The sequence below is a fragment of the Hypanus sabinus genome, unplaced genomic scaffold (assembly GCF_030144855.1).
Source record: "Hypanus sabinus isolate sHypSab1 unplaced genomic scaffold, sHypSab1.hap1 scaffold_199, whole genome shotgun sequence".
NCBI classification, from domain to species: domain Eukaryota; kingdom Metazoa; phylum Chordata; class Chondrichthyes; order Myliobatiformes; family Dasyatidae; genus Hypanus; species Hypanus sabinus.
Genome location: NW_026780089.1, coordinates 339,781 through 483,959, shown reverse-complemented (window position 1 = coordinate 483,959; position 144,179 = coordinate 339,781). Strand labels below are relative to the sequence as shown.

General features: G+C 45.4%; 1 protein-coding gene, 1 long non-coding RNA gene and 1 pseudogene across 5 annotated transcripts; 2 read left to right on the top strand and 1 right to left on the bottom strand.

Annotated features, from left to right (window-relative positions):
- The first annotated feature begins 56,940 nt into the window (after nucleotides 1-56,940).
- Nucleotides 56,941-62,688, top strand: LOC132387562 (uncharacterized). The gene is made up of 3 exons (XR_009509930.1): nucleotides 56,941-57,075; nucleotides 60,279-60,545; nucleotides 62,385-62,688. It is a non-coding gene; the product is annotated as an uncharacterized LOC132387562 (long non-coding RNA).
- Nucleotides 62,689-63,178: 490 nt separating this feature from the next.
- LOC132387566 (gastrula zinc finger protein XlCGF26.1-like) lies at nucleotides 63,179-108,914 on the bottom strand. Of its 4 annotated transcripts, none has more exons than XM_059959953.1 (5): nucleotides 108,849-108,866; nucleotides 106,832-106,957; nucleotides 104,967-105,113; nucleotides 72,256-72,406; nucleotides 63,179-66,147 (listed from the first exon to the last, which is right to left on the bottom strand). In XM_059959953.1, the coding sequence occupies exon 5, from the start codon at nucleotides 65,696-65,698 to the stop codon at nucleotides 64,073-64,075; it is 1,626 nt and encodes a 541-aa protein (XP_059815936.1). In that variant the 5' UTR covers nucleotides 65,699-66,147; nucleotides 72,256-72,406; nucleotides 104,967-105,113; nucleotides 106,832-106,957; nucleotides 108,849-108,866; the 3' UTR covers nucleotides 63,179-64,072. The 4 variants fall into 4 exon arrangements, with proteins under 4 accessions (XP_059815936.1, XP_059815937.1, XP_059815934.1 ...); XM_059959954.1 differs by having other exon boundaries at nucleotides 72,256-72,402; XM_059959951.1 differs by lacking the exons at nucleotides 63,179-66,147; nucleotides 72,256-72,406 and adding an exon at nucleotides 77,216-86,187 and having other exon boundaries at nucleotides 108,849-108,914.
- A 9,036-nt stretch (nucleotides 108,915-117,950) lies between these two features.
- LOC132387559 (gastrula zinc finger protein XlCGF26.1-like) lies at nucleotides 117,951-128,288 on the top strand (annotated as a pseudogene).
- Nucleotides 128,289-144,179: the final 15,891 nt, after the last annotated feature.

The following is a 144,179-nucleotide window of genomic DNA, read 5'->3' as shown; positions in this document are numbered from 1 at the left end:
TTTGTCAGGATTCAATGAAGTGTGTGGGGTCTCACAGTGTGACAGGACCCTGTCAGGGTGTCTGGTGTTTCACTGTGTGACAGAATCCTGTCGGTTGTGTGGGGTCTCACAGTGTGTTAGGATGCTGTGTGGGATGTGCGGGGTCTTACAGTTTTTCAAGACCCTCTCAGGGGTCTGTGGGGTCTCACAATGGGTAAGGACCATAAAAGCGTTGCGTGAGGTCTCACAGTGTGACAGGACCCTGTCAGGGGCGTGTGGGGTCTCGCAGCGTGTCGGGACCATGTCAGGTGTGTGTGGGGTCTCACAGTGTGTGAGGATCCTGTCAGGTGTATGTGGGATCTGGCATTGTATCGGGACCCTAACACGGGAGTGCGCGGTCTCACAATGTGTGGGAACCCTGCCAGGGGTGTTTGTGGTCTCACAGTGTGTCAGGACTCTGTCAAGGGTGTGTTGGGTCTCACACTGTGTCAGGACCATGTAAGGGCTGTGTGGGGTCTCACAATGTGTAAGAACCCTGCCAGGGGTTTGCGGTGTCTCACAATGTGTAAGGACCATATCTGGATTGTGTGAGGTATCACAGTGTGTTAGGAACGTGTCAGGGTTGTGTATGTGGAATCACAGTGTGTCAGGAAACTTCGGGGGTATGTGGTGTCCCACAGTGTGTCAGGAACGGTGAGGTGTTTGTGGGGTATCACAGTGTGACAAGACCCTGTCCGTTGTGTGTGTGGCCTCACAATGTTTCCAGACCGTGTCAGGGTTGTGTGGGGACTCAGAGAGAGTAGGGACCCTGCCAGGGGTGTCTGGGATCGCAAACCATCTCCGGACCATGCCAGGGGTGTATGGGATCTCACAGTCTGTCAGGACCCTGTCTGGAGTGTGTGGGGTCTCACAGTGTGTCAGGACGCTGTGTGGGACGTGTGTGGTCTCGTAGTGTGTCAAGACCCTGTCAGGTGTGTGTGCGGTCTAACAGTGTGTCAGGATGCTGTGTGGGGTGTGTGGGGTCTCACAGAGTGCCAGGACGCGGTCAGGTTTTTGTGGGGTCTCAAAGTTTGTCAGCGCCCTGAAAGGGGTATGTCGAGTGTCACAGTGTGTCAGGACGCAGTGTGGGATGTGTGTTGTCTCACAGTTTTTCTATACCCTCTCAGGGGCGTGCGGGGTCTCACAATGGGTAAGGGCAATAACAGGGTTGTGTGAGGTCTCACAGTGTGTCATGAACCTGTCATGGTTGTGTTTGTGTAAACACAAGAGGTGTGTGGAGTCTCAGTGTGCCAGGAACTGTGAGGTGTTTGTAGGGTATCACAATGTGTCAGGAACCTGTTTGGTGTGTGGGGTCTCACAGTGTGTCCGGATCTATGAGGTGTTTGTGGAGTCAATTCCCTGTCAGGGGTGTGTGGGGTCTCACGGTGTGTCAGGGCACGGTCAGGTTTGTTTGGGTCTCACAGTGGGTCACGACCCCGTCAGGCGTGTGTGGGCTTTCACACTGTGTCGGGTCCCTGTCAGGGGTGTGTGGGGTCTCACAGTATATCAGGAGACTGTCATTGGCGTATGGTATCGCACAGTTTGTCGCTATCCCGCCAGAGTTGTGTGGGGTCTCACAGTGTGACTGGACCCTAACAGGGGATTGCGGGGTCTCAGAATATGTAAAGACCCTGTCAGGGATGTGTGGGGTCTCACAGTGTGTCGGTAGCCTGTCAGGGGTGTGTGGGGTCTCACAGTGTTTCGCGACCATGTCAGTGGTTGTGTTGGATCTCACAGTGTGTCAGTACCCTGTCAGGTTTGTGTGGGGTCTGGCAGTGTGTCGAGACCCTAACAGGGGAGTGCGGGATCTCACAATGTGTCAGGACCCTGCCAGGGGTGCGTGGGGTCTCACAGTGTGTCAGGAACCTGTCAGGGGTGTGTGAGGTCTCACAGTGTGTCAGGAACCTGTCAGGGGTGTGTGAGGTCTCACAGTGTGTCCGGAACCTGTCAGGGTTTTATTCGTGGAATCACAGTGTGTCAGGAAACACCAGAGGTTTGTGGGTTCTCACAGTGTTTGAGGACCCTGTTTGGTGTGTGGTGTCTCATAGTGTGTCCGGATCTATGAGGTGTTTGTGGGGTCGTACAGTGTGTGAAGACCCTGTCAGGGGTGTGTGGCGTCTCACAGTGTTTCAGGAACCTGCCAGGGTTGTGTGAGGTCTCACTGTATGGCAGGACCCTGTCAGGAGTGTATTGGGTCTTTCAGGTTGTCTCGACCCTGTCAGCTGTGTGTGGGAGCTCACTGTTCATTACGACCATGTCAGCTGTGTGTGGGGTCTCACACTGTGTAAGGACCTTGTCAGAGGTGGATGCTAAAACATTAAGGGTATTTAAGAGCCTATTCAATAGGGACATGGATGAAAGAAAAATGGAGAGCTATAGGGTTGGGTTGGTTTAGTACTTTTTTAAGGGTATCTAGGTCAGCACAACATGGAGGGCTGAAAGGCCTGTACTGGGCTGTAGTGCTCTGTGTTTCAATGGTTCTATGTTCTATGTTGTGTCCGGTCTCAGTGTGTCAGGACCCTGTCAGGGGATTGTGTGGTCTCACAGTGTGTCAGGACCCTGTCAGGGGTGTGAGGGGTCTCACACTGTGACTATATCCCATCAGGTGTGTGTGCGGTTTCACAGTGTGTCAGGAACCTGCCAGAGGTGTGCGGGATCTCACAGTGTGTCTGGAACCAATAAGGTGTGTGTGGGTCCACAGTGTGTCAGGAACCTTTCAGGGGTGTGTGAGGTCTCACAGTGTGTCAGGAACATGTCAGGGGTGTGTGAGGTCTCTCAGTGTGTCAGCACCCTGTCAGGGGTGTGTTGGGTTTCACAGTGTGTCAGGAACCTGCCAGGGATCTGAGGGGTCTCACAAAGTGTCAGGACCTGTCAGGGAGTGTGTGGGCTCTCCAGGCAACGTATTCGGGTGAAACGGGGAGCGTAGGAAAACATTGATTGTTGTAATGTTTACGTTAGAGAATGTGACAGTGGGAGAAATAAATTTCTTCAATAATCAGGGAGAGGTCTGTATTCAGAATTAGATGTGGGAATTTTACTGCTGTCACTGTTCGCTCAGCAAACAGCATGAAGAACAGTGAAGAATAAGTTTGCAGGGGAATTGTCGAGAATTCCCAAATCCTTAGCGCAGGGGAACGGAGGGGTTTTATTCTCTGAATGTGGACTGGAAAAGCATTAACACATGTGACAGAAACGTGAGCACTTTGAAAACTTCCTCTGGTGCAGTTTGAATATTAACAACTTTGGAATTTGTTCTTGGAAATGAGACAGGCTGAATGAGGGTTGTGGTCTAGATTCTTTATATTTCTTTTGAAGGGCTTTGAAAAATCAGTTAAAACATGGGCTACTGTAAGATTATTAATTTTTACGATATCTGTCTTCACTACGCTGTCTCCTCTGTTAAATGTGCAGTTGAGTAATCCAACTCAGTCTGCAATTATGAAGCCTTGCAATCTCTTTCGCCCATGCACTGCCTCGGGCTCCATTTTTACAGACACATTGTGCTTGCAGTTGTACAATAGTGGGTTTCCTATCCAGATGGTCACAATTTAATTAATTGCAATATTATTTATAGGTATTTTCAGTCCTCCCACAACTCTCGGTTTCTCTGTCCTACTTCCCATTTCTCACCCTTCCACAGTGTCCATCAGACATCACAGCAATTTCAGCTTCTGTGGACTGAGCTGAGGATTATGTCCCCATCACACCCTCATTAAAACTGACTCCTGATGAAATGCACACTATTATTGAGTGGGATATTAAACTGGATAACTGTAGCAGTGTTTGCAGTAAGGGGGCGCAGATGTGAATATAGTTGATTTCATATGCTGCTTTGGGGTTGAACAGGAATTGGGGTGCTACCTGCTTTTCTCATTAAATTATCATTGTTAATCTGTGACGAGAACTTCAATGGACTACCAGTTCTAAAAATGATTTCCTGTAGGATTTGAGGGAATTAAGATGAGGGCTGTACCGGGGGATGGGTGGTTATAGGGAAATGATTTCACCTTTCGGAGTAAGACAGTTCCCATAATTTCGGTCCTCAGATTGCCCTCTTCTCCATTCTGACTTGGGTGGAGGGATCTGCAGTTGCGGGACACAGAGAGGAGTGATCACTTTCAGCAAAGCACCCATCTCTCTGCGCTGTTCCTCATGCTGTCCTGTGAAAACTCTCCCTCCAGCAAACATTTTTCCCTGTGTCTCACTGTACTCTGTATCACGGTGGAACATTTACCTGATCAAATCCCCGTGACTCAACAACGACATGGCCCTACACAACATCAACCTTCGGTGGAAACAGCGGTTTATTCACTCACCTTTCAGTTCCCTGGGAATCTCCGGTACAGGTCGCTGGACCGGAACACAACCTGTTCAGATTTAAAATAATTTCACACGTTTCAATTCCTCAAATTATAAGTACATAATGACTGAATCCAAAATTAAATTAATCTCTGATACTATCTCACCATGTTCCTGTATTTCTTTCAGTATTTTATCAAACTTTGGGACAGCAATCCGCATTTTCACAAAGGTTTCCCACATCACCCTCCGGGCGCGGGAGCCTTTCTCCATCACCAGGCTCAGGAGGAGTTTAGAACTGTCCGCCCGCTCTCCCTTATCAGCGAGATCAGAGATTTTCTGTGAAGAGTAACGGTGAACATATTGGGGACTGACAGATTCACACAGAGAATGAGAAGTAAATGATGTGCTCTGTAACGGGATCACACTGAGCAGTCACCCGGACGGGTGCTGATCCTGTCTGGACATGGACTGTACATTCTGAGTGCAGAGCACACGGAGGGACATTCACCGTGAACCTGGTCCACCAGTCAACGAGATCCTGGCTGGTCTGTGACCTCTTCATTGACGTGGCTCCAAATCCATAAGTAATTCCTCACCAGATCTGACCGTGTAAAGCAGAAATCAGAAAATAATGATCACAGATGAAGAAAGAAATCAGGAGGGTTTTTGCATCAGCGTGAACAGTCTCGGAGAAGTTACAGAAAAGATGATTCATCTCCTCAGTCCGCCAGTGTCCAACATGACAGCGGATTACCGGCTGACACCCGATGCCTTTCCTTTGCCTTTTCCAGTGGAGGGTTATTCAATGATTCCACATTACAAAATGGCAGTATTCCCCGATCGACACTCTTTGCAGTTACAGATTGTAACACAATCATCTCCACCCAGAACAGAACACACTGGAGCTCCTGTGGCACCCACAGATGATTCCCCTGTTCTCACTGACATCCTGCCGTAACGCCGCACGGTCTTCCCAAACCGAAACCTCCCGTCATATTTCCATTCAATACTGTAAGTCCAGACAACTGTTACTTGCTCAACTCACTCTGAACACTGAGCAGCCACCCACCAGTCTGCGGGGTCTTTTCACTCCTTTCTATCACTGGTTCAGATTCACATTTTTGTGATTGCAGGTACAGTATTTATTTCCCAGTCATTCTTTTATCTAATTTAATATCTGATGAGTGAGAGTTCCGACACCCATCAGTCCTGTGATGTGTGAAAATTCAAACCCATTCTCCCTCCCACTCACCCGATGTTCCTCTCCGCTGAACTGATTCTCGGCCGTTAACGCCAGGCTCACTCCGTGCACCCCTCCTTCCATCGCCTGCTCCAGCCTGTCCCGGTAGAAGTCAGTCAGCTGCAGCAACTGGAAATCGTTCCAGCTTGCCAGGAGCTCGGTGATTGCTGAGCTCGGACCTGTGAAAGACAGTGGGGAAAATTAAAGAAATTACTGTCCCCATATTGGGCAGCAACTTTCTCTCTGGAACCTAAAGATGGTGTGGCAGGTCACCAAACACAGTCCGAAATATATATGGTAGGGGGAGAGGGGTATGAAGAGGGAGTCAAAGAGGGAGGGGTGAGAGATCCGGTGGTAGGGGGAGTAAGCTGGAGATAGGAGAGAAGGGCAGGGGGAGCTGGGGAGAGAGAGAGAGAGAGAGAGAGAGAGAGGCGGTAGTGGAGGTGGAAGGGAGAGGTGGGGAGAGACGCAGAGGAGAGAGAGAAGGGTGGAGTGAAGAGAGGTGGAGAGGAGAGGGGGACGAGGGGTGGGGAGAGACAGAGGAGAGGAATGGAAGGGTGGGGAGAGACGGAGGAGAGGAGGACGAGGGGTTGGGAGAAATGGAGAGGAGAGGGGGAAGAGACGGGTAGGGATGGACGGAAAGGAGAGAGGGATTGGAGGGTGGGGAGAGATGGAGAGGAGAGGAAGGTAGAGAAGGGTGGGGAGAGACGTAGAGCGGGAGGCGAGTGGTGGGGAGAGACAGAGAATAGAGTAGTGGTGAGAGATGAAGGAGGAGTGGGGAGAGATGGAGAGGAGATTGCACTCATTCGACTTGTGACTGTGTTACCCCAGAGATGTTATCTCTCTCCGCCATCTCTCTGCAGCTTTCACAAAGTGCAGACACTGCATTAAACTCAGATACAGAGTCAAGGCAACTGCCGACATACTCGTAACCTCTCTTGATGTTGACATCACTGGAACTCCTCCACTACCCGTCCTTTCAGCCATGTTGAGGACAGCTGTGGTCAGATTTTGCTGCTCTGTAACAAATAAAGTTGACAGTAGAGCGTCAAGGACTGATTCAATTATAAAAGAGAACACTGTTTTGTTTTAAACAGAACGACTCCCTTCCAAATATCCTGGGCCTATACACTGAAAACTTGATACGACCAAATATACCTGCGCTCATCCACCCACAGTCACACAATACCCATTTCCCCTATCCCTGGATCGAACACCTTTCCAGCATTTCCCAGAGTATCTACTCGCTGTATTGATGGCAACTCGATTTTAGGAACCAATCTTGTGTCCTGGACCTGGAGTAATGCGTCAATGGAATGGCAAGGCAGATTAAGCAGACAACACACACTGCATTTGGTCTTCCTACCACTGGTGGCGCTATGGTGAGTAATGGACGATTGTTACAGCAGTGTGGGCTGAAACGTTTCTGCTGACCAATGGGACATCTATTCCTCACGTCACTGAATTATACAGATTTCTCAGTCACACCTGAATCTCACGGTCTCCTTGCAGTTTAGCATTGGCACCTATGGCAAAATATGATTTCAGTCTACATAGAAACACTCTGACATCCTGAACAATGCAATCCCACCCATAGTATCACGACATCTTATCCAGAACTACGACATTTTCTCCGGCAGGATTTTAAGATCATTATTAGGACCTAACCTCCGGTCAAGATTTGTTTACGCATTCATCTGGCTATTATCAGATAGTTACATGACACCTTTTTGAACACAATGTAGACCCACCAGACATCAAAAACAGCAAACGCAAAATCAGATTTACAATAACTAAAATAAAATGCTGGAATTATTGAACACGACAGACAGTACGTTGATACTTCGGGTCGAAGACGGTGTAATCAAAGCTGAGCCTGTCTGTAGCAGCCTCTAACTCTCTGCTCTCTATCTGTATTCTGTGTTGCGTATTTATGATTTTCTTATGATCTGGGGTGGGGGCGGGTAAAAGCGAAGGGAATCAGTTACATATTTGTGCTTTGTCCTGTGCAGTACACAGCTGGGGACTAACGGATATATATCTTTTATTATCATCCACTCAAATACATGAAGTTACTCTTGTGTAGACTTTAGTCTCATCGCTACAAGGTTGTATGTTTTCTGACTACTAATAAAGGATCGAATACACCAACCTTCACAATCACCAACTCTTGCAATCAATATTGGACCTGAAGGCACGCCATACAACTATAACAAATCCCTGGGGGTCGCCAACAATGTCAATTTGGTTTGGCTACATTCTCAAAAAATGTTTCTCAAACTGACGATTATTTTAAATATAATACCATAAGATAGAGGAGCAGAGGGAGTCCACTCGGCCCGTCTAGTCTTCTCCGCTATTCAATCAAAGACTGATCATCCCCTCTTCCTTGCCTTCTTCACCCATACCCTTCGATGCCCTTGCAAATCAACAATCTATATATCTCAGCCTTAAATACACCCATTGACGGCCTTAACAGCCGCTCGTTGCAACAAATTCAATAGATTTACCACCCTTTGACTAAAGTAAGTTCTTCGCATTTCTGTTCTAAATGGACGCCCTGAAATCCTGAAGTTGTGCCCTCTTGTCCTATAATCCCTTACGAGGAGAAATAACTTTGCCATATCTAATCTGTTTAGGCTTTTTAACATTTGGAATTTTTCTATAAAATCCCCCCCCCCCCATTCCCCTGAACTCCCGGGAATAAATACAGCGCAAGAGCTGTCAGGCGTTCCTCATACGGTAACCCTTTAATTCCTGAAATCATTCTCGTTAATCTTCTCTGAACCCTCTCCAATGTCAGTATATCATTTCTCATATAAGGAGCCCAATACAGCACACAATACTCCAAGTGTGGTCTCGCGACTGTCTTATAGAGCCTCAACATCAGATCCCTGTTCTTATATTCTGTATCTCTAGAAATGAATGCTAACATTACATTCGCCTACTTCACCGCCGACTCAATCTGGAGGTTAACTTTTAGGGTATTCTGCACAAGGACTCCCTTTTGTATCTCCGTATTTTGAATTCTCTCCCCATCTAAATAATAGCCTGCCCGTTTATTTCTTCCACTAAAGTGCATGACCGTACCCACTTTGCAACATTTGATTTCGTTTCCACTTATTTGCCCATTCCCCTAAACTATCTAAGTCTCTCTGCAGGCTCTCTTATTCCTCAACACCGCAAGCTCCTCCACCTACATTTGTTTCATCGGTAAATTTAGCCAGACATCCATTAACCCCGTAGTCCAAATCACTGACATACTTCGTAAAAAGCAGCAGCCCCAACATCGACCACTGTGGAACTCCACTGGTAAACGGCAGCCAACCAGAATAGGATCACTTTATTCTGACTCTCTGTATTCTGCCGATCAGCCGACGCACTGAGATTTCAGTGTGAACTCGATCATATTGTGATCACGGTTCCTTAAGGTTTCCTTCACCTTGAGCTCTCTTATCACCTTCGGATCATTGCAAAGCACCCAGTCCAGCAAAGACGATGCCCTACTGGACTCAACAACAAGCTGTTCTTAAAAACCATCTGTTTGACATTCTACCAATTCTCTCTCTTGAGCTCCATTACTGACCTGGTTTCCCCAATCCACTTTCATGTTAAAATCCCCAACGATTATCATGACATTGCCTTTCTGACACACCTTTTCCATCTCCTGCTATAATTTGTAATCACATCTTGGCTGTAGTTTGGAGGCCTGTTTACAACTGCAGTTAGAGTACTTCTACCCTTTCCCTTTTCTTAACTCAACCCACATAGACTCTACACCTTCCGATGGTATGTCAGCCCTTTCTAATGATTTAATATTATTTCTTATAGACAGGGCCATATCACCTCCTTATCTGCCTACTAACCTACCTTTCTGATACACCGTATATCCTTGGGCATTCAGCCCTCAATGGCAGCCATCCTTTGGCCAAGTTTCAGAAATGGCCACAACCTCATTCTCTCCAATCTGCAGCTGAATTTCAAGAACTTCCATTTTATTTCTTATGAGGCGTGCATTCAAATACAACACTTTGAGTCCAGTATTTACTGTTTTAACTGCACCTCGCCTCTATTAATATTTAAATCTTACCACTATCTGTGTTTATGCCTCATCTCCTGCCTATTGTTTCTGTCATCTCTGTTGAAGGTTATCTTCGATTTATTTCTGTTTCCCCTTCCTCAGCCCTGTCACTCCGGTTCCCACCCCCGGATAAATAGTTGAAACCCTGCCTAACAGCTCTATTAACCCTGCCTACTCGGATATTTTGGCTTCAGGTGTATCCCGTCCTTTATGTACAGGTCGTCCCTTCCCCCAGAAGCGACCCCAGTGATCCCAGTAATCCTGTCCCCCACACCAGTCTCTCAGCCACGCATTAATATGCCTGATCATGCCATTGATGAAAACACTATTTGGAGAACGCTAATAGTAAACACTAATAGGAGATTTTAGAACAACATTAGGACACAACGCTGTGCCCATTTCTATTTCTAAACTTTCAATGTACAGTCGCGCAGCAAAAAGTTTTCAAGTCGTTCCCGGACTGCTAAAAGAACCTCGAAAATCACCAGATCTCACTGATTCTAAAATCAAACCTCACTGAAATTTGCAAGTATAATGGTCTCAGTGAACAAATATATAATCGTCCCTCACACCGCCACACCTGGGGATGATAAGGATTTATCTTTCTGTTAACAGTAAGACAATTAGAAAAACGAGTATAATGAGGCTATTCGGCCCATCCAGTCTCACCCTGCGTTTCTCCTTAAACCCTCAATCTCCTTACAATCAAGAAAATCGCTGCCTCTGCTCTACCACACTGACAGCTCCCAACAACTTTCACAGATTAACCGCTCATTCGCTGAATAAATTCCACTCATCTCAGTTTTAAAGGGAAGTTTCTTTATTCTGAAGTTGCACCCTCGGATTTCAGACTCTGACCAATGGAAATATTCTCTCCACGTACACTCAATTCAGGCTATTCAATATTCAGAGGTTTAAGTAAGTTCCCACGTCCCGTCACTCTGAACTCCACTGAGCACAGGACCAGAATCATCAAACGCTCCTCGTAGTCAAAGCCTGTCATTCCTGTCATCATTCTTGTGAACATTGTTAGCAACAACTGTACTGAAACACATTTTCAGGAATAACGGGCAAATCGGTACCAGGATAATTTACGGTGAAAAACTGTGATTTATTTTTTACTGTTCTACTAACTATCCCAAACTGAGCACCTATGCTCAGGTTACTTATCAGAAGATTAAACAATTCTAGGGTGAATGTAATTTTAAAAAAACTGAAATTATTTGAGACGGTCAGCAGGTAAGGAAAAGCTGTTGGGAGAGGAACAAAGAAACAATTCAGTTACACAAATTTCACAGAATGGCTTCAAACATTTTCCACTTTTAGTGCAGATCACCCGCATTCCGACTTTCTCAAATCGAAATATAACACACACAATCTAGTGCAAGATCTTAGCTGGCCATCCCAGCCCCGAACCGTAGACTGTTTTCTCTTTTCCATAGATTTTCCCTAGCCTGCGGAGTTCCTCCAGCATTTTGTGTGTGTTAACTGGAGATTCTTTATGATTTCCGCTCCCTGACAGACAGGTGACAGTAGGGGGTAATATCCACATACAGTCTGAACACTCGACCGTGTCCATTTCACTGTTGTAAACACGAAACAGCTCATTTAATCTCAGCATTTGGAATTGGAGCTTATCCTCTCCTCAGAATAGCAGTCTTTGCTTCCCAAGGAACTTCAGAACCAAATATCTGAGCCCAGAAGAGAAACACTCGCTCAACACGTTAAAACCTCAGTGGCCCGATGCTCGGGTCGATTTTACCTGGATCAAAAACTGATATCAGGATCTAGATCTCCTGTAAAACGGGAGCAGGGAATGGTATCACGTGACCGGTGGAAGGTCTCCCACCTGAACCGGTGACTCTGCTCCTCCCCCACAAACACTACCTACCCACCGCTGCATTTTCCAAATTATTTCAGTTACACCAGCTACATTTTAAATTATTCCCTCCGTATCTTCCCTGATCCCTTCCCTCCTCCACCGGTTCATAGAGTTATGAGTTCTTCACATCCCAGTCCAACACACAATTCAGACCCAAATGGGAGATGTGCAGGTTTCATTTAAATCACTTTTGTGTACAAACACTGATTTCTATTCACATTCCTCCGGTCTCACTGGACGGGAACACTGAAATATCATTAACTGAGAAACGGCAAGAGGTGAACTGTTTAGTTTACGGTGAGTGTCACTTTATAAACGCCTGGAGGAGGCGGAACTATGATGTCAGTGTAACAAGCTGTAAGAGACCGCTGGGACTCGCCATAAGAAGAGAGAGAGAGAGAGAGAGAGAGCGAGGGAGAGAGAGAGCGAGGGAGAGAGACTGGACTGCAAGCTGCTGGCGGTATTTTACAGAAACAATGGGTAAAGTTTGATACTTTCCAATACCCAAAGGATTGGATTCATCAACGGCACATAATATATCGGATGTGTGACTGTCACTCGTATGATCCATACGTGGATTCTGTTGGAGTATCCTGTGGCAATCACGTTTCTTAACCTTTACCTGGATCCGGGTGTGCTATGTGGTAACCACTTGTGCGAAGGGATATTCTGTGACTGTCATCGTGTGGTAGTTCTACGTGGATTTCGGAACGACTCGGCGGATAAGATCTTCGGCAACTGTTACTTCGACTTCCCCAGCGTGGATCCCGTGGAACTGCGTGATCCCCTCTCTCTACATTTTAACGTGGATTTACAAATCTCTCCCCTCATCCATTCCTTGAATTGCTGAACCTTTCTACTCTGCCATCTTAAGACTTTAGTAAATGCTCCAAAGCTTGATTTTTTGTGAGCCACACACATGCATAACAGTGTTGACTTCTGTCTATTTCGTTTAATTTTCTATTTTCTCGAGTAGATACTAATGAAGACAGCGGTTTTAACCTTAAATCCTGACTCATTTGTGATCTATTGATGCTGGTTTGTTACAGTTCACATTCAGCCCTTCAAACCATCAACAAGATGGCGGCTGCTCTCCCATCTCAGCTTCATGTTTCTGCCCGATCCTCATCTGCCGAAGTCTGTTTTACGTCAGGATGATTACTGAGACTTCACCGCCCTCGGTGGTGGGAATTTACAGACATTCACCACCCTCGGAGTGGAGACATTTCCCCTCATCTCAGTCCCGGACAGCCCACCACCTTTTTCAGAGACTGGGATCCCTGGTTCAACCGGTAATGATGTTCTGCGTTTCAATGTGTTCACCTCTCAGTCCTCGATTCTCCAAATGAAAGGGTTATCACATTTAATCTTTCTTCAAACGATGACCCCACCACTCAAGGGATTACTCTCTATAACTAATATTATCAAGCATCTTTGTTAATCCTCCATGGAATTAATTTCCATCTTCTGCAGCTCCGTGTTGCCCCTGCCACTCATCTCCCATCCCTGTCACTATTTTCACCTTCCCACCTCCCCCCTCACCTGGATCCACCTCTCACTCCCCAGCTCTTGCCCCATCCCCACCCCTCACCTCTTTTCTCTGACTATTTCCCGTCCACTCTCAGTCCAGAGGGAAGGTCTCGGCCCGAAATGTTGACGGTCCATTTCCCTCCACAGATGCTGCCCGACCCACTGAGTTCCTCCTTCAGTTTGTTCTTTGGTCTGTATAACCGTGTTAGTATGGGGAGCGGGATTTTACACCATATTTCAAGTACAAACTCAACAAAGCACAAATAATTGTTAAAGTCATTTCACTCTGATATCCAATAACTTACACAATAAATTCAATGTAGCTTTGACCTTCCTCCCTACCCACTGCACCCTAGTCCCTCACCATTTACTTACACCCTGTTTTTCTGCTTCTCCTACAGAAGTGGGTGATCTCACATTTCCAACACTGGACCAGCCGACCTGTTGTTCCCACTCACTCCTTTTGCTTCAGTTATGCTGAAATCTCTCGACAACAGACACAGAACCGTACAGCACAGGAACAGGCCCTTCGGCCCACAATATTGTACTCAACCAATTAAATTTGTTACCGAAATGTTAACCAATCAAATCCCTTCTGCCTACAAAATGTCCACAATACTTCTACTTCCCTCAGATCCGTCTGCCTATCGAAACGTCCCTGAGAAGTCCCCAAATATCTGCCTCTACCACCATCCCAGACAGCACATTCCAGCGACCCACCACTCTCTCTGTAAGGAACACTTGCCCCTGACATCTCCTTTCAAACTACCCCTTTTCACCTTGAATGTATGGCCTTTGGTGTTAATCATTGCTACCATTGTAAAAGATATTTTCTGTCTACTCCATATATGCTTTGCATAATCTTATAAATGTCCATCCAGTCTCCCTCCAGCCTGCGCCACTCTGGAGAAAACAACACAAGTTTGTCCAGCCTCTCGTTACAGCTCATGCCCTCTAATCCAGGCAGTGTCCTGGTAAACCTCTTCTGCGCCCTCTCCAAAGCCCCGACATCCTTCCGAGAATGGGAGCGACCAGAACTGTATGAAACACTCCAGATGTGGTCTAATCGAGTTTTATAAATTTTGAATGCAATATCTTGACTAATAAAGGCAAACATGCCATTTGCCTTCTTAACCACCTGTCAATCTGTGTAGCTACTTTCAGGGAGCGATGAACTTGGACTCCAAGATCCCTGTGTTCATCGACACTGATAAGGGTCTTACACTTAACAGCGTACTGTCTCTTTACATTCCACCTACCGAGGTGCCAAGATGATAATCACAATCAAATCTCCCTGAGTTTTCTCAGGTCCTGTTGAATTTATTTCCATGTGCACAAGTACGGGAAGGTACAGGAACAGAGAAACATTGACATCTGGCAGCATCACAGGTAAGTACATCCAGATGGCACACAAACATAAATTATACAAAATCTATGTCAGTAACAATATAAAATATTGTTTTAATGTCATTAACAATATATAGAGTTTTGTGAAGTGACCAATTTATAAATATACGGTATGTATTGATAGAAAATTTAGAAATGTTGAACTTGATCTGTCAGTCAAATTGTTGACACAGTTTGTGATCTACTGGACTATAAGCAGCTGTCCCTATAACACCGACTGGGAATTCCTGCAGGCCCAAGAGCAGTCTGGTTATTCCTTCTCTTTAAACATACAGACAACAGGAACAGGAGCAGGCCCCTCGACCCCTCGAGCCGGTCCTGTCATTCAATAAGACCCCATACCTGTCCATTCTTGCACCCCCTCAACACCACTCATATCCTTACTTTGCCCGGATCATTAGCCCCACTTACAGGTCAACAGTCTGCCCATGTATGTCCACCAATATGCTGAAATCCTCTGCTCACCACCACCTTGGGCTCAGACATTTCCACAGACATGTCCCTCCTGTCCCCACCGAGACAAACATCCTGTCCGACCCGTCTCACACCATCTTTATCATTTCAATTAAACTCCCCCCACTTCTTCAGGCGGGATCGCTCCCACCTCGAGGAGCCGGCAACAAGCCGATGGACCAAGCGGTCTCCCCCTGCTTTTCAGCCATACATCAGACACCTGCTGCAGAAGACGGTTCACAAACGCCCCCAACTTCCCTCGGACGGAAATGGAGATAAATAAAAAAGGGGGACATTTAGTTTGAGGTTTGTTCCGCTTTGACAGAGAGTTCGGAACGCGAGCGGGAGACCGGTCTGTGGTGGTACCACCCTCTCGACTGGCCCTCCTCTACTATTGGGTGTAACCAGTAATTGACATCTCTTCGCATCAATGAGAATAACGTAGCTTGTAAATACTCTGTTGAAAGCGCCGGTGGTGGGGGTCGGGGGGGGGGGGGGGGGTCGTGATTGGACCCTCAGCCGTTAACCCGTCTCAATGCGAGCCTCGCCGCGCGGTTGAGTGAACTCGGCCTTTTCTCCTTGCAGCGACGGAGGATAAGTTAAGTGATAGAGGTGTATAAGGTGATGAGAGGCATTGATCCTGTTGATAGTAAGAGGCTTTTTTTCCCCAGGGCTGAAGTGGCTACAACGAGAGGGCATAGTTTTAAGGTGCTTTGAAGTCGGTACAGAGAAGATGTCAGGGGTAAGTTTTTTGCACATAGAAGGGTGATTGCGTGGAATGGGCTACTGGCGACGGTGGTGGAGGCGCATACGAGACAGTTGTTTAAGAGACTCCTGGATAGGTACGGAGCTCAGAAAGATGGAGGATTATTGGCAACCCCAGGTAGCTCTACGGTAAGGACATGTTCGGCACAGCTCTGTGGGCCGGAGGGCCTGCATTGTGCTGTAGGCTTACTATGTTTCTGTGTGTGTGACGTAAAAGTACCGCACACGTATCGTTAGGTCCTGGTGGCCGTTTATTCTGGTTTCAGAGCTACAAAAAAATCAACCATGGGATTCGCCCGGCTGTGCCGTTGTTGGGGTAGGCAGCGTGCTTTTTTTCTCGAGTTTGGTCACAAAGTCCCGACTGATTTGGGAGAACTATCGAGGCTGATCTGGTTTCGAGTAAATTAATCAATGCAGAGTTTTGCTGTTCAGTATTTTGGAAAAAAGAACATCTGTTTTACAAATGTAAACCAGAATTGCCAGCTGGGTCCCCACACAGTGTATTAGACAACAGAAACCCTCTCGTCCCTGTAGACTTTGTCTCCTGATAATCTCAACACCCTGACAATGTGAACAATAGGTATCCTTCCTCTAGGAGCCAGGGGATCATTCGGACAGCTGGTCGCTGAGAGGAATTATGTTTGTTAACTGGTAAAATTCGCCCAGAGTCGGATGGATGGAGTTGATGTGGAGATCGGGAGTGTCACAGAGAAAGGACTGGACAGACGATCCCTCTCCATTGTCCATCCGGCTGCCGACAAATGGTGGGTCTGCGGGGATCTCCGGCCACTCGGGGCCACCCGAGGTCCCCTGACCACTCGTGGTGCTGAGGGGTCTGTGTTGGGGTCGTGGAAAGACACATGGAATCTGCAGCAGGATTAATATGGAATCGGGAGCTTGTCTCTCGGTCCAACACTGTGATGTCCAGCTCACCGAGTTACTCATAAATTCCATCCCCTGACGTAGCTGGGGCACATACGTAAAGCACAAAGTTGGATGTAAATCGTTCATCAATTTAATGATTTTTTTCAGCTCACCATATAAATAAAATTATATCTCTCTTCGAATGCAGTCATTATACAAGGTTACATTATTTAAATTGTCAGAGCTTTTCCAGTCAAATTACCAATACTGTACCCAAAACTGGACTACACGTCCCTCAAAACTGATGCTGCAGATAATGAAATCATGGCTGATCTGATCTGAAATTTCATTCCGTATTCCCCCATGTCCATCCCTGTAACCCACTGTTTATCAGGAATCTCGGCCTTTCACAGAATCACATGCTTTGCTTCCACTGGCCATTGAGGAGAAGAGTTCAAAACACCCTCAGTCAACACAGGAACAGTAGATGTATCCGTCTGAAATTAGAAATTCTGAAAAGGGAACGGATGTTTGCTGTACAGATCCCGCACCTTCGCTTTGAAGCAGGTGGCCATTGTTCTGGAGCTGTTCTTAATCTTTACTAAGCCTGTGGAAAATGTCAATCGTGCAAACAGGTAACATAGAAAGACATGGAACATAGAAAACCTGCAGCACAATACAGGCCCTTCGGTAAACAACGTTGTGCCGAATATATCCCTATCTTAGAAATTACCAGGGTTACACATAGACCTCTATTTTTCTAAACTCCATGTACCTGTCCAGGAGTATCTTAAAACAGCCTAGCGTATCTGCCTCCACCATCATTGCTGGCAGCCCATTTCACGCACTCACCACTTTCTGCGTAAGAACTTACCCCTGACATCTCCTCTGTACCTACTCTCCAGCACCATAAACTTGTGGTTTCTCGTGCCAGTCATTCAGCCCTGGGAAAAAGCCTCCGACTATCCACACGATCAATGCCTCTCATCATCTTATGCACCTCTATCAGGTCAACTCTCATCCTCCGTCGCTCCAAGGAGGAAAGGCGGAGTTCACTCAAACTGTTTTCATAAGGCATGCTCCCCAAACCAGGCAACATCCTTGAATATCTCCTCTTCACCGTTCCTATGGTTTCCACATCCTTCCTGTTGTAAGGCGACCGGAACTGAGCACAGGGTCCTATATAGCTGCAACATTACCTCGTGGCTACTAAATTCGTTTCCACGATTGATGAAGGCCAATACACCGTACGCCTTCTTAAGCACAGAGTCAACCTGCGCAGCTGCTTTGAGCGTTTTTTGGACTCGGAACGCAGATCCCTCTGATTCTCCACGCTGCGAGGGATCTTACCATTAATACTACATTCAGCTATCATATTTGACCTACCAAAATGAACTACTTCACGCTTATCTGGGTTAAACTCCAACTGCCACTTCTCAGCCCAGTTTTGCATCCTATCTAAGTCCCGCTGTAACCTCTGACAGACCACTACGCTATTCACAACACCACCAACATTTGTGTCATCAGCAAACTTACTAACCCATCCCTCCACTTCCTCATCCAGGTCAATTATAAAAATCACAAAGAGCAAGAGTCCCAGAACAGATCCCTGAAACACACTACTGGTCACCATGCAGAATATGACCCGGCTACAAACAGTCTTTGCCTTCTGTGGGCAAGACAGTTCCCAAGGCAATGTCCCCTTGGATCCCAAACATCCTTACTTTCTCAATAAGCCTTGTATGGCGTAACTTATCAAATGCCTTGCTGAAATCCATATACACTGCATCCTTCATCAATGTGTTTAGTCACATCCTCAAATAATTCTAACAGTAGGAACACAAAAAGCACAGCCGCGAGAAGTGGTTCAAAAACAAAATATCTCCTTGATCGCTGATTCAATGCAGAGACAACTGGTTGTTTGGAAATAAAGATCCGAAATAAATATCAGAAGCTGAATTATTCTCAACTCAATTCCCAAGGTTTTCTGAGAGTGTGGATACCGTGTGTCGTTTCTGACAAATAGCCTCGCCCACTGCCCCAGGCGGATCTCACGTAACCAGGGCAACACACAGAGTGCTGGGGGAACTCAGCAGGTTAGGCAGCATTTACTGATCGGCGTCAACAGTCGGCCTTGCGAACCGAGTCCCTTCATCAGGACTGGACTGGAAAGGGGAGCAGGGCAGACGATTGACTGATCTGGAAGGTGCGGTTTGTTGTTCTGGGAGACTCGGTGCTCAGGGTCTGCGTGCGTGTCAGAACATTCCTCTGAACAGGGAGCGGCCGCTCCACTGAAATCAAATCCAAACTGTCATTCAAGTGTGAAGAGAGTTTATTATCGTATTTAACCCTTTCTGCTACAGGGAAGAGCAGTAGAACCAAAGGCACAATGTAAAGAACATTACTGGGATCTCGAACGTCGACTGTGCTCTTTTCCATAGACGCTGCCCGGCCTGCAGAGTTCCTCCAGCATTTTGTGTGCGTTGCTCGGATTTCCAGCATTTTCCGTTTTCTCTTGTTTCAGAGAGATCGGCGACGGGGTCACTGCCCCGCGGGATATTTCTCATGTTACTACCAGTGGGAAAGATTTTTTTTCTGCTCGCACTCAGTAGCAACCACTCTCGTTTCTCTTAATCCATTTGGATAGTAATTGACTCGTTAGCATGAACATGTCAGGACTTCCTTCTCCCACGCAATTCTCTCCCGATACCGACCCAAAGCTGAGCCTCGCTGTAAAAGCTGAATAATTGTACAGAATCATAGACAACACTTACCTCTGGTATTGTAACCGGACGGTGTTCAGTGTGGTCCCGGGAAATCACTGTCTGACATCCCGGCTGAGCGACAATGCTACTGCACCTGCTTTCTGTCCGGATTTCCGTGTAGTTCCCTTCTTTTTCTTTCATAGCAACCAGTGGGGCGGAGTTTCTATGTTTAACTCAGCGAGCCCCGGACTGCGGATTTGATCAAGCCCGGGTTCTTGGAGAATCTGAGCTCCGCCCCGTTTGTAAACTGGACTGCCTGGAGTAGGTAGAGGTTCAGTTCAAACGTTCCTTACCTGTTCAGGTACAGGGAGCTGTCTTTCTTCTGAAATTAAACCAAACACGTTCGGCTATATGTATTCACACTCAACTGGAATAAATCTGGTCAAAAATAGTCAGGAAGGAAAAGTTAATCTCCAGAAATTTTGATCACACAAGAACACACGAGGGGATGTTGGGCCTCCTAACGCGTATTAAGACTATAAGACCATAAGACATAGTAGAATTAGGCCTTTCGGCCCATCATGTCTGCTCCGCCATTTACTCATGTCTGGTCCTTTTTAACCCCTCCTCAATCCCACTCCCTGGCCTGCTCCTCATAACATTTGATAGGTGGATTTGTCCCCAGAGCTTTATGGGGCTTACTCCATTTCACTGAAGGAGGTAAGAGATGAGATCGCCGGCCCCTTGCTCAGTATGTTTCTGTCCTCTCCAGCCACCGGCGAGGTCCCGGAGAACAGGCAAGCCGATAATTTTGCAACGCTCTTTATGAAAGGGGTAAGGAGAAGTCCTGGGAACTGTAGACCGATGGGTCTCACGTCAGGTGGAGTGAAGTTGCTGAAGGACATTATTCGGGTTAGGATTTTTGAGCATTGGGAAACCATGGCCTAAGTACGGAGAGCCATTTTGGCTATGTGTTTATTAGTACGAGTCTTACCAAATTAAGCGTTTTGACAAGACGATGAGAAAGATTGATGAGGGTGAGACACTGAACGGTGTCTACATGGATATTAGTAAGCCATTTGACAGTCCGTCGTGGGAGGCTAATCCAGAAGAGGAGGATGCACGGGATCCGCAGTAGATTCGCTGTTTGAATTCAGAACTGGTTTGTGCATGGACGACAGGTGGTAGTGCTGAAGAGAGTGATTCGAGCTGGTGGGCTGTAATTAGTGGAGGTCCGCAGGCGTCTGCATTTGAGACCTTTTTTCTGTTTCTGCTGTATCTGGGCGATTTGCATGAAAATGCATAGAAATCGATTAGTACATTTGTGGATCATACCAAGGCGGGTGGAATCGTCAATCGTGTAGAAGACTGGCAATAAATACAACGTGATGTAGAACAGTCACAGATGTAGCTGAGAAATAGCAGATGGAGTTTAACCCAGTTAAATATGAGGTGTTGCACGTCGGTAGGGCAAAATGCAAGGAGACAGTACACTGTTAGAATCAAGATCCTTAACAGTATTGTTGAGCAGAGATCTGTAATCCAAATTCATAATTCAGTGAAATTGGCTACACTGGTCGATCAGGTGGTTAAGAAGGCTTATGGAATGCCTGTCTATATTAGTCGAGACATTGAGCTCAAAAGTTAGGAGATAGTATTGCAATTTTATTAAAACTCTAGTAAGGCCACATCTGGTGAAAAGTTATATTTCCTTTCATTCCACGTTGAAAGGATGTCGAGGCTTTGGAGAGGGTGCAGAAGAGGCTTCCAGGGATGCTGCCCTGTACAGAGGGTATGAGTTATCATGAGAAGCTGGATAAATGGGCAACAACGTTGAGCAGAGATCTGATAGAGGGTTAAACTATTACGAGAGGCTTAAATGGAGTGGGCAGGGGTTATCGGTTTCCCAGGGTTGCATGTCTGATACCAGAGTGCATGCATTGAAGGCAGGAGGGGGTAGCTTCAAAGGGGTTTTGAGGGGTAAGCTTCTTTATTCAGAGTCGTGTTCAGAGAATGTGCTGCCTGGTTTGGAGGGAGAGGCAAAGATATTAGAGGTGTTTAAGAGACGTTTGGATAGGCACATTGATGTAAGGAATACTGGGATATGGACATGGTGTTGGTGGGAGGGATTAGTGTCGGTGTGCTTTGATTTGCTTCTCAGGTGCTTCGGCACTACATTGTGGGTCACATGGTCAGTTCCTGTGATGTGCTGTTCTGTGTTCTCTGTGGAAGAGTTCTCCAGTCTGTTCTGACTGAGCAATGGCGTGACATTTTCCCTGACTAGTAACGCCGCAACCCCCCTTTAATCCCGTCCACATTATTGCGTCTAAAGCAACGGAACCCCGAAATTCTGAGCTGCCAGGCCTGCCGTCCTGTAAACACGCATAATGGCTACAGTAGCTGATCTGCCTGTCCGACAATAATTATTACACTGAAATATTAGTTATATCACCATCAGGACATTATCATATCATACTTAAAAATTTGATTCCTCATTCTCTCCCCACTCAGTACTCCCTCCCCTATCCCCCTATTACTCCACCTCTCTCTCTTATCCCACTCACACGCTCTCTACCTCTCACTCACTCTCTCACCATCCTGTAAATCCTTTCTCACAATCTCCTCCGCTAACTCACCCTCACTCCCTTCTCTGTCTTCCGCTCTCCCTCTCCTCACCTTCCTCTCTCCTCTCTCTCCATCTCTTTCCCTAGCTCTCTTTCGTTCCTCCTTCTCTCCTCCTCTACCTGCCCCAAACAGTGAAACACATCTTCAGCTTTCCCCTCTCCAACTTCCACACCCACATCCTACCCTTCCCCTGCCCTGATCACCCTCTGACCATCCACATCAGCGTGTCCCTTCTCCTCTCTCTCAGCTGTGCACCAAACCCATTTAAAAGTTTACTGGTAACTCTAACTGGGACTGAACCATGTTCAAGATACATGATAATGTTCTTTATATTGCGGAATGTCGAGGTTGGGAATGCCAAGGGTTGATTTATTTAAAGGCATCATGAAAAATAGTTTTTAAAACAGCAGCAGATTATGTGAGTCTTAGGTGAACATAAAATGCTGTAAACTCGCAGAAAACGGGGCAGCAACTGTAACTGGTAGCGTGGCGCGTTCACGACTGTAGGCAATTTACTATAAATCACATTGCAGTTTTTAATCGTATTATTCTGCAGCAGAAATTGTTAAATACAACATTGAAGCGACTTTTTTCATACCCGCATGAGGGTGAATTATCAAACTGGTCCGATTTGATTTCAGCAGAAAGGCCGCTCCCTGTTCTGAAGAATGCGCCCGGACAGGAAGCTGCTTACACACAGGCCCTGAACTCAGAGTCAAACAGAACAACAACCCGCATCTTCCAAATCAATGATCTGTGCTCTTCCTCATTCCTTTACAATTCCACTGAGGGGTCTTGGTGCGAAACATCGATTAATGATTCAGTTCCACAGATGCTGCCAGACCTGCTGAGATCCTGCAGCATTTTTTGAGCTACCATGGTTACGAGAGATCGGCGAGTGGGAGCGTGTGGGGCAGTGGGCGAGGCAGTGTGAAACTACTTCAAAACACATCCACGCTTTTGGATTTTATTTGGGGGGCGTGATTAGGTGTGAATAATTCAACTTCTGATATTTATTTTGGACCATCATTTAATCAGCCCGTTGTAGGCAGAGAAATTTAAACTGCCTAATCTCATCGACCTGGACTGGGGCCATAGCCGACAACACCCCTACCATCCAAATGATTAATCTCATCGGCCTGCGCTGGGGCCATAGTCCACCATACCCCTACCATCCAAATGATTAATCCAACCGACCAGCGCCGGGGCCATAGCCCACCATACCACTAGCATCCAAATGATTAATCTCATCGACCCGCGCCTGGTACATAGTCCACCATACCCCTACCATCCAAATGATTAATCTCATCGGCCTGCGCTGGGGCCATAGTCCACCATACCCCTACCATCCAAATGATTAATCCCACCGACCAGCGCCGGGGCCATAGCCCACCATACCACTAGCATCCAAATGATTAATCTCATCGACCCGCGCCTGGTACATAGTCCACCATACCCCTAGCATCCAAAAGATTAATCTAATAGACCCGCGCCGGGTCCATAGTCCACCATACCCCTACCATCCAAATGATTAATCCCATCGACCCGCCCCGGGGACATAGTCCACCATACCCCTACCATCCAAATGATTAATCCCATCGTCCCATCCCGGGTCCATAGTCCACCAAACCCCTACCATCCAAATGATTAATCTCATCGACCCGCGCCGGGTCCATAGTCCACCATACCCCTAGCATCCAAATGATTAATCTCATAGACCCGCGCCGGGTCCATAGTCCACCATACACCTACCATCCAAATGATTCATCCCATCGACCCGCGCCGGGGACATAGTCCACCATACCCCTACCATCCAAATGATTAAACTCATCGACCCGCGCCGGGTCCATTGTCCACCATACCCCTACCATCCAAATGATTAACCTCATCGACCCCCGCCGGGTCCATAGTCCACCATACCCCTAGCATCCAAATGATTAATCCCACCGACCAGCGCCGGGGCCATAGCCCACCATACCACTAGCATCCAAATGATTAATCTCATCGACCCGCGCCTGGTACATAGTCCACCATACCCCTACCAACCAAATGATTAATCTCATTGACCCGCGCCGGCTCCATAGTCCACCAAACCCCTACCATCCAAATGATTAATCTCATTGACCCGCGCCGGGTCCATAGTCCACCGTACCCCTACCATCCAAATGATTAATCTCATTGACCCGCGCCGGGTCCATTGTCCACCATACCCCTACCATCCAAATGATTAATCTCATCGACCCGCGCCTGGTACATAGTCCACCATACCCCTACCATCCAAATGATTAATCTCATTGACACGCGCCGGGTCCATAGTCCACCAAACCCCTACCATCCAAATGATTAATCTCATTGACCCGCGCCGGGGCCATAGTCCACCGTACCCCTACCATCCAAATGATTAATCTCATTGACCCGCGCCGGGTCCATAGTCCACCATACCCCTACCATCCAAATGATTAATCTCATCGACCCGAGCCGGGTCCATAGTCCACCATACCCCTAGCATCCAAATGATTAATCTCATAGACCCGCGCCGGGTCCATAGTCCAGCATATCCCTACCATCCAAATGATTAATCCCATCGACCCGCGCCGGGGCCATATCCCACCATACCCCTACCATCCAAATGATTAATCTCATTGACCCGCGCCGGGTCCATAGTCCACCATACCCCTAGCATCCAAATGATTAATCTCATCGACCCGCGCCGGGGCCATAGTCCACCATACCCCTAGCATCCAAAAGATTAATCTCATAGACCCGCGCCGGGTCCATAGTCCACCATACCCCTACCATCCAAATGATTAATCTCATCGACCCCCGCCGAGTCCATAGTCCACCATACCCCTAGCATCCAAATGATTAATCCCACCGACCAGCGCCGGGTCCATAGTCCTCCAAACCCCTACCATCCAAATGATTAAACTCATCGACCCGCGCCGGGTCCATAGTCCACCATACCCCTACCATCCAAATGATTAATCCCATCGACCCACACCGGATCCATAGTCCAACATACACCTACCATCCAAATGATTAATCTCATTGACCCGCGCCAGGTCCATAGTCCACCGTACCCCTACCATCCAAATGATTACTCTCATCGACCCGCGCCGGGTCCATAGTCCACCATACCCCTAGCATCCAAATGATTAATCTCATCGACCCGCGCCGGGGCCATAGTCCACCATACCCCTAGCATCCAAAAGATTAATCTCATAGACCCGCGCCGGGTCCATAGTCCTCCATATCCCTACCATCCAAATGATTAATCCCATCGACCCGCGCCGGGGCCATAGTCCACCATACCCCTACCATCCAAATGATTAATCCCATCGTCCCACACAGGGTCCATAGTCCACCAAACCCCTACCATCCAAATGATTAATCTCATCGACCCGCGCCGGGTCCACAGTCCACCATACCCCTAGCATCCAAATGATTAATCTCATAGACCCGCGCCGGGTCCATAGTCCACCATATCCCTACCATCCAAATGATTAATCCCATCGACCCGCGCCGGGGCCATAACCCACCATACCCCTACCATCCAAATGATTATTCTCACTGACCCGCTCCGGGTCCATAGTCCACCATACCCCTAGCATCCAAATGATTAATCTCATCGTCCCGCGCCGGGGCCATAGTCCACCATACCCCTAGCATCCAAAAGATTAATCTCATAGACCCGCGCCGGGTCCATAGTCCACCATACCCCTACCATCCAAATGATTAATCACATCGACCCGCCCCGGGGACATAGTCCACCATACCCCTACCATCCAAATGATTAATCCCATCGTCCCACCCCGGGTCCATAGTCCACCAATCCCCTACCATCCAAATGATTAATCTCATCGACCCGCGCCGGGTCCATAGTCCACCATACCCCTACCATCCAAATGATTAATCCCATCGATCCACCCCGGATCCATAGTCCACCATACACCTACCATCCAAATGATTAATCCCATCGACCCGCCACGGGGACATAGTCCACCATACCCCTACCATCCAAATGATTAAACTCATCGACCCGCGCCGGGTCCATTGTCCACCATACCCCTACCATCCAAATGATTAATCTCATCGACCCCCGCCGGGGCCATAGTCCACCATACCCCTAGCATCCAAATGATTAATCTCATAGACCCGCGCCGGGTCCATAGTCCACCATATCCCTACCATCCAAATGATTAAACCCATCGACCCGCCCCGGGGACATAGTCCACCATACCCCTACCATCCAAATGATTAATCTCATCGACCCCCGCCGGGTCCATAGTCCACCATACCCCTAGCATCCAAATGATTAATCCCACCGACCAGCGCCGGAGCCATAGCCCACCATACCACTAGCATCCAAATGATTAATCTCATCGACCCGCGCCTGGTACATAGTCCACCATACCCCTACCAACCAAATGATTAATCTCATTGACCCGCGCCGGGTCCATAGTCCACCAAACCCCTACCATCCAAATGATTAATCTCATTGACCCGCGCCGGGTCCATAGTCCACCGTACCCCTACCATCCAAATGATTAATCTCATTGACCCGCGCCGGGTCCATTGTCCACCATACCCCTACCATCCAAATGATTAATCTCATCGACCCGCGCCGGGTCCATAGTCCACCATACCCCTAGCATCCAAATGATTAATCTCATAGACCCGCGCCGGGTCCATAGTCCACCATATTCTTACCATCCAAATGATTAATCCCATCGACCCGCGCCGGGGCCATAACCCACCATACCCCTACGATCCAAATGATTAATCTCATTGACCCGCGCCGGGTCCATAGTCCACCATACCCCTAGCATCCAAATGATTAATCTCATCGACCCGCGCCGGGGCCATAGTCCACCATACCCCTAGCATCCAAAAGATTAATCTCATAGACCCGCGCCGGGTCCATAGTCCACCATACCCCTACCATCCAAATGATTAATCCCATCGACCCGCCCCGGGGACATAGTCCACCATACCCCTACCATCCAAATGATTAATCACATCGTCCCACCCCGGGTCCATAGTCCACCAAACCCCTACCATCCAAATGATTAATCTCATCGACCCGCGCCGGGTCCATAGTCCACCATACCCCTACCATCCAAATGATTAATCCCATCGACCCACCCCGGATCCATAGTCCACCATACACCTACCATCCAAATGATTAATCCCATCGACCCGCCCCGGGTCCATTGTCCACCATACCCCTACCATCCAAATGATTAATCTCATCGACCCCCGCCGGGGCCATAGTCGACCATACCCCTAGCATCCAAATGATTAATCTCATAGACACGCGCCGGGTCCATAGTCCACCATATCCCTACCATCCAAAAGATTAATCCCATCGACCCGCCCCGGGGACATAGTCCACCATACCCCTACCATCCAAATGATTAATCTCATCGACCCCCGCCGGGTCCATAGTCCACCATACCCCTAGCATCCAAATGATTAATCCCACCGACCAGCGCCGGGGCCATAGCCCACCATACCACTTGCATCCAAATGATTAATCTCACCGACCCGCGCCTGGTACATAGTCCACCATACCCCTAACAACCAAATGATTAATCTCATTGACCCGCGCCGGGTCCATAGTCCACCAAACCCCTACCATCCAAATGATTAATCTCATTGACCCGCGCCGGGTCCATAGTCCACCGTACCCCTACCATCCAAATGATTAATCTCATTGACCCGCGCCGGGTCCATTGCCCACCATACCCCTACCATCCAAATGATTAATCTCATCGAGCCGCGCCGGGTCCATAGTCCACCATACCCCTAGCATCCAAATGATTAATCTCATAGACCCGCGCCGGGTCCATAGTCCACCATATCCCTACCATCCAAATGATTAATCCCATCGACCCGCGCCGGGACCATAACCCACCATACCCCTACCATCCAAATGATTAATCTCATTGACCCGCGCCGGGTCCATAGTCCACCATACCCCTAGCATCCAAATGATTAATCTCATCGACCCGCGCCGGGTCCATAGTCCACCATACCCCTAGCATCCAAATGATTAATCTCATAGACCCGCGCCGGGTCCATAGTCCACCATACACCTACCATCCAAATGATTCATCCCATCGACCCGCGCCGGGGACATAGTCCACCATACCCCTACCATCCAAATGATTAAACTCATCGACCCGCGCCGGGTCCATTGTCCACCATACCCCTACCATCCAAATGATTAATCTCATCGACCCCCGCCGGGTCCATAGTCCACCATACCCCTAGCATCCAAATGATTAATCCCACCGACCAGCGCCGGGGCCATAGCCCACCATACCACCAGCATCCAAATGATTAATCTCATCGACCCGCGCCTGGTACATAGTCCACCATACCCCTACCAACCAAATGATTAATCTCATTGACCCGCGCCGGGTCCATAGTCCACCAAACCCCTACCATCCAAATGATTAATCTCATTGTCCCGCGCCGGGTCCATAGTCCACCGTACCCCTACCATCCAAATGATTAATCTCATTGACCCGCGCCGGGTCCATTGTCCACCATACCCCTACCATCCAAATGATTAATCTCATCGACCCGCGCCTGGTACATAGTCCACCATACCCCTACCATCCAAATGATTAATCTCATTGACCCGCGCCGGGTCCATAGTCCACAAAACCCCTACCATCCAAATGATTAATCTCATTGACCCGCGCCGGGGCCATAGTCCACCGTACCCCTACCATCCAAATCATTAATCTCATTGACCCGCGCCGGGTCCATAGTCCACCATACCCCTACCATCCAAATGATTAATCTCATCGACCCGAGCCGGGTCCATAGTCCACCATTCCCCTAGCATCCAAATGATTAATCTCATAGACCCGCGCCGGGTCCATAGTCCAGCATATCCCTACCATCCAAATGATTAATCCCATCGACCCGCGCCGGGGCCATAACCCACCATACCCCTACCATCCAAATTATTAATCTCATTGACCCGCGCCGGGTCCATAGTCCACCATACCCCTAGCATCCAAATGATTAATCTCATCGACCCGCGCCGGGGCCATAGTCCACCATACCCCTAGCATCCAAAAGATTAATCTCATAGACCCGCGCCGGGTCCATAGTCCACCATACCCCTACCATCCAAATGATTAATCCCATCGACCCGCCCCGGGGACATAGTCCACCATACCCCTACCATCCAAATGATTAATCACATCGTCCCACCCCGGGTCCATAGTCCACCAAACCCCTACCATCCAAATGATTAATCTCATCGACCCGCGCCGGGTCCATAGTCCACCATACCCCTACCATCCAAATGATTAATCCCATCGACCCACCCCGGATCCATAGTCCACCATACACCTACCATCCAAATGATTAATCCCATCGACCCGCCCCGGGTCCATTGTCCACCATACCCCTACCATCCAAATGATTAATCTCATCGACCCCCGCCGGGGCCATAGTCGACCATACCCCTAGCATCCAAATGATTAATCTCATAGACACGCGCCGGGTCCATAGTCCACCATATCCCTACCATCCAAAAGATTAATCCCATCGACCCGCCCCGGGGACATAGTCCACCATACCCCTACCATCCAAATGATTAATCTCATCGACCCCCGCCGGGTCCATAGTCCACCATACCCCTAGCATCCAAATGATTAATCCCACCGACCAGCGCCGGGGCCATAGCCCACCATACCACTTGCATCCAAATGATTAATCTCACCGACCCGCGCCTGGTACATAGTCCACCATACCCCTAACAACCAAATGATTAATCTCATTGACCCGCGCCGGGTCCATAGTCCACCAAACCCCTACCATCCAAATGATTAATCTCATTGACCCGCGCCGGGTCCATAGTCCACCGTACCCCTACCATCCAAATGATTAATCTCATTGACCCGCGCCGGGTCCATTGCCCACCATACCCCTACCATCCAAATGATTAATCTCATCGAGCCGCGCCGGGTCCATAGTCCACCATACCCCTAGCATCCAAATGATTAATCTCATAGACCCGCGCCGGGTCCATTGTCCACCATACCCCTACCATCCAAATGATTAATCTCATCGACCCCCGCCGGGTCCATAGTCCACCATACCCCTAGCATCCAAATGATTAATCCCACCGACCAGCGCCGGGGCCATAGCCCACCATACCACCAGCATCCAAATGATTAATCTCATCGACCCGCGCCTGGTACATAGTCCACCATACCCCTACCAACCAAATGATTAATCTCATTGACCCGCGCCGGGTCCATAGTCCACCAAACCCCTACCATCCAAATGATTAATCTCATTGTCCCGCGCCGGGTCCATAGTCCACCGTACCCCTACCATCCAAATGATTAATCTCATTGACCCGCGCCGGGTCCATTGTCCACCATACCCCTACCATCCAAATGATTAATCTCATCGACCCGCGCCTGGTACATAGTCCACCATACCCCTACCATCCAAATGATTAATCTCATTGACCCGCGCCGGGTCCATAGTCCACAAAACCCCTACCATCCAAATGATTAATCTCATTGACCCGCGCCGGGGCCATAGTCCACCGTACCCCTACCATCCAAATCATTAATCTCATTGACCCGCGCCGGGTCCATAGTCCACCATACCCCTACCATCCAAATGATTAATCTCATCGACCCGAGCCGGGTCCATAGTCCACCATTCCCCTAGCATCCAAATGATTAATCTCATAGACCCGCGCCGGGTCCATAGTCCAGCATATCCCTACCATCCAAATGATTAATCCCATCGACCCGCGCCGGGGCCATAACCCACCATACCCCTACCATCCAAATTATTAATCTCATTGACCCGCGCCGGGTCCATAGTCCACCATACCCCTAGCATCCAAATGATTAATCTCATCGACCCGCGCCGGGGCCATAGTCCACCATACCCCTAGCATCCAAAAGATTAATCTCATAGACCCGCGCCGGGTCCATAGTCCACCATACCCCTACCATCCAAATGATTAATCTCATCGACCCCCGCCGGGTCCATAGTCCACCATACCCCTAGCATCCAAATGATTAATCCCACCGACCAGCGCCGGGTCCATAGTCCACCATTCCCCTAGCATCCAAATGATTAATCTCATAGACCCGCGCCGGGTCCATAGTCCAGCATATCCCTACCATCCAAATGATTAATCCCATCGACCCGCGCCGGGGCCATAACCCACCATACCCCTACCATCCAAATTATTAATCTCATTGACCCGCGCCGGGTCCATAGTCCACCATACCCCTAGCATCCAAATGATTAATCTCATCGACCCGCGCCGGGGCCATAGTCCACCATACCCCTAGCATCCAAAAGATTAATCTCATAGACCCGCGCCGGGTCCATAGTCCACCATACCCCTACCATCCAAATGATTAATCTCATCGACCCCCGCCGGGTCCATAGTCCACCATACCCCTAGCATCCAAATGATTAATCCCACCGACCAGCGCCGGGTCCATAGTCCACCAAACCCCTACCATCCAAATGATTAATCTCATCGACCCGCGCCGGGTCCATAGTCCACCATACCCCTACCATCCAAATGATTAATCCCATCGACACACCCCGGATCCATAGTCCACCATACACCTACCATCCAAATGATTAATCTCATTGACCCGCGCCAGGTCCATAGTCCACCGTACCCCTACCATCCAAATGATTAATCTCATCGACCCGCGCCGGGTCCATAGTCCACCATACACCTAGCATCCAAATGATTAATCTCATCGACCCGCGCCGGGGCCATAGTCCACCATACCCCTAGCATCCAAAAGATTAATCTCATAGACCCGCGCCGGGTCCATAGTCCACCATATCCCTACCATCCAAATGATTAATCCCATCGACCCGCGCCGGGGCCATAGTCCACCATACCCCTACCATCCAAATGATTAATCCCATCGTCCCACCCCGGGTCCATAGTCCACCAAACCCCTACCATCCAAATGATTAATCTCATCGACCCGCGCCGGGTCCACAGTCCACCATACCCCTAGCATCCAAATGATTAATCTCATAGACCCGCGCCGGGTCCATAGTCCACCATATCCCTACCATCCAAATGATTAATCCCATCGACCCGCGCCGGGGCCATAACCCACCATACCCCTACCATACAAATGATTATTCTCACTGACCCGCTCCGGGTCCATAGTCCACCATACCCCTAGCATCCAAATGATTAATCTCATCGACCCGCGCCGGGGCCATAGTCCACCATACCCCTAGCATCCAAAAGATTAATCTCATAGACCCGCTCCGGGTCCATAGTCCACCATACCCCTACCATCCAAATGATTAATCACATCGACCCGCCCCGGGGACATAGTCCACCATACCCCTACCATCCAAATGATTAATCCCATCGTCCCACCCCGGGTCCATAGTCCACCAAACCCCTACCATCCAAATGATTAATCTCATCGACCCGCGCCGGGTCCATAGTCCACCATACCCCTACCATCCAAATGATTAATCCCATCGACCCACCCCGGATCCATAGTCCACCATACACCTACCATCCAAATGATTAATCCCATCGACCCGCCCCGGGGACATAGTCCACCATACCCCTACCATCCAAATGATTAAACTCATCGACCCGCGCCGGGTCCATTGTCCACCATACCCCTAGCATCCAAATGATTAATCTCATCGACCCCCGCCGGGGCCATAGTCCACCATACCCCTAGCATCCAAATGATTAATCTCATAGACACGCGCCGGGTCCATAGTCCACCATATCCCTACCATCCAAATGATTAATCCCATCGACCCGCCCCGGGGACATAGTCCACCATACCCCTACCATCCAAATGATTAATCTCATCGACCCCCGCCGGGTCCATAGTCCACCATACCCCTAGCATCCAAATGATTAATCCCACCGACCAGCGCCGGGGCCATAGCCCACCATACCACTAGCATCCAAATGATTAATCTTATCGACCCGCGCCTGGTACATAGTCCACCATACCCCTACCAACCAAATGATTAATCTCATTGACCCGCGCCGGGTCCATAGTCCACCAAACCCCTACCATCCAAATGATTAATCTCATTGACCCGCGCCGGGTCCATAGTCCACCGTACCCCTACCATCCAAATGATTAATCTCATCGACCCCCGCCGGGGCCATAGTCCACCATACCCCTAGCATCCAAATGATTAATCTCATAGACACGCGCCGGGTCCATAGTCCACCATATCCCTACCATCCAAATGATTAATCCCATCGACCCGCCCCGGGGACATAGTCCACCATACCCCTACCATCCAAATGATTAATCTCATCGACCCCCGCCGGGTCCATAGTCCACCATACCCCTAGCATCCAAATGATTAATCCCACCGACCAGCGCCGGGGCCATAGCCCACCATACCACTAGCATCCAAATGATTAATCTCATCGACCCGCGCCTGGTACATAGTCCACCATACCCCTACCAACCAAATGATTAATCTCATTGACCCGCGCCGGGTCCATAGTCCACCAAACCCCTACCATCCAAATGATTAATCTCATTGTCCCGCGCCGGGTCCATAGTCCACCGTACCCCTACCATCCAAATGATTAATCTCATTGACCCGCGCCGGGTCCATTGTCCACCATACCCCTACCATCCAAATGATTAATCTCATCGACCCGCGCCTGGTACATAGTCCACCATACCCCTACCATCCAAATGATTAATCTCATTGACCCGCGCCGGGTCCATAGTCCACAAAACCCCTACCATCCAAATGATTAATCTTATTGACCCGCGCCGGGGCCATAGTCCACCGTACCCCTACAATCCAAATTATTAATCTCATTGACCCGCGCCGGGTCCATAGTCCACCATACCCCTAGCATCCAAATGATTAATCTCATCGACCCGCGCCGGGGCCATAGTCCACCATACCCCTAGCATCCAAAAGATTAATCTCATAGACCCGCGCCGGGTCCATAGTCCACCATACCCCTACCATCCAAATGATTAATCTCATCGACCCCCGCCGGGTCCATAGTCCACCATACCCCTAGCATCCAAATGATTAATCCCACCGACCAGCGCCGGGTCCATAGTCCACCAAACCCCTACCATCCAAATGATTAATCTCATCGACCCGCGCCGGGTCCATAGTCCACCATACCCCTACCATCCAAATGATTAATCCCATCGACACACCCCGGATCCATAGTCCACCATACACCTACCATCCAAATGATTAATCTCATTGACCCGCGCCAGGTCCATAGTCCACCGTACCCCTACCATCCAAATGATTAATCTCATCGACCCGCGCCGGGTCCATAGTCCACCATACCCCTAGCATCCAAATGATTAATCTCATCGACCCGCGCCGGGGCCATAGTCCACCATACCCCTAGCATCCAAAAGATTAATCTCATAGACCCGCGCCGGGTCCATAGTCCACCATATCCCTACCATCCAAATGATTAATCCCATCGACCCGCGCCGGGGCCATAGTCCACCATACCCCTACCATCCAAATGATTAATCCCATCGTCCCACCCCGGGTCCATAGTCCACCAAACCCCTACCATCCAAATGATTAATCTCATCGACCCGCGCCTGGTCCACAGTCCACCATACCCCTAGCATCCAAATGATTAATCTCATAGACCCGCGCCGGGTCCATAGTCCACCATATCCCTACCATCCAAATGATTAATCCCATCGACCCGCGCCGGGGCCATAACCCACCATACCCCTACCATCCAAATGATTATTCTCACTGACCCGCTCCGGGTCCATAGTCCACCATACCCCTAGCATCCAAATGATTAATCTCATCGACCCGCGCCGGGGCCATAGTCCACCATACCCCTAGCATCCAAAAGATTAATCTCATAGACCCGCGCCGGGTCCATAGTCCACCATACCCCTACCATCCAAATGATTAATCACATCGACCCGCCCCGGGGACATAGTCCACCATACCCCTACCATCCAAATGATTAATCCCATCGTCCCACCCCGGGTCCATAGTCCACCAAACCCCTACCATCCAAATGATTAATCTCATCGACCCGCGCCGGGTCCATAGTCCACCATACCCCTACCATCCAAATGATTAATCCCATCGACCCACCCCGGATCCATAGTCCACCATACACCTACCATCCAAATGATTAATCCCATCGACCCGCCCCGGGGACATAGTCCACCATACCCCTACCATCCAAATGATTAAACTCATCGACCCGCGCGGGGTCCATTGTCCACCATACCCCTACCATCCAAATGATTAATCTCATCGACCCCCGCCGGGGCCATAGTCGACCATACCCCTAGCATCCAAATGATTAATCTCATAGACACGCGCCGGGTCCATAGTCCACCATATCCCTACCATCCAAAAGATTAATCCCATCGACCCGCCCCGGGGACATAGTCCACCATACCCCTACCATCCAAATGATTAATCTCATCGACCCCCGCCGGGTCCATAGTCCACCATACCCCTAGCATCCAAATGATTAATCCCACCGACCAGCGCCGGGGCCATAGCCCACCATACCACTAGCATCCAAATGATTAATCTTATCGACCCGCGCCTGGTACATAGTCCACCATACCCCTACCAACCAAATGATTAATCTCATTGACCCGCGCAGGGTCCATAGTCCACCAAACCCCTACCATCCAAATGATTAATCTCATTGACCCGCGCCGGGTCCATAGTCCACCGTACCCCTACCATCCAAATGATTAATCTCATCGACCCCCGCCGGGGCCATAGTCCACCATACCCCTAGCATCCAAATGATTAATCTCATAGACACGCGCCGGGTCCATAGTCCACCATATCCCTACCATCCAAATGATTAATCCCATCGACCCGCCCCGGGGACATAGTCCACCATACCCCTACCATCCAAATGATTAATCTCATCGACCCCCGCCGGGTCCATAGTCCACCATACCCCTAGCATCCAAATGATTAATCCCACCGACCAGCGCCGGGGCCATAGCCCACCATACCACTAGCATCCAAATGATTAATCTCATCGACCCGCGCCTGGTACATAGTCCACCATACCCCTACCATCCAAATGATTAATCACATCGACCCGCCCCGGGGACATAGTCCACCATACCCCTACCATCCAAATGATTAATCCCATCGTCCCACCCCGGGTCCATAGTCCACCAAACCCCTACCATCCAAATGATTAATCTCATCGACCCGCGCCGGGTCCATAGTCCACCATACCCCTACCATCCAAATGATTAATCCCATCGACCCACCCCGGATCCATAGTCCACCATACACCTACCATCCAAATGATTAATCCCATCGACCCGCCCCGGGGACATAGTCCACCATACCCCTACCATCCAAATGATTAAACTCATCGACCCGCGCCGGGTCCATTGTCCACCATACCCCTACCATCCAAATGATTAATCTCATCGACCCCCGCCGGGGCCATAGTCCACCATACCCCTAGCATCCAAATGATTAATCTCATAGACACGCGCCGGGTCCATAGTCCACCATATCCCTACCATCCAAATGATTAATCCCATCGACCCGCCCCGGGGACATAGTCCACCATACCCCTACCATCCAAATGATTAATCTCATCGACCCCCGCCGGGTCCATAGTCCACCATACCCCTAGCATCCAAATGATTAATCCCACCGACCAGCGCCGGGGCCATAGCCCACCATACCACTAGCATCCAAATGATTAATCTTATCGACCCGCGCCTGGTACATAGTCCACCATACCCCTACCAACCAAATGATTAATCTCATTGACCCGCGCAGGGTCCATAGTCCACCAAACCCCTACCATCCAAATGATTAATCTCATTGACCCGCGCCGGGTCCATAGTCCACCGTACCCCTACCATCCAAATGATTAATCTCATCGACCCCCGCCGGGGCCATAGTCCACCATACCCCTAGCATCCAAATGATTAATCTCATAGACACGCGCCGGGTCCATAGTCCACCATATCCCTACCATCCAAATGATTAATCCCATCGACCCGCCCCGGGGACATAGTCCACCATACCCCTACCATCCAAATGATTAATCTCATCGACCCCCGCCGGGTCCATAGTCCACCATACCCCTAGCATCCAAATGATTAATCTCATCGACCCGCGCCGGGGCCATAGTCCACCATACCCCTAGCATCCAAAAGATTAATCTCATAGACCCGCGCCGGGTCCATAGTCCACCATACCCCTACCATCCAAATGATTAATCCCATCGACCGGCCCCGGGGACATAGTCCACCATACCCCTACCATCCAAATGATTAATCACATCGTCCCACCCCGGGTCCATAGTCCACCAAACCCCTACCATCCAAATGATTAATCTCATCGACCCGCGCCGGGTCCATAGTCCACCATACCCCTACCATCCAAATGATTAATCCCATCGACCCACCCCGGATCCATAGTCCACCATACACCTACCATCCAAATGATTAATCCCATCGACCCGCCCCGGGGACATAGTCCACCATACCCCTACCATCCAAATGATTAAACTCATCGACCCGCGCCGGGTCCATTGTCCACCATACCCCTACCATCCAAATGATTAATCTCATCGACCCCCGCCGGGGCCATAGTCCACCATACCCCTAGCATCCAAATGATTAATCTCATAGACACGCGCCGGGTCCATAGTCCACCATATCCCTACCATCCAAATGATTAATCCCATCGACCCGCCCCGGGGACATAGTCCACCATACCCCTACCATCCAAATGATTAATCTCATCGACCCCCGCCGGGTCCATAGTCCACCATACCCCTAGCATCCAAATGATTAATCCCACCGACCAGCGCCGGGGCCATAGCCCACCATACCACTTGCATCCAAATGATTAATCTCATCGACCCGCGCCTGGTACATAGTCCACCATACCCCTACCAACCAAATGATTAATCTCATTGACCCGCGCCGGGTCCATAGTCCACCAAACCCCTACCATCCAAATGATTAATCTCATTGACCCGCGCCGGGTCCATAGTCCACCGTACCCCTACCATCCAAATGATTAATCTCATTGACCCGCGCTGGGTCCATTGTCCACCATACCCCTACCATCCAAATGATTAATCTCATCGACCCGCGCCGGGTCCATAGTCCACCATACCCCTAGCATCCAAATGATTAATCTCATAGACCCGCGCCGGGTCCATAGTCCACCATATCCCTACCATCCAAATGATTAATCCCATCGACCCGCGCCGGGGACATAACCCACCATACCCCTACCATCCAAATGATTAATCTCATTGACCCGCGCCGGGTCCATAGTCCACCATACCCCTAGCATCCAAATGATTAATCTCATCGACCCGCGCCGGGGCCATAGTCCACCATACCCCTAGCATCCAAAAGATTAATCTCATAGACCCGCGCCGGGTCCATAGTCCACCATATCCCTACCATCCAAATGATTAATCCCATCGACCCGCGCCGGGGACATAACCCACCATACCCCTACCATCCAAATGATTAATCTCATTGACCCGCGCCGGGTCCATAGTCCACCATACCCCTAGCGTCCAAATGATTAATCTCATCGACCCGCGCCGGGGCCATAGTCCACCATACCCCTAGCATCCAAATGATTAATCTCATAGACCCGCGCCGGGTCCATAGTCCACCATATCCCTACCATCCAAATGATTAATCCCATCGACCCGCGCCGGGGCCATAACCCACCATACCCCTAGCATCCAAATGATTAATCTCATCGACCCGCGCCGGGGCCATAGTCCACCATACCCCTAGCATCCAAAAGATTAATCTCATAGACCCGCGCCGGGTCCATAGTCCACCATACCCCTACCATCCAAATGATTAATCCCATCGTCCCGCCCCGGGGACATAGTCCTCCATACCCCTACCATCCAAATGATTAATCCCATCGTCCCACCTCGGGTCCATAGTCCACCAGACCCCTACCATCCAAATGATTAATCTCATCGACCCGCGCCGGGTCCATAGTCCACCATACCCCTACCATCCAAATGATTAATCCCATCGACCCACCCTGGATCCATAGTCCACCATACACCTACCATCCAAATGATTAATCCCATCGACACGCCCCGGGGACATAGTCCACCATACCCCTACCATCCAAATGATTAAACTCATCGACCCGCGCCGGGTCCATTGTCCACCATACCCCTACCATCCAAATGATTAATCTCATAGACGCGCGCCGGGTCCATAGTCCACCATATCCCTACCATCCAAATGATTAATCCCATCGACCCGCGCCGGGGCCATAACCCACCATACCCCTACCATCCAAATGAATAATCTCATTGACCCGCGCCGGGTCCATAGTCCACCATACCCCTAGCATCCAAATGATTAATCTCATCGACCCGCGCCGGGGCCATAGTCCACCATACCCCAAGCATCCAAAAGATTATTCTCAAAGACCCGCGCCGGGTACATAGTCCACCATACCCCTACCATCCAAATGATTAATCCCATCGACCCGCCCCGGGGACATAGTCCACCATACCCCTACCATCCAAATGATTAATCCCATCGACCCGGCCCGGGGCCATAACCCACCATACCCCTACCATCCAAATGATTAATCTCATTGACCCGCTCCGGGTCCATAGTCCACCATACCCCTAGCATCCAAATGATTAATCTCATCGACCCGCGCCGGGGCCATAGTCCACCATACCCCTAGCATCCAAAAGATTAATCTCATAGACCCGCGCCGGGTCCATAGTCCACCATACCCCTACCATCCAAATGATTAATCCCATCGACCCGCCCCGGGGACATAGTCCACCATACCCCTACCATGCAAATGACTAATCCCATCGTCCCACCCCGGGTCCATAGTCCACCAAACCCCTACCATCCAAATGATTAATCTCATCGACCCGCGCCGTGTCCATAGTCCACCATACCCCTACCATCCAAATGATTAATCCAATCGACCCACCCCGGATCCATAGTCCACCATACACCTACCATCCAAATGATTAATCCCATCGACCCGCCCCGGGGACATAGTCCACCATACCCCTACCATCCAAATGATTAAACTCATCGACCCGCGCCGGGTCCATTGTCCACCATACCCCTACAATCCAAATGATTAATCTCATCGACCCCCGCCGGGCCATAGTCCACCATACCCCTAGCATCCAAATGATTAATCTCATAGACACGCGCCGGGTCCATAGTCCACCATATCCCTACCATCCAAATGATTAATCCCATCGACCCGCCCCGGGGACATAGTCCACCATACCCCTACCATCCAAATGATTAATCTCATCGACCCCCGCCGGGTCCATAGTCCACCATACCCCTAGCATCCAAATGATTAATCCCACCGACCAGCGCCGGGGCCATAGCCCACCATACCACTAGCATCCAAATGATTAATCTCATCGACCCGCGCCTGGGTCCATTGTCCACCATACCCCAAACATCCAAATGATTAATCTCATCGACACGCGCCGGGTCCATAGTCCACCATACCCCTAGCATCCAAATGATTAATCTCATAGACCCGCGCCGGGTCCATAGTCCACCATATCCCTACCATCCAAATGATTAATCCCATCGACCCGCGCCGGGGACATAACCCACCATACCCCTACCATCCAAATGATTAATCTCATTGACCCGCGCCGGGTCCATAGTCCACCATACCCCTAGCATCCAAATGATTAATCTCATCGACCCGCGCCGGGGCCATAGTCCACCATACCCCTAGCATCCAAAAGATTAATCTCATAGACCCGCGCCGGGTCCATAGTCCACCATATCCCTACCATCCAAATGATTAATCCCATCGACCCGCGCCGGGGACATAACCCACCATACCCCTACCATCCAAATGATTAATCTCATTGACCCGCGCCGGGTCCATAGTCCACCATACCCCTAGCATCCAAATGATTAATCTCATCGACCCGCGCCGGGGCCATAGTCCACCATACCCCTAGCATCCAAATGATTAATCTCATAGACCCGCGCCGGGTCCATAGTCCACCATATCCCTACCATCCAAATGATTAATCCCATCGACACGCGCCGGGGCCATAACCCACCATACCCCTAGCATCCAAATGATTAATCTCATCGACCCGCGCCGGGGCCATAGTCCACCATACCCCTAGCATCCAAAAGATTAATCTCATAGACCCGCGCCGGGTCCATAGTCCACCATACCCCTACCATCCAAATGATTAATCCCATCGTCCCGCCCCGGGGACATAGTCCTCCATACCCCTACCATCCAAATGATTAATCCCATCGTCCCACCTCGGGTCCATAGTCCACCAGACCCCTACCATCCAAATGATTAATCTCATCGACCCGCGCCGGGTCCATAGTCCACCATACCCCTACCATCCAAATGATTAATCCCATCGACCCACCCTGGATCCATAGTCCACCATACACCTACCATCCAAATGATTAATCCCATCGACACGCCCCGGGGACATAGTCCACCATACCCCTACCATCCAAATGATTAAACTCATCGACCCGCGCCGGGTACATTGTCCACCATACCCCTACCATCCAAATGATTAATCTCATAGACGCGCGCCGGGTCCATAGTCCACCATATCCCTACCATCCAAATGATTAATCCCATCGACCCGCGCCGGGGCCATAACCCACCATACCCCTACCATCCAAATGATTAATCTCATTGACCCGCGCCGGGTCCATAGTCCACCATACCCCTAGCATCCAAATGATTAATCTCATCCACCCGCGCCGGGGCCATAGTCCACCATACCCCAAGCATCCAAAAGATTAATCTCATAGACCCGCGCCGGGTACATAGTCCACCATACCCCTACCATCCAAACGATTAATCCCATCGACCCGCCCCGGGGACATAGTCCACCATACCCCTACCATCCAAATGATTAATCCCATCGACCCGGCCCGGGGCCATAACCCACCATACCCCTACCATCCAAATGATTAATCTCATTGACCCGCTCCGGGTCCATAGTCCACCATACCCCTAGCATCCAAATGATTAATCTCATCGACCCGCGCCGGGGCCATAGTCCACCATACCCCTAGCATCCAAAAGATTAATCTCATAGACCCGCGCCGGGTCCATAGTCCACCATACCCCTACCATCCAAATGATTAATCCCATCGACCCGCCCCGGGGACATAGTCCACCATACCCCTACCATGCAAATGACTAATCCCATCGTCCCACCCCGGGTCCATAGTCCACCAAACCCCTACCATCCAAATGATTAATCTCATCGACCCGCGCCGGGTCCATAGTCCACCATACCCCTACCATCCAAATGATTAATCCAATCGACCCACCCCGGATCCATAGTCCACCATACACCTACCATCCAAATGATTAATCCCATCGACACGCCCCGGGGACATAGTCCACCATACCCCTACCATCCAAATGATTAAACTCATCGACCCGCGCCGGGTCCATTGTCCACCATACCCCTACCATCCAAATGATTAATCTCATAGACGCGCGCCGGGTCCATAGTCCACCATATCCCTACCATCCAAATGATTAATCCCATCGACCCGCGCCGGGGCCATAACCCACCATACCCCTACCATCCAAATGATTAATCTCATTGACCCGCGCCGGGTCCATAGTCCACCATACCCCTAGCATCCAAATGATTAATCTCATCCACCCGCGCCGGGGCCATAGTCCACCATACCCCAAGCATCCAAAAGATTAATCTCATAGACCCGCGCCGGGTACATAGTCCACCATACCCCTACCATCCAAATGATTAATCCCATCGACCCGCCCCGGGGACATAGTCCACCATACCCCTACCATCCAAATGATTAATCCCATCGACCCGGCCCGGGGCCATAACCCACCATACCCCTACCATCCAAATGATTAATCTCATTGACCCGCTCCGGGTCCATAGTCCACCATACCCCTAGCATCCAAATGATTAATCTCATCGACCCGCGCCGGGGCCATAGTCCACCATACCCCTAGCATCCAAAAGATTAATCTCATAGACCCGCGCCGGGTCCATAGTCCACCATACCCCTACCATCCAAATGATTAATCCCATCGACCCGCCCCGGGGACATAGTCCACCATACCCCTACCATGCAAATGACTAATCCCATCGTCCCACCCCGGGTCCATAGTCCACCAAACCCCTACCATCCAAATGATTAATCTCATCGACCCGCGCCGGGTCCATAGTCCACCATACCCCTACCATCCAAATGATTAATCCAATCGACCCACCCCGGATCCATAGTCCACCATACACCTACCATCCAAATGATTAATCCCATCGACCCGCCCCGGGGACATAGTCCACCATACCCCTACCATCCAAATGATTAAACTCATCGACCCGCGCCGGGTCCATTGTCCACCATACCCCTACCATCCAAATGATTAATCTCATCGACCCCCGCCGGGCCATAGTCCACCATACTCCTAGCATCCAAATGATTAATCTCATAGACACGCGCCGGGTCCATAGTCCACCATATCCCTACCATCCAAATGATTAATCCCATCGACCCGCCCCGGGGACATAGTCCACCATACCCCTACCATCCAAATGATTAATCTCATCGACCCCCGCCGGGTCCATAGTCCACCATACCCCTAGCATCCAAATGATTAATCCCACCGACCAGCGCCGGGGCCATAGCCCACCATACCACTAGCATCCAAATGATTAATCTCATCGACCCGCGCCTGGTACATAGTCCACCATACCCCTACCAACTAAATGATTAATCTCATTGACCCGCGCCGGGTCCATAGTCCACCAAACCCCTACCATCCAAATGATTAATCTCATTGACCCGCGCCGGGTCCATAGTCCACCGTACCCCTACCATCCAAATGATTAATCTCATTGACCCGCGCCGGGTCCATAGTCCACCATACCCCTACCATCCAAATGATTAATCTCATCGACCCGCGCCGGGTCTATAGTCCACCATACCCCTAGCATCCAAATGATTAATCTCATAGACCCGCGCCGAGTCCGTAGTCCACCAAACCCCTACCATCCAAATGATTAATCCCATCGTCCCCCCCCCCGGGTCCATAGTCCACCAAACCCCTACCATCCAAATGATAAATCTCATCGTCCCGCGCCGGGTCCATAGTCCACCATACCCCTAGCATCCAAATGATTAATCTCATAGACCCGCGCCGGGTCCATAGTCCACCATATCCCTACCATCCAAATGATTAATCCCATCGACCCGCGCCGGGGCCATAACCCACCATACCCCTACCATCCAAATGATTAATCTCATTGACCCGCGCCGGGTCCATAGTCCACCATACCCCTAGCATCCAAATGATTAATCTCATCGACCCGCGTCGGGGCCATAGTCCACCGTACCCCTAGCATCCAAAAGATTAATCTCATAGTCCCGCGCCGGGTCCATATTCCACCATACCCCTACCATCCAAATGATTAATCCCATCGTCCCGCCCCGGGGACATAGTCCACCATACCCCTACCATCCAAATGATTAATCCCATCGTCCCACCTCGGGTCCATAGTCCACCAAACCCCTACCATCCAAATGATTAATCTCATCGACCCGCGCCGGGTCCATAGTCCACCATACCCCTACCATCCAAATGATTAATCCCATCGACCCACCCCGGATCCATAGTCCACCATACACCTACCATCCAAATGATTAATCCCATCGACACGCCACGGGGACATAGTCCACCATACCCCTACCATCCAAATGATTAAACTCATCGACCCGCGCCGGGTCCATTGTCCACCATACCCCTACCATCCAAATGATTAATCTCATCGACCCCCGCCGGGGCCATAGTCCACCATACCCCTAGCATCCAAATGATTAATCTCATAGACACGCGACGGGTCCATAGTCCACCATATCCCTACCATCCAAATGATTAATCACATCGACCCGCCCCGGGGACATAGTCCACCATACCCCTACCATAAACGACCAGTTGAACAGTGAGGCCATGTGCGCATGCACTGATTTTTCTGGCCGCTTATTTCACGACTCTCTTAGTGACGAAGTTTCCGCTCATCTTCCTCTTAAACTTTTCATCTTTCACCCTTCCCCCATGCCCTCTGGTTGCAGTCCCACTCACCCTGAGTGAAAAAAGCTTGCTTGCACTTACCCTACCCATATGCTTCATAATCTTGTATACGTCGATCAAATCTCCTCTCAATCTTCCAACCTCATAAACCTGTCCTTATAACTCAAGTCATCCAGACCCGGCAACACCCTTCTACAATTTTTCATTATCCTACAACCCTATTCACATCTTTACTGCAGGTCGGTGACCAATCCTTCACACTGTACTCCAAAGTCTTATACAAGTTCAACATAACATCCCATCTCCTGTACTCAATACATAGATTTATGAAGGCGAATGTTTGATAATGTTTTCTTTATAACCCTATCTAACTGTCACGTTAATTTCAATGAATTATGGACCTGTCACCCCAGATCCCTTCGTTCTTCCACAGTACCCTACCCTTCACTGCTAAAGTCGTACCCTGGCTGTTCCTACCGAAGGGTAACACCTCGCACTTGTCCGCGTTAAATTTCCTTTGACGTTTTTTAGCCCACTTTTGCAGCTGGTCCAATTCCCGCTGAGAGTCATGATAACCTTCCTCGCTATCCACTACACCCATAATCTTGGCGTTCTCTACAAATTTGCTGACCCAGTTAACGACATTATAATGTAGATTGTTGTCTTCGATGACAAAGAACAACGGAGCCAGCGCTGATCTCTGCAGCATTTCACTAGTCCCAGGCCTCCAGTCAGAGTGGTGACTATCGACTGATACTTTCTGATTTCACCCACCAGGGCAATGTTTTATCCAGTGTATTGAATGCCGTGTGACTGAACCTTCTTGACTATCCTCCCATGCGAGATCTTGGCAATTCTCTTCCAAAGACCATGAAGACTATATCCACTGCCTTATCTTCATCAACTTTCGTGGTAACACTCTCAAAAATATCTATAAGTTTTCTGAGACGAGACGAACTACGTACGACGCCGTGCTGACTATCCATAATCAGTCAATGCCCATCAAATAATTCATATATCCTATCGATTAGAATAGTTCCTAATATATTTCACACTGTTGATATCAGACTCACCTGCCTATAACATTCTCACAGAGTTTTAAACTTTTTCTGAAACAGAGGATCCTCTCTAATCCACAGATCCAGGACCTCAGTACTTATACAGACTCTGTATCCATCTCCGGAGTAAATTCAAATGCAGAATATCCGTCTGTTCCATCTCGTCATCTCCCCATCTCCTTTGGCTCAATGTATGGTTTATTGTTCAGATCTTTCAGAGGACCAGTGTTATCCCTTGCGGTCCTTTTGTCTGATCTGTATAGTCCGTTAGTACTGGCCTTCACCCAAAGCGTTCAATTAGCACACTCGATCCTTTTCTAAGTGTTACCTTGCATTTCGTATACTCGATAATAACCTATCTGCCTATACCTACCGTGGGACTCCTTTTATCTCGTAAACAGAGCCTCAACATCTCTCAAAAAAACAAGGTTCCCTAAACCATTTGTCTTTGCATTTTATTCTGATAGGCTCATAGAAACTTCATGCTCAAAATTTCACACTTAAAGGTCCCCTCCTTATAAGAACGGCTTTGCCAGAAAACAGCCTGCCCCACTCCATAGTGGCCAGGACATTCCTGACACCAACAAGATTGTGTTTTCCAAATGTTAATCTCAAACCATGCAGATACACTTTTCTATATTTCCTTTGAATCTGGTGACCTTTGAAGGTCTCCCGCTTATTAGAATGACTTTGCCAAAAAAAAAAAAGCCAGGTGTTTTCTGATACTATCAAAATTGTCATTTCCATACTTTAATCTCAACCCGGATACCCTTTTCCATATTTCCTTTGAATCTGGTGTCATTGTGGTCACGACATGCAAAGAGTTCCCCTACACTCCTTGACGCCCATCTCGCTCATTCCTCTTTCCGAAACTTCCCGGTCACTCACCCTCCTTGCTCACTGCGCTTGTCTCTCACTCCTCCCACTCGCCTCCTCCTCCACACCCGTTCCGTTCTCTCACCCAGCCCTCTCTATCATCGTCTCTCCCATTCTGCTGAACCCTCTCCCTCCACTCTCCCTTCTCCTCCTTTTTACCACCTTACTCTCTCATATCCTATTCCCCTCCTTACACGTGACTCACCCTCTCTCCATCTCTTTCTCTTCTCTCCTAGTCGCGCTTGCTGCCCCTCTCACACACTCTCCCTATGCCTCATACCCTTTCTCTCAAACTCTCCCTCTCTCTCCGCCCTCTCTCTGTCCCTTCCTTTCTCTCCCCTTTCCATCCATCTGTTTCAATGTCCCCTCTTTCTCTGTCTCCCCCTTCTCTCTCGCCCTCTCCATGTCTCCCGTCTCTTTAACACACTCCCACTCTTCCTGCTCCTGATACAAATTCATCTTACCCCTCTCCAACTTCCACACACTCATCCTGCCCCTCCTCCGCCTGCTCACCCCTTAAACCCGCACTCTCCTCCTTTCCATCAGCCTCTCCCTCCCCCTCACCCTCGCGGTTACAGGAAACATTTAAAAATTACTGGCAGCCGGAACTGGGAACATAGCCAGGTTAATGATGCGGTTAGGAATGCCACGGACTGATTATTTGAAGGAATCCAGAAAATACTTGTAGAATAATTGCAGATGATGCGAGTCCTCGGGGAATATAAAATGCTGGAAACTCGCAGCCCTGTAAAGGGTATTGTTGCGGGTTCGAGACCCCAGGTAAATTTCTTAAAGACATATTAATGGTTCTATCGGTCTTCCCTGTAGCAGAAATGGTCAAATACATTATAAAACTGAATGATTACACACCTGAATGACAGTGAATTGTCGAACCGGTCGGATTTGATTCCAGCAGAAAGGCCGTTCCCTGTTCCGAGGAATGTGGGCTCCAGCCGATGCTTCCACACAGACCCTGAGCTCCGAGTTTCACAGAACAACCACCCGCATCCATGGTCTGCCCTCTTTTACCCTCCTTTTCAGTTCCACTGAAGGGTCTTGGCCCGGAAGCTCGACTTATTTCTCCGTTCCAAAGATGTTACCGGTCCTGCTGGGTTCCTCCAGCATTTTGTGCGTTGCCATGGTTACGAAAGATCAGCGGGTGGGGCAGAGAGAAGGGGGCAGCTTGAAAATTCCTCAGAACATGTCCTCCTTGTTAGAATATTCTTGGGGAATTAAGCTGTGAAAAATTAAATTTCTGGTAATTATTTCTGATCTTTGTTTAGTTAACCCGTTCTCTGTTTTGAATCAGAGATCAAGGTAACATAGAAACGTACAACACAAAAACAGGTCTTTCGGCTGAGCCATTTAAACTGCCTAATCCCTTCGAGCTGTACCGGGGCCAAAACCCTCCAGACCCCTCCACACCCCTCCCATCCAAACTGTCTCTTAATGGTTGAAATCGAACTGGCTTGTAACATGTGTAGCCAGCAGTACGTTCCGCACTATCTGGACCTTTTGAGTGAAGATGAGTCCCCTCATGATCCCCTGAAACTTTTCATCTTCAACCCTTCAATCCCTCTCAATCCCCCTCATAATTCTCTCTACCTCTGTTATATCTCCTCTCGATCTTCTTCGTTCAAAGGAATAAAGTTCGAACCTACTTGATCTTTCCTTACAACTCATTTTTCTAAAATTTGTTGTTTGTTATAATTAAAAATATTTTAAAATAATGCAGATGACGCGAGTCTGGAGTAAAAATAAAATGCTGGAAACTCGCTGCGAACAGGGTAGAGTGACTGGTAAAGTTGCGAGTTGAAGACCCCAGGTAGATTTCCTTGAATCACGTTAATCATCCTATCACTCTTTCCTGCAGCAGAAATTATACAATATTAAAGTGGCGTTGTTCACACCTGAATGAGAGTGAATCGTCGAATCGGTAGGATCTGATTTCAGCAGAAAGGCCGCTCCCTGTTCTGAGGAATGTGGGCGGACAGGCCGCTACTGTCACACAGACCTGAGCCCCAAGTCTCTCAGAATAACAACCAGAACCTTCCGAATCAATCAGTAACCCGGCCTCCTCCCAGACTGGCGAGAGGGAGCGTTTGGTGTCGTGGGCGGGGCAGTTTTAACTACCTGAAAAAATATCCACGAATATCGGCGAATATACTTCGTGAATTTAGGAGTGAATAATACAACTTCTGATATTTACTTCCGATCTTTGTGTAATCAACCCGTGGACTGTTGTGAATCAGCCACCAAGGAGCCACAGAGTCACAGAGTTAAAGTGTCAGGGAGAAGTACAGCACAGGAACAGGCCTATTTAAACTGCCTTCTCCCACCAACCTGCACGGGAGCGGTATCTACCCTAGCTCTACCTTCTAAACTATCTCTTAAACGTTGAAATCCAGTTCGCATGCGCCACTGGTGCTGGTAGCTCGTTCCACGCTCTCAAACCTGCTGAGTGAAGAGGTTTTACCTCATGTCCCTCTTAATTTCTTCACCTTTCACCCTTCACCGGTTCTGGGAAGCACCGGTTGTGGTCCTACCAACATTGGTGGAGAAGCCTGCTTGCATTTACCTTATCTATATCTTTCATAACGTTGTTTACCACTATGAAATCTCCTCTCAATCTTCTATGTTCTAAAGATCCAGTTTTAGTCTATTCAATCTTTCCTTATTACTCACGTTTTCCAGACCCGGCCAAATCCTTGTAAACTTCCTCTGCCCTCTTTCCACCTGACTCACGTTTTCCCTGCGGGGAGCTGGCCAAAGCTGTGCTCAACCCTTCAGATTAGACACCGACAGAGTCCTGTACAACCTCAGCTTACCATCCCGTCCCGTGTACTCGGTACTTTGGCCTGTGTGCCGGCAGCTTGCTTCTGATCTGTGACGTCATTTTGCCAGCTGGCCCACGTTCCGCTGCAAGCCGCTGTCGTATTCCCGCCGCCGAACGCACTTCTACGTCTGGCGTCATCCGAAAATGTCCTGATGCGTTTCACCACATAATCATTCAGATCGCTAATATCGATGAAAACAGCAGAGGACGGTCTCTAGTTTATCCCCGTAATCAAGGCAGCAAACACTCCTGTGTAATTTTCATAGTCCATGGACTTGATGCCGTTTTGCCTTACCTCTGTAGACTCTCTCCCCGTCTCCCAAGTAAATACAGATGCACATTAAATACATCTCTCTGGCCGCACACACGGTTTAGCATTCTGACCTCCCAGAGGACCAAGTCAGTCTCTTGCAATCCCGTAGCTCTTAGCATATCAGCAGCACTCCGAGGAATCTCCTTCAGATTGTCTGCTACGGCATCATCGTGCCTTCTTTTGACTCTTCTGCTTTCTGTCGTAAGAGTAATCTTGCATTTCTTACGGTGATTATGCATCTCGTTGCACGAGGGATTCTCCATCTCCGAGCCCCTGACACCCTGTCCCTTGTCAGCACACCGGAGTCTCCTCCGCCCTCTGCTGGTGACTAAAACGTGTCCGGCGGTTAATCCATTCGTCAGGAGAACCAACAGGAATGGGATTACAGGGGTGAAGATGCAATTAAATAAGTTCATTGGAATCGCGAAAGATAAGGACAAATAATATACAGAAGGCAAACAAAGAAATGGAGTAAATATCATTGTACAATACTTTCAGAAAAGAAAATACCAGTAACCGTTTCTTAACCAGCTGACCACTGTCACAGTCCACAGAACCATGAAAGCCCCGGCACCAGGTTCAGTAAATTCTGTCACTTCTGTTAAGAGAACTAAGTTGTTCCATAGTCCAATCAGATTAAATCTTCGCCACACAATCTCCCTCCTTATGGACTTGCACCTATTTGTTTACATGCTAATTGCCTGCTCTGTTAATGTTACACTTTATTATTGTTATTTATTTATCTTGTTTTAACCAATAACGGACAAGATTCGGCTGTTATTAACTGACTACGCTTTGGATAAAACCTGATAACGTCCACGCTTGAAATTCAGCATATACAAGGCACGAGGGCGAGGCCGGGGGAAATATAGCTGGAAAAGACAAATACAGGTGAAACAACTGTGAAAACACCTCTCTTCCCTTAACCATCTGCAGTGCCTTCAAATAGCCGTGCCGTGTGAGACACTCCGTCACATGCAAATCCCGAGACATCCTGCCCTTGGAGTTCCCTTCAGGCCAAGTTGAGGCAAAAAAAATCCTAAAGGAACTGCAACCTATATTCTGGATTGGCATTCTCATATCCACAACACGAACATCGAATTTGCAACCCGTTCATACTGAGGTTTCTAGCTGCTTCTGGAATCCTTAATATAGTCACAACGATACCCGGGACAACAGTTTGTGTCCGGTTTTCATCTGCGAATTAGTTAGCAGTGAATAACTCTGATTAAAATCACTGATATTTAGGCAATTTCGGAAGTGCTGAGGGAAAAGTGGTCTGTGGTACGTCAAATACAAACACCGCAGAACATAAATTCCATTAAATATCAGAATCAGAATCCGGTTTATTAACACCGGCATGTGTCATGAAATTTGATAACTTAGAAGCAGCAGTTCAATGCAATAGATAATATAGAAGAAAAAGTGAAATAAAATTCAATAAATAAATCACTTACAGTATATGGGTATTGAATAGATAAAAAAGTGCAAAAATAGAAATAATGTATATTTTTAAAATGAGATAGTTTCATGGGTTTAATTTCCATCTCGGATCCGACGGCAGGGTGGCAGACGTGTCTGTAATAGTGATCCATTGAAACTGGCGACAGCAAAGGACTCTGGGAATGCTTAGTGTGGAGAACCGCAGGATGTGCGTGGAACAGACGTCACAGGAGGAGTATCAGAGTCGGAGCGTGAAGAGGGTACAGACTTACCCAGACATGATCGTTTTGAGGGATAGCGAGCATGCTGGTAGGGTAGTACTTTTGCTCCAGGTGGGAATCCTGGGAATCTTCCAGTGGCCCCTATGGCTATATCTCCGCCAGGTGCACCGAGATGCAGCTCCTGAGAGACCCTGTTGGGGATGATGACTACAGTTTACTTAAAAGAGGAAACAGGAGATGGAGAATAGCTACAGGGAATTAGTCACCCCGAGGCCGCAGGAGTTAGATAAGTGGGTGATGGTTAGGGGACAGAGGGAAAGAGCTCACATAGTCGAGAGCTCCCTTGTGATCATCCCCCTCCGTTATCTCGTTTTGGATGCAGTTGAGGGGGATGACCTAACAAAGGACGGCGATCCGGTCTCTGGCACTGAGTCTGGTTCCGTGGAGCAGAAGGAAAAGAGGAAAATGAGGAATGCGGCATTCATAGCGGATCTGTAGTGAGGGGAACAGACAGGAGGTTCTGTCAGCCTGATTAGAGAGACCCGCATAGTGTGCTACCTCCCAGGTGCCAGGGTACGGGATGTCTCGGATCGGTTGCAGAGTATTCTAAAGGGAGAGAGTGAACAGCCAGAATTCTTGGTACACGCTGGTACTAATGACATACTCTAGGTAGAAATAGGGAGGAGGTCCTGACGAAAGAATTCAAGGAATTGGGTAGCAAGTTGAAAAGCGGGACCTGCAGGGTAGTAACCTCGAGACTGCTGCCTGGTCCTCGTGCTAACGAGCGCAAGAATAGCACGATCGGGCATATTAATGAGTAGCTGAGACTGGTGTAGGGGGCAGGTCTTCAAGTTCCTGGATCATTAGGACATCTTCAAGGGGAGGTACAACCTGTACGAAAAGAACCCAAAGGGGTCCAATAGCCTAGCGGTCACAATTAGTAGAGACGTAAGGGAGGGTTTCAGTTAATTGGCAGGTAGATGGTAACAAGAGTGATCTGCATTAGGAAGGGGAAAACAGAAATAAATCACAGATAGCGTGCAACAGAAATTATAGAAAGGAAAGACAGCAGATGAGGCATAATCACAGCCAGTGCGTTGAGTTATAGGGTGATGGAGTCGTGGTGCAGTTGAAACAGAAAGCAACAAATAATAGACTGAAAGTGTTGCAGTTGAATACACGCAGAATAAGAAATAAAACGGATGATATTTAAATTCAACTACTTATTGGCAAGTACGTCGTTGTGGCCATCTCTGAAACTTGTAAAAAAGATGGCTGCCATTGGGAGAAGAAAGTCCCAGGATATACGATATCGGAAAGATAGGTTAATAGGAAGAATGTTTGGTGTGGCTCTGTGTATTCGAAAGGAATGACACATGATCAGAAGGTTTAGAATCTCTATGGGTTGAGTTATGAAATGGCAATGGTAAAAGTACCCTAATGGCAGTTCCATACAGGCCTCCAAACAGCAGCCGGGATGTGGAATACAAATAACAGCAGGACATGGAAAAGGCGAGTCAGACGGGCAATGTCATGATAATCGTTGGGGATTTTAACATGAAAGTGATTTGGAAAAACCAGGCCATCACTGGACCACAGGAAACAGAAACTAAAGAATGTCTTAGAGATGGCTCTTTAGAACAGCTTGTTGTTGGACCCAAAACAGGCTCGGCTGTGCTGGATTGGGTGTTGTGCAATGATGGGGAGGTGATCAAAAAGCTTGTTAAGGAACCATTAGGGAAAATTGATCAGGGTAAGATCGAGTTCACTGTGAAATTTGAGAAGCAGGAACTAAATGCCGATGTGTCGGTACTTCAGAGGAATAAATGAAATTTCAGTGGCATGAGAGGGGAACTGACCGAGATGGACTGGAAAGGGACAAAAGCAGGAAGGACAGCAGTGGAGATTCCGCGAAAAATGAGGGAAGTGTAAGTCAGATATATTCGAAATAAGAAATTTTCGAATGGAGGAAGGACACTACCGTGGCTGACAAGTAAATTCAGAGATAAAACAAAAGCAAAAGAGAGGGCATACAAGGAAGCCAAATCCAGTGGAAGATAGTCAATTGGGAAACTTTAAAACCTGTAGAAGGAAACCAAAAATGTCGTTAGGAAGGAAAAGATGATTTATGAAAGGAAGCTGGTGACTAATATCAAAGAAGAGACGAAAACGTTTTTAACTATATAAAGAGGAAAAGTGAATTGAGGGTAGATAGAGGATTAATAGAACATGGCGCTGGAGGTATTGTGACGAGAGACGGAGAGACGCAGAGATGGCAAAGGAACTGAATGCGAATTTTGTATCAGTCTTCACAATGGAAGACGTATGCAGTACACCGGACATTGAATAGTATCAGGGAAGTGAAGTATGTGCAGTGGAAATTACGACAGAGAAGGTGCTCAGGGAGCATAATGGTCTGACGCTGGACAAATCTCCTGGACCTGATAGAATTCACCGTCGGGTTCTGAAGGAAATAACTGGAGAGATTGTGGACGCATTAACAATCATCTTTCAAAAATCGGATTTCTGGAAAATTGCAAATCTTACTCCGCTATTTACGAAGGGTGGGAGACAGCTGAAAGGAAACTATAGACCTGTTAGCCTGACGTCAGTGTTTGGGAAGTAGTTAGAATCGATTGTTAGGGATCAGATTACAGAATACCTGTGGGCACATGACAAGACAGGCCAAAGCCAGCATGGATTCCTGAATGGAAAATCCTACTGGACTAATCTATTACACTTTTTTGAGGAAATTACAAGCAGGGTAGACAAAGCGCATGCAGTAGATATGGTGTACTTGGATTTTCAGAAAACCTTTTGACAAGGTGCCACACATGAGGCTGCTTAGCATGTTAAGAGCTCATGGAATTGCAGGGAAGTTACTAGCATGGGTGCAGCATTAGCTGGTTGGCAGAAAACAGAGAGTGGAAATAAAGGGATTCTATTCTGGCTGGCAGACCGTTACCAGTGGAGTTCCATAGGGGTCGGTGTTGGGACCGTTACTTTTTACTATGTATGTCAATGATTTAGACCATGGGATTAATGGATTTGTGGCTAAATTTGCGGATGATACAAAGATAGGTGGAGGTGCGTGCAGAGTTGAGGAAACAGAGAGACTGCATAGAGACTTAAATAGTTTAGGAAAAATGGGCAAAGAAGTGACAAATGAAATACAATTTTGGAAAATGCGTGGTCAAGCACTTTGCTGGAAGATATACATGGGTAGACTATTATTTAGATTGGGAAATAATTCAAAATGTAGAGATGCAAAGGGACATGGACGTCCTTGTGCAAGCTACTCTAAATGTTAACATCCAGGTTGAGTCGGTTGTGAAGAAGGCGAATGCAATATATGAGGGAAGTCTGGCATATAAAGTCTCTCCCGCTTTATTCCCTGGATTTCAGGAGAATGAGGGGGATCTCTTAGTAACATTCCATATCTTAATAAGGTCTGAACAGATTAGACGTGGCGACGTTATTTCCCAGGGTAGGGGAGTCTAGGAGAAGTGGGAACAACTTCAGGATGGAAGGGCGTCCATTTAGAACAGAGATGCGGAAAAATCACTTTAGTCAGCGGGTGGTAAATCTGTGGAATTTGTTGCCACGAGCCGCTGTGGAGTCCCAGTCATTGGGTGTATTTAGGGCAGAGATGATAGGTTCTTGATTAAGCAGAGCATCAGTGGGTATGGGGAGAAGGCAGGGGAGTGACGATGACAGGAAGAATTGGATCAGCCGATGATTGAAAGGTGGAGCAGACTCGATGTTGAATGGCCTACTACTGCTCCTATAATCTTGTGGTCTTACGACTTTCTACCTCACTGTTAACAGCGCTACCGATTCAGTGCATCTGCAAAACAATTGTCATTGTTGGGACAACTGTAATGAATGCAGATACTCTGTCAGTTTAAGCAGTCACACCAATTTGAGGGCGATTGAATTATTTGCTTCATATCGGTACAAACATTGCGTGTTCCTGGTTTACCACGTGATGGTCTGCAATCAATGTTATGCTGACACAAAATATTGGAGGAATTCAACAGGTCAGGCAGCATGCATCAAAATGAATAAACAGTTGACTTTTCGGGCTGCAACCCAGTTTCGGGATGGAGTAAAAAGGGGGAAGATGTCAAAATAAGAACGTTGGGAGTAGCTGGAAAGAAAACAAGCTAGAAGCTAATAGGTGAAGCCAGTTGCGTTGGATATGGGGCGAAATGTGGCTGGGAAAAAGCAAAGAGCTGGTGAAAAAGGAATTTGATAGGACAGAGTGGATCACGGGAGAAAGGGAAGTAGCGGGGTCCGGAGAGAGGTGACTGGCAGGTGAGGAGAAGAGCAGCAGGCCAGAGTGGTGAAATGAAGAGGGACGGGGGGAGGGGGAGGGTAAACACTGGAAGTTTCAGATATCTGTGTTCATGTCATCAGATTGGAGGTTCCACAGAGAGAATATATTTGCAGGTTACTCCTCCAACCTGAGGGTGGGCTCGTGTGGCATGGGCCGACATTTCGGACTGGGAATGGGGATTAGAATTGAAATGGTTGGCCACTGGGAAATTCGGCTTTTTGTTGTTGGAGCTGAGGTGCTTGACGAAGAGTTAATTAATTTGAAGAAGGCGTCTCGGCATGAAAAGTCGACCCTTTATTCATCTCCATAGATGCTGCCTTATCTGTTGAGTTCTTCCAGCTTTTTGTACGTGTTGTGATTATTGTGATTAACAGTTTGCGTGCGTTCCCCACCTCGAAAACCTGGATGCGATATCAGCTTATGGCTGTTCACTATATTACAGGAAAGCACAAACAATATATTCGTTTGTATATTTCTATTGAAACATCTATAACGGAGACAATTTCCAGAGTGGAACAGAGCAACCCAGTGTCAGTATAGAATTGGTCTATGACGACAAAGTCTATGGAGTCTGGGAATGGACAAGATCAACAATGAGAATCATGAAACAGAGAGGCGAGCCTGAGAGTGTCTCACAACAACATTCACTCACCTCTCCAATCGTCATTTCTTCATCTGTGAGATTTTGCAATTTCCTGTGAAGCTCTCCATACCTCATCACATTTGGGATTTTATTTGAATGAAATCATGCTTATTTTTACCCCAGCTGTTGGAAAACACGTCAGCCTAGTATATTTAGCGTTCTGGAGCGGGTATAAATGAATGGCCGTGGAGATTCATTAGCTCAGAGTATCTGAAGCGTGATCGCGGGCAGCTGGAATACAGGCTGAGTCTCACACAACATGCTTGAAATTATTTACCGCGTGAGGAAGATATATTACTTGATTGTTGCCGTTATTGGTGTCCCTGGTAAGAACAGACGCGAACGAACATTTGCTGTTCAATGCGCGCGGGAAAAAAAAACAACAAAAGAAAAGATTGAAACAGATGCAGAGTGTAAGATCGGGGCGATGGATATATATCGTGGGTCCATGGCAAGCTGTTTTGATTTATCAATAGAAACACGCTTTCGAAGTAAACTCCGATAATTCAGCGCGCTCGGCACCTTTAAGGACTACTTGATTTTTTTCAGCATTAATAGTTCAAGATGCTTTAATTTAAAATTTAAGGGATTTGTTTGAAAAAAAATACTGCGAGTTTGAAGGGAACGCGGTAAGCGAAACCCAGGTGAGATTCACTTGTGTGTTCGATCTCGGAACATCGTGAGTTTCGAAAATTGAAATAGTGTCGGTGTGCGTTTCAATTTACAAGGGTTTGTCTCCACGCCATATTATCAGTGAAGTGGGGGTTAGCCAACCCAGAGGAGTCCGTTAGATGCCTGACGGTGTGATACACGGGATACTCCGCTCTGGAACAATGGACATTGATCCATTTGGAATAATGCTTCTGTAATTTGGAGCAGGTCAGGAAGAATATGCAAAACAAAAAATGAAAATGGGAACTTCCAGATCCGATCCCATCAGAGAGTGTGAAGGAACTGCGGCCAATGGTAGCTGCGGAATTTAACAACAGCGAGCCAGGCTGGGCCCGTGCGGACGGGTGACAAACGGGAAGTCGAGGAGGAGATGAATGCCTGCGAACAGAGGAAGTAAATATGCTTCAAACTTTGAACATTGTAAATGGACAAAGTCAGGCAGCGGGGCTGGGTGATATGCCAAGCCAGACAAAAGATAGATGATGGGGTCGCGGGAATCACAATGGCCGTGAAAGTTGCCAAGGTATTCAAACTTTACATATCGGCCGAAAAGAGCCCTTTGCGATTAGTTGGCAATGCCTCCTTCCCAAATCCTGCTTCTCTTTCGGTACCGAGTGCCGTGACCTTTCTCCCTGCTTGAGGCGTCTGCAAAATCTGATTTACAACATTTAAACCCCGGTAATGAGCAGCCGCAAAGTTTGATTTTTCTCTCTTTTCAGCTTATCTCGGCACAAAGACCCAGAGAGAGTAATTCATTCAATCTTTCTGCTTTCCTTCTCCCCCACCTCCCCCCCCCCAGTGAATTTAGTGGCGATAGTGATTCTGTCCCGGGGAAAGTGCGGCCTATCCACCTGCACCACTCGCTACCTGGTGGCCATGGCAACGGCGGATCTACTGACCATTGTGTTTGCGGTGATATTGTGGCGGGTCAGTTATTATTACTTCCCCGGGACTTTCCTGGACATCACCCCCGTGTGCAGTACGATCTCTGTCCTGGGAGAGGCAGCCACAGACTGTTCTGTCTGGTTCACCGTCAGCTTTACGTTTGATCGGTTTGTCGCCATCTGTTGTCAGAAATGGAGAGCAAAGTATTGCACCGGGAAAACTGCGGCTGTGATTCTGACAACAACCGGTGTTGTGTTGTGTTTGAATAATGTGCCCTACTTCTTCATATTGCAACCTGTGAAAGTGATTGACAATATACCCTGGGACTGCATTCCAAAGCCGAGCTACTATACGGATGCCGGGTGGTTGGGATATGACTGTTTTACTACTGCTCTATCGCCATTACTTCCGTTCGTGTTAATACTCCTGTTCAACGCTCTGACAGTCAGACATATTTTAGTGACTAGTCGCGTCCGTAAGGGGCTGAGGGGTCGGAACAAGGTGGAGAACCGCAGTGACCCGGAGATGGAGAGCAGGAGGAGGTCTGTGATCTTACTTCTCACCATCTCCGGAAGCTTCATCATCCTGTGGTCGGTAAAAGTTTCTGAATCCCTTTCTGGATTGGATAAAAATAATTACAATGTGTCGGAATACATTTTTCAACATACCGGATACATGCTGATGTTATTAAGTTGCTGCACAAACACGTTTATTTATGGGGTAACTCAGTCCAAGTTCAGAGAGCAGTTCATCAGCGCAGCGAAATATCCACTCTCGTCAATTATTCATCTAATCAATAAACAAAGTATCTAAGCTCTTCTCAGAGGGGGTTATGGTGATTTCATCTTAACACTGCAGAACTAACATCGGAGAACATGGCAGCGGGGAGAATAAAACTGCTTTAGTGCCGAGAGAGGCACAACACGGGAAAATACACATTCACACCTTCAACCAGCGACGTCCACCTCCTGTCAATTACTGAACTCACCTTACCTTTTGTTTATTCCCCACCATATTCCGGCTCCTGTCACCGCCACAACCCTTTCGGTAATGATGGAGCGGGAGAGGATCCGGGGGCATTCAAGTCCTAGTCGGCAAAATTGCATCTCATTTGTTACGTTAGCCTTTTGCATCAGAATGAAATGAGAAAGCGAGTCAACAGTCTGCACGAACTCACAGTAAACCTTGCACTTGTCCTTAATTTTAGATAAACCTGTCATGGAGAAATGATTAACGCTACAGAGCTCCTGGATTTGGTCCATAATTGTGCGAATTTCCATGGAGTAACCAAACGTCTATTTTGCCTCCCTTTCTCTCAGTTAAAACGGGTAAAACGTGAGGTCTGGACATAGACAAAAATCTAATTTCTCAATTGCGACGGATTTTCGGCCTGTTCTAGCGGTGTTTATTATTGTCCTGCAGCTCTAATTGTCTAATGTTTCAGTGTACTGACTTTGGGATTATACCTGTTGTATATATTACAATTGGGACAATATCGCAGACTTTCATTTTCCTTTTCAAGTCGGCATATTTCATATGTTATTCAGACTGACGTTTGTGTGTTGTATGTGTCGGAATGACTATACCAATCAAGTAAATTATCTTTGCATGCTTATCCTGTGATATTATATCCTGACGGGGTATCATGTACTTACTGCTTGCCAAACAATGGATCGATCATAATATAATCGTCAGACTCCGCCTTAAAACGGCATTACGCGCATACTTATACTAATCTATAGGATCTTGCCAAAATCTGCATCTTCAAGCGAGATTCTGGTGAATGATGCTTCCCACTGTGTAAGGAAACAGATTGAAGTAAATCGTTCTTGCATCATGTAATGCGTTGGATAGTTTGAAACAGCATACTGTATTCTGCTTTACAGCCCGAGAGAGGCACAACACAGGAAAATACACTTTGTCTTGAATTTGTCAGATCTTTTAATGAGCATTTCTGTTACCTTTTTTTCAGCTACCTGGTCCTGTATCGCCACAAGGAACAACTCAGTTTCTGGGAAGAGATCTCCAACTTTTAGCCTGGCGTCAGACGCTTCTAGTTGACACCTGGTCTGCTCAGGTGGTGGGGATCTCATCCCTGGACAATTATGCTCATCCAGGTTAACTCTTTCTTCTACAGCAGTGTTACCCAACCTATTCTAGACCTTTTCGTGCCGCGAAACAAGTGGAAATATCGAACACCCTGGTTGCTAATTTATGCATCCCCAACAACGTCTGTTAGGTTAGTAAGATTGCCGAGTGTCAGACGCGTTGTGATGACGAATGTTCAAGGCTGCAGTGCTTGGCTTCTTAACGCGTCCCAGTGCCACGTCCTTCTTTGGTTAGAGGCAGCTTACCGCCCCACCAAGAATACTGAACGCCCCCCCCCCCACCCCCGGCGAGTGTTGTTGTTTCTAAAGCCATCTGAGGAAACGTCACTGCCCCCAGAGGGCATCTCTGTTCCATTGCGATATTTTCTTCATCTTTCTGGGTTAGGCTTTCATTTCAGTTCAAAATAGCACATGCTCGCAGCGTGTTGAATCCGGTTTTCGTTGATGCAAATACAGCAACGTAAAAAATAATATTTTAAAAAAGTAAAATAAAGTATAAAGTAAATCCTTAGAAGAGTTTCTGTGAGTGGGACCCAGGTAATGGAAGTCCCCCAACACTGAGTGTGTGCAGCTCCCTCAAAATCTTGCTCCCTCCTCTCTCCACAGTGCGCTCACAAGATCTGTCACTCCCTTTCTCCCCACCCTTCACCCTCCTCACTCCTCAAAACACTGCTTCACTTTCCTCCATCTTCTCACTCTCCCTTTCCTCCTCTCCCCTCTTATCCTAATACGCCCTCTCCCACTTCCTCGCCTCCCTCTCTTATTCTGCTCAACCCAACTTTGTCTCACTCTCACCTCTCTTCTCCCCTTTCTGTCTACAAACCACACCCCCACCCCGACACTGAATCTCAGCCCGTGTTCACTCGAGGATAGCATCCCGTCCGTTTCAATGTGCGACGGTGACATCGACAAGATAAGTAGCCTTGGTGTTGTTTGCACATCGGAACTTGCTGGCATTTGGAGTTGGAGGAAGCAGAGGAGGGAAAGAGACAGAAACATAGAGGAAGAGGGAGAAGGAGAGAAGGGAAGTGGGAGACAGAGGGGGTGGGAGAGAGAGACAGAGAGAGAACAGGCTTAGTGGTATTGAGAGAGACACACTGAGTTAGAGAGAGCAACAAGAGGCTGCTGGAGTGTTACCGAGACAGACTGAGGGAAGTGGCGGAGGCAAGAAACAGACGGGAGAGACGGGTGGCGACAATCAGTGAGGGATGGCGGAAAATGAGATGGACGTGGGTGAGAAATAAACGGGGAGCGAGTGAGGGGGCATAAAGAGGCGTGGGAGAGAACGACAGTGGAGAAAGATTGGAGGGAATGGGGAGGGAAGAGAGATGGGGAGTCAAACTGGGAAAGAAACCAGGGATTGAGATGGGGGAGATATACGAGGGAAAGTGCTGGGCTCTTTGATATCTCTGTTGATCAGTGAGAGAGAAACGGACAGGGATCGAAAAGGGCCACTCATTTTAAATGGAGACATATAGAAATTTCTAAAATTCTAAATCTTCCAAGTAAATTCCTTCAGGATCAGCAAAGTGTCTATCTACCTATCTATATATCTGAGTCCAGGCGGGTGGGTGGGTACATTTGAGGTGGAGGTAGACGGGGATGGGAACAGAAGCATAGATCAGACAAGGCCGTGTTGAATAAACATAATATCATAAGTTCCTCCTCATCTCTCTTCTGAATTGATTTCCCTGTAGTCTTGAGGGTTTACCCCTGGTCCTGGGCTCCGCATTATGGGAAACATCCTCTCCATAACCTCCATACCTCGGCTTTTCAGTATTCTGGAAGCCCACCCCGCGACACCAACACACCCCCCCCCCATTAATTCTAAACTCCAGCGGGAACAGGCACAGAGACATCAAATACCATGAGCTGTGGTCTTGTTAAGCAGCTTCAGCTGCAGTACCTGGTTCAAGACCATCTGAAAATCCAAACAAACAACACCCACCGCCTTTCTTATTTCACCAAAGGATTCCAACAGATTTGTCTGGGAAGATTTCTACTGAGGAAAACCATGCCGACTTTGGCCGTACAGGGGAGGATTCAAAAGAACTGTCATGGTGGGGAATAAGATGGCGGCACAACGCAGCGCACACGGCCTCTCTGGAGAATGATATCTGTTACTTGTTAAGTACAGATTTGTATCTGTACATTAAGTATAATATTGTTGTGTAATAAGTACCCTGATTTGATGGAGACAGACGTGAGAGCTTGCAGGAACATCAGGAGAAACTTCTGAAATGCCCGTTTCGCTGCCGCTGCGGTCCGGAATCTTCGGAGGAGAAGGCCTCCGAGACCTCGGCTTTGCTTTTTCGGTGGCCAGGACGAAGGCGCTCGGCAGAGGATGGCACTCGGGAGACTGTATCGCAGGCTCAAAGTTTTCGGAAGGACTCAGAGTCTGCTGTGGTCGAATGCTTCCAAGGCATCAGTTTGTCGGTGCCTGGGAGTTTATGGCAGGGAGAGTTTCTCCCTTTTGCTGCCTGATATCGGGACTATTAGAGTCAATCGGGACTTGAGACTTTCTCTTAAACCGTGCCCATGGTCTACTTTTATCAAATTATGGTATTGCTTTGCACTGCTGTAACGATATGTTATAATTATGTGTTTTTTTTTGTCAGTGTGACTCTTTGGTTTGTCCTGTTTTTTTGTGTGATATCACTCTGGAGGAACATTGTATTATTTCATAATGCCCGCATGCATTTATAAATGACAATAAATGAGGATTGAGTGTCCTCATAATCTAATGGAACAGAATCACTGGCAGGGTCCGGCTAGCCAGTGTTGACTCTCTACTGTACACTAGCTGTGTTACAAATTCACTTAAGTACCAAAGACAGAGTTTAAAATAAACTGATTTATTTGTCTCAGATCCAGAATATTAAACTCCAGTCCCGTTAAAGGTGAAAGTGCAGCAGAAGAAACTCCTCCCATGCCCAGAGACCAGTGTGCAGAACTGGATGTGGTGAGCAATAGTAATTCAGCTCCAACAGTAACTCTCGAAATTGCATTCAGCAACAGTGATATTCAGCAACAAATATCCAGCATGCAGCTTATTGAAACTTTCTCCCCAGTATGAACAAGGCAGCGTGTGACAAGTATAATATGCTGTAAGGTTTCACTGCTGATGTAATGGTTTCTCTGTAGCAGCAATGCTTGGTTAAGACCAGAGAAAACAGGGTTTTGTAGTGCAGGGCTATCCAATGAGAGAAACCTTCTTTCTTGTGAGTCTGGAAGAGAGATTTTGTAGTCTTTTGCTGGGGAGAGATGAGAAGACGTGAATGGAGAGAGTGGGCCCTTTTCCTTTTTGCTTGTTTGTTTACTTTACTAACCCTATCGTCAAAGTAAGAATTATAAAGCTCAATTGGTTAATCACATATTGTGTACTGTTTGTAATTTCAGGGTACTGATTTGTAACAGGGGACACATCACACAGCATCCACCCAAACGAGATTTCTTAAGTTTGACCGGGCTGGGGTCTATCAACTCCAAAGTTAAGCTGCCAGCCAAAATGAGTTACCATAAGGTTAGCTGGCTGAGTGAATCGCTTCCCACATTAACAGCAAGTGAACAGCCTCTCCCCAGTGTGAACTCAATGATGCGCATTTGGTTGATCTGGCTGAGAGAATCTCTTCCCAAAGTCCGAGCAGGTGAACAGACTCTACCCAGTGTGAACTCGCTGGTGTCTCCGTAGTTGAGATGACCGAGTGAAACCCTTCCCACAGTCTGAGCAGGTGAACGGCCTCTCCTGAGTGTGAACTCGCTGATGTATCTTCAGTTGAGATGACCGAGTGAATCCCTTCCCACAGTCTGAGCAGGTGAATTGCCTCTCTCCAGTGTGAACTCGCTGATGTATCTTCAGTTGAGATGACCGAGTGAATCCTTTCCCAAAGATGGAGCAGTTGTATGGCCACTCCCTAGTGTGAACTGCCTGGTGTGCCATTAGGGTGGATGATTGAGTGAATCCCTTCCCGCATTCTGAACAGGTGAGTGACCTTTCTCCAGTGTGAACGCTCTGATGTACCTTCAGTTTAGATGACAGAGTGAATCCTTTCCCACAGATGGAGCAGTTGTACGGCCACTCCCCAGTGTGAACTGCCTGGTGTGACATTAGGGTGGATGATTGAGTGAATCCCTTCCCACAGTCTGAACAGGTGAATGGCCTCTCTCCAGTGTGAACTCGCTGATGTATCTTCAGTTGAAATGACCGAGTGAATCCCTTCCCACATTCCAAGCAGGTGAACGGCCTCTTCCCAGTGTGAACTCGCTGATGTATCTTCAGTTGAAATGACCGAGTGAATCCCTTCCCACATTCCAAGCAGGTGAACGGCCGCTCTCCAGTGTGAACTCGCTGGTGTGCAATTAGGGAGGATGACTGTGTGAATCCTTTCCCACAGTCTGAGCAGGTGAACGGCCTCTCTCCAGTGTGAACTCTCTGATGTACCTTCAGTTTAGATGACCGAGTGAATCCTTTCCCACAGTCTGAGCAGGTGAATGGCCTTTCTCCAGTGTGAACTCTCTGGTGTATCTTCAGTTGAGATGACCGAGTGAATCCCTTCCCACAGTCTGAGCAGGTGAACGGCCTCTCCCTAGTGTGAACTTGCTGATGTCCCTTTAACTCAGATGACCAAGTGAATAATTCCCCACAGTCTGAGCAGGTAAACGGCCTCTCCCCAGTGTGAACTCGCAGGTGAGACATTACGTCGGATGACTGAGTGAATGCTTTCCCACAGTCTGAGCACGTGAATGGCCTCTCTCCAGTGTGAACACGCTGATGTACCTTCAGTTTAGATGAGCAAGTGAATCCCTTCCCGCAGTTTGAGCAGGTGAACGGCCGCTCCCCACTGTGAACTCGCTGGTGTACCTTCAGTGCTGATGACTGAGTGAATCCTTTCGCACAGTCCAAGCAGGTGAAAGGCCTCTCCCCAGTGTGAACTTGCTGATGTGCTTGTAGGTTGGATGACTGAGTAAATCTCTTCCCACAGTCCAAGCAGGTGAATGGCTTCTCCCCAGTGTGAACTCGCTGATGACTCTGTAGGTGGGATGACTGAGTGAATCTCTTCCCACAGACTGAGCAAGTGAACGGCCTCTCTCCAGTGTGAACTCGCTGATGTATCTTAAGTTGAGATGATGAAGTGAATCTTTTCCCACAGTCCGAGCAGGTGAATGACCTCTCCCCAGTGTGTAATGACTGGTGTGCCTGCAGATGAGCTGACAACGTGAATCCCTTCCCACAGGCTGAGCAGGTGAACGGCTGCTCCCCGGTGTCCACTTGCTTTTGAGCCATTATGTCAGATGATCGAGTGAATCTTTCCCCACAAATTCAACAGATGAGCAACTTCTGCCCAGTGTGAACTGACTGGTGTGTCCACAGGTGGGTACACTGACTAAATCCCTTCTCACACACAGAATAGGTGAATGGCCTTGTCCTAGTGTGAACTTGCTGATGCACCTTCAGTTGAAATGTCCGCATGAATCCATTCCCACTGTCTGAGCAGATGAATGGCATCTACCCTGTGCAAAATGACGGGCATGCCAGTTGGTCAGATGATTGAGTGAATCCCTCCCGACAGTCTGAGCAGGAAGGATGACCGAGTGAATCCCTCCCCACAGTCTGAGCAGGAAGGATGATCGATTGAATCCCTTGCTCCACTTCTTAAATATCTGGATAGAGACAGCAAAACTGGTATGTTCTGTTTGAGATTCCTGTAGACAAATTCCTTGTCATTTTCTAACCTGTAAAAAGATTTACAAAATCCATCAAAGGGTGTAGAACATTTCAGATGAAATTACATGAGTTGGCAAGATGTGATCTGGAATCACACAGTTACAGTGAAGTTCAACCCAAGTTGGAGAGAGAAATCATCTTCTAACTGGGCACAGTGCTGGAATGACCATCAAACACTCTGATGCTCTACCTGTCTTTAAAAGAATGGGGCATTTCTGCCACCTCCAATCTGTGACCTGCCTCAGTTTGACTCTCTCTCCATTGTTATTATTCCCTGTTCCCACTGAGCTGATGGGTTCCTGGCCCCACAGTAACTGAAACACTCTCACACAAATAGCCGGCAGTGTATTGCACGAACCCACCACTACCTGTGTAAAAAACTTACCCCTGGCATCCCCTCAGTATTTATTTCCAAGCACCTTAAATCTATGCCCCCTCGTGTTAGCCATTTCAGTCCTGGGAATAAAACCTCTGGCTATCTACACGATCAATGCCCCTCATATTCTTATACACCTAAAAAATGCACTAAACATAAACAAGGTGATTAAACATTGCTTTGAAGATTTGTTGGAAGTATACAGAATTATGAGGGTATAGATAGGGTAAATGCAAGCAGCTTTTTCCACTGAGGTGGTGTAGGATGACAACTAGAGGGCATGGGTAAGCGGGGAAGGTGAACATTTAAAGGGAGCACGTGGAAAAGCTCTTCACTGAATTGGTCGTGAGAGCGTGGCATGAGATGTCAGCACAAGGGGTGCATGTGAGCTCAGTTTCACAATTTGAAAGAAGTTTGGATGGGAGCCTGGATGGTAGGGGTATGGAGGGCGATGGTCCCAGTCAGGTAGTTGCAATAGATACCTTAAATGTTTTTTTAGCATTGACTAGCTGGGCCAAATAGCCTGTTTCCGTACTGAAATCCCCCATGTTTCTGTGACAGAGAAGCAGGCCAAACTTGTTTGAAAGGGAAAGATAGGAGTGACAACAGAGCAGCAATGGCTGGAGTTTCTGGGAGCAATTCAGGAGCTGAGTGATCGATATGTGTGGTCTGAACAACATCTGACTGGTGTCAAGAAACCAAACTCTCCCTCGTTGTCACAAAAACAAAGGAGCTGATTCTGAACTACAGGAGGAATGGAGACAGGCTAACCCCATGGAAAGGGCTCTCCAGCAACCTGTAAACATGACTAAAGTACCTGAATGCAAGACTAACCCTGGGGAATCAGGACCAGACTATTGGGAGTGATTTGTGGCCTGCTATGGCACTTTCACAGGAGACCAAGCCTTTTAATAATGGGAATCTGTATCCCCAGTTTAATGTCCTACTGCTCCAAAACTTACCAACTAAGCCAACATGATTAAAACAGATAATATGGATTGGCCTGACAATGACCGAAATCGAATGCGACGAGCTTTGACATATTATTGGAACTTGATTTTCGATTCCTGATCAACCCCGAAAGGAACTAATATTTAAAGTGAACATGCTCAGCGGGAAGAAGGATGCGAGCAGGTTATATTTTGGGATCAGAAATGGGATCAAAAACCTACCTAGGGACAGGTGGGGACAACATCCCGTTTAGAAATTGACAAGCAAAGATGTTTCCTACTGTGAGATTCATCCCTCAGGAAGAGCCCAGTGTAATATTGACAGTTGCTGGAATTTCAATTCCGTTTATGATTGATATGGGGCAACCAAAACCACTCTCGATCAGGAAATACTATCAAAAGGGATTCCAGCTATCAGACGCTACAATCACTCTGTCTGGGTTCGAAGGCACGGAACGTACGTATTCACGTACCCAGCCACTGCAGGTGGAATTCCAGGGGAACCAGTGTGAGGTTTCATTTACAGTCATCACCAGACGGGGGGTGAAATCTCGTAGGGAGAGACTTGCTCTGTCCGTTGGAAGTCGAGATTCTATACACGGACAAGGATATTATGCCGGAACTGCAAACAACTGATAGCTTCCTCTGACCACCCAGTGGTGGGCACTTTATCTGGACTCCAGTACCTTTAAACCCCTTCTGCCGGTGGCCAGCTCTCATGTGACTCTGTGCTATGACCCTACGTCGTGCTCACCTGAGGAAACCCCTCGAGGGACAGAAGTTCCCAGTCATGGTGATTGGAGAGGATAAAGGAAGAGACGGCACTGCATTTCTGGCCGAAGTTCCAGATTTCTTTTGGCGACAGACAGGACTGGTGGTTCCCAATACCACCGTTAGGGTTTGCCCTGGGTTCAAGCCAAAGAGCCGAGGGCTCCTTGCCTACACCCTGACGAAACAAGCCTCCAGCACCGAGGGAGACTGGCAAGACTTGGCCGCGGGCCAACTCCGGTACTGGAAGGAGTCTGTGGTGAAGACGGGACATCTGGTAAGACATTCTTTTAATAGTGACTGAACCCAAGACGTTGTACCCCATCTCTGGGCAATTTCAGTCCATGAAGTCAGACCTCCTGTCTGGATCACAGTGAAAGAAGGACAGACTCTCCCATCCATTCTGCAATACCCCCTCTAGCCCATCCGGATCACTGTGAAAGGACAGACTCTCACATCCATTCTACAATACCCCCTCTGGCCCGTCTGGATCACTGTGAAAGGACAGACTCTCCCATCCATTCTGCAATATCCCCACTAGCCCGTCCGGATCACTGGGAAAGAAGGACAGACTCTCCCAGCCATTCTGCAATACCACCTCTAGCCCGTCTGGATCACAGTGAAAGAAAGACAGACTCTCCCATCCATTCTGCAATACCCCCTCTAGCCCGTCCGGATCACTGTGAAGGAAGGTCAGACTCTCCCATCCATTCTGCAATACCCCCTCTAGCCCATCTGGATCACTGTGAAAGAAGGACAGACTCTCCCATCCATTCTGCAATACCCACAATAGCCCATCTGGATCACAGTGAAAGAAGGACAGACTCTCCCATCCATTCTGCAATACCCCCTCTCGCCCGTCCGGATCACAGTGAAAGAAGGACAGACTCTCCCATCCATTCTGCAATACCCCCTCTAGCCCGTCCGGATCACAGTGAGAGAAGGACAGACTCTCCCATCCATTCTGCAATACCCCCTGTAGCCTGAGGCAACGTTTTATGAGGATGGAATGTCTTTTGTGGATCCAGCAGGAAAACGATGTTCTGGCTATGCGATATTGACGGACAGTGACATAATTGAACATGCCTCTTTTGAAGCAGCTGTCTCCGCGCAGAAGGCTGAGCTGTTTGCTTTGACTCGTGCCTGTATACCAGCAACAGACTAAAGTGGGAACGTTTACACAGACTCCCGTTATGCGTTTGGAATGGTACATGACTACGGGGCTCTCTGGGAACATGGGGATTCCTGACTTCCTCTGGCCACTCCTTTAGTAATGCCACCTTTGCAAACAACTTACTCACCGTTCTACAGCTACCTCGAGTTTTGTTCTTCTGAGGGGGCTGCCTCTGAGGAGGAGTGAAAACTGTGGTCCTAGATGGGGTGTCAGAAAGTTCCCGGCCTAAGGTTTCTGATCACCTAGTGGGACAAGTTTGTGTTCCTACACAATTTTTACCAATATTGGTCGATCATATACATGATTTGACACCCCTGGGAAAGGAGGGAATGGTTGGTAACCTGTACCCTGCACACCGTGTACGACTCCTTTGACAGGTGGATCTTTCTGGTGTCTACAAGTTGCTTTTATTGAATTGCCTAAAGTACAATGCTATAGATACTGCTTAGTTATTATAGATGTGTTTAGTAGATGGATTGAAGCTATTCCAACTACCATTAATACAGTTATGACTGTTGTGAAGGTATTATTACGGGAAATAATTCCCAGGTACAGCCTGCCAAAGATGCTGAGCTCTGACAATGGCCCACACTTTGTGGTGAAAATAAATGAAGGGATGTGTAACAAACTAGCTATCAAGCAACAATTCCACTGTGTACACCACCCACGGGCCGCTGGCAGAGTGGAAAGAGCCAATGGCACTCTGAAGAGTAAACTAGCCAGACTAACAGTGGAGACTGGACTCACTTGGTTGAAGGTCCGACCATTAGCCCGATTCCATATGAGGGCGACCCCACAGGGGAAAACAGGGTTGTCACCAGCTTAAATCATTTCTGGACAGCCCATGAGGACACCCTGGGAACAAAGTCTCAGGATTAAAGGCAAAGTGAATAAGAATAAGGAAACTTGGTTCTTGAGGGATATTGGAACTCTGATAAAGAAGAGAGAGATGTATGACATGTATAAGAAACAGGGAGCAAATAAGGTACTAGAGGAGTATAAAAAGTGTAAGAAATTATTCAAGAGAGAAATCAGGAGGGCTAAAAGACGACATGAGTTTGCTTTGGCTGTCAGGGTGAAGGATAATCCAAAGAGCTTCTCCAGGTATGTTAAGAGCAAAAGGATAGTAAGGGATAAAATTGGTCCTCTTGAAGATCAGAGTGGTCGGCTGTGTATGGAACCAAAAGAAATGGGGGAGATCTTAAATGTTTTTTTTCCCGACTGTATTTACTAAGTAAACTGGCATGGAGTCAATGGAAAGAAGGCAAACAAGGACTTATTTGTCCCTGGGACCAATAAGGCAAACAGGGAACTCTGTATTGAGGTCATGGAACCTATACAGATAGAAGAAGAGGAGGAGGTGCTTGCTATCTTGAGGTGAGTAGATAAATCCTCAGGACCTGACAGGGTATTCTCTCGGACCTTGAAGGAGACTATTGTTGAAATTGCAGGGGCCCTGGCAGATATATTTAAAATGTTGTTACCTACGGTGCCGGAGGATTGGAGGATAGCTCATATTGTTCCGTTGTTTAAAAAAGGTTCTAGAAGTAATTCTCGAAATTATTGGCAGGTAAGTTTGATGTCGGTAGTGGGTAAATCATTGGAGGAGTATTATGAGATAGGATTGACAATTATTTAGATAGACAGGGTCTTATTAGGGAGAGTCAACACGGCTTTGTGTGTGGTAGGTCATGTTTAACAAATCTATTAGAGTGTTTCGAGGAGGTTACAAGGAAAGTGGATGAAGGGAAGGCAGTGGATGTTGTCTACATGGACTTCAGTAAGGCCTTTGACAAGGTCTGCATGGGAGGTTAGTTAGGAAGATTCAGTCGCTAGGTATACATGGTGAGGTAGTAAATTGGATTAGACATTGGCTCAATGGGAGAAGCCAGAGAGTGGTAGTGGAGGATTGTTTCTCTGAGTGGAGGCCTTTGACTAGTAGTGTGCCACAGGGATCAGTGCTGGGTCCATTGTTACTTGACAACTATATCAATGATCTGGATGATAATTTGGTAAATTGGATCAGCAAATTTGCTGATGATACAAAGATTGGAGGTGTAGTGGACAGTGAGGAAGGTTTTCAAACCTTGCAAAGGGATCTGGACCAGCTACAAAAATGTGCTGAAAATTGGCAGATGGAGTTTAATACAGACAAGTGTGAGGTGTTGCACTTCGGAAGGAAAAAATAATGTAGAACATATAAGGTAGATGGTGGGGCACTGAGGAGTGCAGTAGAACAGAGGGATCTAGGAATACTGATACAAAACTCCCTAAACGTGGCGTCACGTGTAGATAGGGTAGTAAAGAGAGCTTTTGATACATTGGCCTTTATGAATCAAAGTGCTGAGTATAAGAATTGGAATGTTATGGTGAGGTTGTATAAGGCATTGGTGAGGCCGAATTTAGAGTATTGTATGCAGCCCTGGTCACCGAATTACAGGAAGGATATTAATAAGGCTGAAAGTGTGCAGAGAAAGTTTATGAGGATGTTGCCGGGACTTGAGAAACTGCGATACAGAGAACGGTTGAATAATTTAGGACTTCATTCCTAGGAGTGTAGAAGATGAGTGTAGACTTGATAGAGGTATATAAAATTATGATGGGTACAGATGGAGTGAATGCAAGCAGGCTCTATCCACTGGGAGAAAAAAAAACAGAGGACATGGGTTAAGGGTGAAGGGCGAAAAGTTTAAAGGGAACATTGGGGGAAGGGCTGCTTCACAACTGAGTCTGACAGAGGCATAACTGGTTCTTCTGGGCACATTTTGTCTCACTCCCAACTATTTCCTACCTTCCTTTGTGCAGGTACGTAATGTCTAAAGGACCAGTGTTTGTAAATGAGACTCACCAAACTTTCTCCTGACTGAATCACTGGAATCTCCGAGTCAGATGGGTTCTCTCCAGTTGATGCTCTCAATCTTCGGGCTGGTTCACTTGTTGCTGTTCCCTCGTCTTCAGTCGTGGTTTTTCTTCCAATAAATCTCTCACCGCAAGTCTAACTTTAACGTGAAAGATAATGAAGCACGTTCACAATGAAAAGGAGGACCAAACATTTCTGCTTAATGTTACTAGGAACAAAACTCACTGAAATTTAAACGTTGAAAGCAAATATAATGATCACAGTGAACAATCTTTTATTGTCCTTCAAATGTCACAAAGCGATATGGGATAAGAAGGAGCCATCATTCAGTGATGGTAAGACATACGACACAGGAACAGAATTAGATGATTCGATCTATCTGGTCTGCCACACCATTCAACCATGGCTGATTTTTATTTCAACACCATATTCCTGTTTCTCCTGTAACCCTGAAGCTAATTAGCAATCCTGAATATATTAATCTTTGTCATAAATATACCCAAATGGCAGCCTCAGCCAACCTCTGCCGTAACAAATTCCACAGATCAGACAACTTTTGGCCAAAAAATTTTTCTCATCTGAGTTTTAAAGGGAAGCATCTTTATTCTGAGACTGTGCTGTCAGATCACAGACTCTCCATATCTAATGGAAACATCCTCTCCATGTCCACTGTATCCAGGCGTTTCAGCATTCGGTAGGTTTACTTAACCATACACCCCTCCACCACCCCCACCGTCCCTCTGAACTCCATCGAGCACAGGTCCAGAACCATCAAATGCTCCTCCCACAGAAAGCCGATCACTCCTGAGATTATTCATGTGAACCTCATTAGCAACAACTGTACTGAACACATTTCCAGGAATAACAGACAAATCGGTTCCAGGATAATTGACAGGGAAAAGTTGTGCTTTCTTTACTGTTCTACTATCACATGTGTTGGCGCGTGGCCAAGTGGTTAAGGCGTTGGTCTAGTGATCTGAAGGTTGCTAGTTCGAGCCTGGGCTGAGGCTGCCCGTGCGTCCTTGAGCGACGACACCGGTCCCAAGCTGTATGGGTCCTAATGGCCTTCCCTTGGACAACATCGGTGGCGTGGAGAGGGGAGACTTGCAGAGTCTAACAGAGGCCTACAAACTATCACAGCCATTTTCATTTACAGGTGAAGACAGGTCCATTTCATGAAATATAAACCAAGAAATAAAAAGAAACTGGAATTACCAGTAACACTCAGCAAGTAAGGAACAGCTTACAATACAATTCAATTAATATCATTTCATCAGAATGACTTCAAACATTTACAGTTTTTAGTGGAGATCTCCAGCACAGCTGCCTGATTTCCACTGTGTGACAGTGAGGGGGGGGGGGGGATTTCCAAACACAGTTTGAACACCAAATTCACGGGTCTATTTCTACTGTTGTAAACATGGAACAGCCCCTTTACTCACAGCCTCTCCCTGTGAGGATGGAATGGGAACTCATCCTCTCCTCAGACTGGCAGTCATTGCTTCCAAAGGAACTCCAGAAACAAACATCTGATCCCAGACCAGAAATACTCACTCAACTCCTCACAAGCCCAAACAGCTCGATCCCGGGGTCCACTTTACCTGGATCAAAAACCGTGACCTCCCAGGACCCAACCTCTCAAAGTCACACAGCTGAATCTGCCACTCACCGACCCTGAGAGTCTCACACATTGTCCCCACATCTCACACTGGGATTTCCCCACAACCAATGTCCAGCTGCCCAAAATTTCTGCTTCATTGCAGGACGAACATCCAGCCCCATCTGCAGAAGCTCAAACCAAAGTCAAAGCCAAAACACCAACAGTTCCATTTGCCTGGAATGCCGATCACAGGATTAGAGCCGAAACACCAACTCTCCCAGTACTCTTTGCTGTAGTGTGTCTGCCCGTCACTGTTCATAAACTAGCACCTCCACACCAATGCACAACAGAACTGGGACCTGATGACCCTCCGGCATTCCAGCTAATAATAACCGATTCTGGAAATGATTCAGTGAGGCCAAAGGTACAAAAGAACACTTCACAATGAAGGCAAGGTTTGGAGGAAAGATTGCTGATGTATAACATTGAGGAGGTGGGATACAAGGCGGACTGAGGATGACCCAGATGGTTGATGTATTTCACTGAAGCGGGGTTCAGTAAAAAAAAACGGAAAAAAAACATTTAAGATCTCCCCCATTTCTTTTGGTTCCATACACAGCCGACCACTCTGATCTTCAAGAGGACCAATTTCACTGAAGTGTGAGGAGACTGGACAGAGTTTGAACAAGATGAGCAGATGGAACAAGGTGGGAGAAGGGATCAAGGACGATCACTGATGGTCCTCCAGCAACACATAGGTACTGAATGAATAGTACATACTATCGTACAAAAGATTCTAAAATGACAGAATTAGCAAAAATAACAAGAGCTTTGCCAGATGTATTTTGACCCTCACCAGATTTTTATCAACACAACCATAGAAAGTTTCCCATCCAGACACTTCACGCTTTGCATGGTAACTACTCTGCCCGTGACTATGAGGAACTGGTAAGACCTTTGGATCCAGATTAGCACATCACAGAAACCATTCTCCCCCCTAGACTTCCCAGTCCCTCGGTAAAGCAGGCAGTGAAATCAAGGATCCCCACAATCTGGGACGTTCTCCTTTCTCACCCACCCCAGTCCGAGAGAAGACACAACAGCCATAAAGCTCCAGGACAAACGCGAGGAGCCTCTGGAAGCGAGACGAGTTCGGGATAAGTTAACGGGACTCAGTGGCCAACATCAGATTTCCCCAACACAATATGGAGGATGCGTGACCACCCATCTAGAGATTGTGAACATACACAAAGAGATCGTTACATCTATGGTTAAATGGGAGGGACAAATGGGATCACGTGACCGGTGGGTTCTAACACCCCAGGCATAGTCTCCAGCTTCCCAGCATTCTGTTGAAATAAACAGATGCCCCTCACATCTCCTCTCACCTTAAATGTGTCAGATATTTCAAACCCCCAGGAAAAAACATACCCTCTGTCCACTCTATCTATTCCTCTCGTAATCTGATAAACGTCCATCCAGTCTCACCCCAGCTGCGCCGCTCTGCAGAAAACAACACAAGTTTGTCCAGCCTCTCGTTATAGCTCATGCCCTCTAATCCAGGCAGTGTCCTGGTAAACCTCCTCTGCGCCCTCTCCAAGGCTCCGACATCCTTCCGACAATGGGGGCGACCAGAACTGTATGAAACACTCCAGATGTGGGCTGACAAGTTTTACAAATCTGCAACACAACTTCATGAGTTTTGAACTCAGTGCTTCAACTAATAAAGACAACCATGCCATTTGCCTTCTTAACCACTCGATCAATCTGTGCAGTCTCTTTCAGGGAGCGATGAACCTGGAGTCTAAGATCCCTCTGATCATCGACATTGTTCAGGGTTTTGCATTTAACAGTGTACTGTCTCATACATTCAGGGGTGCAGTGCTACCAGAGCGGAGCCGGAGAGCCGCTCCGACACCTCTGAGAAACAGTCAAAATAAACAAGTACGGAATTTAACAACCCTGGATATTAAATAGAGGGAATTTTACGGAAGCGGGGGTTGGGAAGAGGGGGTGTTGGCTGGTGGGGAAAAATACCACTAATAACATTAGGATATTTGATCGCTTTTGGTGAAATCCTGGAGCTGTGACTGTTTTTTATTTAGGTATTTGTGACATTCCTTCTCGCTCAACCCGTTGTCCGAGGAAGCTGGGAAATAGCTGGACACAAATGCAAGCATTTATCCGCTCTTTCCCATGGATACCATTGGATTCCAGGAAGGAGCTATATTAAGCATGGAATGAACATCGAAACCCATGTTTAAGAGTCGAAAATAATGAAAGAAAAATTCACTCTCGCTCATCTTCGGCCTGATTTTGATCAGATACACAAGCTAATCATCCAAAATCCCCTTCTACACCTGGATAAATTTAATTTTGTTTTGGAAGCCAAATGGAAAAAAAAATTCTAGGCTACAAGCTAGTTTTACGTCATTTCATATCATTAGTAGCTGATCAACTCCTTGGCCTCGCTCCCCCAACTGTAGTTGATTGAAAAGAGGCTCTTTTTCTCTTTGTGTTGATAGGAAAAAAGAGTAATTTAGTGAGGAAATGAACTAGATGAAATGCATTTCCAAACCACCTAAATGGTTGCTCTCCTCCCGTTAACATTTGTCACTTCCAAAATACAATATTTTCTATTCGTTTAGTTGCGATAATAATTTATGTAAAGATTCTAGCTTCTTTAACTTTTTATATATTTAAACACTAAACTGGATGTATAAAGGTCGAACCATGTAACACCTGACGTGTGAGGATATTTTGTGTATCGACACTCACAGGTACACTTCAATATATTGAGAAAGGGATGGAGCAGTGGACCCAGAGTGAAGTGATAAGCAGGTGAGAGGACGTACAAAGACAGAGGGGATGAGAGGGAGTGGGACGGAGGGGTGTGAGGTAAATTTGTTCACCGGAAGGGGAAATCGATATTCATGCCATCAGGGTGGGTGGGGGCACCCAGACGGAATACAAGTTGCTGATCCCGCACCCTGAGGGAGGCCTCATCTTGGCAAGGGATGGGATGACACGTCGGAACGGGAATGGGAATCGGAATTGAAATGTTTGGACACCGGGAAGTCCCGCTCGGAGTGGATGGTTCAAAGGTTAATTTATTATCAAAGCAGGTATCCGTAAATAACGATGAGTTTTTTTTTTCTCTAGAGAACCACGACACAAAGAAAGCATGAAGAAAGCACAAAGAAAACTGCGGAGGAGCCGGTATCACCAGTGTGGAGGCGTCCGCATCGGGAGCAGCGGACACAACGGGCGACCCCGGAAGATTCACAGGTGAAGTGTCGCCTCACCTGGAAGGATGTTTGGACAATGGAGAGAGTTCGGCCGTCCGGCCCTTTCACTGTGACACCCCGAACTCCACATGAAATCCGTCCAAACGAATCTGGGTGAACTTTAATGACCAATAAATATAATTCCTCTCAGCGATCAGCTGTCTGAGTGATCCCCTGACTCTGAGAGGAAGGGGTATCTATGGTCCACATTGTCAGGGTGTCGAGTTTACCAGGAGACAAAGACTGCAGGGACGAAAGGTTTTCTGCTGACTAACACACTGTGTGTGGATCCCGCTGGCAATTCTAGTGTTGTGACCCGAATCGAGAGAAACGCCACGCTGCCCACTTCACCAACAACATAGCACAGCCGGACACATAACAGGGGACTTTACATCCCACAACACTGGATTCAGTGATGAAAGCCGTGATTAATGTTGTTGTCTCACCGAAAAGTCCATTAACCCTAACCCTGCAATATGGTGTAAAATCCCGCTCCCCATATTAACACGGGTTATACAGACCAAAGAGCAAACTGCCGGAGGAACTCAGTGGGTCGGGCAGCATCTGTGGAGGGAGATGGACCGTAAACATTTCGGGCCGAGACCCTCCCTCTGGACTGAGAGTGGAGGGGAAATAGTCAGAGAAAAGAGGTGAGGGGTAGGGATGGGGCATGAGCTGGGGAGTGAGAGGTGGATTCAGGTTAGGGGGGAGGTGGAAGGTGAAAATAGTGACAGGGGTGGGAGCTCAGTGGTTGGGGCAACACGGGGCTGCAGAAGATGGAAATTAATTCCATAAACAATGAGGTTAGAGAGTATTTGTTATAGAGAGTGCAATGAAGATTCACTTGACTGATCCCTGGAGAGGTGGGGTCATAACCTGAAGAAAGATCAAATGTGGTAACTCTAAATGTCATTTAGAGAATCGAGGACTGAGAGGTGAACACATTGAAATGCAGAACATCATTACCGGTTGAACCAGTGACCCAGTCTCTGAAAAAGGGGATGGGAATCGAGCCCGTGACTCTGTGACCTGGGGGTGGAGGGAAAGGGATCGGGGTAGATATGGTGTGGAAAAGTAGACATGTATCTGGTGTAAATATGGAATAATGTGGAGAATGCGGCGGATGGGTCGGGCAGCATGTTAGGGCCGAGGAGCAGAGTCACCAGTTCAGGAGGGAGACCCTCCACCCGTCACCTGATCCCGTTTCCTGTTCACGTTTTTCTGCAGATCTGCAGCATTTGCGGGTCACTGCTCTACGTGTACATGTAGCTTCACCTTTGTCACTTTCAGAGAACGCAGTGAGATCCGGATCAAATAGCTCCACACAATTAAATTAGATTATTACATTTACACAATTAGAATAGCTTATTACATTTTTTTTAATATTTTTGTACTATATATATATACTTACTTTAAGTCACAATTGTTAAGATCTTTTGTTAATTAGGTTCTACTGCTACCGCAGAGACAACGAATTTCATGGCATATGCTGGTGCTATTAAACTTGATTCTGATATTGATATGGGAGACCCACCGCCAGTCACCTGATCCCAGTTACCGCAGATCGTAATGTGAGATTGAAGCATTTTCCATATATTTGCTTTCCACAGAAATGACAACTGGTCAGTTTCCTTCTGTGGTTCCGGAGCAGAAGCTCAGTCTGTCTAATATTTCCACACAATTAAAGTGGTGTATTTGTTTATTATCATCACGTACTGAGCTACAGTGAAAATCTTGCCTGATGAACCATCCACACAGATCGATACATTACAACAGTACATTGAGCTCATAGACAACAAAAAAATAACTGTAACAAAGTATTATGGCTGCAGAGAAAGTGCAGTGCAGATAGACATATGGTGCAGGGTCACGTCGAGTTACATTGTGAGGCCGAGTCCATTTTATCATTCATTTGGCTTATAACTGCAGACAGGAAGCCATCCTTCAGCCTGGTGTTACGCACTTTAAGGCTTTTGTATCTCTCCGCCAATGTGGGAGCGGGTTTGCAGCAAGAATGTCCAGGTTATGAGGTTCTTTGTGTACATGGCCTGCTTTTCCGAGGGAGGGGAAGTGTAGGGAGAGTCCATGGAGTGGAGGCTTGTTTCTCTGATGTTCTCTGCTCTCCAAAGTTCTCTGCAGTTCCTTGCAGTCATGGGCAGAGCAGTAGCCATACAAAGGCATTAAGTATCGACAAGGAGCTCAGAGACCTCGGCCTTCACCCTGCCTTGTGTAGCTGGATCCTGGACTTCCTGTCAGATCACCAGCAGGTGGTAAGAGTGGGCTCCATCTCCTCTGTCTCTCTGACCCTCAGCACACATACCCCACAGGGTTGTCACTTTGGCCCTCTCCTTTACTCTCTGTGCACCCATGACTTGTGTTGCCACCCACAGCTCCAATCTGCTAATTAAATTTGCTGAGAATACTACATTGATTGGCCTAATCTCAAATAATATCTTTCAATCGATCAAATGTCTCCTGACAAGGTTCGGTCCAAACATACTTTTCACCCATCTTCAGGAGATTAGTCAGAGGAAGAGCGAGAGCAGGAAAGTTCTTACAGAACTTACGATAATATCCATCCATTCCCAGAAACCTTCTAAGAGCCTTCTTACCAATCAGAGATATGCTCTTCCCAAGTGTCACTCCCTGTGACTAAGTCATCAATATAGGCATCTGTGTGTTCTAACCCTCGAATTTCAAAATCAGTCTTTCTCTGGGATGTTCCTGGAGCATTTTTCTTTCCAAAAGGCAAAACATTGTATTCATACAACCGAGATGGTGTCGCAAAGGCAGAAATTTCTCTATGTCTGTCCGTCAATGGAACACACCAATACCCTGTCAACAGATCAATCTTTGTAAGAAATTAGCTATTCCAACTTTATCGATGCAATCATCTATCCTAGCGATAGGATAGGCATCTGTTTTTGTTACTTCATTTACCTTCCCCTAATCTGTGCCCCTGAGACCTACTGAATCTGTTTCCACGCTTACAACAATTGCTCAGCCAATTTACATTCGCTACGTTCATGCGATATGGGTGTTGTTTAATCGGTTTGGCTTGACCAATATCTGCATCACGTAATGAGACCGTGGTTTGCTTGCGAACATCAGGAAAGAAATCTTTAAACTTCAGAATTAATTCCTTCAGCTGTTGTTGTTGCTTTGGCTGCAGATGAGCCGACTTGTTATCAATGTTTTCTGGACAACGGAGTTCATTAGCCTAACTGGGACCACGTTTGGCTTGTGAAAAGTCTCAGACGAGTCAATTGTTTCAAGCTCAGGGTTGCCAGATTCATATGTTTTGACAACAACACTCACAGATGGTGCCTGATGTCAAAACAAGGCTTTATCATATTTATGTGTGCCAGTTGTGTTAGTTTACGTAGGTTGTGTGTTGTAATAACATAATTCACATCATTAATTTGAGAGACTATTTCATACGGTCTATTGAATTTCACCTGAAGTGGATTCGCCAACATAAGGCAAGCACCTTATCCCCCACCCGGTATTTTCTTTCACAACCCTGCTTATCAAACCAACACTTCATTTTGTTTTGAGAAATCTTTAAGTTTTGTCTCGCTAGACCACAGAATTGGTGAAGTTTATTTTTGAAATTTAAAACATAGTCTAACAAGTTAACATGTACATCCCCATCAATCCACCGCTCCTTTTACAAGGTCAAAGGTCACCTCACTCTGCGTCCAAATACGAGTTCAAATGGAGTAAAGCCCAATGATTCCCGAACCGACTCTCTTACTGCGAACAAAAGCAAATGTATTCCTTCATCCTAGTCGTTTCCATTTTCAACACAGTATGTCTTAATCATTGTTTTGCGGGTAGAGTGAAATCTTTCTAAAGCCCCTTGTGATTCCGGATGGTATGTAGACGATGTAATTTGTTTTGCTCCCAGTTCATAAACTACCTGCTGGAATAACCCAGTTGTAAAATTACTTCCTTGATCAGACTGGATTTCTTGAGGCAAATCAAATAAAGTAAAAAAAAACTCAGTAAGAGCCTTCGACACAGTTTTATCTTTAATATTTCTGAGCGGTATTGTCTCTGGGAATCTGGACGCAGTACACATAATAGTTAGCAGATACTGATGGCCAGCTTTAGTCTTTGGCAATGGGCCAACATAATTCTCTATAACTTTAGAAAAGGGTTCACAGAATGCAGGTATAGACCACAGTGGGGCCACTGGGGTGACCTGATGAGGTTTAGCCAAAACTTGACAAGTGTGACAAATCCCAGCATTAATTTCTGGTTTACCCTGGTCATCCCTGCTACTCTTTTCGAAACTCTTATTCAGGGTAACCATACGCTTATGAGTTGAAGCAAACTGATCTGCTAATCTAGCAGACTCCTGCATAGTGGCAGCATCATTTCCATCTAAATATGTCTTTATGTCATCAGGGACACACTTATTGAATTCTTCAGTTAAAACCAACTCGTTCAAGCTGTTAAAATCATCATTTACATTTTTATATGTGCACCAGCGGGCAATACACTCAAATTACTCATAAGCAAATTTCATATAAGTCTGGTTCACAGGTTTCTTCAAATTTCTAAACTTTTGCCTTTATGCTTCTGGGACCAACTCATAAGCTTTGAGCACAGCCTGTTTCACTATGTCATAATGTGTGGTGCGTGGCCAGCTGGTTAGGGTGTTGAACTAGTGATCTGAAGGTCATGTTTTCGAGCCTCAGCCGAGGCAGTGTGAGTGTTTTTGAGCAAAGCACTGAACCACACACTGCTCCTGCACGTTTATAGCCCAGTGGCGATGATTGGTGCAGTATAAAAAATCAGCTGCTTCATCAACTGGCAAAGCAGTATAGGCATGCTAAGCCTTTCCCTTTATCACACTTTATGAGACAATTTTCTGTCTGTTTTTCTGCCTCTCTAGCCTCAAACTGCCTCTGCCTTTCCGCAGCCTCAATCTTTAATTTTTCTCACTTGTACTGGAGCTCAAGCTCACGAGGTTTACTTTCAGGAAACACCTCCAACTCCTCCACTTTAAACACACCCTCAGATACATAATGTTCAGCTATCACCCTCTGCATCTGTGCCCTCCTCATTGTCAATTTCACCTTAACAAGTTTTAACCTTTCAGCAATACTCAACAACTCAACCCTTCTGGCGTCCTCTAATGCCTCAGAGGTTGGCGCTTCCTGACATCGATCAACATCCATTGCTGCAAATTTCCCAAACAGAAATAAATCAAAAGAGTTTTCCCCAATGAAATTGATAATTAATCAATCCTCAAATTTGATCATATCCCAGATGCAGGCGAACCGTAACGCTTCAGAAACGAACCAGCAGCAACAGACTACTACTGGAATCTGTTTTTGATGTGAAAACCACAATGCTTATTAGTATCCACTTATAATATAGTAACTTAAGCAAGTTAAACGAAAATTAACAGTGTTATGTGTATATATGTGTGTAAATTTAACTCCCAAACTATTGAGCTCAGGGGAAACAAGGCTTGGAGTCTTCAGATGGTAAGGTATGAAAGTTCAGTTTATCCACAAAATAGGTGATGGGAGAGATATTTGTAAATTAGGGTAAATGTCAAGAGAAGGCAGTTATGTCGAACAGCAAGGGAGATGAGGCTGCGTGCAGAGCTATGGTGGAAATCTTTGTCAGATGGTACGAGCAGAATCATCTGCAGCTTAATGTGAAAAAGACTAAGGAGCTGGTGGTGGACCTGAGGAGGGCTAAGGCACCGGTGACCCCTGTTTCCATCCAAGGCATCAGTGTGGACATGGTGGAGGATTAAAAATATCTGCGGATACGAATTGACAATAAACTGGACTGCTCAGAGAACACTCAGGCTGTTAACAAGAAGGGTCAGAGCCGACTCTATTTCCTGAGGAGACTGAGGTCCTTTGACATCTGCCAGACGATGGTGAGGATGTTCTACGAGGCTGTGGTGACCAGTGCTATCATGTTTGCTGTTGTGTGCTGGGAAAGAAGGTTGAGGGTAGCAGACACCAACAGAATCAACAAACTCATTCGTAAGGGCAGTGATGTTGTGGGGGTGGAACTGGACACTCTGACAGTGATGTCAGAAAAGAGAATGCTGTCCAAGTTGCATGCCATCTTAGACAATGACTCCCATCCGCTCCATAAAGTACTGGTTAGGCACAGGAATACATTCAGCCAGAGACTCATTCCACCGAGATGTAACACTGAGCATCACAGGAAGGCATTCCTGCCTGTGGCCATCAAACTTTTCAAATCTTCCCTCGGAGTGTCAGACACCCTGAGCCAATATGCTGGTCCTGGACTTATTTCCACTTGCAAAGATTAACTTATTATTATTTAATTATTGATGGTTTCATATTGCTATATTTCTACACTATCTTGGATGGTGCGGCTGTAACGAAACTCAATTTTCCTCAGGATCAATAAAGTACGTCAGTCTGTCTGTCTGTTCTGCAGGTTCCACAGTGTTAAAATGAGAGAACAGTTGCTGTAGATTTTATCCATCATCTTTACAAATCTACATACGAATTATCAGTGAATGTGACTTGTCATGAGGGGTATCATCTTCAAATGAATGACCACATCACACACAGGCAAGGGTTAACACTAAGTGGTCTAAACAGGATATCCCAAATCAGATCCACTCCTATGGGTTAAATGAGGTGACAACCACACATTCGATGTACGGCGAATGGATAATTAACCCACCCTTGTGGGCATAGGAATGTTCTAAACAGTGACCTTTGGCCACTATTTCCCTGGTTTCAATCCTTTCATTTTTCATCCGTCTCCGTCTGACTCTGAGTGTCTGTGTCCTCGGTTAAAACGAAACAAGCTGCGAGCAATGTAAACAAGCTGCAAGTCAGACTTCTTAATTTCTCTCTCTTAAAATGACAGTCCACAGCAAACGAAACCTAGGGATTCATAACAACGGCCACTCCCCACTATGAATTGACGTGTTCCAGTAGTTGGGATGACTGAGTGAATCCCTTCCCACACTCTGAGCAGGTGAACGGCCTCTCTCCAGTGTGAACTCGCTGATAACTCAGTAGGGTGGATAGATCAGTGAATCTCTTCCCACAGACTGAGCACGTGAACGGCTTCTCCCCAGTGTGAACTCGATGATGTCTCTGTAGATTGGATAACTGAGTGAATCTCTTCCCACATTCTGAACAGTTAAACGGCTTCTCCCCAGTGTGAATTCGCTGATGCTTCCGTAGGGTGGATGTATCAGTGAATCTCTTCCCACATTCTGAGCAGGTGAACGGCTTCTCCCCAGTGTGAACTCGCTGATGACAAAGTAGGGCGGATGAATCAGTGAATCTCTTCCCACATTCTGAGCAGGTGAACGGCTTCTCCCCAGTGTGAACTCGCTGGTGTCTCTGTAGGTGGGATGACTGAGTGAATCCCTTCCCACAGACTGAGCAGGTGAATGGCTTCTCCCCAGTGTGAACTCGCTGATGATTCCGTAGGGTGGATGAATCAGTGAATCTCTTCCCACATTCTGAGCAGATGAACGGCTTCTCCCCAGTGTGAACTCGTTGATGACTCAGTAGGGTGGATGGATCAGTGAATCGCTTCCCACAGACTGTGCAGATGAATGGCTTCTCCCCAGTATGAACTCGATGATGTCTCTGTAGATTGGATGACTGAGTGAATCCCTTCCCACAGACTGAGCAGGTGAATGGCTTCTCCCCAATGTGAACTTGCTGGTGTGCCAGTAGGTGGGATGACCGAGTGAATCCCTTCCCACACTCTGAGCAGGTGAACGGCCTCTCTCCAGTGTGAACTCGCTGATGCCTCAGTAGGGTGGATAGATCAGTGAATCTCTTCCCACAGACTGAGCATGTGAAAGGCTTCTCCCCAGTGTGAACTCGATGATGTCTCTGTAGATTGAATAACTGAGTGAATCTCTTCCCACATTCTAAGCAGGTAAACGGCTTCTCCCCAGTGTGAACTCGCTGATGCTTCCGTAGGGTGGATGAATCAGTGAATCTCTTCCCACATTCTGAGCAGGTGAACGGTTTCTCCCCAGTGTGAAATCGCTGATGCTTCTGTAGTGCGGATGAATCAGTGAATCTTTTCCCACATTCTGAGCAGGTAAACGGCTTCTCCCCAGTGTGAACTCGCTGGTGTCTCTGTAAGTGGGTTGACTGAGTGAATCCCTTCCCACAGACTGAGCAGGTGAACGGCTTTTCCCCAGTGTGAACTCGCTGATGACTCTGTAGGGTGGATGAATAAGTGAATCTCTTCCCACATTCTGAGCAGGTGAACGGCTTCTCCCCAGTGTGAACTCGCTGATGACTCTGTAGGGTGGATGAATAAGTGAATCTCTTCCCACATTCTGAGCAGGTGAACGGCCCCTCCCCGGTGTAAACTCGCTGATGACTCTGTAGGTGGGATGACTGAGTGAATCTCTTCCCACAGACTGAGCAGCTGAATGGCTTCTCCCCAGTGTGAACTCGCTGATGTACCAGTAAGGTGGATGACTTAGTGAATCCCTTCCCACATTCTGCGCAGGTGAAAGGCCTCTCTCCAGTGTGAACTCGCTGGTGACTCTGTAGGGTGGATGGCTGAGTGAATCCCTTCCCACAGACTGAGCAGGTGAATGGCTTCTCCCCAATGTGAACACGCTGGTGTGCCATTAGATCAGAAGAGTGAGTGAATCCTTTCCCAGATGTTCAGCAGATGACCAGCCTCTGCCCAGTGTGAACTGACTGGTGTGTCAACAGGTGGGATGACCGACTGAACGCCTTCTCACACACAGAACAGGTGAATGGCCTTGCCCAGTGTGAAATTACTGATGTACCTTCAATTGTGATAACCGACTGAATCCATTCCCACTGTCTGAACGGGTGAACAGCCTTTCTCCTGTGTAAAATGACGGGTTGCCAGTTGGTCAAATGACCGAATAAATCCCTCCCCACAGTTGAGCAGGAAGGATGGTCGATTGAATCCCTTGCTCCTTAAATATCTAGACAGAGACAACAAAACTGGTGTGCCATGTTTGAACTTCCTGGAGACAAATTCCTTCTTGTTTTTAACCTGTAAAAAGATTTACAAAATCCATCAATGGGTGTAGGACAACATTTCAGATGAGATTACTTGAGTTACCAAGGTTTGACCTGGTATCACACTGTTTCAGTGAGGTTCTACCCAAGTTGGACAGAGAAATCATCTCCTGACTGGGCAGAGTGCTGGTATCTGGAATGACCATCAATTCTTTGATGCACTTCCTGTTTCTATAAGAATGGGGCATTTCTGTCATCTCCAATTTGTACCTTGGTGGAGTTAGACTCTCTCCATTGGTATTATTCCCTGTTCCTGCTGAGCTGCATGGGTGCCTGGCCCCACAGTAACAAAACCAGTCTCATGCAATTAGTCTTTCTTGATGTGCATCTAGGATTTTCTTTTATGTATTATTAACGTAAAGTGCCACAGTTTTAATGCCATATTAAAAATTCCTGTTGAGGTGAGTGGTTGGTCCGCACAACTGTTAAAAAGACAGAGTGAATTTTTGTAATATTTCACATTCTTGTAGAAAATTACAACACAGAAACAGGCCCTTTGGGCCATCTAGTCTGTGCTAAACTATTTAATCTGCCCACTCCCATACCCCTATGATACAGGTACCTACATGAACCTCTGAAATGTTGAAATCGAGCTCGCATGCACCACTTGAGCTGGCTGCTCATTCCACACCCCGATGACTGTCTGTGTGAAGAAGTTTCCCCTCATATTCCCCTTAACATTTCACCTTTCACCCTTAACCCATGGCCTCTGGTTGTACTCCCACCCCATCTCAGTGGTAAAAGCCAGCTTGCATTTACACTATCTATGCCCCTCTATCACAATCAAATCTCCCCTCAATCTCCTACAGTCCAAGGAATAAAGTCCTGACCTGTTCAATCTTTCCTTATAACCCAAGTACTCCAGACCTGGCAACATCCTTGTGAATTTTCTCTGAACTCTTTCAAAGTCCTTACATCTTTCCTGTAGGTTGGTGACCAAAACTGTACTCAGTACTCCAAATTAGGCCTCACCAATGTTTTCTACAAGTCAACATAACATTCATCTATTGTTGTCAGTACTTTTGTTCATGAAGGCCATTGGGCTAAAATCTTCCCTTCCATCTCTATCTAACTGTGATACCACTTTCAGTGAATTAAGGACTTTCTTCTACAACAGGTCCCTTTCTTCTACAACACTCCTCCGTGCCCGACCAGTCACTGTGAAAGACCTCCCTCGGTAGGTCAGACCAAAGTGCAACAACTCACACTTGTCTGCATTAAATTCCTTTTTCCATTTCTCAAACCATTTTGCCAGCTGGTCCAGATCGCACTGCAAGTTTAAATGCTTTTTTGGCATTGACTAGATGGGACAAACAGCCTGTTTCTTCACTGAACTTCTCCATGTTTATATGGCAGAGAAGCTGGCCAGACTTGTTTGGAAGGGAAAGGGTAGGAGTGACAATTGAGCAGCAGTGGCTGGAGTTTCTGGAGCAATTTGGGACCTGAGTGATTCCACAGAAGTGGAAGCATCAGAAAGACAGGAGGACAGAACTGTGGCTAAAATGAGAAGCCAAAGCAACATAAATGTCAAAGAGAGGGCAAACAAAAGAACAAATATTCAGAAGCTTTGAGAAACCAAAAGACAACAAAAAAATTCAGATGAGCTCAGTGCGTGGAATCATGACTTGTAGTCATTAATGGGTCTCGGTAGCACCCAACAGTCTGAGGCATTTAGTGGAATAATATATACGAGGCTTCAATTTCTCTTCAAAACCAAGGTTCCCTGGACCAGTTACCTTTCAACTTTCATTTTGGCAGGCACATACAAACTCTGCATCCTCAAAAATTCACATCTGAAGACCTCCCACTTACAGGTACTCCTTTGCCGGGAGACAACCTGTCCCAAACCACACTTGTCTGATCCTTTCTGATACCATCAAAATTGACCTTTCTCCATTTTAGAATCTCATCCCGTGGTCCAGACCTCTCTTTTTCCATATTTACTTTGAATCTCATGGCATTATGATCACTAATTTCTGTCACCAGCCCTGATCATTTCCTAACAGCTTATTGCACACTTCTACATCAGGAATTCTACGTATTGATTAAGGGCACATATGACAAACTCTACCTCATCTAGTCCTTTACAGTTTAGGAGTCCCAGTCAATATGTGGAAAGTTAAAATCACTTACTGAATCAACCTTTTTGTTTATTGGCATGGTCTGCAATCTCTCTACAAATTTGTTCCTCTAAATCCCTGAGACTGTTGGCTGCAACCAAGTCCCAATATTGGTTACAATATCATAATTCCCTACCTGAGCTCATCTGGCTTTCCTACGATGCTTCTTGCATTGTGATATACACAGCTCAGCACATTCATTGCACCAGGCTCAACCATCTAACTGCTGAATCTATCTATGATCTGAACATCTGACTGGTGTCAAGGAAACAAACCCTCCATCATTGTCACAAAAACAAAGGAGCTGATTGTGGATGACAGGAGGAATGGAGACAGGATAACCCCTGTTGACATCAATGGATCTGGGGTTAAGAAGGTGAACAGCTTTAAGTTCCTCGGCATAAACATCACAAAGCACCTTACATTGTCTGTGCATACCGGCTGTGTTGTGAAAAGAGCACAGCAGTACCTCTGTCACCACAGATAGTTGAAAAAGTTGGAGATGGGGACCAAAATTCTGAGGACTTTCTACAGGGAAACAATTGAGAGCACCCTGACTGGCTGCATCTCTGCCTGATATGGGAACTGTACTTTCCTTAATTGCAGGAAACCTCAGAGAGTGTTGCGGACAGCCCAGCACATCCGTAGTGGTGAACTTTCCACTATTCAGTACATTTACACAGACAGGTGTATAAAAAGGGCCCAAAGGAAATCAGGGACCAAATTCACCAAAACCACAATCTGTTCCTGCTGCCACCATCCAGGAAATGGTACCACAGCAAAAGGAGCAACAGGCTCCACCAGGTCATCAGACTGATTAATTCATGCTGATACAATTGCATTTCGATGTTATATTGACTGTCCTGTGTACAAACGATCTATCATAAATTACCATAAATTGCACATTGCACATTTAGATGGAGACATAACATAAAGATTTCTACTCCTCATGTTTATGAAGTATGTATCTAATAAAGTCAATTCAATTCAATTCACCCTCTCCATTATCTGTTTGGTCATTCTGGCTCCCATTCCCCTTACAGCTTATTTTAACCACATCACCCGCTTCACCCTCACTAGCACTAGCATGCCTTACCACTTGGATATCAGTCCCCTCTTGTTCTGTTCCCCTAACTAATGAATCCCCTATCACCCCTTTGACTGTCAGGTAATCCCCTTCACCACCAGTTTCTAAAGTGGTCTACCTTTTGTTGTGTTTGATGGGCACAAGAGTTCTCCGCAATGGCTATTTAACCTCATTCCCCTTCCTGACTCTCTCCCAGTTTCCTGTGTCCTGCTCCTTGGGTGTAACTCACCTCTCTTCATGTCATATCTATCACCCTCTCCAACTCCCAGATGATCCGGAATTTATCCATGTCAGGTTCCATCTCCTTAACGTACAGGGTGCACATCTTGTAGGTGAGGACATCAGGGACACTGGAGGTCTCACCACCTTCCCACCAATGTCCCCTCTAATTTGTAATGACCACTGTGCACTCAAATCCTGTACTGTGCACTATTTTTAACTCGGTGACATGTGCACAGTAAATTTTATACAGAGAGGTAATTGTTTTCACAGCTAGCAAATCACTGTTGATAAGTACTTTGATCTCCCCTGGGTTTGATAGAGTTCATCTGCACTCTCACACAACCTATGTAGTAGGCCTGTAACGGGTAATGAAGGATTTTCTCACCAAAGCTTTTGCATATTGCCCATATGTGGTTTGCTTGCTAAATTATGCTTTAAAAAGTCAGATTTGCAAATATTACTCCACTTCTTCCCACTTACAAATTCTCCAGCACCTCTTGCATTGCCACAATACACACAGGTAACACCAGTTTCTATATTGGGCATAAAGATTTCCCCTGAACCCTCCTGACGAATTAAGGGTATATAAAAAATTCATTTTGAACCTGTGTAACCTCTGGGTAAAAGAATAATTTGGAATTAATAGGAATTTTGAACTGGTGAACTCCGTCTTCAGCGTTTAGCTAAGACAGACTCATTACCCGTTCTCTGTGGCTTGCAGAGAGACACATTGAGAGCTGATAAGATTATACATTGTATCCTTGTTGTGAGTATCCTTGGAGGAGGACTCACTGATAGGGACAGGAATGAACATCTGTTTGTAATTAAGTCAGGGCCTTGCAAAGGGAATAACTGATAAGGACTGGACAGTCCACCCATCTATAATTAAAACCAAACTCTGTTATCTAAGTAATTAAGTTTTGCATCAACACACTTAGTGTGTGTGCCAGTTCAAATAACATCTTGCAATATTAATGTATGGGATGTACTATTTATAAATATATGGCTGTAACCCAAGTCATTCGACTTGTCAGAAGGTGGCAGTGCTCCCCTTTGACAACTGGGTCTCAAAACTCCTGCAGGCATTTGAATGCACAATAAACCATGGCGTCGATAAGAAGCTGGTCTCCTGAGTTTTATTCAGATTCAACTTTAACATTTGGCATCATGAACAGCATCCCAATATAGGTAGTGCCAAGCAGACGGGCTGAGTAAGCATCTGGACCACTCCGGGGACTGCGGAGACCGAAAGGGAGCCCAATGGGTATTTGTCACTCACCGTTAGTTCCTTTGGACGTACGGTGCCTCACTCAAGGCTGATCACATAACTTGACAGGATCAGGAAAGAATTTGTTGGGAGATTTGTATAAGGTAGGCAAAATTTTACTAAGTGGCCAGGAGGCAGACATGCCAGGTAAATTCATCCATTAAGCAGGAGGTGCCAGCCGGGTACATTTATCTCATTGTTTATTGAGCAGGAGGCTTTGTGCCCAATAAATTACTTAGAGACCACTGGTCAATTGCAGACGATTGATACGAGTGGGCCAGCAGCAGCCCGACACAATTTGTGTGAGAGTTCTTCAGACAAGGAAAAATATTTGTGAATGTTGAGTGCAGTGCTGAATAAGAAATTGGGGAACAAAATGTGGCCACGGATGGGGGAGGGTGCAGGAGCCTGGGTTATTATCTCATGAGAACAAGCAGTAAATTTGATTTGGATAATGAATTGAGGAAAGAAGTGGAAATTGTTGAAAAGGGAATGGAAGGAAAAGGCAGTTGTAAAGCAGAACTTTGCTGGCTATGCCACTGGTGGCATAGTGGCTTCAGCGTTGGACTTAGAGGCAAGAGGTCCCGAGTTCGAATCCAGCCGACTCCCTTACACTGTTTCATCTGTGCTGGGTTAGAGCTGGTGAACAAAACAACTCACCCAGCAGAAGGCAATGGCAAACTACTGCTGTAACTTGCCTTGTACATGATTTCCCAACACCACACAGTGGCGTAGAAGGAAATCCTTGGCTAACTGGAATAAATTCCATATGTGACATACCTTTAAAGTGGAACAGTATATTATCAGCAAGTTGGAGGAATAATGCATGTGATAAAGGGATAGAGTCGTGGTCACCAACCATTTTAAGCCCAAAATCCCCTACCTTGGCCTTACTAAAATGCAAGATCGACCCAGATCAATTAGTTACACGCATGCACAGGAGGGCAGAAAAGACCGGAAATAAAACCCCACAACCCGGAAGTAGAAATAATGTATAAACACTGGGGCACCCGCCCTTTTTTTGCACCGCAGACCAGTTTAATATTGACAATATTCTTGCGGACCGGCTGACGGGGGATGGGGTGGGTGGGGGTGTGAACCACGATAGGGATACAGCGATACTCGAAGCAGGTTCCTTATGATCAGTCTATTCCGTAATATCGTTTTCGCGCCTCTCGGCACTTAGCTTCTGTCCCGTGCTGCTCACGTTTTCTCCGCTGAAAAAACTCAACACATTTGCATTTAAGTGCAGGGTGCTTGGACTCGGGGTACCGAAGCAGATTTGAGGGCTTCATTGCCTCATTGGACAGCCTCCTGCCCGCCCTCCACCAGATGCCTTGGCTTGGTTTGGTTGGTCGTGGGTTGGTTGAGAGGACAATGTCAGGGCCGGAGGTCCCTGTGCTGGGGCCGTGGTAGACAGTCTGGAGAGAGTGACCGACTGAGCAAGGAGTGTAACAGGGCACGCGCCCGCCCCCCCTTGTAGGACCTATCAGCCGACAAAAGTTTGTTTCATCAGATCACAGCATGGTAGCTGCTCTGATACCTATGAAACGCTGAGCCCGAATTAGGTCGACGGCGAATATTTTAGCACCAGATTCCCCACGAACATTCAGTGTGCTAAACAGGTTTAGAGGCAGCACTCCAGGCCAGTAGTGACGGCACTTCCCACCGGCCGCCCGAGGCCAACTGGTGATCTCTGGCATGAGAGTGTCACTGCGGTTCGGCGACTGATGACCTCGCGTGCACTCAAGTTCAACAGTGGGCTGACAGGGAATGAGGAAAGGTGCAGCTGACTCATGTTGTTTCCTCGCGACCCAGTGGTTGGGGACCACTGAAGTATACTGTGTAGTGCGGGGGAGTTACACGCATGTAGAAAAAATGGAACTAAAACCCCACAACCCGGGAACAATCTCTCAACAGTTTCTTCCTTTCTTCCCTTTTCCCAGGATCTACTGAGGAAATCTCAAAAGCAGACTAGTCGATCACAATCAACAGCTTGGCGACCACTAGGATAGAGGTAAGTACTGCAGAAGGAACACCAAAGTTTGGGAGACGTTACAAACAGAGCATGAATGGATGGATGGGCGCCGAAAACAACAGCAGGAAAAACAACGTAAGCAAACCAAGGCCGGTCTACATAGGAGAGAAAGGCAGGAATGTCAGTCTAAAGTTACAACTGATAGGGAAACATGGAATCCCGAACCCATGTCTGGCATATCGACACTGTATGAGTTTTGTGGCCTGCTAAAGCACTTTCTTAGGAGACCAAGCCTTTAATGATGGGAATCTGCCCCCCCCCCCAATTTAATGTCTTACTGCTCCAATGCTTACCAACTAAGTTAGCCAACAGCATTAACAAATAATATGGATTGGCCTGACAATGACCAAAATTGAATGCAATGAGCTTTGACATATCATTGGACCAGGGCTTTCAAATGCCTATCAACCCCGAAGAGAACTAATATTACAGGTGAATGGAGACTGTCTCTGTCTGTCGATGGAGTAGCACTAATTCTGTGCTGCTCTTAGTTTTCTCTCCCGCTCACAGCTTAAATTTTGAATTTCAAATTTTTAATTGCTGATTCTTGAAGGGGAGTGATATGTCTATGTCTACGAGAAGTGGGAAGAATCTGCATGAACCTACTGACAAAGGTAATGAAAAAGGAAAGACATCGAAGGAAAGATCTGATGAAATGCCATCATGGGCTGAAGATATTGTTCGGACACTGAAATCAATTCAAGATCAGAATAAGGCAATTAAAGATCAACTGGAAAAGAATATAATGAAATGAACTTATTTCTGGGAAAACTTAAAGATATGGAAACTCAAGTTACTAATCATGAAGAGGAATTGAAGTTAACTAAGCAAAAACTGTCTGAAACTATAACCTGTTTGGAAAAAAATCGTTAATAAGATTATTGATTTGCAAACTAGGTCTCGCAGAAACAACATACGAATCATTGGATTGCAGTAAGGAGCTGAAAATGGAGACATAATTGTTTACTTTGGTAAGCTCTTTCATGATCTATTTCTGACTATTTCATCACAGCTACTTGCTATTGAAAGAGCACACAGGCTGTCCACTTCGAAATTTAAAGACTCAACCAGATCAAGATCTGTTTTGGCTTGTTTTCATCACTTTAAAATAAAAGATCAAATAATGCGACAGGGAAGAAAACAGAGTTTTCAGATTCAGTGAGTCTGAGCTCCGTTTTTACGAAGATTATCCAAAAGAAGTAATGGAACAAAGAGCAAGATTTGCTTTGGTAATGAAACAAGCATATGATAAGAAACGATTCCCCTCTTTGAGTTACCCGACAAGAATGAAAGTTTTTCCTCCTAATTCTTCCCCATGTACTTTCTTTGACCCAAAAGTCGAGCTGGATTTTGTCCAGGCTATACCAGTCACCACCACTGACGTTACTACTGAATGAACTATCTGAAAAGCTGTTTGTTTATCTGTATATTACTCACACTACAAAAAGAAGATATATGAAGGCTATTTGGATATTTCATTGACAGATTAATAAAAGAAGAAAAGAAAACCTGCTCATCATTACATCCTATTGGATTTTTGTTTGGAAAGAACATTTACGGATCAAGTTTGACTGTTTAAATGGTTAATTACATATTTGACTGAGAAAAGAGGACAATAGGATTTGTTCCTTTTATCTAATATTTGGTTTGATTTTTTTTGTATTTTCTTAAATTACTAACTGGTAGTTTTTTTTTTCTACCAACAGGGTTTCTTTTTATATATTTATCTGGGAGGGTTAAGTTACTATGATTTTACTAATTAATATTTCCATCAATTTAGATCAGTTAAGTATACTATTAACTTTTTTTCATCTGTTTTATTATAGCGCCCTATAACTGAATTTAAAGTTTTCTTAGGGATTTAAAGCTAAACTTAAGATGGGGCTGGCTATTCTCTATAAGAGATTATGTTATTTTGGTTCTTTTGCTGTTTAACACATGATAGAATGTAAACACTCTCCTTTGTTGAGACTTTACTGTCTTTCTTGCAAGGTCATTTTATTTATTTTATGTACTGGCTGGGGGGAGGCAGAGATGAGAACAACAGAGTGGCCCATGTCTTTGCATCTATCTTAGTTCACTTGCCTTTTTTTCAGGCTTTTGGGAGGGTGGGTGGGTTTAAAGTTAGGAGTTTTTTTTTTCCCCATTGGGTGGTTCCAGAGCATGCGTGTTTTCTATCTGGCTTTATTCTTCATCACTGCCATCTTTGATAATCCCGTATTGGTATGTGTTCTGCACATGTATAAAGTAAATTAGAATAAAATTATAGTATGGCAGTTAAATGGATTCATGTAATCATTTGGAATATACGTGGTTGGAATTATCCTATTAAACAAAAAAGATTTAAAATTATTAATCGGTTCCAAACTGATATAATTTTTGCTCAGGAGACGCATAACAAGGCAGGAGATCAAAATAGATTTTTTCGCTGGTGGAATGGAAAACAGCTCCATGCTACTTCTCAGAGCAAAAGTAAGGGTGTGTCTATCTTTATTAAATCTAATATATTTACTCAAGAGGATAATGGTCCTCATTAGGTCAGATTCTAATGGTAGATTTTTAATTGTTAAAGGAGTGACTTGTAATAGAATGGTTGTTTTGGTTAATTTGTATGGTCCTAATTTAGATGATCCTGCTTTTTTAAAAAAAAAATATCTGCTTTACTGCCAGATTTAAATGAGTATATGTTGTTAGTGGGTGGGGATTTTAACTGTTGCTTAAATCCTATGACTGATAAGAGCTCAACTAATCAATGACTTCCAAATCATTTTGCATCAGTTATTAACTCTTTTTTGACCAATTTTGTGTTGATCGAATTATGGAGGCATTTACACCCTGATAACAGAGAATATTGTTTTTCTTTCCATGTTTATAAAATATATTCAAGGATTGATTATATTATAGTTGATCCCTGTCTTTTGCCTAATGTTAAAAACTGTGAATATGACGCTATTGCTATACCTGAGCATGCGCCTTTGAGTTTGTCCTTTGAATTTGATGATGACATTTTTGGCCGTCCACCATGGCACATGTCTCAGACTTTATTGCAAAGCTCTGACTTTATCCGTTTTATCAAAAGCCAGATTAAAGAATTTTTTACTTTTTAATGATATAAGTGGTATGTCTAAATTAATTATATTGGATACATTCAAAGCATTTTTAGGTGGTCAGATTATTTCTTATTCAACTAAACTTAAAAAACAGACTGAAGCAAAATTAGATAAAATTTCAAAACAAATTAAAGATTTAGATAATATCTATGTGACTTACCCTAATATTGACATTTAAAAAAAGGGTGGAACTTCAATCATAATATAACCTATTATTAACGCATTCAATTGAAGTTGATCTATTTAAGTTAAAGACCCAATTTTATATGTTTGGAGATAAAAATAATAAACTACTTGCATCTCAATTAAAATCAGCTGGAGCCAAGAGGCAAATTTTGAAAATTCGTAGAAAAGATGGTACCCTGGCTCGGGATTATGAAGAAATTTATAAGATTTTTCAAGACTTTTATAATGAACTTTATAAATCTCAATGTCCAGTGGACTCTTCTGAAATGAATGTTGTGTTTTTTTACAAATGATTGCTTTCCCTAAAATTTCTGTTGAGGATCAAAAAACTCTGGATGCCTAAATTACTGAATCCAGAATTCATGAAGCTATTTTCTCAAGGCAATCTGGTAAGGCCCTGGGACTTGCCGGTTATCCTGTAGAATTTTATAAAAAATTTGGAAAATTGTTTTCTCCGTATATGTTGGAGATGTTTAAAGAATCTTTTGTGAAAAGTGATTTACCCTCTACTTTTTATGAAGCTTCTATTTCTTTAATTCTCAAAAAGAATAAAGATCCTTCTGATTGTGCCTCATACAGACCTATTTCATTATTGAATGTTGATACTAATATTCACTTAAAGATAATGTTGGAGAGTATTTTGGGTAAAATCATTTTTAAAGATCAAACAGGCTTTATAAAGGGTCATTATTCTTTCTCAAATATTCGGAGATTATATAACATTATACATTCACCTTCTTCTAAAACTCCACAATGCCTTATATCTTTGGATGCTGAAAAAGTATTTGATTAAATTGAATGGAAATATTTATTTAATACTTTAGAAAAAAATGGTTTTGGTATTAATTTTAATAATTGGATAAAAATGATATATAAAGCTCCTATTGCTGTTGTTATCACTAATAACTGTAGGTCTCCTTTTTTCAGCTATCACGGGGGACAAGCCAAGCTTGTCCATTAAGTCCTTTGTTATGTAAATTAAGATTCGAGCCCCTTGCTATTGCTCTTTGTGAAGCCGAAAATATTCATGGGATTTTTGTGAATGAGACCATGCACAAGATCTCTCTTTACACTGATGATCTATTGGTATAGATATCCAAGCCTGAATAATCTATTCCTGCTTTGCTAAAATTATATGACTAAATCGGAGACCTTTCAGGATACAAAATAAATTTTAGTAGAAGTGAATTACTTCCTTTAAATGAATCTGTCTCTATATATGATAATATTCCTTTTAAAGTTATGGATTCTTTTAGATATTTAGGGGTTATAATTACTAAAAAATATCAGGAACTTTATAAAGCCAATTTTCCTCCTTTAGTTGATTTTTTTAGATTTGTTTTTACAAGACTGTTTAATGTCTTTTTCACAGTTAATGGACAAATATGATATCTCTAATACACATTTTTCAGATATTTACAGGTTGGGAATTTTTTACGTGATTTTTTAACCAATTTACCCCTTGGCCTGCTCTTTAAATTTGGCTTATGCTATTTTTCAGTTTAAACCTTGTCAAAAACAATTAATAGTAATCCTTTATAAACAGTTAATGAATGCTCGCATGTCGCCTAATGATAGGGTTCAACGCACCTGGGAAGTACAACTTCAACATTCACTTTCAGATAATCAGTGGAGTAAAATTTATTATTTAGTCAATAATTCACCTATCTCCACATGCCATATCTAAATTCAGTTTAAGATAGTACACAGGGCCCATATGTCCAAAGATAAATTGGCTCATATTTTTTCTAATATAAGCCCTATTTGTGACAGATGTACTGAAGAAGTAGCTACTCTTATGTTTTGGTCAGGTGCAAGTTTAAACAATTTTTGGAGGGATGTGTTTGGAATATTATCTAAAGTTATAGATGTGGATGTTCAACCTAATCCACTTACAGCAATTTTTGGGATTATTCCAGAAGAAGCACGCAAAATGTCTGCTTCCGCCCAACAAAATTTTTATATTTATTTCAGAATATTCCTGTTTTTGTTTACTAAGAAGTTTTTTTGATCGGATTGGTTCTATTATTCTATCTTTTATTTGGGATAATAAAAGACCAAGAATTGGTAAATGTCATTTGCAAAAGTTGAAAAAGGATGGTGGTCTCACTTTGCCTAATCTATGAATGTATTATTGGGCTGTTAACGCGGTGTATGTCCTTCTGATTACATTGGGTTGATAGGAATGAACAGCCAATATGGGTAGACCAGGAACCGAGAGCTGTGAAACAGTTTTATTTAACTTCGTTATTCGGAGTTACCTATACAATTAGCTAACGTTGCTAATTTAAACCTATATCCTGTGGTTAAGCACTCTTTACAAATTTGGATCCAGTTCCGCAATTTTTTTAATCTTAAAAAGGTTAAACTTTGTAGTATAATTTATCATAATTACTTTTTTAAACTTTCTTGGAGTGTTGCAATTTTTTTTTTACTTTGGAAAAATAAAGGTATTAATTTGTTTTTGGATTTATTTAAAGAAGGCAGATTGAGGTCTTTTGAACAATTTGTCGATAAGTATTCTCTCTTATATTCACATTTTTTACAATATCTTCAAGTTCGACATATTTTACAAAAATATTTAAATAATTTTCCTTACATATTGGAGGCTGATTTGTTAGATACTATTATGAATATGAACCCCTCGTTGAACGGTTCTGTTGGAAGAATTTATAATTTATTATTACAAAGGGATAAGCGTCCTTTACTTCAGATTAAACGGGACTGGGAGAAGGAACTCAATTTCTCTTTTATATGGCAGAATTGGACATGGATTCTGAAGCTGGTTAACTCTTCTTCGATCTGTGCTAGTCATTCACTGATTCAATTTAAAATTGTACATTATTACCATTTGACGAAGGAGAGACTTCCGAAAATATTTCCCAATGTTGACAAGTATTGGGATAGATGTAAAAATGAGATAGCCACACTGACACATGTGTTCTGGTGAAGTTCAATATTAAATCAGTTTTGGAAGTCAGTCTTTTCGACAATTTCTAAAGCACTCAGAATCAACTTACAACCTAATAAATTGACTATGCTTTTTGGAATAATTCCTCAAAATATCCATGGTGTTTGTTACATTGACAGCTAGGAGGGCCACCTTGTTGAAATGGAAGGATATATCAGCTCCTACTTTGTCACAATGGCTCTCTCAGGTGATGCTGTGTCTTGGAGAAAATTAGAAGTCGAACCTTTGTACTTTTATTTGATTTTGAGAACAGATGGGGCTCATCTGTTCATTATTATCATTTCAGTTAACTGATAGATTTCCTCCACGATCTAAATGTAAATTTTTTTGATATATCTTTTCTTTCTTTTTGGCGGTTTGATGTTTATTTTTAGAAGCTTTTTGTATGACGCACGGCTCCGGGGTTGTACCTCCAATGGGTTTCTTTTTTTCCCCCTCACTTTTCTTTCTTTTAATTTACAAAATTTTCAATCCTTAAGATAATTTCCTCTTTTATGAGGCATTGTAAGTGTTGTTACTTCAATGCTCTTGTGCTATTTTTGAATAATAATAATAATAAAAAGATATGAAAAGAATATTAAAGGTGAATATGTTCAGTGGGAAGAAGGATGTGAGCAGGCTATATCTGCGGAACAGAAATGGGAACAACCACCTTCCACGGGACAGGTGGGGACAACAAACCATTTAGAAATTGACAAGCAAGGATGCTTCCTACCGTGAGTACCACACCTCAGGAAGAGCCCAATGTAATATTGACAGTTGCTGCTATTCCAGTTCCGTATATGATTCATATGGGGGCACCTACAACCACTCTCAATCGGGAAATAGTATCGGAAAAGGGATTGCAGTTCTCAGACGCAACATTCACTCTGTCTGGGTTTGAAGGCATGGAATGTACGTATTCACATAACCAGCCACTGGAGGTGGAATTCCACGGGAACCATTGTGAGGTTTCATTTACAGTCAGCACCCCGCAGTCGGGGGTGTAATCCAGCAGGGTGAGACTTGCTCTGTCTGTTGGAAGTCGAGATTCCCTGCACAGGCAATGGTGTCACCCTGTGACAGGTGAACAACTGACAGCTTCCCCAATTTCCGACCCCCCTTGTTGTGGGCACCTAATCTGGACTCCACTGCATTTGAACCCCTTCTGCCAGTGGTCGACCCCTACGTGACTCTGTGCTGTGACCCTACGGGGTGCTCATCTGAGGAAAGTCAATGTTATGCACCCCTCGAGGGACAGAAGTTCCCGGTCATGGTGATTGGAGAGGTTAAAGGAAAAGTGGGCAGTGCATTACTGGCCGAATTTCCGGATTTCCTTTGGCGACAGACAGAACTGGTGGTTCCCCATACCGCTGTTAGTGTTTGCCCTGGGTTCAAGCCAAAGAGCCCAGAGTTCATTGCCTACACCTTGCTGAAACAAGCCTCCAGCACCGAGGGAGACTGGCAAGACCTGGCTGTGGTCCAACTCCGATACTGGAAGGAGTCTGAGGTGAAAACGGGACATCTGGTAAGACATTCTTTTAATATTGACCGATCCCAAGATGCTGTACCACATCTCTGAGCAAATTCAGGCCATGAAGTCGGTCGCACCAACTGTCCCCCTGTCCAGATCACTGTGAAAGAAGGACAGACTCTCCCATCCATTCTGCAATACCCCCTCTAGCCCGTCCGGATCACAGTGAAAGAAGGACAGACTCTCCCATCCATTCCACAATACCCCCTCTAGCCCGAAGCAATTTTATGAGGATGGAAACTCTTTTGTAGATCCAGCAGGGAAACGATATTCTTGCTATGCGATAGTGACAGACAGTGAAATTGTTCAGCAAGCTTCTTTTGAAGCATCTGACTCCGCCCAGAAGGCTGAGCTGTTTGCTCTGACTCGTGCTCTGTTGCTGGGAACGTTTACACAGATTCCTGTTATGCATTTGGGATTGTACATGACTACGGGGCTCTCTGGGAACATTGAGATTCCTGACTTCCTCTGGCCACCCCATTAGTAATGCCACCTTTGTAAACAACTTACACACCGCTGTACAGCTACCTCGAGTTTTGGCTATTATGAAATGTGCAGCCCACACTCGCTTGTCCGACTGTGTCACTAAACACAATGCTCCAGCAGATCAAACAGTGAAAAGTGCGGCACTATCCTCAGTAGTTGTAGCTTCCTCGGGTTCCCCGTCAAGCAACCCTCCATGACTAAAGCAGAATGGGTTTGCCAGACATGTGGGAGGTAAATAATTTTCAGGGGGACGCCTCTGAGGAAGAGCGCAAACTGTGGTCACAGATGGGATGCCAGAAAGACCAAGACCTAGCTTTTTGGATTACCCCAGCGGGACAGGTTTGTGTTCCTACACAGTTTTTACCAATATTGGCTGATTATATACATGATTTACCACCCCTGGGAAAGGAGGGAATGGTTGGTAGCCTGCACCCTGCACAGCGGGTACGAGTCCCTTGACAGGTGGACGTTTTTCTGTCTACAAATTGATTTTATTGAATTACCAATGGCCCACACTCTGTGGTGAAAGTAAACGAAGGGGTATGTAACGAACTAGCTATCAAGCAACAATTCCACTGTGTACACCACCCACGGGCCGCTGGCAGAGTGGAAAGAGCCAAAGACACTCTGAAGAGTAAATCGGCCAAACTAACGGCGGAGGCTGGACTCACTTGGTTGAAGGGCCTACCGTTAGCCCGATTCCACGAGGGTTACCCCATAGGGGAAAGCGGGGTTGTCACCTGTTCAAAACATTCATGGATGGCCCATGAGGATATCCTGGGGACCAAGACTTTGTGCACCATTGCTCCCAGAAAGCCTACCAGCAAAATTAGATATTGGAAGAGATGGGGAAATAAATATGCCAACTAACCAAAATTTTCCAAGCGTTACATTCACAGGTATGACAGGCTTACAAGGAAGAGAACTACCCAGCAGAGAGGAGTGACTATCCCACCATAGAACCTGGGAATTTATCCTGATCAGGAACTGGGACTGAGGGAAAGTTGGACCTCGGTGGAGAGGACCATATGAAGTGTTACTGACCACTCCGATGACCGTGAAACTGGAGGGGCAATACATTGAAGAGACTGCAAAGATGTTACTGAAGGAACTAAGTAGAAGGACTCTCTCAGACTAAAGGAAATTGTATTGGTTGATAGTGGAGAGTGATGAACCTCTAGGTTTCTTGCCGTGGATTGTCATTTTAAGAGATAGTGCCTGAGTGACGTCAGCCGGCAGCTTTCTGGGGGGGAGAGAGAGAGGGGGGAGAGAGAGAGGGGGGAGAGAGAGAGGGGGGAGAGAGAGAGGGGGGAGAGAGAGAGGGGGGAGAGAGAGAGGGGGGAGAGAGAGAGGGGGGAGAGAGAGAGGGGGGAGAGAGAGAGGGGGGAGAGAGAGAGGGGGAGAGAGAGAGGGGGGGAGAGAGAGAGGGGGGAGAGAGAGAGGGGGGAGAGAGAGAACACGAACGCACGCTGGAACTATTTGACCACGCAGCGTGTTTACACTTCCCAGTTTGTTTCATTGAAGCAAGGATTATTCATCCATTGTATACCGAATGTGGGATTGTCACTTTGTTTGATCCTTTGGAGTGGATCTGTTGGTTTGGGAGTATCCTGTGAGGACCACTCGTGCTAGCCCTTGCCTGGGTGTGGTAATTCACTTGAAGAGGATACCCCTGTGATCAATCACTGCTGGTGATAATTCGTATAATCCAAATGGGGATTTGTTGGAGTATCTCGCGGCTACCACTTTTGTTAACCCTTAGCAGGATTTGGGTGTGTTCTGTGGTAAACACTTGTGAGAAGGGATAATCACTGTCGGTAATACTTTGTGTGTTGGATCTGGATTGGGAGTACCTTGAGGAATCTAGCTGTGCGTTAACCCTTGCTTGGGTGGTCATACCCTTTGAAGACTTATCCCTGTGATAAGCTAATTTTGGTGATATTTTGTATGTGGATTTAGAGCAACGATGGACAAGACCTACAGTGACTGTTATCCTGTTTTACCACCGTGGAATTTGAGGAATTCAATGTAGTTGCCTTCTCTCGACATTCACCTTGGATTAAAAATATCCCTCTCGTCATTTACTCCATGGCTTAACTGAACTTTTATGCTTCACCATCTCAAGACTTTAAGCTTGGTATTCCCTGAGCTCAGTGGTTTGGGAGTTATATTTACACATATGTGTACTCATATCACTTTTAACTTTAGATTATTTTGCTTAAGTTGTTATACAAGTAGATACTAATAAAGACAGCGCTTTTAACATCAAAACTAGACTCCAGGTGTTGTCTACAGCTGCTGGTTCATTTAAACCATTACCGGTGCGTAATAGTGGTGTTAGTGTTTATGTCTTTGAGAGGGCTCACCCCAGCATCCAGTTAAGATTTTTCTGTCTCTGTCACACTTATGCCAAATGGGTAGAACTAGGGGCCCTGACAGACACAGTGTTTTGACAGGTGTATCTCAGGCCCCCACCAAACAGAATTTCCTACACTGGGAAACATGCATCGTGGCTGTACTTGCAGGTGCCCAGCAGCGGAGAGGAATAACTGAAACTGAGCGATCTTTGATGATAGTTTTTCTCTCCTATGGAGTGGCCGGGAATTCACAAGAGACAGTCAATTTGGCTACAGCACTTGAGGAGCTGGCCACAATACTGCAGGGGCCCTAACAGAAACACAGGCCCAAGTAACAGAAATACCCACTGAAATGATTGCAATCCGGCAAACAGTCCTACAGAATCGTACGGCTTTAGATTTTATCCCAGCTGAGAAAGGGGGAACCTGTGCTATTATTGACACAGAATGCTGCACCTTTATCCCTGATGTGTCTGATAACACTACATCTCTCTCCGAGCACACTGCCTAGGAGATTGACAGCATCAAGAAAGTAGGGCAGGATTTACACGGGTTCACGGAAGGGTCGAAATGGTGATCTTCAAAGGCCTGTTTGTAATATGTGGGGCATGATATTGCATTACGTCCTAATAGTTGTACATATCATTGTTATAGTTACTGTTGAATGCAGTTTTTCTCACTGAGAAGTCAAAGCTGTACTTGGTTGCTTTCTCTGTAAAAAAATTACTGTTTTGTTGCTCATGTAATGATCAAAAAGGAGGGAATGATGAAGTATGGTTTAACACTTCATTAAAAAATAGCAGCCTGTTTTTCTGAAAGAAACTGCTGATGATCAATAGATGTACTAAGCCATGCTGAGCCATATTTCTTCTTCAGGGTAGCTAGCTAGGGTTTCAGGATGCTTATCTCCTTGTGTGTTCATGCGCAGAGATAGGACAGCGTCAGTCTGTTCTGCGTGTGTAAGCCATTATGACTATTTTGTAATTTGTCTTTAGGGGCTCCAGCCTGTCATGTAGTAAATAACTTTGGTTCCAGCCTGTCTTGTGTGCGGAGTATCTGGATGGATATATCTGTGGTGAAGGGGAATTGTTAGTCAGTTAGTGGATTGGGTGGGAATTCCTGTTGGAGTGGCTAACTGAGTAAGCCCCGGGTACTTAGAATAAAGAGTTTGTACTAATACAGTCTCTGAGTGACTCTCTCCGGATTTGACTTCCACAGAATGGGATTGGTTTCAAACGGCTGGGCTGCTGGAAGAACAGTACCAGACCTGCAATGATTGCAACTGGGTCTGACAGAGGCATAATTGGTTCTTCAGTCTCACTCCAGCCGTTTCCTACCTTCTCTTGTACAGGTATGTAATGTCTAAAGGACCAATGTTTGAATGAATGAGACTCACACAACTTTCTCCTGACTGAATCACTGGAATCTCCGAGTCAGATGGGTCCTCTCCAGTTGATGCTCTCAATCCTCGGGCTGGTTCACATGTTGCTGTTCCCTTGTCTTCAGTCGTGGGTTTTCTTCCAATAAATCTCTCACTGCAGGTCTAACGTTAACATGAAAGATAATGAAGCACATTAATAATAAAAAGCAGAACCAAACATTTCTGCTTAATGTTACTAAGAACAAAACTCACTGAAATTTAAACGTTGAAGGCAGATATAATGATCTCAGTGAAGAATCTTTTATTGTCCCTCACATGATACAAAAGAATATGGGATAAAAAGGAGCCATCATTCAGTCATGGTAAGACATAAGGTACAGAATTAGGTGATTTGATCCATCTGGTCTGTCCCACCATTTAACCATGGCTGATTTTTATTCCAACACCATATTCCTGCCTTCCTCCTGTAACCCTGAAGCCACTTAGCAATCATGAATATATTAATCTCTATCATAAATATACCCAAATCGCAGCCTCAACCAACCTCTGTGGAAACAAATTCCACACTTCGGACACCTAATGGCAAAAAAAAATTCGCAACTGAATTTTAACGAGAAGCATCTTTATTCTGAGACTGTGCTGTCAGATCACAGACTCTCCGTCTAATGGAAACATCCTCTCCATGTCCACTGTATCCAGGCTGTTCAGCATTCGGTAGGTTTACTTAACCAAAGCTCGCCTCCACAAACCCCACCGTCCCTCTGAACTCCATCCAGCACAGGTCAAGAACCATCAAATGCTCCTCATACATAAAGCCGATCATTCCTGAGATTATTCATGTGAACCTCATTAGCAACAACTGTACTGAACACATTTCCAGCAATAACAGGCAAACTGGTTCCAGGATAATTGACAGGGAAAAGTTGTGCTTCCTTTACTGATCTACTATCACAGATCGAGTCATTTCCATTTCCAGGTTAAATGTAATAAAAAGAAAGTGGAATTACCAGAAACACTCAGCAGGTAAGGAACAGCTGCGGAGAGGGGAACAAACTTTACAATTCAGGTTAATGACGTTTCGTCAGAATGACTTCAAACATTTAGTTTTTAGTGCAACTTGAGATTCTGCCTGATTTCCACCGAGTGACAAACTGGTGACAGTGAGGGGTCCCCTCACACAGTTTGAACACCAGACTCACGGGTCTATTTCTACTGTTGTAAACACGGAAAAGCCGGTCCAGAGACGTCAGAACACACCGCAGCTACTGAATTAATTATACAAAAATGACAAAGATAGAAGAAACAACAAGCACTTTGTTATATATACTTTGATCCTCACCAAATTTTTATCAACACACTATAGAGAATTTCCCATCCGGACACTTCACGCTTTGCATGGTAGCTGCGAGGATCTGCACAGTCCTTTGGATCCAGATCAGTCCTCGGTAAAGCAGGCAGTGAAATCAAAGATTCCCACAACCTGGGACGTTCTCCTTTCTCACCCAGCACAGTCCGGGAGAAGACACAACAGCCGGAAAGCTCCAGGACAAACGCGAGGAGCCTCTGGAAGCGGGGCGAGTTCGGGAAGTTAATGGGACTCGGTGGGCAAAATCACACCACGTGACCTTGCATCACAAAGGGGAGGGCGGGGCGAATCTGCGGCACACAGTCTCACGTGACCTGTCGGCGGGACTTCCATTTAAATTCTGCAGAAACAGACAGCCTGGGCTCCTGGTTTGGATGGTTCAAAGCAGATTAAGTGGAGTTGACACATTTCTGACGAGCCCAGATAGTTGGGAAACAAATGAATTCCTGGCCCTCAGTTCGGGGCTCACGGCCAACATCGGATCTCCCCGCTCGGGATCGGTCTCAATACTCACCGATGGGAAAGTGATATCTTCGGCCCGCAGACAGTGATCCCGACGGAAGAGACGAAAGTCTTTCCCGATAACACAGCCGACCTACTTCAACTCTGAGCGGAGAGGATAACACCGTCCAGCCGGAGACTGTGAACATGCGCGAAGAGATTGTTACATCATCGGGAGGCGGGGCCTCTGAAACAGACGCGCGGCATCTGCGGTTAAATGGGAGGGGCAAACGGGATCACGTGTCGGGATTGGTGACACCCCCCGCCCCCCCCCCACCCCCAGGCAGAGACCCCAACTACTCATTAGTCTGTGGAAAGAAGCAAACTTGCCGCTCACATCTCCTCTCACCTTAAATTTATTAGACATTTCAACCCCCAGGAAAAATATATCGTCTGTCCACTCTATCTATTCCTCTCGTAATCTTATAAACGTCCATCCAGTCTCACCCCAGCCTGCGCCGCTCTGGAGAAAACAACACGTTTGTCCAGCCTCTCGTTATAGCTCATGCCCTCTAATCCAGGCAGTGTCCTGGTAAACCTCTTTTGCGCCCTCTCCAAAGCCCCGACATCCTTCCGAGAATGGGGGAGACCAGAACTGTATGAAACACTCCAGATGTGGTCTAACTAGTTTTATAAAACTGTGTTACGAGCTGCAACGTTTTAGAAACGAACCAGCAGTAATAGAGTTCACAGCGGAGTCTGGTTTTGATGTTTAAACCATTCTCTTTATTAGTGTATAGTAACTTAATGAAATAAAGGAAAGTTGACAGTGTTAAGTGTATATATGTGTAAATGTAATTCCCAGACTATCGAGCCTGAGGGGACAAAGCTTAGATTCCTGAGATGGTAAAGTAGGAATGTTCAGTAATACACGGAATGATGGGACAGAGATATTTGTCATCCAGGGTGAAACGTAGAGAAAAGGCCATTACTTCAAAATAATCGCCGTCGAAGTTCTTATCCGTTGAATCCGTCCACATACGAGTTATCAGTGAAAGTGACCTGTCACAGGAATACCGTTTTCCAGGGGTTGCCACACAACATGCCCAGGCAAGGGTTAACACAAGATATTCCATAACCCACTCCTATTGATTATACGAAGTGACAGCCACAGACGTTCGTTGTGGTTCCGTGTACCGATGATCAACCCACTCTTGTGGGCAGAGGAGAGTTCCAATCCTCAGCTGCGACTAACTGAAGCGATCAGCTTTTCCAGTCTCTCTCTCTCTCTCTTTAGACTGGCCGACTGCCTGTCTGCAGATCGCTCTCTCTCTCTCTCTTTTATGGTTCAGTCCACAGTCAGCGCTGTCAGCCTGTGACTGACGTCATAGTCCCGCCTCCTTGGGGTCTGAGATCCCTCTGATCATCGACACTGTTCAGGGTTTTGCATTTAACAGTGTACTGTCTCATACATTCGACCTACCGAGCTGCCAAGATGATCATCACTAATCAAATCTCACTGAGATTTCTCAGGTCCTGTTGAATTTATTGACAAGTGCACCAATACGGGAAGATACAGGTACAGAGAAACATTGACTTATGGCAGCATCACAGGCAAATACATTCAGATAACACACGGAACATAAGTTATACGATTCTCTGTCAGTAACAATCTGTAAATATGTTTTAAGTCATTAGCGATGTATAAAATACATTGTGTCATGACAAATATTAAAATGTGCATTTTGTCTCAATAACAGACATGGAAATGTTGAATTTGGTCCCTGTCTCCATTCCTCCTGTAATCCACAACCAGCTCCTGTGTTTTTGTCACAATGAGGGAGAGGTTGTTTTCTTGACACCACTGTGTCGGGGTGATGACTTCTTCTCTGTCGGTTGCCTCGTTATTATTTGAGATTAGGCCAGTCAGTGTAGTGCCGTCAGCAAATTTAGTTAGCAGATTGGAGCTGTGGGTGGCGACACAACTCATGGTTGCACAGAGTAAAGGAGGGAGGAAGAAGACAACCCTGTGGGGTATGTGTGCTGAGGGTCAGAGAGAGAGAGAGAGAGGTGAGAGAGCCCACACTTACCACCTGCCGGCTATCTGACAGGAAATCCAGGATCCAGCTACACAAGGCAGGGTGAAGGCCGAGGTCTCTGAGCTTCTTGTCGATACTTCACGCCTTGGTATGGCTACTGCTCTGCCCATGACTGCAAGGAACTGCAGAGAACTTTGGAGAGCAGTGAACATCAGAGAAACAAGCCTGCACTCCATGGACTCTCCCTACACTCCCCCTCCCTCGGAAAAGCTGGCCACGTACTCAGACCCTCACAACCTGGACATCCTCGCTGCAAATCCGCTCCCACATCGGGGAAGAGATACAAAAGCCTTAAAGCGCGAACCACCAGGCTCAAGGACGGTTTCCTGTCTGTGGTTATAAGCCAAATGAATGATAAAATGGACTCGGCCCCACAATGTAACTCGACGTGACCCTGCACCATATGTCTATCTGCACTGCACTTTCTCTGCAGCTATAATGCTTTGTTACATTGTTGTCTTGTCATTTTCATTTTTCATTTTTAGAATTTTTTTTACTAGTACATAATCTTCTACAGCTACAGAATGAAACAAGACTTCAATAGATTAATATGTATATAATTAATAAAGTTGAAGGAAAAAACTAATCGTAAAATATAAAAATGGAAAATATATATAGGAAAAGGAAGGAAATAAAGAACCCCATCTAACTGGGAGGGAACCCACTAACAACAAAAAAGGGAAAAAACCCATTAGGAATCAACCCCCCGGAGCAATACGTTTAACCATCATCTAAATATAAAAATAGAATCATCAACCGCCATTTCATATTTATAATAAAATAAAATTGGAAGGAAACCATATAGCATATTACAAATTAAATGATAATATTTGGCAAAGAACTCTATCTTCTCTCAAAATCGAATCGAGGATCAAAAGTTCTCCTATTTTTTTTCAAACTGAGACATAAGATTCCTTGAGAAAACCATTCAATTAATACAAGGGAAGAAGTATCTTTGTATCTTAATAAAATAGCTCTTCTTGTCAATAGTGTAACAAATGCAATTACATGTTGATCTGAAGATGAAATACCCTGAATATGATGTGGAACTATACCAAATAGAACAGTCAACCTATTAGGTTGTAAATTCATTTTCAGAGCTTTAGATCTTGTTGGAAATAAAGACTTCCAAAACGATTTTAATGATGAACATGCCAGAACATATGTGACAAAGTAGCTACTTCAGTTTTATATATATCACAGCATTTGTCTATACTAGGAAATATTTTAGATAGTCTCTCCTTTGTTAAATAATAACGGTGAACAATTTTAAAATGAATTAAACAATGGAATATAGAAGAACAATTTCCGTTTTTCAAAACTCGAAGCCAATCTTCATTAACAAAGATCATATGAAGTTTTCTCTCCCAATCTTGTTTAATCTTTAGTGATATGTTCTCATTTGTAACAAAAATAAGTTATACATTCTGCCAATGGAAACTTTCTCTAAGGGATTCAATTTCAAAATGGTATCTAACAAATCAGATTCTTGTAAATATGGAAACTTAGGTAAGCATTGTTGTAAAAAATGTCGAAACTGAACATATTCCAAAAAATGTGTATGAGCGAGAGAAATTTTGTCAATTAGCCCTTCAAAGGTCATCAATCGACCATCACAAAATAAATCTCTAAAAGAATGGATCCCTTTATTGTTCCATAGGAGAAAAATGGGGTCAGTTGTTGAAGGTTTAAAAGAAAAGTTTCGATATAAAAAACTAGACAACTAAATTGTTTCAAATTTAAAAAATTACGAAACTGAACCCAAATCCGTAGGAATAGTTTAATAACCGGGTAAAGATTGAAATTTGGAATTTTGGAGAGCTGTAAAGGTAATGGAGCTGCTAATATTGAAGTTAAATGAAATTGTTTAACAGCTTTTAATTCCAAATCAACCCATAATGATTTTTGTTTCTTATCAAGCCAGTATAACCGAAAACATAATTGTCTAATATTCACATCCCAATAATACAGTCTTAAATTAGGAAGTGCAAGACCACCATCTTTTTTAGATTTTTGTAAATTATACTTATTAATTCTTGGTCTCTTATTGTTCCAAATAAAGGAAGAAATAAGAGAGTCAATTTGGTCGAAAGATTTTTTAGTTAAAAAGATAGGTATACCAAACAAGGCAGTAAGGGGATTTGGGTCAAATTGGACCCAAAAAAAGTTGTGAAAAGGCATGGAATACTTCCCGCCAAAACTTTTCAATTGTAGGGCAAAACCAAAACATATGAATTAACGAGGCATCAGCAGAGTTGCATTTATTACAAAGTGGAGAAACATTCTGGTAAAAACTGGAGAGCTTCTGTTCATAATCGTATGCTCTATGAACCACTTTATATTGTAGAAGAGAATGACGAGCACAGACAGATGATTTATTAACCCGTTTAAGAATTCTATTCCATCTATCATCAGAAATCTGACAATTTAGGTCATCCAACCAAGCTCTTTTTATTTTATCAAAGAAGTCTTGTCTAGAATCAATCAACAAGTTATAGATACCGGTAATAGAACCATTTACAAAGGTGTCCTCGTAAACCTCTTCTGCGCCCTGTCCAAAGCCTCGATATCCTTCCGAGAATGGGGGCGGCCAGAACTGTATGAAACACTCCAGATGTGGTCTAACTAGTTTTATAAAACTGTGTTACGAACTGTAACGTTTTAGAAACGAAACAGCAAAAACAGAGTTCACACTGGAGTCTGATTTTGATGTTAAACCCATTCTCTTTATTAGTATCTACTTCTAACATAGTAATTTAAAGAAATAAAAAAAAGTTAGCAGTGTTATGTGTATACATGTGTAAATATAATTCCCAGACTATCGAGCCTGAGGGAACAAAGCTCAGAGTCTTGAGATGGTAAAGTAGGAAAGTTCAGTAATCCACGGAATAAATGATAGGAGAGAGATATTTGTAATCCAGGGTTAAACGTAGAGAAAAGGCCGTTACATCAAAATAACCGTCGACGAAGTTCTTATCCGTTGAATCCGTCCACATACGAGTTATCAGCGAAAGTGACCTGTCACAGGAATACCGTGTTCCCGGGGTTACCACACAACAGGCCCAGGCAAGGATTAACACAAGATATCCTCAAATCCACTGTTATGGATTGTACGAAGCGACAGCCACACACGTTCGTTGTGGTTCCGTGTACCGATGATCAACCCACTCTTGTGGGCACAGGAGAGTTCCAAGCCTCAGCTGCGACTATCTGAAGAAATCAGCTTTTCCTGTCTCTCTCTCTCTCTCTTTAGACTGGCCGACTGCCTGTCTGCTGATCGCTCTCTCTCTCTCTTATGGTTCAGTGCACAGTCAGCGCTGTCAGCCTGTGACTGACGTCATAGTCCCGCCTCCTCACGCCGGCGCTCTTAAAGAAACAGTCACAGTACGACCGCAGGCTCGTAACAGCCGCAACACAACTTCCCGACTTTTGAACTCAATGCTTCATCTAATAAAGAAAACCATGCCATTTGCCTGCTTAACCACCCGATCAATTTGTGCTGTCTCTTTCAGGGAGCGATGAACTTGGAGTCTAAGATCCCTCTGATCATCAACACTGTTCAGGGTTTTGCATTTAACAGTGTACTGTCGCATACATTCGTCCTACCGAGCTGCCAATTTGATCATCAATAATCAAATCTCACTGCGATTTCTCAGGTCCTGTTGAATTTATTGCCAAGTGCACAAGTACGGGAAGGTACAGGTACAGAGAGACACTGACTTGTGGCAGCATCACAGGCAAGTACATTCAGATAACACACGGAACACAAATGATACGATTCTTTGTCAGTAACAATCTGTAAATATCTTTTATGTCATTAACAATGTATAAAATATATTGTGTCATGATCAATATTAAAATCTGCATTTTGTGTCAATAACAGACTTGCAAAGTTTGAATTTGGTCCCTGTCTCCATTCCTCCTCTAATCCACAACCAGATCCTTTGTTTTTGTCACTGTGCTGTCTTTACGACAGTTATTTAGTTTATAATATTTTCGCTTAGTGATTCATTCAATAGTATTTTCTAGTTAGAATTAGAAGTGTTTAAAGTATATTCATTGCATGTAAAATATATCGGCATGCGATGACGTCACATCCGGTTTCGCCGCGTCTTGTGGGAAAACACCGGTTTGAAATTAGCGCGAGGGTGGGGGCTTTCCACGAGGCTCACCTGAGCACAAGCAGTTTTGCAGGCATGAGAAATCACAGTGAGAGCAACGCTGTAAGTTAATAGATAATCGATATATTGAACTAAGATATTAATGCTGATCCTGTTAGAGGTAACGACGGTAGATAATGTTTATGCTTTCGTTAGTTAAAGAGTCGCGGATAGTTTGCATGGAAGTGTATTTAAAGTAGTCAATGGAGCAGGTAACCTCTCCCTGTATACTGCACCTTAGTGTAATGTAGTTATAGTCACCTTTGCAAGTATTTACACTTGAAATGTGATATTAAGGAAGGAACAAATACTGTATCAATCTTGTATTGTTTTATCAACAGTTTTCACCATATGTTAATGTGAAGAGTGAACAGTAAATGGTTAATCTTACTGCGATCTGGTTCTTATTAACTGTGGTTTATCCGGACGTTAAATTCGGCGTTTCGTTACACCCGAAGGAGAACGTTACAGTCACAATGAGGGAGAGATTGTTTTCTTGACACCACTGTGTCGGGGTGACGACTTCTTCTCTGTAGGCTGCCTCATTATTATTTGGTATTCGGCCGATCAAAGGAGTGTCGTCAGCAAATCTAATTAGCAGATTGGAACCCGCCACTGCAGCCCCACCGTGCACTATGTACTGATTGCAAAGCTACGAAATTGCATGTGAATAGCCTTCCCTCCCCCCAACTCCACTCTTTCTGCGTCACCAGTAGACTGGGACATCTCTCATCTCGCTGCCTCCGCCAGGACATTAAACTGTGAACAACTGTGGTCAGGGACTGATCTCTGGGGTACACCAAACGCTACCTCCTTCCAGTCTGAAAATGACCCACTCATCCAGACACACACTACCGGCAGTTTATCGATCTCCAACGAAAAAGCCTAACACCTACTCCCGTTGTTCAATATCATTGCTGACTCTGAGTTTACCACCGTCAAATGCCGGGAGGGACATAATAATCAGAAAGTCTCTGGTCACAGCCGTGTAAATAAAATGTGATCTCAGTGGGTGTGTGGCGCATGCTCAGAATGCGAAGGAGACAGACAGACTGAGCCAAGTCACAGACTGATGAAGGGGAGGAATGATCCATTTTGATACAGAGAGGGAAGCAGAGAGTTTGATATTGTGCCTGGTGCCGAAACTGCGGTCAGTTTGAAGATGAAGTATTATTCCTCCAAATTGTTTGGAGCTGTGACAGTGTTTTTATCAGAAGGCACCATGGAGAGTAGATGATCTGAGTTGAAATGCTGTCCTTCCCCTCCTACTGGCCTTGCATGGAGTAGACGTGTTTCTCGAACAGCTTCGTTCTTTTTAAGTTACTGAATCCAATCCGCGTTGATGTTTCGTGCTAAAACTTCTGGTAAAAAGAAGCGGATCCTTCTGTGACTGGGGAAGCTATTGCGGAGCTAATTCGGAAAGCTCAGAGCGAAACGTCTGAACGACATTCGGATGTGTGTTTAAAGGCTACCACAGAGCTTAAACGGATGGAGATTCTGCTGCAGACTATTCAAAACACGTTGCAGGAACCGACTACTCAGATTCAGGAACATGAGGATGCTGTAACGAGAGTCGATACTAAGACGGATGAGTTGGGGAAGTTCGGAGATAAATAATCGAAAATCGTTGAATCTCTAAGACAAAAGATTGTCGCCTTGAGAATAGATCAAGAAGGAACAATATGCGAATTGTGGGTCCAGACTCCGCCTAGAATAGACCGGGCACACCGAGCCCCAGTGTTTAAATCCTCTTCTCAACAGGAACCTCGACCTGTGGTCATTGCGTTTCTTGAAAAGAAAGGTTACTATAATTCGCCATCTCGTCGGTTAGGTATGATTAACTTTGAAGATTATAAGATAAGGCTGGTCGAATATTATTTGCCCCAGGTATTAAATAAACGTTTTAAGTATTAAAAAGTCGTGGCTGAGTTATATAACAAAGGCTATAAACCTTCACTAAATTACCCCGCTCGCCTCAGGAATATTTTGAAAAATGAAATGTTGTCCTTCATCCACTTACAAGCTTTGTAAACTTATAACAGTGTAGAAAATTCAAGAGATTTGTGTTTAGGAATCTCAACCACAACAGCTCGTTAGTTCCGCTCTATCTGTCAGTTCACCAGCGCTTGAAAGCCGCCGATCCTTGAATGTGGGGGCGGAGATGCTGGAGAAGACAGCGCCCCACTCGCTCCAAGGAGAGCCCGAATACGTGACCATGTCCGCGATCTGTTTGGATACACCGCCATGACGTTATAGCACCGTGACTTCATTCACTGACTCTCATTTCGGAAGGGGTTCATCCGGCCATCGCAGATACACCAACAGCTTCACACTGGGAAGCGGCCGTTCACCTGCTTCGTGTGTGAGAAGAGACTCATTCAGTTAACCCACCTTGTGATGCTCCGGTGAGTTCACAATAAATAGAGGTCACATGTCTGTCCGGAGTGAGCAAAGAGTTTTACTCACTCATCCCAGCTGCTGCAACACCAGCAACTTCACATCAGGGAGGAAGTTCAAATCAGCTCCGTGTTAAATGTTTCACCATCTCGGTGACTGAAGGCAGCTGCAGGTCCATGAGGGACTGTTACTGTCAGATTCCGCAGTTCTTGCGGCTGCTCATCGCACACAGGACTGAACCCTGGTCACTGAGCATTTGAGGAGTCTGTTCTGCTGATGTTAGCCTTAAACTAGACTGGTGTTTAATACAATGCATCTGTGAAAGTTAAATCAGTTTTATCAAATCCCGTGCGTCAGGTACTTACTGTCTCTATCACACTCAAAATGCACACTAGAGAGGCCACTCAACCCATCTGATCCTTACCCATGCTTCTGTTCCATATCAGTTTATGAAAATCTACCCCTGCCGTTTCCCTCTCACTCTCCCTGATATGACAGGTTGCAACTAGTCACCACTCTGTGGGATAGGAGATTTCCCGTGAATTTCATAGAATAATAGAAATCTACAACAAATTACAAATGCTTTGCCCCACAATGTTGTGCCGACCATGTAACTTACTCTAGGAACTGTCTAGAATTACCCTACTGCATAGCCACCCATTTTCCTAAGCTCCATGTACCTATCTAAGAGTCTCTTAAAAGACCCTATTGTATCCGCCTCTACCACCGTCGCTGGCAGTGCATTCCACACACACACCACTCTTTGTTTTAAAAAGCTTGGCATTATCATCTCCTCTGTACCTACTTCCAAGCAGCTTAAACCTATTCGCCCTCGTGTTAGCCGTTTCAGCCCTGGGAAAAAGCCTCTGACTATCCATACGACCAATGCCTCTCACATCTTATACACCTGCATGAATTCTCTGCATGATTTTCTCCGGGCTGAACAAGACGATGAGCTCACTGTGGTTGTGACGTTGTTCAGGCCTCCGGACGAAGTTGGTTAAACTCCTTCTTCCCCGCTCTTTTCAATGTTTTGGGTCATTTTCACCAATTTTAAAGGGCTGTGCCTCAGACAGCAGGGTTGTTGCAATAGATCACTAACGGAGTCTTGCTTCGATGTTAAAACCATTATCTTCATTGGCATCTACTCCAAATATAAAAGATTTTATAAAGAAATAAACAGAAATTAACAGTGTTAAGCGTATATATAGCTCCCAAACTATCAAGCTTGGGAAACAATGCTTAAAGTCTTAAGATGATAAAGTGGAAAAGTTCAGTAATCCACGGAATAAGTGAGTGAGAGGAGAGATTTGTAAATCCACACGAAAATGTAGAGAGAAGGTAATTACGAAGAATTCCACACACATTCCACGCTGGGTAAACGAAATCGCAGTCGCCGAAGATCTTATCCGTGGATTAGTTCCGAAATCCACTTCGAAATATCACCAGGTGACAGTGACAGGAATATCGTCTTCAAGTGGTTACCACAGAACACTCGGATTCCAGGTAAGGGCCGACAAAAGTGATACCACAGGATACTCCAACAAATCCACACATATGGATTATACGAAGTGACAGCCAGACATCCGTCGTGCATTGCGTGCCGATGATCAACCCAATCTTTTGGGCATAGCAGTGACAAGCTGAATTCTCTCTCACTCTCACTCTCTCTTCCTCTCCCTCTCCCTCTCTCCGTCACTCTCTCTCTCCCCTCCCTCTCTCCCCTGCACTCTTGTCTCTGCTGCAGCGCATGTGTGACGTCACAGCTTCGCCTCACAGGCACTTAAAGCGACACTCACAGTAAACGAACCTGCGGTCTCGCAACACAATACACCTCTGAAGCCTGACAGCAGACTAGCGAGTGAATCTTCGATGGAGCAGAGTCAGAAACCAAGTTGCCAGTCAGGGATTTGGGGCTCCAGAAAGAGATGGGGCCTGGAGTTTACAAGGAGGAGGAAGAAGAGGAATCGAACCTGCAGGATGTGGCTACAAATGAATGATCAGACACATTTGGAAACTGCTTGATTGAGGTAAAAAAGGTGGTTAATTTCTGCAAAATACTGGAGGAAATCAATAGATCAGGCAGCAAATGTAGAGAGGAATAAATAGACAACGTTTAGGCCGAGCCCCTTTAGCATGCCTAGACTGTGTACTCCTCTGCTTAGTTGCTACCTGAACTGCACAGTTCCTCCAGCATTGTGTGTGTGTGTGTGTGTGTGTGTGTCTTTATTTCTGGCAACTGTAGAATCTCTTGTGTTTTATATCTGTCTTTGTAAGAGGGTTGTCCGAGAGGCATTAGATAAATGGAATGCCTGTTGATATTGAGTACATTCTTTTTGGGAGCTGCTTGCTACGTTAAATCAGCTACTGAGTTTTCTACATAAAAAGAAACCCGGCGGTGTGGACATGAAACTGGTGCTAGCAGGAATGTTTAATGGCACCTGGATTACCCATGAACCCCTGGGTTTAAAATTTCGCTGCTTCTGAAGCAACGATCATATGCGCAGGCATCAAGGTCGATGACGTCACAGAATAGCACGCATGCGCGCCGTACACAAAGGCGCTCCGGAGGATCGGTAAAGGTAGGAATGATTTTCCGGGCTGCTATTTTAAACACCGACTGCGGGACATTTGCTGGGAACTCCGGATATCGTAGCCGCAATCCTGGGACAGTCCTGCCCTCTTCCCTCTCTCTCAGCCCCTCGATCCGTACACGGGCCCCGGGGAGCTTCCGGTTGATGAGGGAATGGGAACAGATGGATCTCTCAGACAGAGCTGAGCTCCAGCTATCTAAATGCAAGGATTAGGAACTCGGAGAAAGGGAACAAAATCTTTTACATCAGCAGTTGAGAAAATCACCTTGGTTCTATCTCCGATCACAAACAAGAGAAAATCTGCAGATGCTGGAAATCCAAGCAACACACACAAAATGCCGGAGGAACTCAGCATTAGTACTCTTTTCCATAGATGCTGCCTGGCCTGCTGAGCTCCTCCAGCATTTTGTGTGTGTTGCTAGAGCTACCTCCTCTCGTTCTGCCCTTTTCTACCGGTGAGAACATGTTTTGTCCCATTCTCTCTGGGTACGTAATGATATCAAACAACTTTGTCCTGGGGAAAAAGCAGCTTTCACATTACAAATGTGCCAGACTCCAATGAGACAGACTACTGCCCTTCCCTTCATATTCATTGGCATTGCCATCACTGAGTTCACCACCATCTGTCACTTGGGGGAGGGTTCAGGGGAAATACTTATGTACAATACGGAAACTGGTGTTGCAGTATTGTGGTGATGCAAAATTTGCTGGAGAATTTGCAAGTGGGGAGTGATATTTGGAAATCTGACCTTTGATAGTATCATTTAGCAAGCAAATCACATGTGGACGGTTTGCAAAAGTTCTAGTGAGAAAATCCTTTATAACCCACAACAGGCCTGTTACATAGTTTGTGTGAGAGTGCCTATGAACTCGATCAAACCCAGAGGAGATCAAAGTTCTTATCGACAGTGAGTTGCTAGCTGTTAAAAGAAATACCTCCCTATTTAAAATTCAGTGTGCATGTTGTCAGTGGGTAAAAATTGCACAGCACAAGGTGTTTCAGCACACCGGTCATTACAAATTAGACGGGACATTGGTGGGAAGGTGGGGAGACCTCCAGTGCCCCTGATACCCTCACATACAAGATGTGCATCCAGCTGCAGCCTGTAACCCTGAGCTTTAAGGAGCTGGAGCTGGAAATGGATGAATTCTGGATCATCTAGGAGTTGGAGGGGGTGATAGTTATAACATCAAGAGAGGTGAGTTACACCCAAGGTGCAGGACACAGTAAACTGGGTGAGAGTCAGGAAGGGGAATGAGGTTAAATAGCCGTCACAGAGTACTCTTGGGGTCATCTCATACAACAACAGGTAGACCACTTTGTAAACTGTTGGGGGGATTACCTGGCAGAGGAAAGTCAAATGTCCATATGTTCTCAACCCCAGATCCATTGATATCAATAGGGGTTAGCCTGTCTCCATTCCTTTGTAGTCCACAACCAGTTCCCTTGCTTTTGTGACATTGAGGGAGAGGTTGCTTTCTTGACACCCAGACAGACGTTGTTCAGACCTCAGACAGAGTCAGCAGACAAAAGGTTGAGCATGGTGCGATGAATGTGCTGAGCTGTGTATATCACAATGCAAGAAGCATCGTAGGAACGCCCGATGAGCTCAGGACAGGGAATTGTGATATTGTAGCCATTATTGGGACTTGGTTGCACCGAACACTCTGAGAGATTTAGAGGAGCAAACTTTGCAGAGATTGCAGTCTATGCTAAAAAACAAAGGTTGATATAGTAAGCGATTTTAACTTTTTATATATTTAAGGACCAAATGGGGTAGAGTTTGTCAAATGTGCCCTTAATCAGGATGTAGAATTCCCGATGTAGAAGTGTGCAATAAGCTGTTAGGAAATGATCCATTGTTAGTGACTGAAATTAGTGTATGTAAACACTTCATATCTAGCGATCGTAACAACATAAGAGTCCAAGTAAATATGGAAAAAAAAAGCGGGCTGGATGATGAGCTGAGATTCTAAATTGGAGGAAGTTCAATTCTGATGGTATCAGAAAGATCTAACAAGTGTGGATTGGGACTGGCTGTTTTTCTCGAAAAGCAGTACTTGCAAGTGGGAGTTCTTCAGAAGTGAGGGTATAGAGTTTGTATATGCCTGCCAAAATAAAAGTTGTAAGGTAACTGGTGCAGGGAACCGTGGTTTTCAAGAGATATTGAGGTCCCGGGTATTTTGTTCCTCTAAATGTCTCAGACTGCTGGGTGCTACCAAGAATCATTAATGGCTACAGTATCATAATGCCATGCCCTGAGCTCATCTGACTTTTTGTTTTAGAAACTTTGTTTCTAAAGCTTCCTAATAGTTTTTGCTCTTTTGTTTGCCCTCTCTTAGGTGTTTCTGTTGGCTTTGTCTTCTTATTCCAGCCACGGTTGTGTCCTCCTGCCGTTTCAATGCTTCCACTTCTTTGGGATGTATCGATCACTCAGTTCCCGAATTGCTCCCGGAAACTCCAGCCATTGCTGCTCCATTGTCAATCCTACCTTTTCCCTTCCAAACAAGTTTGGCCAGCTTCTCTGTTATAGAAATGTGGAGAAGTTCAGTACAGGAACAGGCTATTTAGCCCATTTTGTCAATGCCAAAAGAACATTAAAGCTTTCTAATGCAACTACCTGCACTGGAACCATCGGCCTCCATACCCCTACCATCCAGGCTCCCATCCAAACTTTTCTTAAGTGGTAAAATTGAGCTCATGTTCACCACTCGTGCTGGCTTCTTTTCCACACTCTCACGGCCAATTCAATGAAGAGGTTTTACACATATTCCCCATAAATTTCACCTCCCCACTTAACCCATCACTTCTGGTTGTCATCACACTTAACATCAGTTGAAAAAGCCTGCTTGAATTTACCTGTTCTATGCCCTTATATTTTTTCTACACAGGAACAGAAAACCTACAGCACAATACAGGCCTTTTGGCCCACAAAGCTGTCCCAAACATATCCTTACCTTCGCCAAGGCCCTCTAATTTTCTAAGCTCCAGGTATCCATCCAGGAGTCCCTTAAAAGACCCTTTCGCTTCTGCGTCCACCAGGGCTGCTCACCAATCTCTGTGTAAAAAAAAACTAACTTCGATACTTTGAACAATTCCTCAATGCAATGTATAATTTCCTTGTCTCTGTTTAGTGCATTTTTTAGGTGTATAAGATGATGAGGGGCATTGATCGTGTGGATAGCCAGAGGTTTATTCTCAGGGTTGAAATGGCTAACATGAGGGGGCATAGTTTTAAGGTACTTGAAAATAGATACCGAAGGGATGTCAGGGTTATTTTTTTTTTGCACAGAAAGTGGTGGGTCTGTGTAATGCACTGCCAGCAGCGGTGGTCAATGCAGATACAATAGGGTCTTTTAACAGCCTCTTAGATAGGAATATGGTGCTTAGAAAAATAGAAGTCTATGCACTTCGGAAATTCTTCGCAGTTTCTAGAGTAAGTTACATGGTTGGCACAACATTGTGGGCTGAATGGCCTGGAACAATAGACAATAGATAGTAGGTGCAGGAGTAGGCCTTTCAGACCTGCTAGCCAGCACTGCCATTCACTGTGATCATGGCTGATCATACACTTTCAGTAACCCATTCCTGCCCTCTCTCCATATCCCTTCACCCCACTATAAGATGTCTATCTAACTCTCTCTTAAATGCATTCAGAGACTTGGCCTCCACTGCCTTCTGGGGCAGAGCATTCCACATATCCACCACTCTCTGGGTGAAAAAGTTTAGGCATCTCTGTTCTAAATGGCCTACCTCTTATTCTTAAACTGTGGCCTCAAGTTCTGGACTCACCCATCAGCGGGAACTTTCTTACTGCCTCCAGTGTGTCCAATCCCTTAATAATCTTATAAGTTTCAATCAGATCCACTCTCATCCTTCAAAATTCAAGTGTATACAAGCCCAGTGGCTCCAATCTGTCAACATATGACAGTCCCACCATTCCAGGGATTAATCTTGTGAACCTGCGCTGCACTCCCTCAATAGCAAGAATATCCTTCCGCAAATTTGGAGACCAAAACTGCACACAATACTCCAGAACATGCTGTAGATTTCTATGTTCTAGGTTGAACAGCGAAATCACTTTTTTTCTTTAATCTGTGCAGGGTCCATGATTTTAATGCCAGTTTTCCACACTCCCATAGAGCCTTTCTCCATCTCCTGAGTAAACATAGATGAAAAATTATTTAAGATCTCCCCCATGTGCTTTCGTTCCACAAGTGGATCACCATTCCGGTCTTCCAGAGGACCAGCTTTGTGCCTTACAATCCTTTTGCTCTTGATCTATCTGGAGAATCCCTGTGGATTATCATTCATCATTTCTGCAGGACAATCTCATGCCATCTGGATTTATTTCTTATGTGTTCTCTTGCATTTCTTATCCTGCCTATCCCTGTTATACAACTTCATTTTATGCTTCACCAGAGTCTCAATATCCCTTGAAATCCAAGGTTCCCTACAGTTTTTTATCTTCACTTTTTATTCTGAGAAGCAAATTCCCCCTTTGTACTTTAAAAATTTGGCTTTGAAGGACTCCCATTTACCAAACACACCTTTGCCATAAAGCAGCCTGTCCCAGTCCACAGTTGCCAGATCCTAGTATCTTAATTCAAGCCCTGAACACATCCACCTTTCCTACGCTGCTCCTTGTATTGAAATATACAGGGCTCAGCATATTCACTGCACCATGCTCAACTTTTTCATTCCTGACTTTGTCGGAGGACTGAACACCAACTGTCTCCATCACCCCTCCACTATCTGTTCTATTATTCAGGCTCCCATTCCCCCTGCAAGTTTAGTTTAGACCCCCTTACCCCCACCTCCCACCATGCAGATCTATCACCCCTTTGGCTTTCCTCTCCCAGATCAATAAAAAGGAGGTGCATACCAGGTACAGGCAGATAGGAACAAATGGGGTACTTATGAAATACAGGAAATTCAAGTGAACACATATGAAAAAAAATAAAAGGAGGCATGAGCTTGCCTGGGCAGTGAAGGTGAAGGAGAATCCTTAGGGATTCTGCAGATATGTTTAGAGCAAATAGATTGCAAGGGAAAAAATTAATCCTCTGCATCAGAATGGTAATCCATATGAGGAGACAAAGTAGATGGGGGAGATTATTTTTGCATCCGTATTTACACTGGAGATGGACACAGAGTCTATAGAAGTGAGGCAAAGCAGCAACAACTTCTTAAGGCAAATTAGTGTGGATAAATCTGGGACTCTGGGACTCTGCGGAGGACAAGTGCAGAAACTGTCAGGGCACAAGCAAAGATATTTAAATAATCCTCAGTGGCAGGTGAGGTATTGGAGGATTGGAGGACACTGTTTGAGAAAGGCTCTAAAAATAAACTAGGAAATTGTACATTGATGAGCTTGACATCAGTAGTGACGTTATGTGCTGGACCCGGACAAGTATTTGGATAGATGTGGACTGATTAAGGATAGACAGCATGGCTATGTGCATGGCAGGTCATTTCTAACTAATCTTATAGAGTCTCTCGAGGAAGTTATCAGGGAAGTGGATGAAGGCAAGGCAGTGGATGTTGTCTACATGGACTTTAGCAAGACACTTGACAAAGTCTCATATGGGAGGTTGGTCAAGAAGGTTCAGTCAATCAGCATTCAAGATGAGATAGTAAATTGGATGAGACACTGACTTTGGCAGAAGCCAGAGTGTGGTAGCAGATGGTTGCCTCTCTGACTGGAGGCCTCTGATTAGTGGTGTGCCACAGGGATCAGTGCTGGATCTGTTGCTGTTTGTCATCTATATCAGTATTCTAGAGGATAGTGTGTTTAACTGTATTAGCAGATCTGTAGATGAAATGAAGATTGGTGGTGTAGTGGTCAGCGAGGAGGTCTATCATGGCTTGCAGTGTTATCTGGACCCACTGGGAAAATGGATTGAGAAATGGAAAATGGAATTTAATGCAGACAAGTGTGAGTTGTTGAACTTTGGTCTGACCTACCAAGGGAGGTCTTTCAGAGTGACTGGTCGGGCACAGAGGAGTGTTGTAGAAGAAAGGGACCTGGGAATACAAGTCCTTAATTCACTGAAAGTGTTATCATGGTTAGATAGAGACGGAAAAAAAGATTTCAGCCCATTGGCTTTGATGAACCAAATACTGACAATAGATGGATGTTATGTTGACTTGTAGAAGACATTGGTGAGGCCTAATTTGGATTATTGTGTGCAGTTTTGGTCACCTACCTACAGGAAAGATGTAAAAGAGTTTCAGAGAGTTCAGAGAAATTTCACAAGGATGTTGCCAGGTCTGGAGGGCTTGGATTATAAGGAAAGATTGAACAGGTCAGGACTTTATTCTCTGGAATGTAGAAGATTGAGGGGAGATTTGATTGTGGTAGAGGGGCATAGATAGCGTAAATGCAAGCTGGCTTTCTCCACTGAGACAACAAGAGGCCATGGGTTAAGGGTGAAACATGAAACGTTAAGGGAAGCATGAGGGGAATTTCTTCACACAGACGGTCTTCCGGATGTGGAATGAGCAGCTAGCACAAGTGGTGCATGCGAGCTTGATTTTAACATTTAAGAGGTTCGTGTAGGTACCTGGATTGGGAGTGGGCAGTTTAAATAGTTCAGCACAAACTAGATGGCCCAAAGGGCCTGTTTCTGTGTTGAAATTTGCTATGACTGTGACAACAACCTGAAGTAATACAAAAATTCACCCTAAGTCCTTTTAACAGCTGTGCGGACCAACCAGTCATTTCAGCAGGAATTTTTATATGGCGTTAAAACTGTGGCACATTAAGTTAATAATACATAAAAGAAAATCCCAGCTGCACGTCAAGAGACTATTTGTGTGAGACTGTTTCAGTTACTGTGGGGCCAGGCACCCATGCAGCTCAGCAGGAACAGGGAGTAATACCAATGGAGAGAGTCAAACTGAGCCAGGGTATAAACTGGAGATGGCAAAAATGCCCCATTCTTATAGAGACAGGAAGAACATCAGAGAATTGATGGTCATTCCAGATACCAGCACTCTGCCCAGTCAGAAGAAGATTTCAGACAGACAGACATACTTTATTGATCCCGAGGGAATTTGGATTTTGTTACAGTTGCACCAACCAAGAATAGAGTAGAAATATAGCAAAATAAAACCAAAAATAATTAAATGATAATAAGTTATGCAAAGTGGAAATAAGTCCAGGACCAGCCTATTGGCTCAGAGTGTCTGACATTCTGAAGGAGGAGTTGTAAAGTATGACGGCCACAGGCTGGAATGACTTCCTGTGACACTCAGTGTTGCATCTCAGTGGAATGAGTCTCTGTCTGAATGTACTCCTGTGCCTAACCAGTACATTATAGAATGGATGGGAGACATTTTCCAAGATGGCATGCAACTTGGACAGCATCATCTTTTCAGACACCACCGTCAGAGAGTCAAGTTCCACCCCCACAACATCACTGGCCTTACGAGTGAGTTTGTTGATTCTGTTGCTGTCTGCTTCCCTCAGTCTACTGCCCCAGCACACAACAGCAAACATGATAGCACTGGCCACCGTAGACTCGTAGAACATCCTCAGCATCATCTGGCAGATGTTAAAGGACCTCAGTCTCCTCAGGAAATAGAGACGGCTTTGACCATTCTTGTAGACAGCCTCAGAGTTCTTTGACCAGTCCAGTTTATTGTCAATTCGTATCCCCAGGTACTTGTAATCCTCCACCATGTTCACAGTGACCCTTTGGATGGAAACAGGGGTATCTGGTGCCTTAACCCCCCTCAGGTCCACCACCAGCTCCTTAGTCTTTTTCACATTAAGCTGCAGATGATTCTGCTCACACCATGTGGCAGTTTTCCCACTGTAGCCCTGTACTCAGCCTCATCTCCATTGCTGATGCATCCAACGATGGTAGAGTCATCAGAAAACTTCTGAAGATGGCAAGACTCTGTGGTGTAGTTGAAGTCTGAGGTATAGATGATGAAGACAAAGGGAGACAGGACAGTCCCCTGTGGAGCCCCAGTGTTGCTGACCACTCTGTCTGACGCACAGTATTGCAAGCGCACATACTGTGGTCTGCCAGTATTTATCTGTCTAACTTGGGATTAACCTCACTGTAACAGTGTGATACCAGATCAAAGCTTGGCAACTCAAGTAATCTCATCTGTAATGTTGTCCTAAACCCATTGATGGATTCTGTATATCTTTTTACAGGTTAAAAATGAGAAGAAATTTGTCTCCAGGAAGCTCAAACATGGCACACCAGTTTTGTTGACTCTGTCTAGATATTTAATAAGTGGAGCAAGGGATTCAATCGACCATCCTTCCTACTCACACTGTGGGGAGGGATTAACTTGGTCATTTGACCAACTGGCAAGCCCGTCATTTTACACAGGAAAAAGGCCATTCACTTGCTCAGAAAGTGGGAATGGATTCACTCAGTTATCTCAATTGGAAGATACAAGTTCACACTGGGCAAGGCCATTCATCTGTTCTGTGTGTGAGAAAGGATTCAGTTGGTCTTCCCATCTGTGGACACACCAGTCAGTTCACACCACACTGGGCAGAGGCTGGTCATCTGCTGAATTTCTGGGAAAGGATTCACTCAGTCATTTGACCTAATGGCTCACCAGCGAGTTCACACCAGGGAGCGGCCGTTCACCTGCTCAGTCTGTGATAAGAGATTCACTCACTCTTCCACCCTATGGAAACACCAGCGAGTTCATACTGGGGAGAAGCCATACATCTGCTCAGTCTGTGGGAAGAGATTCACTGAGTCATCCACCCTACTGGTACATCAGCGAGTTCACACTGGGGAGAAGCCGTTCACCTGCTCTGTCTGTGGGAAGGGATTTACTCGGTTATCCCACCTACAGAGTCACGAGCGAGTTCACACTGGGGAGAGGCCTTTCACCTGCTCAGTCTGTGGGAAGAGATTCACTGATCCATCCAACCTACAGAGACATCATCGAGTTCACACTGGGGAGAAGCCGTTCACCTGCTCAGAGTGTGGGAAAGAATTCACTGAGTTATCCAACCTGCAGAGTCACCAGCGAGTTCACACTGGGGAGAAGCCGTTCATCTGCTCAGAGTGTGGGAAAGAATTCACTGAGTTATCCAACCTGCAGAGTCACCAGCGAGTTCACACTGGGGAGAAGCCGTTCACCTGCTCAGAGTGTGGGAAAGGATTCACTGATTCATCCATCCTACAGAGTCATCAGCGAGTTCACACTGGAGAGAAGCCGTTCACCTGCTCAGAATGTGGGAAAGGGTTCACTCATTTATCCAACCTACGGAGACACCAGAGAGTTCACACTGGGGAGAAACCATTTACCTGCTCAGAATGTGGGAAAGGATTCAGTGAGTCATCCACCCTACTGGTACATCAGCGAGTTCACACTGGGGAGAAGCCGTTCACCTGCTCAGAATGTGGGAAAGGATTTACTGCTTCATCCACCCTGCATAGTCACCAGCGCGTTCACACTGGGCAGAAGCCTTTCACCTGCTCAGTCTATGGGAAGGGATTCACTCGGTCATCCAACCTACAGAGTCATCAGCAAGATCACACTGGGGAGAGGCCGTTCACCTGCTCAGTCTGTGGGAAGAGATTCTCTCATTCATCCACCCTACAGAATCATCAGCGAGTTCACACTGGGGAGAAGCCATTCACCTGCTCAGTCTGTGGGAAGAGATTCACTGATCCATCCAACCTACAGAGTCATCAGCGAGTTCACACTGGGGAGAAGCCGTTCACCTGTTCAGAATGTGGGAAGGGATTTGCCACAGTCATCCCAACTACTGAGTCATCAGCGAGTTCATACTGATGAGAGACCATTCCCCTGCTCAGTCTGTGGAAAGAGATTCACACATTCATCCACCCTACAGAGACACCAGCGAGTTCACACTGGGGAGAAGCCATTCACCTGCTCAGTCTGTGGGAAGAGATTCACTCGGTCATCTGACCTACAGAGTCATCATCGAATTCACACTGGGAAGAAGCCGTTCACTTGCTCAGAATGTGGGAAGAGATTCACTCATTCATCCACCCTACAGAATCACCAGCGAGTTCACACTGGGGAGAGGCCATTCCCCTGCTCAGTATGTGGGAAGAGATTCACTCGCTCTTCCACCCTGCAGAGACATCAGCAAGTTCACAATGGGGAGTGGCCATTGTTATGAATCCCTAGGTTTCATTTGCTGTGGACTGTCATTTGAAGAGAGAGACAGAGATTAAGAAGGTGAATCAGTCTGACTTACAGCTTATTTACATCGCTCGCAGCTTGTTTAGTTTTAACCGATGACACAGACACTCAGAGTCAGAAGGAGGAAAAATGGAAGGATCAAAATCCAGGAACCAGCGGCCAAGGGTCTGATGCGCCATCAATAACTCTCGGAGACCTGAGGCGAGATATGGGCTTTTATTAGCTGAAAAATTGAACACTCTCAGCAGCAGAACAGCAAGAGATCAAGGAGCCGTGCCTCCAATCTCCTTTATACAGGGGTCTGTGGGAGGACATAGGAGCAGTCAGCAAGGGGGGGGGGGCGTGTCCAGTCAGGTATATGTAGTTCACCACAGGGTCGCTCTTTAGAACTTTCCTATGCCCACAATGGTAGGTTAATTATCAATTCACCATACTTCGAATGTGTGGTTGTGACCCTGTTTGATCCATATCAGTGGATCTGTTTTGAGGTATCCTGTGAAGACCACTGACGTCTTAACCCTTGCCTAGATGTGGTGTGGTAATTCATTTGAAGACAATACCCCTTGTGACAAGTCACTTTCGGTAATAATTCATATGTGGATTTGGAATGATGACAGATAAAGTATACAGCAACTGTCCTCTCATTTTACCACCATGGAACCTGTGGAATTTGACATAATTGCCTTCTCTTGATATTTACCCTGGATTACAAATATCTCTTATCATCTATTCTGTGGATGAACTGAACGTTCGCACTTTACCATCTCAAGACTCCAAGCCTTGTTTCCCCTGAGCTCAATAGTTTGTGAGTTATATTTACACACGTCTATACACATAACACTGTTAACTTCTGTTTATCTTGTTTAATTTGCAATTTTTTTAAGTAGATTCTATTAAAGATAGTGGTTTTAACATCAAAACCAGACTCCAGGTGTAGTCTATTGCTGCTGGCTCGTTTCTAAAGCATTAAGGTTCATAACAAATTTGGGGCCTGCGTCTGGGATAGGACCAAATTTGGGGTCTATTGATCGATTTATTATCGATTTGATTGGGGAAATCCCTTTTGATTTATTTGTGTGTGGAAATCAGCAGCAATGGATACTGATAAATTTCTGGAAATGCCAACCCCTGAGGCATTAGTAAAAGCCAAAATGAATGAATTGCTGACTGTTGCTACTGGGCTGAATCTTAAGGTGTAAGGGTGTGTGAAGGACCAGGGTAAGTGTAAAACTGGGAGAGCAGGTAACGTTAAAAAAAAATACATGAGTTTTTTTTTAATATAATCTAGGCATCCACTCCCTTTTGCAGAGACTGGGATCCCTGGTTCAATCGGTAATGATGTTGTGCATTTCAATGTTCACCTCTCAGTCCTCAATTCTCTAAATGAAAGGGTTATCGCATTTGATCTTTCTTCATATGATGACCCCACCGCTCCAGGGATCAGTCTGGTGAATCTTCATTGCACTCTCTATAACAAACATTCTCTAACCTCTTTGTTAATCCTCTGTGGAATTAATTTCCATTTTCTGCAGCCCCGTGTTGCCTCAACCACTCACCCTGCACCCCGTCACTATTTCCACCTTCCCACCTCCTCCCTCGCATATATCCAACTCTCACTCCACATCTCTTGCCCCATCCGTACCCCTCACCTCTTTTTTCTGACTATTTCTGTCCACTCTCAGTCCAGAAGGAAGGTCTCAGCCTGAAATGTTAACGGTTAATTTCTCTCCACAGATGCTGCCCGACCCACTGAGTTCCTCCGACAGTTCGTTCTTTGGTCTATATAACCCTGTTAGTATGGGGAGTGGGATTCCAAGTACAATCTCAACAAAACACGCATAATTGTCACGTTTCCCGAATCATTGGCCCCACTTGCATGTCAAAAGTTTGCCGGTGTTTGCCCCCATGTGTGAATCCCTCTGCTCGCCACCACCGTGTGCTCAGACGGTTCCACAGATTTCCACCGGGACAAACATCCTGTCCGCCCCTCTCACACTATCTTTTTCCTATCAATAAAATCCCTCCTCTCCCTCCCCGCGGAACCGGCATCAAACCGACGGGCCGAACGGTCTCCTCTTACTTCGAGGCGATACATCAGACTCCGGCCGCAGGAGACGCTTCACAAACGCCCCAACTTCCCTCGGAGGGAAATTAAAATAAATCAGAAAGCGGACATTTACTCTGCTGTGATGGGGAGTTCGAGGTTGGAGTGGGGGTAACACCCTCTCGGCTTGTCCGCCTCTGCGACGGGTGGTAATGAGTGATTGACATCGTTTTGCACTAATGGGAATAGCGCAGTTCCTGAATTCTCTGCTGTCAGCGGTGAGGGAGGGAGTGGTCACGTGATTATTTCCCAGCTGTTAAACTGATAAAGCCCGAGCTCACCAGCACGCGGACGACACCGCGCACGTGAGGGCAGATCACGGTGTCAGGAGCGGGGGGGGGGTCGTCGTGACGTCACCTGTGGTGGTGCGCTCACATTTAAAAGCACCTTATTGGGCGTTCCTTATGATTTCGGAGGGACAACAACATTAATCACGGGTTTCATCACTGAATCCAGTGTTGTGGGATGTAAAGTCCCCTGTTATGTGTCCGGCTGTGCCGTGTTGTTGGTGGAGTGGGCAGCGTGGTGTTTGTCTCGATTCGGGTCACAACACCAGAATTGCCAGCGGGGTCCACACACGGTGTATTAGACAACAGAAAACCTCTCGTCCTTGCAGTCTTTGTCTCCTGGTGAACTCAACACCCTGACAGTGTGGACCATAGGTATCCTTCCTCACCCACCCCGTTTTTATTCACTTTATGAACATACAATCATTCCGTGCACGGTATATAATCTGTTGTTACTGTTGTGTTGTTGTGTTGCTCTGGAGCCGGAGTAATAATTATTTCGACCTCATTTACACGTGTCTGCTGAAAATGGAATTAAGCAACTCTGAATCTTGAATAAACATTTCAGCAGCTGAGCGTCACATTTCTGTCTCTCAGCGTTATTGCGGCAGAGCGCCACCTGGTGACAATGGAGTCCACAAATCAGTGTGTCCTGTTATTGCGGCAAATCACCACCAAGTGGCAGTGTTGTCCACAAAAGGGGGAGGTTTACATCGATAAGGAGGGGTGTCGGGGCTGGAAGCCAACTGCAAGTGGATGAAGTGCCAGACCTGCCGATAACCTCTCTCCTCATCACGAGTCAGGGTCCCAAACTGTCCTTCTATATGAGGCAACTTCTCAACATCGGGACTGTTGTGGTCATCTACTGTTTCCAGTTTTCCAGTTGTGGCCTCCTCGACATTAGTGAGACCCGATGTAGTCTCTGCTTTCTGCACTCTGTCCTGATGAGATTCTGCAGATGTTGGAGATGCAGAGTAACAGACACAAAATGTTGGAGGAAGTTAGGAGATCCGGTAGCTTCTATAGAGGGGGATAAAGCAAAACAGAGATTTCCTGCCGAGACCCTTCATCGGGACTGGAAGTGGGGAGAAGCCGGAATAAGATGGTGCGGGGAGCGGAAAGTGTCCAAGCTGGTAGATGATAGGTGAAGCCTGATAGGAGTGAAGGTGAGTGGGTGGGGGAGGAGGGAGATGAAGTGAGACGCTGTGAGCTGGCAGGTGGAAAATGCAAAGGGTTGAACAAAAAGGAATCTGATAGGATAGGAGAGTGGATAATGGGGGGAAAAAGTAAAAGCGGAACGAGAGAGAGACAATCCGCAGTGGGGAAGAGTGGAGACAGGATGGAGGAGACGGGCGTGTGGGTTGATGAAAAAAAAAGGTAGAGGTAGAAGTTAAAGATATCGATGTTCATGTCATTGAGGAGTAAACTACCCGGATGTAATATGAGGTGTTGCTCCTCTAACCTGATAGTGCGCTCATCGTGTTAGTTAAAGAATGAACCGGAAGGGAGAGTGGATTGATAATTTCCCTCTGGGATCCGTATTAAGTCAATCCTCTCTCAACTTAAACCAGTGCCCTCTGGTTGTTGATTCCACAAAGGTGGGGAAAAGGACTGTGCATATACCCCATTTCTGTACACTCATGGTTTGGAACGCCTGCATAAGGTCACCTCAATCTCCTGCACTTCAAGGTGTGAAATCCCAACCTGTCCAACCTCTCTCCAGAACTCAGTCCCTCGAGTACCGGCACCATTCTCGTAAACCTCCCCTGCACTCATTCCAGCATGACGTCCTCTCTCCTGTAGCAGAATGACCAAACAGGAGGAAATCTGCAGCTGCTGGAAATTCAAACAACACACACAAAATGCTGGTGGCACTGTCAGAAGCGCTGTCAGTGACGAAGGGTCTCGGCCCGAAAAGTCGACAGTGCTTCTCCCATTACATATTGCCTGGCCTGCTGTGTTCCACCAGCATTTTGTGCAGAATGACCAAAACTGAATACAATAATCCAGGCGTGAATACCCTAATCCTAATGAAACCTCACTGGCCTCTTCTTTAGACCATGAGCCATGAGATATCGGACAGAGGCCGCTCAGCCAATCAAGTCTGCTCCGCCATTCCTTCGTGTCCAATTGATTATCTCTCTCAACCCCATTCTCCTGCCTTCTCCCCATAATCTTTGAACATCCATTTAAAATACACTCAATGACTTGACCGCTACTCCGTTCACATATATAACCATATAACAATCACAGCACGGAAACAGGCCATCTTGGCCCTCCTAGTCCGTGCCGAACACTTAATCTCACCTAGTCCCACCTACCCACACTCAGCCCATAACCCTCCACTCCTTTCCTGTCCATATACCTATCCAATTTTACCTTAAATGACACAACTGAACTGGCCTCTACTACTTCTACAGGAAGCTCATTCAACACAGCTATCACTCTCTGAGTAAGGAAATACCCCCTCGTGTTTCCCTTAAACTTCTGCCACCTAACTCTCAAATCATGTCCTCTAGTTTGAATTTGCCCTACTCTCAATGGAAACAGCCTATTCACGTCAACTCTATCTATCCCTCTCAAAATTTTAAATACCTCGATCAAATCCCCCCTCAACCTTCTACGCTCCAATGAATAGAGACCTAACTTGTTCAACCTTTCTCTGTAACTTAATTGCTGAAACCCAGGTAACATCCTAGTAAATCGTCTCTGCACTCTCTCTAATTTATTGATATCTTTCCTATAATTCGGTGACCAGAACTGCACACAATATTCCAAATTTGGCCTTACCAATGCCTTGTACAACTTTAGCATTACATCCCAACTTCTGTAATCAATGCTTTGATTTATAAAGGCCAGCGTTCCAAAAGCCCTCTTCACCACCCTATCTACATGGGAATGAATTCTAAAGATTAAAATTCCTCCTCATCTCTGCTGTCAGTGGATGCCCTATACATTGAGGGCTGTCCTCTGGTCCCAGATTCACACAGTACAGGGTGCATCTTCTTCACAGCCACTCTGTCGAGGCCTTTCAATATTTAATAGTCTTCAATGAGATCCCCTCTCTTTCTTCCAGACCAGCGAGTACAGGGTCAAAGCCGTCTAATGCTCCTCATACTTAACCATTTCATTCCTGGAATCACCCTCGTGAAACTTCTCCGGACCAGCCCCAATACGAGAGTAGCATTTTCTCAGATAACAGGTCGGAAACAACTCACAATACACCGAGCGATCTGACCAATGCGTTTTAAAGCTAGTGTCACATCCTTGCTCTTATATGCTAACATTACTGTTGCCATCCTTAATCAACACAATCTGCAAGCAAAACAACAGGGACTCCTGCTCAAGGACTCCCAAGTACCTATGCTCTTCTGATTTTTGAATTTCCTCCCATTTTTTTTCTACGCCCCTATTCCTTCTACAAATTGTACATGACCGTTCCCTTGCATACGCCGTGTTACATCCGCCACTTCGTTGCCTGTTCTCCAAACCTATCGAAGTCTTTCTGCAGACTCCCACTTCTCTCGAAGCCCCGTACGTATCCTTGTATCAACTCCAAAGTTCGTCACCAAGGTATCAATTCCGTTATCCATATCATTCAGATTTAACACGAAAAGATGCGGTCTCAATACTGACCCCTACAGAACACCATGAGATACCGACAGCAAAACAGAAATGCCCATATTATTCTGACGCTTTCTCCCTTGTCAGTCAGCCAATCTTCGATCCAAACACGTATCTTTCCTGTAATTCCATGAGCTGTCATCTTGTTAAGCAGCCTCACATGCAGCAACTTGGAAACATAGAAACATGAAAATCTTGCAGCACAGTATAGGCCCTTCGTCCCACAAAGCTGTGCCAAACCTTTGAAATACCTAAGCTTACTCATAGCCCTCTATTTTTCTGAGCTCCATATACCTATCCAGGAGTCTTTTAAAAGACCCTCTCATTTCGGCCTCCACCACCACCTCCGGCAGACCATTCCACACACTCACCACTCTCTGCGTAAAAATCTTACCCCTGACATCTCCTCTGTACCTACCTCCAAGCACATTTAAACTGTGCCCTCTCGTGTAGTCATTTCAGCCCTGGGGAAAAGCCTCTGACAAACCCCATGATCGATGCCTCTCATCATCTTGTACACCTCTATCAGGTCATCTCTCATCCACCGTCACTCCAAGGAGAAAGGGCCGAGTTCATTCAACTTCTTCTCATAAGGAATTCTCCTCAATCCAGGCAACATCGTTGTAAATCGCCTCAGCAACATTTCTATGGCTTCCACGTCCTTCCTGTAGTGAGGCGACCAGGACTGCGCACTATATTCCAAAATGCGTCTGATCAGGGTCCTATATAGCTGCAACAGTAAGTCACGACTTTTAAACTCAGTCCAATGGTGGATGAAGGCCAATGCGCCGTACGACTTCTTAACCACGGAGTCAACTTGTGTTGCAGCTTTGAGTGTCCTATGGACTGGAACCCCAAGATCCCTTTGATTCTGCACACTGTCAAGAGTCTTACCATTAATGCTGTATTCTGCCAAAATGAACAACCTCACACTTATCTAGGTTGAACTCCATCTGCCACTTCTCAGCCCAGTTTTGCATCCTGTCAATGTCCCACTGTAACCTCTATCATCCTTCCACACGATCCACAGCACCCACAACATTTGTGGCATTAGCAAAATTAATAAACCATCCCTCCACTTCCTCATTCAGGTCAATTATAAAAATCACAAAGAGTAGGGGTCCCAGAACCGATCCCTGAGGCACCCCACTGGTCACCGATCTCCATGCAGAATATGACCCGTCTACAACCACTCTTTGCATTCTGTGGCAAGCCAGTTCTGGATCCACAAAGCAACGTCCTCTTGGATCCCATGTCTCCTTGCTCTCTGAACCAGCCTTGCATGGGGTACCTTGTTAATGATCATCTGAAAATCCAAGCAAACAACATCCACTGCCTCTGCTTTATCTATCTTGCCTGTTATTTCCTCAAAATATTCCAAGAGATTTGTCAGACACTATTTCCTGTAAAGGAATCCTGCTGACTTTGTCCAACTTCATCATCCTCCCCAATTACAGTACCCAAAACACTCACCCTTAATACACCCGGACATATTCCTGACCACTGAGCTCAGACTAACTGTCCTGTCATCTCACTGGACAACATTTTTTTAAAGTGTTGCTTCCTCAGAATTGTTTTGTTTATGATAGACTGCTTGACGATTAACACAAATATAATTTCAGACTACTTGTATCAGGTAGGAATTTGGAAAAACGACAAATTAACTTTTACTGAATATATTATATTTAATTGCATAATGGTGCTGATGCTTTGCAATAGTGCAACTAAGTTAAAAATATTTTGTTAATGGTTTTCATTTGTACTCAGTATCCGAGGCTTTTCGCTTAAGTGACCAACAATAATTCGCAGCGTTGCTGGATTCAGTGGAAACTGCGTGAATAGATGAAGAGTCGGTCATCTTTGGTCCAAATTCCGTTTGGACCGTCGGGGTGACCAATGTAGCGATGTACTACATACAGAGCGAGAGACACCGACACGCATTCAGTAAGTCATTTTGAGACTAGTTTATTCAAACCTCGCGGCGCTGGCATTTAATCCTTAGCGCCCGCCCTCTCCGGGCGGAAATGACGTCAGAGCTACATTACTAAAGTCTCTCCAGAATGATATCACAAAAAGCACACGACAAAACAGACTACACCAGAAAATCTACATAATGTTTGGTAATCCCCAATTTCAGAGTCCAGAGAGGCGGCTGCGTATTAATATCGCGCTACCTTCTTAGCGCGTTTCCCGGAAGGGAGAACCAAACCCACCAGACAAAACGAGACGACCCAGACACACCAAGAGACCAACTCTACCACCCAACAAACCAAAAACTAAAGCTACAAGACCTACACAAAACCACATAGTTACACATAGTTATATCTAATGTATAGTTACAACAGTGTAGACAACATCAAATTGATTAAAAAAAATACAGACCATGGGTACAGTAAAAATAGTCCAAAGATGTTAACAGACTATAAGTTGAAAAGAAACCACCACGGAGTTTCCGCAAGTCCTCAGGGTCCCGATAGACTCGTCATCCTACGCAGTCGGCAGAAGGCATTCCCGTGAACTGGAAGGCCCGGCATTCCCGTGAACGTTCTCCGGACCCGCTCCAATACGAGCACATCTGTTTTCGCAGATTGTAAACTGTTCACAATTCACCAAGAGCGATCTGACCAATGCGTTTTAAAGCTACAGTGTCACGCCCTTGTTATTATATGCTAGCATTCCAGTTGTCATCCTTCATCGATTCAATCTGCAAGCAAACCTTTAAGGACTCCTGCTCAAGGATTCCCAAATATTTATGCACCTCTCATTTTTGAAATTTCTCCCATTTATTTATTTTTTCTCTACGTCCTTATTCCTTCCACAATTGTACATGACCGTACATTTGCATACACTGTACATTTCAGTACATTTCATCCACGACTTCGTTGTCCGTTCTCCAAACCTATCGAAGACCTTTTACAGACTGCAGCTTTGCTCTAAACTATCTGTCTCTTATCAGTATCAACTGCAACGTTCTGTGGATGCTGGGAATCCAAGCAACACATTCACAAAATGCTGGAGGACCCTAGGAGGCCAGGCAGCATATATGGGAAATGGTAAACAGTCGACGTTTCGGGCCGAGACCCTTCATCAGGACTGGGGGGGAAAAAAGTGAGACGTCAGAGGAAGAAGTGCGGGGGTGAAAAGGGTAGAGTAAGTGGTCGGTGATAGGTGAAACTGCGAGAGGGGGAGTAGTGAAGGTGGAAAAAAACTTCTTAGGATTTTATTTCCTTAACGATCCTCGAAAAATCATTGCTAATTCCTCCACATCTCTTCAGCCACCTCCTTCAGATCTCTGGGGTGTATACCATATGGTACAGGTGACCTGTTTACCTTCAGACCGTATCAGTTTCCAAGAACCTTCTCCCGAGTAACGTAACTTTACACATTCTGACCACTAACATCTGGTACTTCCGTATTCCTGCCGGTGTCTTCGAGAGGAGTGATGTACAAGACTTATTCAGTTCATCTGGCATGACCTTGCACTCCGAGCCCATTACTACCTCTCCATCATAATTTTTCAGTGGTTCGACATCCGCTTCCGCCTTTCTTTTACACTATAATTACCTGAAGAAACATTTGGTATCCTCTTTAATATTACCGGCTAGCTCACTGAAGTGTTCCATCTTTTCCTTCTTAATTATTTTAGTTGCATTCTGTTGGTTTTTAAAATCTTCTCAATCCTTCAACATACTAGTGATTTTTGCTCTATGCCCTCTCTTTGGTTTTTCTTAATAGCCACGGTTTTGTCAACTTAGCTTTAGAATACTACTTCCTCTTTGTGATGCATAGAGATTTGAGGGGCGAGGAACATCTCAGACAGAACTGCAGTCAGCTCGACTTCTTCAGACTGCAGGAAATTCAAGCGGAACCTTTCACCCACAGAGTGGTGACTGTTTGGAACTCATTCACAGGGACAGTGAGAGGTGAACAACAGGGGAGGATTTGAAAGATCTGCTGTGGGACAGAATCACTGGCAAGGTCCAGCCGGCCTGAGTTGACTCTCTGCTGTACACTAGGTGTGTTATAAATTCACTAAGTACCGGAGACAGTGTTTAATATAGAGTTGATTTATTTGTCACAGGTCTAGTCCCATTAAAGGTGACTATGCAGCAGAAGAAACGCCTCCCATGCCTGGTGAGCAGCAGCAATAATTGCAGAGTTCATTACCGACACTCACTCTCGAATTTGCATTCAGCAACGCTGATGAATAAATATTCAGCATGCAGCTGATTGAAACGTTCTCCCAGTGTGAACCGGTAGTGTGTGGTAAGTGTAACACGCAGTAAGGTTTCACTGCTAAAGTAACGGCCTCTCTGTAATGTTTCGCTGCTGAGGTAATGGTTTCTCTGTAGCAGCAATGTTTAGGGTAAGACTAGAGGAAATAGGGTTTTCGAGTGTGGGACTATGCAATGACAGAAATATTCTTTCTTGTGAGCCTGGAAGAGAGATTTTCACGGTTTTTTGCTGGCGAGAGATGAGAAGACGTGAATGGAGAGAGCGGGCCCTTTTTCCTTTTTTTTCAGTTTCTTTACTAACCCTATAGTCAAAATAAGTATTATAGAGCTCAATCGTTTAATTGCATATTGTGCATCGTTTGTTACTTCGGGGTACTGATCTGCAACATGGGACACATCACACAGCATTCACCCAAATGAGAGTTCCTAAGTTTGCTCGGGCTGGGGTGGGGGGGGGGGCTATCACCCCGTATATTAAACTGCCAGCTGAAGCGATCGTTACGTAAGGTTAGATGAATGAGTGAATAGCTTCCCTCATTCACAGCTGATAAACAACCTCTCCACAGTGTGTACTGAATGATGCACTTTTGGTTGATTTGGCTGTGAAAATCTCCTGATAAAGTCTGCACAGGTGATTAGTCTCTACCCAGTGTGAACTCGCTGGTGTCTCTGTAGTTGAAATGACCAAGTGAATCCCTTCCCACACATTGAAGCCAGAATTATTCTTCTCCGTCGAGTCTATGCCGTAGGCTCTACTTGGCCGCGTACCCGACGCTGCACCCTCGGCTGTACTGTATGCCGTAGCCTAACGCGCACATTCCTAAAAATGCAACTACGCATCACAGCGACGCAGACGACAAGAACTGTGATTGGTCCACTTAGTAGCAGCCAGTTTCCTTTTCTTTTTCAATCTTTTTATTAAGTTTCAAATTTAATAAGCATAGCAATTATATAACGATACAAAGAGATCGGGATTACATTAATAACGGTTGACACGTAAAAGCACAGATTTCAAATGACAAATTTAGTTTAACCTCCTAATCGCATAGCAACTAACCATGAAAGAGATATTATATAAGGAGAAAAAAATCGTAAACTAGAAAAAACACTAAACTTAAAAAAAAAGACAGAATTGGGCTGTCATATTACAACGGCTGAAATTATTTGGCGTTAACTCCGCTCGTCTATACAAGAACAAAAACTTATTACACAAGATTCGGAAAGGGTCAACTTACATCATATGAAAATATTGAACAAATGGCCTCAAAGTCTCCTCAGATTCAACCGAAGGATCCACAGTACCACTCCTAATTTTTTCCAAGTTTAGACATGTTATGGTTTGGGAAAACCATTCAAATGTAGTAGGGAGATTGGAATCTTTCCATTTAAGTAAAGTAGATCTGCTGGCCGTTAATGTAACAAATGCAATTAGACGACAAGCTGACGAGGATAAATGACTAGAGTCCATCACCGGTCGTCCAAAAATTGCGGTAGTAGGATGTGGTTGTAAATCAATACGCAGAACTACTGAGATAATATCTCAAAATATCCTTCCAATATTTTTTTAGAAGAGGACAAGACCAGAACATATGTGTCAAGGAATCTACCTCGGAATTACATCCATCATAAACAGGATTTAATGGCAGTAAAAATGTGCTAACTTATCCTTGGACATATGAGCCGATGAACCACCTTAAATTGCATGAAGGCATGTCTGACACACACTGAAGAGGTATTTTCTAGTTCAAGAATTTTCTCTCATTTCTGTATAGGTAAAGGTATCCGAAGTTCTCTTTTCCACTCATTCTTAATTTTATCAGAAGTATCCAAGTGTATTTTCATAATTAAATCATAAATAAATGATAATAAGCTCTTCTGATGTGGATTTGAACTTTTTTTCCCCGTAACTTCAATTTGATGTGATATCGGAACAGAAGGTAAAATAACATTCAAAAAGTTTCTAATCTGTAAATATCTGAAAAAGTGTGATCTAGGCGAATTATATATATTAGAAAACTGTTCAAAAGAAATAAAACAATCATCCAAAAATAAGTCACGAAAACATAATTTCCCCTTTGTTTTCCATAAAAGAAAAGCTTGATCAATTTAATGTTTGAAAAAAAATAGATATAATAGAACTCGACCGTATATATTTATTTGGTCCAAAAAATTACCAAAAATGAAACCATATTCCTATTGTATGCTTAATTATTGTAATTTCCATTTGCTTATTAAATTTGGTAAGTGCAAAGGGAACCACAGCCCCTAAAATAGAAGCCAATGAAAACTCCTGTCGAGACTCACGCTCAAGGTTCATCCAACTCTTGTGTCCAAAACATTAAATATCGAATATTAATTGCCCAATAATAAAATCTAGGATCCGGCAAAACCAAGCCGCCTTCCTTTTTTGATTTCTGTAAATATGTCTAATTTAACCCGGGATTTCTATTCTGCCATCCATATGCAGAAATTTTAGAATCAATAATATAAAAAATGTTAGAGATAAAAATTGATACCACCTGAAATAGGTACTGAAATTTAGGTAAAATAATCACCTTAATAGCATTAATGGAACCAATCAAGGATAAGGACAATGGGGACCATTTAGTAAACAATTGTTTAGCCTGATCAATTAAGGGTTAACATTAACTTTAAATAAATCGTTGTGTTTCTTAGTAATTTTAACACCCAAATAAATAAAATAATCAGCAAGCAATCTAAATGGTAACTGTCTGTAAATTGAGACTTGCATATTTAATGGGGAAAGCACACTTTTATTAAGATTCAGTTTATAAGCAGAAGAACTACTAAACTGAGCAAGTTGTGTTATTACTGCAGGAATGGATTTCTCTGGATTAGAAATATATAGCGACAGGTCATCTGCATATAGTGATACTTTACGCGTCCCATTTCCATGAGTAACACCAAATATATTGGGTGAATCACGAATAGCAATTGCCAAGGGCTCCAGGCCAATATCTGACAGTAAGGGGCTCAAAGGACAGCCTTGTCTAGTACCTTGGAGAAGCCTAAAGAAAGGGGATCTCTGATTATTAGTGAAACAGAAGCCAAAGGTATATGTTATATCAATTGTATCCAAGATATAAATTTTGGGCTGAAAGTAAATTTCTCAAGTATTTTAAACAAATATTCCCATTCAAATGTATCAAACGCCTTCTCAGCATCGACCGAGATAACACATTCTGGTGTCTTAGATAAAGTAGTGTAGACAATGTTCATTAACCTCCAAACATTAAAATGTGTATAATGATTTTAATAAATCCTGTCTGATGCTTGGATACAATTTGTGGCAATATCTTCACCAATCTAATTGCTAATATTTGAGAAAGGATTTTAGATTCAACATTCACAAAGATATAGGTCTGTCTGATGCACATTCAGTGAGATCATTATCATTTTTGGGAATTAAATAAATAGATTTTTCATAAAATGTTTGTGGAAATTTATGTACAAATAAAGCATCTTTAAAAATTCAGCTGTATACTCATCCGGACCAGGTGCTTTACCAGAATTCATTGAATAAATTGCTTTCTTTATTTCCTCTTCAGTAACGGGTGTGTCTAATACTAAATGTTCATCAACTGATAATTTCAGAATATTTAATTTCCATAAAAATTCTTGCAATATGGTAGAATCATCAGGAAATTCTGATTGGTATAAATTGGTATAAAATTCTTGAAAAAAATTGTTAATTTCATCATGGTCAATCGTCAAAGTACTATCCTGTTGAAGAACCCTATTCATCTGAAGTTTTGCCAAAGCAGCTTTTAATTGGTTAGCCAATAATTTACCCAATTTATCACCAAATATATAAAGTATCTGATTTTCAATCGGCGATGTTAATAACAAATGATGTTGCATCTGAAGTTCAACTCTCTCTTTATAAAGATTCAATTCGGGAGCAATGGAATATTTTCTATCAATTTCTTTAATCTTATCAACCAACGTACTTATTTCATTATTAATTTGAAATTATTTTTTTCAATCCAGCAGAGTGTGAAATAATTTACCCTCGGAGATATGTTTTAAAGGCATCGCATGATATCCCATTGAAAATTTCTTCCGTTGAGTTAGTTGAAAAGAAAAAGGCAATTTGTCCTTTAATGAAATTAATAAAATTTAAGCCCTGAAGTAAAATAGAGTTGAAACGCCATTGTTTAGTACCAAAGGTTACATCAGTTAACTGATCATTTCAAAGGTGCGTGATCTGAAATGGCAATTGTATCATATTCACAGGCAGTGACAAATGAAACTAACCGAGAATCAATAAAGGTGTAAAGGAATCTAGAGTAATTATGATATACATGAGAAAAAAGAGAGCTCTTTTTCATTAGGATGTAAAAACCTCCTAATTTCTAAAATTCCAGAGTCAACTAAGAAGGAATTAATAAAAATATCAGATTTGTTTGTAAGTACCTGATTAGGCACAGACTTATCCATCATACGTTTCAGACAACAATTAAAAGATCCACCCATTATTACCATATATTCATATAAATTGGGAAGAATTGCAAAAAAGTGCTTAAAGAATTCAGGATAGTCAGTATTTTGTGCATAAATATTAACCAAAACTAATTTATTGTCATAAAATTAACCGATGTTTAATAGAAGTCTATCATATTGGTCTGAAATTGTATCATAGTGAACAAATCAAATCTAGGAGTCTATAAAAAAAAGAAACACCTTTCACCTTAGTCGATGAGTTAGAGTGAAACTTTCCGAAACCTAAAGAAGCGCTGATTATCCTCCTTACTCACATGAGTCTCCTGCGCAAAAATAATCTGAGTATTCAGTCTATGAAAAACTAAAAATCTTCTTCCATTTAATTGGATGATTCAAACCGATCGTATTCCATGAAACAAAATTAATAATGACAAAATTAATTAAGAATATCCATTTTCCTTAAATAAACAATGTAGTATGTAAAGGGTTAACCATATTGCATAGGAAACTCACGAATTAGGAAGAGGGAAAATAGTTTAAAGAGGAAACGGAAGTTACGACAATACAGACATTTTTGTAGTTTCAGTTCAGCCCAAAAGAAAAAAAATACTAGTCTAAAAATAGCCCTACCCCCCCCCCAACCCACAAAGACCAAAAACCTGGCCAATAGACAGCCAGACAACTATCTAAGAACCTCCCTACCCCCGTCTCCCTTGAGGGCAAATCTCCAAATTAAAAAAAATAAAAAAACAAACCACCCATTGTCAAAACATTACGAGAGGAATGTCAAGCAGATGTTAGAGAAAAACAGCCAACTGCAGACCATTTTAAAAGAAAAGGTCTTAAAAAATGACACAAAATCAATCTTAATAATATTTCAAGAAAAACAAAATAATCAGCAAGTCAAAGTCTTAATGATTTTCAAAAGCAAACAATTAAAAATAAAAAAGTAAAACAATGAAGGAAAAATAAAGGAACTTTAACATGGAAACATAATAAACATCCGAACGTCAAAACACAGTGCGACTGTAATCAACCCAAGGGCAAAGTTCTAAAGTGTCCAAATCTATAAGCTGGTTATCAACTAATAAACCAGATACACAGACATAAAGGAACGGTAAATTTCATAGTCATCCATGCTCAAATATTGATCTTCAAAACATTAGACATTTGCGTTCAAGCTTAGATCTTCAAGGCATTGTTTTGCTTCATTCACGGATTTAAAGCATTTGAATGATTTGTCAGGCAGAACAACCCTTAGGTGAAAGGGATATAACAAAGCCGGAGGAAGATTC

Coding starts and splice junctions, on each gene's coding strand:
- LOC132387566 (XM_059959951.1), bottom strand. CDS start 85,787: ATGGCACACCAGCGTGTTCACATTGGGGAGAAGCCATTCACCTGCTCA.